This window comes from Rhinoraja longicauda, chromosome 8 (assembly GCF_053455715.1).
Source record: "Rhinoraja longicauda isolate Sanriku21f chromosome 8, sRhiLon1.1, whole genome shotgun sequence".
Taxonomy (NCBI): Eukaryota; Metazoa; Chordata; class Chondrichthyes; order Rajiformes; family Arhynchobatidae; genus Rhinoraja; species Rhinoraja longicauda.
Window position 1 is genome coordinate 33,114,755 of NC_135960.1, and position 144,179 is coordinate 33,258,933.

At 43.8% G+C, this 144,179-nt stretch overlaps 3 protein-coding genes across 7 annotated transcripts in view; 1 reads left to right on the plus strand and 2 right to left on the minus strand.

The window, feature by feature from the left end:
* The window catches only part of LOC144596244 (carboxypeptidase O-like), a 24,685-nt gene extending 13,238 nt beyond the window's left edge, over nt 1-11,447 (plus strand). The window contains exons 6-11 of the mRNA XM_078404455.1: nt 1,351-1,455; nt 3,464-3,574; nt 3,747-3,837; nt 8,651-8,853; nt 9,219-9,303; nt 11,130-11,447. Coding sequence (XP_078260581.1) covers nt 1,351-1,455; nt 3,464-3,574; nt 3,747-3,837; nt 8,651-8,853; nt 9,219-9,303; nt 11,130-11,401 — 867 coding nt within the window. The 3' untranslated portion in view covers nt 11,402-11,447. The remainder of the gene's footprint in view (nt 1-1,350; nt 1,456-3,463; nt 3,575-3,746; nt 3,838-8,650; nt 8,854-9,218; nt 9,304-11,129) is intronic.
* Nucleotides 11,448-18,778: 7,331 nt separating this feature from the next.
* fastkd2 (FAST kinase domains 2) lies at nt 18,779-51,951 on the minus strand. 5 transcript variants are annotated; one of them, XM_078403574.1, is made up of 12 exons: nt 51,859-51,951; nt 49,034-49,824; nt 45,190-45,293; nt 43,601-43,709; nt 37,343-37,466; nt 35,834-35,973; nt 34,824-34,999; nt 32,770-32,933; nt 29,761-29,982; nt 27,288-27,378; nt 25,527-25,641; nt 18,779-22,106 (listed from the first exon to the last, which is right to left on the minus strand). In XM_078403574.1, the coding sequence occupies exons 2-12, from the start codon at nt 49,748-49,750 to the stop codon at nt 22,029-22,031; spliced, it is 2,040 nt and encodes a 679-aa protein (XP_078259700.1). In that variant the 5' UTR covers nt 49,751-49,824; nt 51,859-51,951; the 3' UTR covers nt 18,779-22,028. The 5 variants fall into 5 exon arrangements, with proteins under 5 accessions (XP_078259700.1, XP_078259701.1, XP_078259699.1 ...); XM_078403575.1 differs by having other exon boundaries at nt 49,034-49,821; nt 51,621-51,897; XM_078403573.1 differs by having other exon boundaries at nt 51,621-51,897.
* Nucleotides 51,952-58,477: 6,526 nt separating this feature from the next.
* On the minus strand, nt 58,478-103,754 carry LOC144596245 (thrombospondin-type laminin G domain and EAR repeat-containing protein-like). The gene is made up of 12 exons (XM_078404456.1): nt 103,673-103,754; nt 96,501-96,721; nt 93,427-93,665; nt 91,395-91,485; nt 89,211-89,367; nt 81,198-81,329; nt 75,665-75,897; nt 73,980-74,166; nt 66,490-66,719; nt 64,575-64,762; nt 59,161-59,262; nt 58,478-58,631 (listed from the first exon to the last, which is right to left on the minus strand). The coding sequence occupies exons 1-12, from the start codon at nt 103,752-103,754 to the stop codon at nt 58,478-58,480; spliced, it is 2,016 nt and encodes a 671-aa protein (XP_078260582.1).
* Nucleotides 103,755-144,179: the final 40,425 nt, after the last annotated feature.

A 144,179-nucleotide genomic window follows, 5' to 3' on the forward strand; every position in this document is an offset into this window, starting at 1 on the left:
CTTGGTCCTGTGATTCATGTTAACACAGGGCACAGGGAAGTAAGGTTAGGACATCCATTATAAACCATTGAAGGATAATTGGTGTTTTGAAGTTACGAATAATGGTCTCACCAGAATCCCAAAACCAGAATAGAAGCACACCATCCCACAGGACTGTCTATGGAAAAGTGATATTGGGGTCCAAGCTGCCCAAGAAGACATATGGTGTGCCTTTCATCGGTCAGGGCATTGAGTATAAGAGTCAGTCAGTTATGTTGCAGCTGTAAAGGACTTTGCTTGGGTTGTTTTTGGAGTATTCTGAGCCCACATTACAGGAAGGATGCAGAGGCCTTGGAGAAGGTGCGGAAGAGGATCACCAGAATGCCACCTGGTTTAGAAGGTATTAGCTACAGAGAGGGACACAAAAAGTTGGAGTAACTCAGCGGAATAGGCAGCACCTCTGGAGAGAAGGAATGAGTGACATTTCGGGTTAAAACCCTTCTTCAGTGGTTAGGGATAAGCGAAATGAGAGATATAGGCCATGATAAGGAGAGATAAAGAACAATGAATAAAAGACATGCAAAAAAGGTAATAATGATAAAGGAAACAGGCCATTGTTAACTATTTGTAGGGTGAAAACGAGAAGCAAGTGCGGCTTGTGGTGGGGGAGAGATAGAGAGAGGGGGAATGCTGGGGCTACCTGAAGTGAGAGAATGCAATATTCATACCACTGGGCTGTAAACTGCCCAAGCGAAATATGAGATGCTGTTCCTCCAATCTGTGTTTAGCCTCACTCTGACAATGGAGGAGACCTAGGACAGAAAGGTCTGTGTAGGAATGGGAAGGAGAATTAAAGTGTCCAGCAACCGGGAGATCAGGTAGGTTCAGGCGGGCTGAGCGAAGATGTTCCCCGAAACGATTGCCCAGTCTATGTTTGGTCACGCCAATGTACAAGATTCAACATCTTGAACAACAGATAGAGTAGATGAGTTTGGAGGAGGTGCAAGTGAACCTCTGCCTGACCTGAAAGAACTGCCGGGGTCCCTGGACAGAGTCAAGGGAGGAGGTATGGGGACAGGTGTTGCATCTTCTGTTGTTGCAGGGGAAGGTACCTGGGGAGGGGGTGGTTTGGTGGGAAGGGATGAGTTAACCAGGGAGTTGCGGAGGGTTCAAGATGTGGACTCTTATACATCGGCATCACTTGCACCTCCTCCAACATTCAGTTCTTAAAGTTTCCCAGGCCACACACAGTACAAGAGGTGCAGATCTTGATGTTTTCCAAATTTTAAGGAATGTACACACAAATAGATACACACACTTCTTTCACCCCTCAATGGTCTGCTCTATATTTCCATTTTATTTCTTTTCTAGATCAGTAGAAAATCCAACAAGCCGAAGAAGATTATCTGGATGGATTGTGGAATTCATGCAAGGGAATGGATTGCTCCTGCTTTCTGCCAGTGGTTTGTGAAGGAGGTAAATATATCTTCTTCGAGTAATTTTAGTCAGAATCTTTAGTTTAGTTTAGAGAAACTGCATGGAAACAGGTCCTTCAGCCCACCTAGTCCACGCTGACCAGTGATCTCTGTACACTAAGACTCTCCTACACACTAGGGGCAAGGGTAAGAAAGCTAATGGCATGTTGGCCTTTATGACAAGAGGAGTTGAGTGAGTATAGGAGCAAAGAGGTCCTTCTGCAGTTGTACAGGGCCCTAGTGAGACCGCACCTGGAGTACTGTGTGCAGTTTTGGTCTACAAATTTGAGGAAGGATATTCTTGCTAATGAGGGCGTTCACTAGGTTAATTCCCGGAATGGCGGGACTGTCGTATGGTGAAAGACTGGAGCTTGTATACGCTGGAATTTAGAAGGATGAGAGGGGATCTTATTGAAACATATAAGCTTATCAAGTCAAGTCAAGTCAAGTCAAGTCAATTTTATTTGTATAGCACATTTAAAAACAACCCAGGTTGACCAAAGTGCTGCACATCTGATTAGGAAAAAAAAAGAAAAGAAACATACAGTGGCAGGCAGCCAAACACAACGGCGCGGCCATCTTGAACAAAATGTTTAACTAAAGCAGAATGGTGTCAAGGGATTGGACACGTTAGAGGCAGGAAACATGTTCCCAATGATGGGGGAGTCCAGAACCAGGGGCCACAGTTTAAGAATAAGGGGTAGGCCATTTAGAAAGGAGATGAGGAAAAACTTTTTCAGTCAGAGTTGTAAATTCTCTGCCTCAGAAGGCAGTAGAGGTCAATTCTCTGGATGCTTTCAAGAGAGAGCTAGATAGAGCTCTTAAAGATAGCGGAGTCAGGGGGTATGGGGAGAAGGCAGAAACGGGGTACTGATTGTGAATGATCAGCCATGATCACAATGAATGGCGATGCTGGCTCGAATGGCCGAATGGCCTATTCCTGCACCTATTGTCTATTGACAAAATAATTTTACCGAAGATAATTAACCTACAAACCTGTACGTCTTTGGAATGTGGAAGGAAACCAGATCACCTGGAGAAAACCCATGTGGTCACGGGGAGAACGTACAAACTCCATACAGAATACACCTGTAGTCAAGATTGAACCCTGATCCCTAGCGCTGTAAGGCAGTAACTCTACCGCTGCTCCATTGTGCCACCCTAAATCTCCTCAAAAGATTTCAATATTTAAGTGCCCGAATCTCTAAGGTGCCACTGCCCAGTGAAAAATTAATGATAAATTTAGGGGTAACTAATTGGGTCAGATCTTTATGGGGTGGTTGAAAACTTGATGAGGGTTTTAATAGTAGAGCATTTAAAGGTTCAAACTAGGCCAAACTTTGTTGGGTAATCAGGATGCTCCATTGTTCAGAGAACGAGAAATACTCAGTGCACTAGATTCACCTGAGAAATAGAAGATAATTCTTTATTGACAAGACCAGTGAAAATTATGTTCAGTATGTTAATTGCTGCTCATTATGAGGAAACGCTGTACAAACGTGAATGGTAGATACTCTAAAACCCTAGAACTAAGTGGGACACCAGGAATTGATTCCTCACCCTTGTAGATCAATATCCAATAACTGAAAAGGAATAGGACTGATGGATTAACAAGACTAGACCAGTCATCTATCCTTAAGTAAATAAAAGAATAAAAGCAAAGAAAGGGGTTGATGGGGAACTCAGTGGGCTTAGCAACATTTGGGGAGGGAAATGAATGGTGGACATTTCAGGTCAGAACCCTGTTCATTCCCCTCCATGGAAGCTGCCTGACCAGCAAATGTTCCTCCAGCAGGTTTTTTTTTTGCTCCAGCATCTGCAGTCCCTTAAGTGAATAGTTTGTTTATCATGGTGTCAGAATCGAGAAATTCGTTTTGAAACTCAGTGTTAGTGCTAGATATTTACAAGATAAGTCCAATGTTAGTTATACCTCCCTAAATAGCTGGCAATCAAATATTCCCAATCCACTCTCTAATCCCTTTTTGTGTTTATGTGTGTACGTGTGTCAGGTATTAGAAACCTACACTGCAGACCCGAAGACAGATCGCTTCTTCCAGCACATTGACTTCTACATCCTGCCAGTTCTGAACATTGATGGCTACATTTACTCCTGGACAAAGGTAGGTACCATCCTACAAAGTGTGTTATGCAGCTTTGATATAAAAGGACTCCATGGTCGATTCTTGCTCACATTTCTACACCACTGAACAAAACATCTCAGCTGCCAAATTACAGGTGTAAATTGCCATTTCTGTGTCTGTAGTTCAGTTCAAAATCCTTTTCTATCTACAGGATCGCATGTGGAGAAAATCGATGTCTCCGTGTGTCAACAGCACCTGTTTTGGAACCGATCTCAACAGGAACTTTGATGCAAAATGGTGCAGTAAGTGGAAATCTACTTACCTTTCCCCATATTTTCTAATGTACAAAATTATATTTATGAGAATTTCTAAGAATTTTTTTCCATCCTAGATTCCTACCAAAGATTCCTAAACTGATTGGACATGTTATTTCTTGTACATCCATCGCAGCTGTCTGCATCCAAGCCTCTGCCAGTATAGGCAAGGTGTTACCCAGAGTTGTTTTCCTGTTGTGATGCTTGCTCTACATTCTAATTTGTCTGTTCATGTAATTGTGCAAAGCGGCAGGCTTGGGATGATATGGGGCAGAAATTTATCCCTGCACTGCCATTCACCGTTCACTAATTGGTTTTGTTGCCTCTCTTTCGATCATTCACTCAACAGCAAGCGCACTTTATAAATAACGGTGGAAGGTTTAGTGGATACTGTGGCTTTAAATTGGACGTGGCAACACTTCAAGGCTGGTCAGCTGAATCAACAGATTTCATTCTCTCCAGAGATGCTGCCTGTCCGGCTGACTTACTCCAGCATTTTGTATCTATCAGCAGATTTCACATGACAGATCACAAAATGTACTGGTTATGAGCCTAGTTAGTCACTTGCATGTAGTGAATCAACCTCATCTCAATTGGAAATATACTTCTTGTCAATGCTAAGTCCTAAATCAAAGATGTGAGCACTTAAAGTTAGCCTGATCTCTTGATCAACTTTCCAGTACAGTACCGAGGGAGTGCTGTAGGATTGGGAGTATCAACTTTGGTTGAGCTGCCAAAACAAGGATGGTTTTTAAGTGGATGTAAAAGCTCCCACTATATTACTCTGAAGAGTTTAGTTTGGTGTAGAAAACCTGAGCACCCGGAGGAAGCCCCAGCAGTCAGAGGGAGAATGTGCAAACTCCACACAGACAGCACCTGAGGTCAGGATGGAAACTGTGTCTCTTGCGCTGCGAGGCAGCAGCTCAACCAGCTGCGTCACAGTTCTTCCAAAAGTTTTGACCAATATATTTCCGTCACTCTTTATCACAAAAGGTGAAGAATTTAAGTAGTTGCCATAACTATGCACAAGGTTGCTGTATTTCCTGACCATCTCGACGCATCTTGTGATTGTAAAAAACCTTACAGAAATACCTATTTTCCTGCTTTTATTTATAATGTGTTGCAATATAGAACGTTCCATCTCATGGCCTTGGTATTTGAGTGGGTTGCTGGGTGTTAAACATACATCTACGGCGTCACAAGGTATCATGTTATAATTGGTAACGGGTGCTGTCTTTACATAGTTCTCCCTGTGACTGCGTGGGTTTTCTCCGAGATCTTCGGTTTCCTCCCACACTCCAAAGACGTACGGGTTTGTAAGTGAATAGGCCTGGTATGTATGAATTGTCCCTAATGTGTGTAGGATAGTGTTAATGCTTGGGATCGCAGGTTGGCACGGACTTGGTGGCCCGATGGGCCTGTTTCTGTGCTGTATCTCTAAACTAAACTAAACTAAATTGAAAAAGGCTTCAATTGGACATAAACTGTGTTTGAAGTATGAGTTCACACAAAGTTGTTAAATCTCATTCTGACGATGATAGAAGAGGGAAGAGTTCACGGTCGTTCAGTTCTCAAACTGGGAATGGTGCCATCTTATTCCAGTTTTACTAACAGTGGATTTGGCGAAATTAACTCTGAAAATGATAAAGCTGTGTTAATGTGGATCTAGCCAAGAGAGCAGAAAAGCAGTAACTAGTGGAAGGATGCTCAAAAACCATTTCATTTTCGTACCGCACCTTCGATGAGACGATTCAACAAAATTAGACCATGCAGCATTGGTGTATATTCTGGATCAATCAACGGCAGAAAATAGAAAGGAGTTATGGGTTGAGCAGGGCCGGATTAAGCTAGTGTGGGGCCCGTAGCATATGTTATAAAGGGGGCCTTAAATACGGGACAAGGTGACGTCATCGCCTGCGCCCCACGTGACCTCACCCAGCCAACAGCCACGTGCCCCCGCTCCGCCAATTGCGGATGCCTGGGCCGGGAGGCGGGTTGCTACGCAACCTATGTCAGGGGCTCCCAGAAATCGCAACAAAATGCGGCAACAATCATCGAGATCCCAAAATCCAGGGTTCAAATGCACAGGATTGGGCCAACTTCTCCAAGAAGCCCTTCTTGCTTAAGTCCATACTCCGCCACCTCCAGTTTAAATTCCATTTGGAATATTTTGGAGGACCAAGAACAAGGTGCAAAATTCAACAGAAATGCCGTGGGGATTTCTGCAGAGTATGGGAAGGAAACACGTCACGCCCCTACACTGGGCGGTGACCGCAGTGCGAGCGAGTGCGGCCAACGCCCACTCCATACATACAATGGGACTAGAGACAAGAGCAGCTCTCCCAGTGTCAACAACGCCGGCTGCACACCATGTTCCCATCGGGGCAGCCCGTCCCCTGTTCCTCCCGATGGCCGGTGCCTCCCTCTCCTGCGAGCCGGGCTCACCCGGGCGGACCTTCCGGCGTGGCCTGCAACCACAACAACCTGACCGCGGGAGAGGACAGCAGGCGAAGGGAAAAGACATTGTGGCCTTCCATCACAGTGAGGAGAGGACTGGAGGAGACTCACTGTGATGGATGTTTTCTTGATGGATGTTTCTTTTGTGTGTTTTGGGGGTTGTGTAATTTTAATGCCTATTTTGATGCTTTTGTTGTTGGACTGTGGGTGACTGAATTTCGTCCAATTTGGATGACAATAAAGCTATCTTGAATCTTGAACCACAAACTCCACCGGCATTGTGTGCACGTTTACCAAGGACGCTGCCCCAGCCTGCAAGCTCTGGGGAGGGGAAAGGGATCGAAAAACCCGGCGACTTCCCACCTACCCAACCAACCAAACATGCCCTGCGAGACAGAGTCTGGCTCAGTCCACCAGCTGCCGCAAGGAACCAAACCGGACGGTCAATGGGGAACCCGCGACCAGCGTCAATGACCCCGTCCCTGACCGCTCCCCGTGGATTGGACGAATTGCCGCAGGTTCAAGCAATCCAAGTGGACTGCAATCCGCTGCGTGACCCGGAAGCACCGATTCAATGCCGCTCCAGCAACATTAAATCAGTGCCTCCAAGTCACGCAGCGGGCCACAATCCACTCAAACTGCCCAAACCCGCGGGAATTCGTCCAATCCACAAAAACAGTCAGAAACCGAGCCATTCCCCAACACTAATCGCAGGTTCCCCATTGACAGTCCGGCTCAATTCCCCGCGGCAGCCGGCAAACCGAGCCAGACTCTGCTGCCCTGGAGGGCATGTTTGGTTGGTTGGGTGGGAGGGAAGCCGCCGGGCCTCCTTATTCCTTTCCCCTCCCCAGAACCCACAGACTAAGGCAGCATCCCCAGCAAACCTGCACACGGTGGAGCCCGGGGTCGAAGCGGGCGAGCCCAGCTTGCAAGAGAGGGAGGCGCCGGCCACCAGGGGGCCGAGCCGCCCCAATGGGAACATGGTGTGCAGCCTGAGCCACCAACACCGAGAGAGCTGCCCTTGATGTCTCCAGCTCCACCATACACACGGAGCAGGTGCTGGCCACACTCGCTCACTCTGCAATCGCCACCCAATGCAAGGGCGTGATGTATTTCCTTCCCATACTCTGTAGAGATCCCCACTTGTACTTTAGAAACCACCTTCCGACCTTTACACAAGGAGTCACAATGTTCCGCCGTCCGACTTAAAGCGATCTGGGAACGACGACCGGTCGCCAACTCAAAACATAAACTCTGTTTCTCTTTCTGACCCGCTGAGCTTTTCGCCGCGGCACCGTCAGCCCAAACCCGGGATTCCAAGACCTCGCTGACCACCACCTCCAAGAGCTCCCAATGGAGGTCGCGTAGCAACCCGCCTCCCAGCCAATGCGCCCGCCACCGGCGGAGCTGGGCGGTGACGTGCCGGCTGCCCATTCGTCCATGCAGTAACCCGCCAACACATTAAAACCGCAGCAGTTGGGGAGCGGTACGTGCAACACTGCGCCGCTCGGTGGGATGCCGATTTCAAGCATTTAGCGCAGGGCCCGTAGCAAATGCTACTTTTGCTACTATGTTAATCCAGCCCTGGGGTTGACCAGCTGTGACTGATGGGGTGCTACATGGATTGGTGCTGGGACTCAGCTGGTCACAATGTATATACATGAGTTGTACAATGGGATCATAGATATGTGTTTTACACCCACCAACTCACCTAAACACCAGTGCCATAGATGGAATGAATGTTCTGTATCCCAACACATATGCCAGTTTGTATAAGAAAATAACTGCAGATGCTGGTACAAATGGTTAAGAAGCAGGTTGGCAGAGTGGGTAGTGGGGAAGGTGCAGACAGGGTTCAAGGGTTAAAGACAGATTAGGAGAATGGGTATGGAAGATGGTGACATGTAGAAAATGGCAAGGTGCCCAGCAACTACTGAATCTTTGGGACTGTCTACATAAGAGGGCTGTGGAAGTTCAGTCACTGAGTGCATTCAGGAAAGAGACGGATAAATCTTCGATAATAGGAATTCGATAATAAATCAAGGGACCTGGAGTATGTACAGTAAAGTAGGACTGATGTAAAAGATGGGCTGTGATCTTGCTCTTTGGCCTAATCCTGCTTCTCTCTTCTTATAGTATCTGCTTCTCACCTTGCCTGGGAGTGCTGACAGAGGTTGAAAGAAAAATGTAGTACACGTTTTCACCGGCAGCCTGAGCTATGTACATATCACACCAAGACCCACTGCACTGGCAGTGTTTTGGTGCACAGTTGTGAGAATGGTGTTCCGCACTTCTCTGTACCATCACCTTCCTTTAATATTGCATTCTTCTATTTTCACTACAGGCATCGGGGCTTCAAGAAATTGCTGCTCACAAATCTACTGTGGTACAGCCCCCGAGTCGGAACCTGAGACTCGTGCAGTTGCTAATTTTCTCCGTCACCACGTGTCTGAGGTCCTGTGTTATCTGACCATTCATTCCTTCAGTCAGATGATCCTGACCCCGTTCGGATACACACGTTCAACAGTCAGCAACCACGAGGAAATGGTGAGACAACGTTTCCTGGGGTGAGATCCAGAGCAATGATGAGACCTGGGACTGGCTGTAACAAGCCCTCCAGGAACAGAGACCATAATTAGACACCACATCAAGTTTCCTTCAACTAGTCTCCAGGACTAGTAGTCAGTAACACAGTAGTATAAGGAACTGGGAGTTTGGGAGAAGGGTGTTGTCTGCACTTTAAGGAAAACAAGGCAAGTCTCTCTTGCTCAGAATTACAGTAAAAGGATGAGGTTTATTACACAATTAAAGGTATTAGCTCGCATGCCTAAGACAATAAAATGACCTGCACTGAGTTTTGATGTCTGAAGTTTTTTCTTGTTAGTGAGAATTGGTGCTTTGTTATTTTCCAGATGCGAGTTGGACAAAAGGCAGCCACTGCTTTGGAGCAGGTGCATGGGACCAAGTACCAAGTGGGGCCTTCCTCCTGGATTCTCTGTAGGTTGCATCCGTTTTAACCCTTCCCTTTACGCAAGTTTATCCCAAGAACCCTTATGTAGTCTTGCTCAAATCTAGACATTCCTAAAGTAAACTCAATGCTAAAGAACCCTGCACATGATGAACATTTGATATAAAAACAGAAAATGCTAGAAACATTCAGCAAACCTTGAGAGAACTGAGTTAATGTTTCAGGTTTATGACATGTTATTAGGTTTGGGGATTGGATAAGCGCAATAGACTGGCATTATTTTCAATTGTGAATGTTGTCCAACAAAATGCCTGCTCAACTAAGAGTGGCTTTGAAGAAACTTCAGATTGAAGTGATTATTGATCATGCATTCTCTTAATGGAAACTTTTGTAGAAAGTGGATATTATTGCATAGAATTGGTAGATTGGGTTGGGTAGTTAATTGGCCATTGTAAGTGATGGTAGAATCTGGGGAAAGTTGATTCGTATGTGGGAAGAGTAAAATGGGATGAATATAGGACCAGTGTAGATGAGAGCTTGATGTTTGGTGTGGCCTTGGTGGGCTGAAGGGCTTGTTTCTGTGCTGTCAGACTCTCTGACTGTATATGCACTACCATAAATATCTATAAAGTATTAGGTGTTGTAACTCCAACAATACAACGTGGGGCTACCAAAGCATGGTAAGTTGTAGTTTAATGTAATGTTCACTCCACAATGTTAATCCTGACCAGGTCTGGGCAAAATTAATAGTGTTAGCAAAGAATAAAACAATGGCGGAACATAATGTCATACCCCTGTATGACATTATTTTGGCCAGAACAGCTAAATGTCCATTACCTCTTAGCCAGAGAAAGTTAAAGAAGTAAGAATAAATAGTGCACTCATGAGAGAATGAGATGCTTGAATTGCATAGCAGTGGAGGACATGTTCCTGAAATTGACTGGCCAAAGGGAAATGGATAAGGTTATTTGACCTCACAGAGAGCTTTCAATTGCTTGCAGGTCAGCCAACATCCCAGGATAAATAACCTTGTGAATGACCTCCTATAGAATGGAAATGATCTGCTCGAGTATCCTCATGCCCCAAAAAAGGGAAGATAGAGAGAAGCTTCGAGCTCAGATACAGTAACGCTTACACAATGGAAAAGGCAATGGAGTTAATGAGCCTAAATCAGCTGAAGGATCTTCAGCCTGAAACATTGATTCTGTTTCTCTCTCCACAGACCCTGCTGGTCTGCTGAAAGCTTCTCGAATTTTCTGTTTTTTGTTTGAGGAAAGAAAAGATATTTGAAGTGCAGTATTAGGCAGTTTCGTCTGTCGCACCTTTTTATCATCCAGGCATGTGTAGAATTCTCCATCATGACTTGTGCCCTGTAGATGATGGAAGGACTTTTGGGTGTCAGGATGTGAATGACTCCCAGGTTCTCATCTGGTCTTGTGGCCATGGTATTTTGTGGCTGGTCCAAATGAATTTCTTGTCAGGTTCTTGATGGGATAAACTCCATGACAGGGTAGGTGGTTAGACTCTTAGTTGCTTGAGATGCTTGTCCAGTCTTTAACATTCAGGCCGCAAATCAGTCCATGCTTGTAAGTTGTCTCCACCTTGCTGCGAGAATGAGCGAGACATGAAGAGATGGAATGGAATCGAACATTGCACAAACATCCCCACTTGTGACCTTAGTTGGAAGGAGGGTTAATGATAAAGCACCTGAAGATGTTTGGGAATAGAAGGCATCATTGCAGGAATCTTCTGTAGTGATGTCCTGAGGCTGGGAATGGAGGAAGTGCCTTTGTAATATCTTTGTACAGGAGCTAAAACAATACAGCTCTAACATACTAAACATTTCCTCCTTTAGATTCCTCATCCGGTTCCTCTCGAGACTGGGCAGGCGATCTTGGATTCCAGTTTTCCTACACGTTTGAGCTCCGAGACAATGGGACGTATAAATTCCTACTCCCGGAGAATGAGATCCAGCCCTGCTGTGAGGAAACAATGGCAGCTGTGACAACCATCATTGAGTACAACTATGAGAAACATTTCCAGAACTCCACTCCAGGCGTTGTAGCCCTGTGGTTGTATGTGTTGTCTTCTTGTTTATTAAATGTGTATTTTGTTAATTTGTCGTAACATGAAAATGGGAGATAACTGTCAGGCTTGACATCGAATTGTAGAATCACAAACTTTAAAACAATCATTATTCATTCACATGCCGAGTCATCATTAATTTGCCTGTCCTTAGTAGCCCATGAGAAGGTAGTTGTAAGCTGCTTTCTTTATCCTTTGCACTCCTTGAGGTGTGGCAAATCTACAATATTGTAAGGGAGTTCCAAGATTATGACCAAGTGACAAATATAAAGTCAGGGTGCTGTGTAACTTGGAGGGCAACTTCCAGCTGGTGGTATTTCCATGCATGTGCTGCACTTGTTCTTCTGGTGGTGGGCTCTGAAGGTGCTGCCTCAGCCGTCCATTTGCAACAAGTGCCATTTACTCAACTATGTTTGTGCTAGATGAAAGAGTGCTATCCTTCCCAATCCCACCATCCAGCACAAAGTTGACAGCCCTGCAGACCATAACTCTTCAAGCACAATTCCAAATACTGTTTAAATGTCGAGGGCTTCAGTCTCTGTTGCCCTTTCAAGTCGTGAGTTCTGGACTCACCTCCTATCTTCTGGGTGAAAAATGTTTCATCTCCTCGCTATTCCTTCTACCCATTATCTTTAAATTTACATCTTCTAGTTTTTGATCCCTCTACCAAGGGTAATAGGTTGTTCCCATTTAATTTGTAACATAATTTTACACACTTCAATTCATGGCCTTCACCTCGTTACAAAGAAGTAACCTTGGCTCTTCCAACATTTCCTCTTAGCCTTGTTCCCATTCCTGGTAACATCCTCATGAATTGCTGCACCATATACAAAGTATTGCAGCTTTTCTGTGTAATCAAAATGTTGCCATTCTTGGGGATCATCAAAAAGTATAAGTGGGATACTCATAAATCCTATAAAGCATTCAGGAGAATTTCACCCCCACAGAATTGCGAGGTGGAATTTGCTTTCATACCTAGCTGATGAGAGGAATGAGTGATGCAAATGAGGGAGAATGAAATATTACCATAAGTGGAAGATATTTTATCGAGAGGAGAGAAAGGATTAAGTAGTACATAAATCTGGCCTAAAGCAGTTAGAATATTAGGCCTGCCGCAAATTTGTAAGCTTATTTTTAAAGAACTAATGTTAATTGAAACTATGCACTTTTGATGAATTCCTGACCGTTGAATCCACCTCTTCGTGGCCCCTTGCAGCGTATGCTTATTTCTGAAGCTGTAGCACAATATTTTGCAGTCTTTTTCCTTCCTCAGTTGCACTCATTATCTGTTGTACTCATGCAGGGCCTGGTTTGCCTTGAGAGCATGCAAAACAATTTTTTTCATTGTACATGTGACAATAATAGTAAACCAAGCAAATTAGCACCAATGTGTACTGACCATTCGTATTTTTCACAAGATTTCTGTTATAAACGTGGAACCAATTCTTGGTCCCTGGTTTGGTATTTTGCTTGATGCTTGAAGAACATTAAAAAAAACATTTCATCAACTTGATAAACTTTGAAAGAATAAATAAATCTGACAACCTTCCTGCCCTTGCCTGTGCAAACACCAGATCAGCCAAGGAAGCCTGGAATTCAGATCAGCATTGTTTAATTTGGAGCAGCAGAATGCACACAGGGTCAGACACCGTTAGGTGTGGTCTCTCCATGCATTTTCTCTCCTGATGCAGAAGTTTCAATTCTCTATTCAGAGACTCAAATACAAGACCTGGGCCAGCATTGCTAGTGCATTATTGAAAGAGCACTGCATTGTCACAGGCCGTTTTTGAAAGGAGTTGTTTGAAAGAAACTGCACTTTGCCAGGCGTAAAACATCTAATGAAGAGCAGGAAAGTTCTCCCTCTCAGAAGTGGCTAATATTTATCCGTGAACCAATATTAAAACAAAATATCTGGTCGCTCATTGTTGTTTATCCAGTCTGGCTGCTAGGTTTCAATAATCTGTATTTTAAAAGTACTTCACTGGCCAATAAAGCTTTTTAAGACTTCTTGAGGTCATAAGCTGCATCGTTTTAAAACAACTTATTTTCTTTTACGAGGATGTTGCCAGATTTATGAAAATGTTGCCAGGACGTGAGTGTAGATCAATCCCTAATGTGGATTTGATCCATGCCTGACTTTCATATTGCTGACCTGATCTATAAACCATGCCTGGTTTTCATTATGTTATCTGTATTATGCTGCTGATTAAATTCCTCACTTTGTAACCGTGATGCGTGCCTTGCAGAGGTTTTCTCAATTGCTCTCTGCATGAACTTGTAATAAAGCACTTATAGAAGTTAAACGATTTGTGGAAATCTCTATTTCTTTTAATTGAGGATCTGAGCTATAAGGAGAGATTGGGCAGGCTAGGTCTTTATTCATTGGAGTGCAGGAGACCATTATAGATCTTATAGAGGTGTAAAAATTATGATGGGAATAGATAGGTGAATGCACAGGGTCTTTTACCCAGAGTAAGGGAATCAAGAACCAGAGGACATAGGTTGAAGGCGAGAGGAGAAAGATTTAATAGGAACCAAAGGAGCAACATTTCACATACAGAGTGGTCGGTACAGTGCCCTCCATAATGTTTGGGACAAAGACCCATCATTTATTTATTTGCCTCTACTCCACAATTTGAGATTTGTAATAGAAAAAAATCACATGTGGTTAAAGTGCACATTGTCAGATTTTATTAAAGGGTATTATACATTTTGGAATCACCATGTAAAAATTACAGCTGTGTTTATACATAGTCCCCCTATTTCAGGGCACCATAATGTTTGGGACACATGGCTTCACAGGTGTTTGTAATTGCTCAGGCATGTTCAAATACCTTCTTAATGCATGTATAAAAGAGCTCTCAGCGCCCAGTCTTTCCTCCAGTCTTTCCATCACCTTTGGAAACTTTTTTGCTGTTTATCAACATGAGGACCAAATTTGTGCCAATGAAAGTCAAAGAAGCCATTGTGAGACTGAGAAAAAAGAATAAAACTGTTAGAGACATCAGCCAAACCTTAGATTTACCAAAATCAACTGTTTGGAATATCATTAAGAAAGAGAGCACTGGTGAGCTTACTAATCACGAAGGGACTGGCAGGCCAAGGAAGACCTCCACAGCTGATGACAGAAGAATTCTCTATATAATTAAGAAAAATCTCCAAACACCTAACCGACAGATCAGAAACACTCTTCAGGAGTGGATTAGTCAATGACCACTGTCCACAGAAGACTTCATGAACAGAAACACAGAGGCTACACTGCAAGATGCAAACCACTGGTTAGCCGCAAAAATAGGATGGCCAGGTTACAGTTTGCAAAGAAGTACTTAAAAGAGCAACCACAGTTCTGGAAAAAGGACTTGTGGACAGATGAGACGAAGGTTAACTTATATCAGAGTGATGGCAAGAGCAAAGTATGGAGGAGAGAAGGAACTGCCCAAGATCCAAAGCATACCACCTCATCTGTGACACACGGTGGTGGGGGTGTTATAGCCTGGGCGTGTATGGCTGCTGAAGGTACTGGTTCACTTATCGTCATTGATGATACAACCGCTGATGGCAGTAGCATAATAAATTTTGAAGTGTATAGACACATCCTATCTGCTCAAGTTCAAACAAATGCCTCAAAACTCATTGGCCGACGGTTCATTCTACAGCAAGACAATGATCCCAAACATACAGCTAAAGCAACAAAGGAGTTTTTCAAAGCTAGAAAATGGTAATTTCTTGAGTGGCCAAGTCAATCACACGATCGGAACCCAATTGAGCATGCCTTTTATATGCTGAAGAGAAAACTGAAGAGGACTAGTCCCCAAAACAAGCATAAGCTAAAGATGGCTGCCATGCAGGCCTGGCAGAGCATCACCAGAGAAGACACCCAGCAACTGGTGATGTTCATGAATCGCAGACTTCAAGCAGTCATTGCAACAAAATACAAACATGACTACTTTCATTTTTGCATGACATTGCTGTGTCCCAAACATTATGGTGCCTTGAAATGGGGGGACAATGTATAAATACTGCTATAATTTCTACATGGTGAAACCAAAATGTATAAAAATGGCCTTTATTAAAATTTGACAATGTGCACTTTAACCACTTAATTTTTTCTATTACAAATCTCAAATTGTGGAGTACAGAGGCAAATAAATAAATGATGGGTCTTTGTCCCAAACATTCTGGAGGGCACATTATATGGAACAAGCTGCCAGAAGAAGTTGTTGAGGCAGGCACTATAACAAGATTTTAAAGACATTTGGATGGGTAGGAAAGGTTTAGAGGGATATACATGCCAAATGCAGGCAGGTGAGACTAGTATAGATGGGGCATCTTGGTCAGCATAAGGAAGTTGAGCTGAAGGGCCTATTTCCATGCTACATGACTCTCTTACATTGCAGGAGTTTACCCTTGTTGCAGGAGTGAAGTTACTCTATGCCTGGCTCATGGTTCACACTTGTGGCAGGTCAAACCTTAACTCTAGCAGTGTTTACTAGTAAACCTCCTGAACAAAATATTGATTAGATGTCAGAGCAATCCTGGCTGCCTGTTCCTGTCACTGATTACATTCTACACACAGGAATAAAGGTCATGACAGCTGCAATTTATATTTTCTTCCCAAGATAGACAGTAGGGTCTTAGTCCAATATTATCTGCTTATTCAGGGTATCCGTGTTAGGCATAATATTCCCACAGTGCCAATAACTGAAAGCCATTTGCCTTCTGCAGACTGTTGGCAATCCATCTCCATTAACTAGATTGCTGTAATATCCCTGTATTGCAGAAAGCATCCTGAATTACATGCAAATTTGCATGTGAAGACCAAAGCAGTAAATCATGGTGCACTTGAACCTTCAGTGATTTAAATCTCTTTCCTTAACTCCCATGAAAGTAGAAGCTGACAAAAACAGTTCCTTCGAAACAAGGATTGAATCAAATCATGTCTTCATACATCTTGTGCAAGTACAGAATATTGTTGCCTCCAAGCCCTTAAAGAACTTGTCAACATGTCAGTGTGTTGTATTTGGCAAGAATCAATTTTGATTGAAGTCCATTGAATCAATGCTGAGAGTTCCTCCAAATGTAAAGTAATAGCAACCACACAGTCCAGCACCAGCTACCCGAGTGTCTCAGCTCTTTTAAACTCAGTATTTTCTTTACCTGGTGGATGTTCATAAAGTGATATACACCACCAGATAGGAATGAATGACACATTTCTCAAGGTACTAATAATTATGGAAATATTTCTAAAAATGCATTCTCCTCTTTGATGCATCAAATGTTTGGAGCTACTTAGTGTACACAAAGATACCATGGTTCCATAGTTCTCAATATCAGCTGTGTAGGCTTGACATAATAATGAGGGGCTTACTTTAAGAAAAGGCCAGCACCACAACAGTTCTTTTGTTTGAAGACAAAGATCGAAGAGTTCAAGGATCACAAGTCTTCCAAGAATTACATTTTATCTTATACTAGACAAGGTGGACCCATTGTGCCCAAACCTCTCCTACATTGGTGCAGCACCCTCTCCTCCCCCCCCTCTCTCCTCAACCCCCCCCTCCCCTCGCCCCCTTCCTCTCCCCCTCCTTTTAAACTTTAAAATGTGAATAACAAAAAATTTAACACTGATTTCAATAAAAAGTACTTGCATTATCACTAAAGTGACAATGGTGAGTAAGGTGGGCCTAAAATTGCCGTGCTATCGTGTACCGTTTTGGCTGAAGTTCAGTCACAAACAAGATAACAAACGAGAGTTTTAGTATATAGATTCTAAGACGGACGACTTGCCTAAACAACTATTCTGCCAGCAGCTGAACAATATGTGGACTTTCACAACAGTTCTCATTAAAGTTGCACAACAAAATTTAGTTTCAGTCATGACATTGGAAAAACATGCAAGATCTACATCTGTGGCTCAGTGGTAATTCCTCCCACTCTAAGTCAGGAGGTCATGGGTTCATGTTCTCTTCCTGAGATTTGAGCACATAATCTAGGTTGATAACATTGGTGATGATCAGAGAGAATGCTGAGCTATCTTTTAAATGACACCGATAGCTCAGAACAAGGCCTGGAAATTAAAGTAAGGGAATTCTCCTCAATGTCCAGCATATGTTTATCCTTTAAACACCATCATATAGGACCTCCTGCACTACCATGCTCTTATTTTCTCCTTTTGTTCAGCGCTCCTGTCATGTTCCTGTAGCCTTTTTCTTTACTCTTTTAGGGAATGTGTAATTTATGGATAATTTATGTTTTTTAATGTTGTCTTAATCTACGTGCCTGGGATGCTGTTGCAAGCAAGATTTTCATTGTACCTATACCTCACCGTACCTGTGCATCTATATACTAAAACTCTCTTTTGTTTGTTTGTTTGTTTGTTTGTTCCTGAACTACAGCCAAAACAGTACACGATAGCGCAACAATTTTAGGCCCACCTTACTCACCGTCGTCCCTTTGGTGCTAATGGAAGAAGTTTCATTGAAATCGGTGTTATATTTTTCAAGTTGTTCACATTTTAGTTTAAGAAAAAACGTGCATGTGCAGTTGAGGCCCGTTGATCTGATACGTGAGATGGGCGGGATACAAGAGTCTCACGCACAGAGATTGTGGGTGGATGGGTTTGTTATTTGGAGCTTTGGGTGTCAATCATGTAAAAGTTTAAAAGGAATCGGGAAGTGAGCGAGCACCACTGTAAGCTGTTGCCTGTATCGATTAACGTGTGCTGGCCAGAAGTGAAATGGGGGGGGAAAGAGAGGGAGGAAGGGAAGTGTTGTGGAGTGCAGTGCTTTTGAGATATGACTCAAGAGCGTGGGCGAGCCAGGAAGTTGTGTGCGCAGAGCGTGGAATGCCACCAGGTTGTCGCTCCGTGTCAGGGCTCTTGTGAGCCGGTCAGTCAATGAGTCACACGGGCGTTGTCTGTGGGTGTGGGCTCAGTGAAGTGCGGGTGGGCGGCGCCAAGAGCCGAGCCGCGGGGAACCGTGCCCACCCGCAGTATGTGTCAGCCGCCTGCTCTTTCACGCTGCGGTGTGGGGGGGGTGACCTCCCGCTGAAACCGGGACAGGAGCAGACCCAGGCTGAGAGTAGGGGCTGTCTGCAACCCAGGGGAGGAGGAGGAGGGGGGAGTGTGGAAGGAGGGGTGTGGAGGGAGGAGAGAGAACTGCACCAATGCAGCAGGCAACCCTAGGGGGAGGGAGGAAAGGGGATGGGAGGAGGAGGAAGGAATGGAGGGAGGAGGCGGAGTGAGGGGGGAGGAGGGGTGTGGGAGAGGGTGCTGCACCAATGCAGGAGATGCAACCCTAAGGGGGAGGGAGGGGGTTGGTGAGGATGGGAGGTAGGGAAGGATGTGTGGAGGGAGGGGTGTGGGGGAGGGAGTGGGGGATAGAGGGTTCTGCGCCAATGCAGGAGAGGCAACCGTAGGGGTGAGGGAGGATGGGAGCAAAGGGGGAGGGGGTGTGGTGGGAGGAGGGAAGGGAGGAGAAAGAGGGCGGGGGAGTGGGGAGAGAGAGGGGGATTGGAGGGGGTGGAGGTGGGACGGGGTTGTAGGAGGGGAGGGGGAAGGGTAGAGGAGGTGTGAAGGGAGGGGGTGGTGGAGTGTGGAGGGAGAGGGGGCTGCACCAATGCAGGAGAGGCAATGTAGGGGGAGGGGGAGAGGGGAAGGTGGAGAGGGGGAGGAGAGGGTGCTGCACAAATGCAGGAGTGGTTTGGGCCCAACGGGTCCACTTGGTCTAGTATAACACTAAACTCAACATGGATGGTTCCTATTGCAATTATCCCTACTCTGTGGTTGTTTTCTACATAACAACATTACAAAATGTACTTTGTTGCCTACATTGTAGTTGCCTGCAAAAGTACATTGTGACATTTGGGATGGCATTACTATATGTTAATATTAATCTCTATTTTTTTTAATGTGCCTTCAATCATAAGTAGTTGGAAATTGCATTAAGAATGATATCATCTGTTCAGCTCCTTCTCCTGCTTCTCTCCCATTCCCCAGCCCACTGGACTAATTTCCTCTGGAGACCCCTTAACCTGAGTTTCTCATCACACACTATCTTGCCCTCTATCATCTTACCTTGTCTGCCAAAACTCCACCCTATCCATGCTTTTGCTTCTGTGCACATCAAGTAAAGTCAGGGGAGCAGTAAAGGCAGCTGAATCTTGACACTCGTTCCCAAATGAAGAACAACTTGTATAATTCTCTCCTGCATGGTAGAGAGTGAGAACTTGGACAATTATCCGCTGGATGGAGACACAAGATGCTGGAATTGGCTTACTGATAGAGGGTAGAGGTTTGTGTTGGAAGGACAATATTTAGCCTACGGTTTGTAACCAGTGGAGTTTAGTTTAATTTAGAGAAACAGGTCCTTTGGCCCATCGGGTCCACAACAACCAGCGATCACCCGTACACTAGTTCTATCCTACACAATTTACAGAAGCTAATTAACCTAAAATCCCGCATGTCTATGGAATGTGGGAGGAAACCTGCCCGGTTGCAGGGAGAATGTACAAACTCCATGCAGACAGCACCCGCAGTCAGAATCGAACCCGGGTCTCCGGCAGTGAAAGGCAGCAATTATACCTCTGCACCACTGTTCCGCAGGGATCTGTGCTGGGACCATTTCTGTTTGTGATATGCAGAAATGACTTGGATGCAAATGTAGGCAGGTTCGTTCGTAAGTTTGCAGATGACACCAAGATTGCTGGGGTTGTGGATTTTGAGGAAGCCCGTCACAGTATACAGCGGGAATAGATCAGCTACAGAAATGGGCAGAGGAATGGCAGATGGAGTTTAATCAGAGCAAGTGGGAGGTGTTGCACTTTGGCAGGTCAAATGTAAAGTGAAAATATACAATTAATGGCAAAAGTGTTAAAGAAGGCACATGAAATATTTGCTTTCAACGGTCGGGGCAATGAGTACAAGTGTCAGGAAGTCATGATGCAGCTTGCATTATGAGAATTTGGTCAGGCCGCATTTAGAATACTGCATGCAGTTCTGGTTGTCCCACTGCAGGAAAGATGTAGAGGCTTTGGAGAGGATGCAGACGTTTACCAGAATTATGTCTGGATTACGGGATATTAACTGCATTGGACAAACTCGGTTTGTTTGCTCTGTAACACTGGGGCTTGCAGGAGGACCTGATAGAAGTATATAAAATTATGAGAGGCACAAATTAGGGAGACAATCAGAACCTTTTTTTCCCCCAGGATGGAAATATCAAATACTAGAGGACCGTTTTAAGTTGAGAGGGGGACATTTTAAGGAGATGTGCAGGGCAAGTGTTTTTACACAGAGGGTGGTGAGTGTGTGGAACTCGTGGTGTGGTGGTAGATAAGGTAGTGGCATTTAAATATTTTGGATAGATGTATAATTATGCAGGGAATGGAGGGATATGGATTATGTGCAGGCAGATAAAAGATTATTAAGGGGTTGGACACGTTCGAGGCAGGAAACATGTTCCCAATGTTGGGGGAGTCCAGAACAAGGGGCCAGAGTTTAAGAATAAGGGGTAGGCCATTTAGAACTGAGATGAGGAAAAACTTTTTCAGTCAGAGAGTTGTGAATCTGTGGAATTCTCTGCCTCAGAGGGCAGTGGAGGCCAATTCTCTGAATGCATTCAAGAGAGAGCTAGATAGAGCTCTTAAGGATAGCGGAGTCAGGGGGTATGGGGAGAAGGCAGGAACGGGGTACTGATTGTGAATGATCAGCCATGATCACATTGAATGGCGGTGCTGGCTCGAAGGACCGAATGGCCTCCTCCTGCACCTATTGTCTAATTAGTGCTGGCATCATGTTTGCCACAGACATTGCGGGCCATAGCGCCTGTTCATGCACGTACCGTTCTTTGTTCTAAGCACAATCACTAAAAACTACATTATCACATTCCTGACTCAATACTGCCTTTACTATGTCACAGCAATGTCTACTATTTGTAAACACTTATTTTGCGGTCAAATGCTTTTGAAGAGCTTGAAGACAAGAAAAGCATGAATATTTTTTACTGACATCACTGTGATGGGCATGGAGTTGCAGGGAAGTGAGGTGAGGTGGTAAACAATCTGTTTTATAGAAATCAAAGTAATTTTATTCAGGAAAAAACAAATTTCTTTTTAGTAACAGTTGGCTTTTTCATTGTGAAAGTAGTGCACCTGATCTACATTATTCATATGTATGAATGAATCACTAGCACTCCAACTCTAACCTGAGATGGAAGGGTGGCAAGAGTAAATGGAGGAAGTACTCAGCTAGTCATGCAGCGTCTGTGGAGAAGGAAACAAGAGTAAACCTTTCAATACAAATGCTGCCTGAACTACCGAGTACTTCCTGTGTTTCAGGTTTAACTTCCTTATTTTCAATGCACAAGGAGTTTTACCTCTTTAGAAGGGTCGTTCCTATTGGTATCACCGTTGCTGCATAAAAATGTAGGTTTTGGTTGTCACCCAAGAGAAAACAAAAGAGTTCAAATTGTCAGCTGAACAACACAATTCATGCTCACAGTTATTTTAGATGATTACTGGGAGACCATTCCTGTGTACAAAGAAAGAACTTAATGCAGAAGCTGCCACATCAAGCTTATCTCTTGCCATGATATCTTGATCAACACCATTAGAGCAGCTGTTTGTGTTCACCACGGACACTCAGTGCATTGTTCAGTGACTTCTCAAAGGCTGTTCATTCGCCAAAGATTGCATTCTTTAAAAACACAACTCTTTCATCTTCTGACAGCTTGCCAAATTCATGTTCCGCGACCTAAAATAAACAAAGACAGGAAAAATAGAGTTAAAAGATGGAAGGAAGATTGTTGGTATCAAAACTCCCCCAACCACAAATCGCATAAGGCCAAACAGGATTTGTTCCCTCAGTAACTAAGGACATCAGGTTTTGACGGAATATCTGTTTGCCTCTTCCATCACACAAACTGAGCTTCAAATTCACATGGTGATCAGGAGGCGGACGCTTAAATACAACTGCCCAAGGTTGCAAAAAATTGCAGGGCTGTGGACGTAGCATATCCAACAACAGAAACCAACCTCCCCCCCACCCCATCAACTCAATCTATACTTCATAACGCCCTGGGAAACCAGTCCACATTAGCAAGGGCCATCCACTCCTTCACCCCTCTTGCATTGGCAGAAGACACAAAACTATGGAAGCACACATCACTTGATTCAGGAACAACTTCTTCCATGCTGCTATCAGACTCTTGAACAGATCTCGCATATGCTAAGAATTAATTCCAGTTCTCCCAATCTACTTCATTGCAGCCTTTGAATATTTTCTCTGTATCTGTAACCTTATATTCTGCTTCCTTTCTGTTCCTTTATCTGTTGTCTGTCCTGGCACACCCATTGTTTCTGCATGCTCCTGCCCCATTGAAATCATTTCCGTGTACCTCAACTCCATCCTATCACTCCTGGTCCAATCCCTCCTGATCTATGTCCAAGATACCTCACATGCCCTTCGTCACTTTAATGATTTCCGCTTTCCAGGCCCCCACTCCCTCATCTTTACTATGGATGTTCAGTCACTCTACACCTCCATCCTCCACCGGAAGACCTTAAAGCCTCCTGTTTCTTCCTCGACCGCAGAACCATCCAATTTCCCTATACTAACTGTCTCCTCGCCTAGCCGAGGTCCTCACTCTCAACAACTTCTCCTTTGACTCCTCCAACTTCCTCCAAATCAAAGGCGTAGCTATGGGCACCCGCAAGGGCTCCAGCTATGCCTGCCTCTGTAGGGTACGTTGAACAATCCCTGTTCCAGGCATACACTGGCCCGAAATCTACATCCGTTACATTAACGACCGCATAGGTGCTACCTCATGCACCCATGCAGAACTCATGGATTACATTAACTTCACCACCAATTTCCATCCTGCACTCAAATCACTTGGACCATCAGTGACACCTCCCTCCCCTTTCTTGATCTCACCGTCTCCAACACAGGAGATAGACTATCGACTGACATCTATTATAAACCTACTGACTTCCACAACTATCTAGACTACACTTTCTTCCCACCCTGCTTCCTGTAAAGACTGAATCCCCTACTCCCAATTCCTCCGCCTATGCCGCATCTGTGCCCAAGATGAGGTATTCCATACCAGGATATCCGCAATGTCCTCATTCTTTAGGGAACAGGGTGCCCCTCATCCATCATAGATGAGGCCCTAACACGTGTCTCCTCGGTACGCTGCAGCTCCACTCTTGCTTTCCTTCCCTCCAGTCGCAACAGTGACAGAGTCCCCCTAGTCCTTACCTTTCACCCCATGAGCCATCACATACAATGGTTGTTAATTTGCACCTCCTCCAACCTCATCTACTGTATCTGTTGTTCAAGGTGTGGACACTTATACATTGGCTAGACCAAGCATAGACTGGACGATCGTTTTGCTGAACACCTTCGCTCAGTCCACCTGGGTCCACCTGGTCTCCTGATTGCCAAACACTTTAATTCCCCTTCCCATTTCCATACTGACCTTTCTGTTCCGGGCATCCTCCATTGTCTGAGAGGCCAAAACAAATTGGAAAAACTGCACCATATTTCGCTTGGGCAGCTTACAACCAATCGGTATGTGTACTGATTTCTCTAACTTCAAGTAACCCTTACACCCCCTCTCTCTCCATCCCTCCCCCATTCTAGTCATTGTACTAGTTTCAATATCGTCCTGTTGGTAGACACAAAATGCTGGAGTATCTCAGCGGGTCAGGCAGCATCTCAGGAGAGAAGGAATGGGTGATGTTTCAGGTCGAGACCCTTCTTTAGATTGATGTCAGGGGAGGAGGTGGGACAAATATAGGATGTAGTCGGAGACAGGAAGACTAGTTGAAGAACTGGGAAGGGGGAGGGGATAGAGAGGGGAAGCAGGGTCTACCTGAAGTTAGAGAAGTCAATGTTCATACCACTGGGGTGTAAACTGCCCAAGCAAAATATGAGGTGCTGTTCCTCCAATTTGCGCTGGGCCTCACTCTGACAACAGAGGAGGCCCAGGACAGAAAGGTCAGACTGGGAATGGGAGGGGGGGTTGAAGTGCTGAGCCACTGGGCGAACAGGTTGGTTGAGTCGGACTGGGCGGAGGTGTTCAGAGAAACGATTGCCGAGCCTGCGCTTGGTCTTGCCGATGTAGAGAAGTTGACATCTGTCTGGATAGCATGCAAAACAAAGTTTTTCACACATTTCACAAGCTAGAGACTGGAAGAATTGAATGTATAAAGAGCGAGAGGGGTATAGTTTAAAGGAGATGTGTGGGGCAAGTTTATACAGAGAGCGGTGGAAGCCTGGAAAGTGCTCCCCGGGGTGGTGGTGGAGGCAGATGCGATAGAGGCATTTAAGCTTTTGGATATGCAGGGGATGGTGGGATATGTATCACCTGCAGGCAGGGAAGATTAGTTTAACAGCATCATGTTTGGCACAGATATTATGAGCCGAAAGATCTGTTCCCGTGCTATTATTTTCTATGTTCTATGATAGTATTAACTCTCTCTTGTGAAGAAATTACAGAATATGGAACCAAGGCAGTGAAAATTAAAAATACCAGCAGATCCTGGAAAGGTAAAATAAAAGCAGGTACAATCACAACGTTTAAGAAATTTTAGACAGATACATGGAGAGGACAGTTTTAGAGGGATATGAGCCAAATGCAGGCAGATGGTACTAGTGCTAATGAGACATGTTGTCGGTGTGGGCAAGTTGGGCTGAAGAGCCTGTTTTCATGCTGTATAACTATGACTAAACTGAAATAGCTGGAAACACAACAGAAAAGCTCTTAAAAAGGAGTTTCATGTGAATCGTTAAATGTTTCTCTTCCAACAGATGCGGCCTGACCTGCTGATTATTTCCAGCAATTTCCGTTTTTACTTTTATGATGGAACCAAGGGAGATGGAAAGAGTGTAGAATTGATTAAAGCGAAATGGCTGTCTCTTGTTCTTTCATCTCTGAGTGAACTTGCAAATAAAGTGAAACCAACAAAAAAGCACAAATATGCATTTTAATTGGATGCCAGTGAAACAAACCAAAATCTAGCCAGAAAAAACACACCAAAGTAGTAGAAATTTTGCTCTCAGTCAGGCACTAGGTTGAATTTTGACCAGTGGTTTTTGATTGGCCAAACCTACCACTTCAACTGGATTGGAAAGTTCTCAAGCCAAAGAAGTTATGGTAATACTCACCAATACTACTTGATAGCCCAGTGCCTTGAGATGCCGAACCTTCAGTGCCAACCTGTCTTTGGGGTGCACAGACCCAAGACAAAAGGCAGATGCTGGTGCACAAATCACAGCCACTCTGCACAAGAAGATAATGAAAAATCCATACCATTGCAACAAAACCTTCTTTAAAACCACCCTTATTTTGCTTTTGTACTTTTTAAAACAAATTAAGTTCCCCTTTGTTTTCAGAACATTACAGGGACATAGATTTCACCACAACTATAATCCATGTTACTCAATTTCAAGCTTTAATTTTGACATGGGGAGTGGTGGGGGCGTGATGGGTCAAGTGCCAAATTGGGTCCCTCCCTGTGCAAGATTGGGCCTTCTTTTTTTTGCACATATGTTTAATACTGATAAGTTGCCAAGTCAGATTCTCAGACACCGTAACCCACAGGCATGTGAGTGAGGTTAAAAGAAAAGAAGAAAAGAGCCGAGTGCTTGCAGCGGGGGTCAAAAAATTGGAAAAACTTTGAAAATGTTCACACAAAATTATCAGTTTCAAACCTCTTTTAGTGCATTTCAAAGTAAAAACGGACATTACAAAATAATGTGAATATGTCACTGATAACATTTTTATTATTTTAATTAATTTAGTTATATAATCTTGCTTTTAAATGTAATATTTACTCATTACAGTTCCACCACTGATTCTCTGGCACTTTTGGTTCCAGAGCTTTGCTGGTTTATCCAGCCGGCCAAGGAAGTCGGCTATGGGGATAGATGTGCTGGCTCCAGCTGGGCTGGAGTTCCAGAGCCCCGGGCGCAGGTTGCAAATTCAACCCAGCGACTGGCCGTGGAAGTCTCGATGAGGTTGAGATTGGCTGCCTTGCCCAGCCTAAGTACCACATTTTCGGGGAAACTTCCAGGGCGGGGGGATTTCAGGTGGGCTCTCGTAATTTTGTCCAGATTTCAATGATTAGCGGCTATTTCTCGTGGAACCCCTAGTGACCTGTAGTGGAACCTAGTGTTCCAGGGAACCCCAGTTGAGAAACGTGCTATAACCTTTATTTTCTTTCTTTTTCTTTCTTTTTTTCGATCCGATTTCTCCATTGGTAAACACAATTTTGACAAAGTGAAAAATGTGGAAATCATGCAAAAATCGCAGAAAATTGATTTAAAAAATGCGGAAATCCACGGAACTGCGGAAAATTCACATGCCTGAACTCAAAAGTTCAGGCCCAACTGATTCTTGACTCTGGGAAAGATCATAATTAAGCCTTACCCAGTTCCAAGCTAGCATTGAGATAAAATATTCTTCAAGGCTATCATGAGAGATAGCTTGATGTTGTGCAGAATCTTGCAATCATTGTACATTTATAGAATTTACTAGACCGGCGTGGACCCATTGGGTCCAAATCTCTTCTGCGGGGCCGGCAACCCTCCGTGCAAACCTCTCCTGCAGCGGCTATATTACATAAGTATTGAAGTTGAAAAAATGATCGGCTGCCATCTTACATAAGTATTAAAGTTTAAAAAGTGTTTTTTTTAACGACAACGTTCCTGCCTGGGGACATAATTAATGGCATCGGTAATAATTCTCCCATAACTGATACACGATCGACCTCAAGAAGCAAAGCTTTTAAATAAAGCAATAAAGCTTAGTGTAGATGGGGCATGTTAGTTCGCATGGACAAGTTGGGCCGAAAGGCCTGTTTCCACACTATATGACTCGAAAAAGTGTTGGATCAATTAAAAGGTTTTCAAGGTAATAAACCTTACCTTTGCATGTTGGTTACATGGACAATCTCATCATCATCCCGAGGAAAAAGTACTGCAATTTTTCTCTCCTGGTCCAAAGCAATTTCAAAATCTTCAAGGGAATATGGAAAATAGAAAAGTAGAAATTGCACTTTGCATCTCTATATTTTTATAAAAACTTGCTTCTGCAAGTGTGAAGGTTTGAATGATCTAGTCATGTGGCATCTGTATTAAGGATGCACACTTCCATCTCCATCATCTGCAGCAGCGAGGAAGCCAGCAGTATTATCTGCTATCATTGCAATTGATAGGGTAATACAGCATGGAAACAAGCCATTCAGCCCATCACGTCCAGGCTGACCAGTTGGCACCATTCATTTTTAAGCACTTTTCCAGCACTTAGCCTATAGCCTTCCATGCCTAGATGTTCCAAGTGCTCATCTGGCCATTTCCCATATGCTCTTAGCACGTGCCTTGGTTACATCCAACAATGGAGACCTTTAAAGCCATGCAAACTGGTCTCACCTACTCTCTTCAATCATGAGCTCTTCCAAAGCTCTGCTTTCCATAAGGCAACGTGAACTTGCTTTGCTTACCCATCATCCGTACATTTGCTTACTTACAACGGCACATCTGGATTTTACACTTTCCAAGTCTTTGATTTAACAATCTTCCCTCTCGATGACCGTATCATTAATTCAATTTACAACAGGTGTGCCTCCAGCTCGAGCCAGTCGTGCATCTCTTTGCCCACCAAAGGTGCCCATACCTTTGACTGGGAGGACATTAAACTCTGGAATTTCCTCTTTAACCTTCCACCCACCTCCTAATGCAAGAGTTTTTTTACATCTTACCTTCTCGAACAAACGCTGGTTCGAAAACCAAAGTGGAAGTGGAATTCAGCAAGTTGAGCAGCTCCTCTGGGGTGCTCGGGAGGGAACGAACTATCGATGATTCGTTCGTGCTCACCCACCGTAATATCTTCTTTAGTGCACCAAGCTAATTTGTCTCGGGGATAATTTAGAGTGTTTTATGATGCTCTATAAACGTCAGCTGGTTTATTGTTGGAGAGCAGTAAAAAGGCAGTGTGGGAGGTGTGAGGATAGGGGTTTTCGATATGATGAGTACCTCCAGTGTCACTAATTATGCTCATCAAATCGTGCTGGTCTGGCAGGAAGATGTACATCCAGACACAGAAATGCTCTGAGCCTGGCACCTTTTTCTTTCTGCACCGATCTTTGATCCTGGACCAGTTGACTCTTCAGCTATTTGTGTTTACAACGGTTGAGGCCTGGCACTGCCTAAAATTCACTGTTGTGTTAGTTCTGACCACTCCTGTGTGGTCCCCTTTGACACCAGCTCTGCACGGAATGTTAACCAGATGGCCAGCATCATGCTGCTGAAGCAGGAGCTGAGGACACAGGATAATGGATTGACCTTGAGTTGTTCAGTCGGAATAGGTCTCATTTTTGTTCTGCAAATCTCGTGCCTCTATAAGGGAAGCAGTCACAGGAATTCCAACCCTTTCCGCCAACACTAAAATACAGGAGCATGGAGTGACGTGCATTGGTGGCCCCTCTCTTGTCTCTGTGGTCTTTCTGAATATCTGCCTTTCCACTGGTGCGCTGCAGTCCCAATGTGTGCCAGTGCTAGCAATTGTTGGGCCCAAGCTCCTCTTCTTTCCACACCACCCAGAAAATTCTCCCGTTTCAAATGTAACCAACGGCCTTTTGAGAGTTACTACCGAACCCTCCAGGAGCCAGCTCCAGACCGTAACAATATGCTGCAGGAACAAAAAATCTCTTCATCTCCTATTCAGTTTCATCGCCAATTACCTTAAATCTGGCGAGTGGAGATAATGTCTCCGTATTTTGCTCCTTTAAAAGCTTTGAAGAGCTCTATCCAATCTCTCGTTGGTCACTTCTGAGCAAAGGAGAATGTGCCAACTTGCTTGCAATGCTGACATCATTCTGGATGATTCCCCTGTCCACTCTCCAAAATCTTGACTTCTTATCAAAATACATTGAACCCTTCCAACTGCATGTACATCACAGAGTGGTGACTAGTGCAGCCACTGCCTCATAGCTTTGGATATCCCGATTAGATCCTGACTTTGGGCAATTTCTGCGTGGTGTTTGCACATTACCCATATTACCATGTGGGTTTCACCGGATGCTCTGGATTCCTCTCACATTCCAAAGCCGAATGGGTCACTAGAGTTATAAAGCAAAAGCTGACCCTTCGGCTCAAATCATCCATGCCGACCAAGGTTCCTATTAAATCTTTCCCTCACGCCTTAAACCTGTTCCGTGTCATTGTTGAAAACCACTTGAAACTCCCAATGTTTTCCTGCAGGTGTCCTGATACATGGTTGCAATTCTCCGATATTTGCCCGACGCCTCATCACTCATCTCCAATGGGAAAGATGATTAGCAAGAGAGGGAAGCAAAATCCAAGCAGAATAGCAGCAAGTAACCAAACAAGTTTCAAATACCTATGAAATGAATGTTTCTCAACACCGACCCACAGCGATATAGACTGCTGTCACCCAAGATGGCTTCTACCGTTTCCTTCACGGCCGAGTTTACTGCAATACTGGGCAGGATGGGATCGGCGATTGTAGCACTCTCCGACATGGCAAAAGAAGGATTGTCTAACTCCACGCCCAGCTTGATGTACTGAAGCATCTGCGCATTTGACACTCGGTTGAGGTGGTCTAGAAAAACAGAGTAGATACAATTAGGAATTACGGCAAATCAAAGGCATAAATTAACCAAAAGTTACAATTGGACTAAGGTCCATGTTAAAGGCCATTGCCTGGACCAAGATGCCACGTGGGGTAGAATAATCATGCTCCACAACACCGGACAGTGAAGAATGGAAAGCAAGTTGGTCAGGAACTGTAACTTTTGGAGTAGGGGCTAAGTCATGAGGAAAGAGAAGACTGCAGTGGAGCAACTGGAGGAAGATAGGACAGATTAAGTGTCCAGGAGATCATCGAGAGGGAGGCCTGAGGGCATCAGGATTCAGCAAGGTGGATTTCTCAATAAACACAAGAATTGAAAGATGAACCTACTTTGCCAAAGATGGATGCCTTCCATCCCTCCTGCAGTGCTCATGTTTTAGCTGGCTTTTAAACAGTAAGCCAGTGCTCTTTAAACAAGTCCCGCTTAAGATCAGTTAAAGGAATAATGCATATGGTCCAATATTATGGGAAATGAACAGAAGTCTTGGAATCGAATTATCAATACATAAAGAACCTGATAGGCAGCAGGTTTCCTACGATTTTATGGGGCGGTGGGGGGGCTGGAACATATTACATTATGCATCAAATTTTCATGGACAATATAGCCCCAAAAACTCATGTCACTACAACGACATAGCTGCTAATTCTACACTCAATTTCTCCATCTAAGCCGCATCTGCTCCCAAGAAGGGCCTTTCCATTCTGGGACATCTGAGATTGGCCTCTTTCTTTAGGAATGGGGGTTCCCCCCCTGCTGTCATAGATGGATCCTACACCAGCCATGGAAATGGCTGAGAATGATGTGCTGGATGCGGAGCCTAATGGGGTGAAATGCGAGGACCAGGGAAAATGTTATCCTTATTCCCTCTGTGGGGAGCGAGAGCAGAAGACCTACTGGATCTCTTTCGGTTGATTTTTTTTAGATTTAGAGATACAGCGCAGAAACAGGCCCTTCGGCCCACCGAGTCCGCGCCCCCCAGCGATTCCCGCACATTAACACTATCCTACACACACTAGGGACAATTTTTACATTTACCCAGTCAATTAACCTACATACCTGTACGTCTTTGGAGTGTGGGAGGAAACGGAAGATCCCGGAGAAAACCCACGCAGGTCACGGGGAGAACGTACAAACTCCGTACAGACGACGCCCGTAGTCAGGATCGAACCTGAGTCTCCGGCGCTGCATTCGCTGTAAGGCAGCAACTCTACCGCTGTGCCACCGTGCCGCACTATGCTAACCTCCTTGGCGGTGAAACGGTCACCGAGTATATGCTTGTCTCATTCCCACACTGATCTTTCTGTCCTCAGCCTCCTCCATTGCCAGAATGAGGCCATTTGCAAACTGGAAGAACCTCACCTCATATTCCGTTGATTACCAACCCAATGGTATGACCATTGAATAGTCCAATTTTAGGTAACTAACCAAAACCCTTTCCCTTTGCCCCCCCCCACCCATGCCCCTCCTGGACTCACAACCATTTCTCCTTACTCCTTCTGTTACGTTCCTTTCTCTGGCTTCACAATTCGCAACTCTTCTATCCTTATTTCACACCTCTTACCTTTTCATCACTGGCTTTTTCCAACCATCTGTCTATCAAAAACCTTGCTCAGCTGTATCTACCGAACACGTGTCAGGCTTTCTCCTGCCTCTCATCTCTTCCAGCTTTCTCCCCCCCCCCCACCACAATCAGACTGAACAAAGGTCCTGACCTAAATCACCTGTCCATGTTCTCCAGAGATGCCGCCTGACCTGCTGAGTTACGCCAGCACTTTGTAACTTTGTATGTTTTTTTTGTAAACCAGTATTTACAGTTCCTTGCTTCTACTTTATACCAAATTACAGATTGTAATGGATTTAGTGAAAAGGCCAAATTATGGACAGGTACATGCATAGGACAGGTTTGAAGGGATATGGACCAAGCGCAGGCAAGTGGGACTAGTGTAGCTGGGACATTGTTGGCCGGTGTGGGCAAGTAGGGCTGAAGGGCCTGTTTCCACACTGTATCACTCTATGACACTATGCAGTTCAATGTGGGTTCATCCAATTTTGACCCCATTTGACACAAGAAGGATGAATCAGCAGGCGAGAAAAGGGATTTATAGATTCTAACACAGAAATCACTAAACACTAGTGGGCAACTGGTGTGGTTCTAACTAATGCACCAAGAATGTGCTAAACACCTTGATTAAAGCTAGTTGCTACAGTTATTTGTTCTGTGATAAGTATATGTTATGTGATAGAAATTTTGTTTGTTCATTTGTACGTGAGATTTTCCACCAATAGAGAGGACCTCTCCTGACTGGGGTTGTGAACTATGCTAAGGTTTGTAAAAGAGAGGAAATGCTTACATGTGCTATCGCCAGGAGTCCACAACACACAGCATGCTCTGAAGAACTGTTTTCTGGATTGATTGACCAGACTTCCCCTTCGAGATGCGGTTGCAAGCAGTATCAATGGCCTTTGAAGTTTATTTTACCTAGGAGAAGGGATGCGAGATTACCTCCCATCCCTCTTTTGTTATAACCATTTATATGCAATAAATAAATAATTTCCTGCACATATTGATAGGATTCATGTCACATGATGTTAAAAAAAAAACACTTTATGATGGACAAAGATGGATGATCAACCAAATCAGTGATGGCAAAGGATCTAGATAGGGGCTGAATGGTCTAGTCATGTGCCAAATAAACACATGGTTCAAATGGATAGGACTGACTAACATTAAGGGAATATATGTGACAGACACTCACCTGGACACTGGAGATCATTCAGAATGTCATTCTGAAAGAGCTGGTTTAGAGCTGCTGGAAGATAGTGGCCCATAAAACAAAGGTAATAAACTCCCCGGAGTAGCTCAAGTGATGAATATCTTGACAAGTGTGACTGAAACAGGTCAACGAGAGTCTGTAGAAATCTACAGGGTGTGCCAGGGACACAAAAAAAACACAATATTTGAACATGTTTTTTAAAACCTGTCGAATCTCCCAGATCAATGTCAACAATGAAAACAGGCCAGTAAATCAGAATTGCTTCCCCATCCAAAAACAGATTAAAAAAAATTACAAAGCAACTGTGTTTTACTGTTTACGTTTTTTTTAAACATACTATGCAGAATTTATAGCCCAACAGGTCAATGTCAACTACATTGAAAGGAGTCACTGATATTGTTTACCATTAATCAGTTCTTACTCATAGGCTCATCAACTTTCACCAATTCTCCTGCTACTCACCCGCATTAGGGGCAAATCACAGCAGCCAATTAACCTACCAATCTGTGTATTTCAAAGGAAATCAGAACATCTGACGGAACTCTCATGGTCACAGGGAGAATATACAAACTCCACAGACAACACCAGAGGTCAGGATCAAACCCAGGTTCCCAGAGCAGTGAGGCAGCAGCAGTTACTACAACTACCCCGCCATCCCATCCATGTACATGTTTCTGATGACGCAGGGCAACTGAGGCTACTTAATAGGCATAAAGGAAGGTTGACTTTATAAATAGAGGCTAACAGCACAAAAGCAAATGGATCATTTTTTTTAGTTTTGTTTAGTTTAGAGATAAAAGCGTGGAAACAGGCCCTTCAGCCCACCAGGTCCACACCAACCAGCGATCTCTGCATATTAACACTATCCTACACACAAGGACAATTTACATTTTTATACAAAGCCAATTAAACTACAAACCTATACATCTTTGGAGTGTGGGAGGAAACCGAAAATCTCGGAGAAAACTCATGCGTTCACGGGGGGAATGTACAAAATCCGTACAGACAGCACCAGTAGTCGGGATCGAACCTGGGTTTCTGGGACTGAAAGTGCTGCAGGCAGCAACACTAACGCTGTGCCACTGTGCCGCCCTAGTTATGCAGTATCTTTATAAAAACATCGGTAAGCCAGCTGGGACAAATGGGTTATTCCATGTGCTACACCTTTGGAATGGTAGAGATTTCCTGAAAGGGTACCAGGTGGGATCTACCTCAGTTGCAGAGGAACAGGAGCAATTGACACTACAATCAAACAACATTGGCTAAAATGTCTATGGCCTAAGCCTGGGATAAAGGAATCGACAATTTTTTAATAACACCTTTTAATCTAACTCCGTTTTGTTGAAAGAGATTTTTATAACTTGCCGATTGGGGGTTACCAATATATTTTTTAAACATTGTTGTCCACGGATAAATATTAGCCAGGATCCTGGGGGAACATGCCCTGCTCATTGCCACAATAATGCCAGGACATCTTCTATATTTATCTGGGAGGGTAGCTATAACTATAGTTCAGGTTTTATGTGGAGGAGTGTGTGCCTGACACTGCTGCATCCATCTGAACTGCCCTGGCTTGGCAGACTGGATGATGTTCCTAAATCCTGAATACATCTTCAAACTGCATTTCATTGGTGAGAACTGTGCTGTGAGTACTAAGTTTCTGGATGATTCTAAAGATATCACACGGAGTGCTTCAAGCTGGAGGGGACAGATACCTACTACTTTTTAAAATAAATGAATTAAGATCATCAGAATTTATCCTTTGCCATCCATGGGGGTAGATACCAGAATAATTATTGTTTCCTGATCAAAACAGATGATCGTCACCAACATCAAAATAAATCTAGACACAAGGAGGAAAGCTGCCCTGAAACTCCCTGCCCACCCATCAAATCTCTTTGATTGTAATACATTTTTAAGTCCTTCTGAGCCAGATTTGTGAGAACACTCAGAGGGACCACATTCACATGCAGCCTGTGTTAGGGCAGAGAGCAGCAGAGAACACCAGATAGAGCAATGATAGAACCAAGACCTACTGCTCGACTCGTTCCTCTCCTGGACGATGGTTCAACAGGGAGAACACACGAAGAGTTGACAGCACTTGCTTAGAATTTAGGGATTCAGATCTCGCCATCACCATCTCTGCAAAGCCATCCATCAGCTTGATGTGACGGAAACTGAGTTCGGCGAATAGCACCAGCAAGAGAGTGAGCTAGATAAAAGGACAGAACAATGAAATATGGTCTTTGTTTTCTCACACTTATCTCACTGAAGATGACATTTTAGTGACAAGCCTGCCTACTTTTTTATAACCTTGCACAGATTAGCTGATAATAACCACTCGTTTACCTGAGATTTAACAATAAGTCATTGCCAACCTCTGCACTCCCTCAGGGTATTGGTCCTCACCCAACAGTTGATGACATGGCATCACCACACTACTGATGGATGGAGCTGCTCGTTTCTGATATTAAAATACACCACCATAAACAACAAAAGCATTTCATGGGCTATATGTGCATTGTTTGTTGTAGTCTCTGCATAAATTTGATTTTATATTAATCACCAAGAACCATCTACATCTTTTGTTCCCATCCCTCCCCAACCAAGGACTTCAAGGTGATGTATTGATAACTTGTCAATGATAGGAGCTACTTTTCTCATGCATTTGTGCTTCTTGATTATGCTCTAAAGGCCCGGCTGCAAGATTATTGCAGCCCACCACAAGTATATCTGCATATACCCTATCCAATCCTTTGAATAGCCACCAAGCATACGCCAATTCTACCCGAACATAACCTGTTTATGCTTGATGACTTTCTCAGCTGCTGGAGCTCCTCCTGTTCGTAGTTACTGTAACCTTGTTCAGACACATTATCATATAGAGGAAGTAGAGGCCACTTGGCCTACTGTGTCCATGCTAGGTCTTGAACAGCACCTTCAAATTTACCTCTTTCCCTACATCCCTGGAACTATGTCTATTCTGATAGCTATCTGGTTACTCATGAAAGGCAGGCCCTTAAGACAACTCTAGGAAGTGTCTTACCTGTTTAACCTCCCAGACAGACAGCATGGAAGCTACATGGTTGCCCGCAGCAGTAAGAAGAGCATGATTCCGATACTTGAGGTCCTTGCACGACTGCAAAATGTGCACGAGTCTCCAAAATGGGATGCCATGGATATTCTCTGTAGGAATTAAAAGGCTGTTTACGGATATCACAAACCTTGAACAGTTCCTCAAATCTTGAAAACAGGAATATTACCATTGGACAGGCTGGCGCAGAAGGTAGATCGCCTCAAGCAAAGAATCAGCTTTGAAGGAGTCACAGAGAGATTTAGAAGAGTCTGAAGACAAAACCAACAATGTGGGTCAAATGAATTGAGAGATGTGAAGGAATGCAATGTTCTCACAGGATTGTACGGGTGTATCGGCAAGGGCCTACGGCTGCAGGGATTTGAGCACGAGGAAGATAAATCTATCCGTGACACTATACTCCATCCAGGGCCAAAGGTGACCCCTCCCTCACACCAATTCATATAGTTACGCAATAAAGAGATGTGGACACAAAATAGTTGAATCCAAATCATTAGGCTGAAAATCCCAACCTACTCAACCACTTCCCAATCACTGATGTAAACCCAGAAAGTACTACAAACACATTCACAGTGTATACCTAGAAAATATCACCCGCCTCCCCCTTGCCCCCTTCCTCCACCCTAGTCGTTTTACCAATGCCACAGTTCTCCACATTGTATTGCTATTGAGATCGCACCTTCCTCAGTCAACAATGGGCCTACCAGGCACAGCCATGCCCGAGGTCATTTGTGGCCGGCCTTGATTGGTCCTGGTCATTTCTCACTATTAGTTCTCCCCCCCCCCCCTCAGCCTCCCTTATTTTTAATCTGATGAAGGGTCCTGGCCCAAAATGTCACCCATCCTTTTTCTCCAGAGATGCCGCCTGACCCCCTGAGTTATTCCAGAATGTTGTGCCTATCTTTGTTTCTGACAGTCTTTCCTTTTGGAGAACAGTAATTGCTCAACTTCATCTGCAGTGAGGTTGCTTTTGACCTCTACAAATTAAGTTTAAGAGGTTAGTTGATAGTACACTGGAGAGATTGGAGTACAGACTGTTCTGGGATATTACATCATGCCCAGACTTGAGCAGCATGGATAAGTATCCTTGTTGAATGATTGACGACTACTGGAAACTGCAATTCAATGACTGCAGCAAAGACGCTTTACTGAGTTGAATTGCCCCAAGGCATTTCAGATTGTGTCATCGAGCAACATACTACATATTAGGATAAGGACCCCCAAATCTTAGTTCAGACAATAGGTTTTGCAAAATGTCCTGCAGGCGAAGAGGGAAATGGTGAGGGAATGCCAGAACTTGGCAAATGAAACCATGCCCAGGAATGGCAGGCAAAGAAAATTGTCTGGAGGCACATTGAGATCTTGGAAAATAGATTGGAAGCAAATGCAAAGACATTGAGGAACAAAATCTAGAAAGGGTGTGAAGACAAAGACGAGAATTTGAAAAGTGAATGAACTTACCAACAATACTGCTACTGCAAGAATCTAAGAGTGGGTATGAGCGGTAACCCATGACTGCCAACGTGATGAACATGTACTGTAAGTTTGGAAGGGTGAACTGATTCAGCAATGACAGCGCTTTGTCCTGTGAAATAGGAAGAGAGAGTCCTTAAATCATCTCACAGCAGTTAAAATCTAGGTTGGTTAATACTATAAATCAACATGTCTCCACTTAACAAGACTAAAGCCTTAAAATGGCATTGTCATTGCCAGTGATATATGTAGCACCACATAGAGCTATCAAATGGGAAGAGTATTACATCCATCTTAAAATCTACAGCATCCCTGACACAAAGCAGTAGATAAGATCTGCATCACAGTCACTGAAACAGTGTCTAGTTACCCATTTACATAAGAACCGTAGTAGGACTCCCAACTCCTCATGCCTCTATCAGCATTCAGTTTGAGTGTGGCTGATCAGGATTTTAATTTAATTTACTTACATTGGTTCCACTTCGATTAATACCTTAGAGACTAGACAGTTTGGATCTGTATTCCTTGGAGTTTAGAAGAATGTGGGGGTGACCTTATTGAAACACCCAAGATCCTAAGGGGTCTTGAGATGTTTCCACGAGTAGGAGAGTCTTGAACAAGGGGACAAAGTCACAAGATAGGGGTTGGTCATTTAAAACTGAGGTGCATAGAAATGTATTCTCTCAGAGGGAAATAAAGAGATATTGAGGCCAGCATTGATCAGCCACCCACACTCCAAAGACATACAGGTTTGTAGGTTAATTGGTTTGGGTTTGTATATTTGGTATAAGTGTAAATCGTCCCTTGTGAGCATAGGTTTGTGTTGGTGTGCTGAAGGGTCAGTTTCCGCGCTGTATCTCTAAAACTAAAACTAAAAATCTACCAATCTCAATTTGAAATTCTCAGTCGATAAGGCCTCCCTAACAACACCCAAATTATTTTGTGAAGTGACGGATGTGGCTGTAAAAGAGTTCCAAACATCAGTGCCTGATACTTCCCCATAACTGTGCATGTTCTCCAATCAGAAATATTTTCACTGTAATATTAAATCAATTAAACATCTTAGTAAATGTTCTGTAGCTTAAAAATGCAATACTTATCCCATCTGATATGATTTAAGCCCTGATATTATTCAGGTAACTGTGGAATGCAAACCATCCAAGGAGCGGTGAAGCAAAGTCCTCCACATGGGATTTGACCAGAAATCTGTACATCCGTTACCGTTACGTTACTTCCCTCTTTTCTTATCAGTCTGGAAGATCAGTCATATGGCATCCTTCGGCCCACTGTGTCCATGCCAACCATCACGTGCATCAGGCAGTGGATTCCACACCAAAAATTCCAACCACCCAAAAGTTATTTCGCAGATCCCCACTAAGCCTCTTACTCCTCACATAAAACCCATGCCTCTGGTCTTAGACACCTCTGCAATGGGGAATTGTTTCTTCCTATCTATCCTATCTATACCTCTCTCATAATTTTGTGTGTCTTTGTGTGTTCTTCCCCCGCTCTCCTCAGTTCCTCTGCTCCAACGACTGTCTTCTCTGCAGCGAGGCTGAGGGGTGACCTTGAAGAGGTTTATTAAATTAAGAGAGGCATATATAGGGTAGATAATCAGTCTATTCCCCAAGGGACGGGAGTCTAAAATTATAGAGCTAAGGTTTAGGATGAAATGGGAAAGATTTATAGCTTCTGAGGGGCAAATATTTCCACAGTGTGTGGTGGGTATGTGGAACAAGCGGCCAGGGGTGGTGGTTGAGGTAGGTACCATTACAAGGTTTAAAAACGGTTTCTACAGGTACCACAGGAAATATTTAAAGGAATACGTGGGCAAATTAAATTAGTTTAGATAGGCACCTTGGTCAGCATGGACAAGTTGGACCAAAGGTGGACCATGTTGCATTAATCTATGAATCTATAAAACAAATACAGTGTATCCAATCTCTCCTCATAGCTGAACGCTCTAACCCAGGCAATATCCTGGTGAATTTCCTTTGTACCCAGTGCAATTCTATAGTGTGATAATCAGAATTGCACACAATATGGCTGAACCATTGTTTTATAAAAATGTTCCAAGATCTCCCTGTTCTTATACTCTATATCTTTTCTAACAAAGGCAAACATTCTACATGCCTTCTTTGCACCCCATCTACCTGTGCTGCCACCTTCAGGTATTTTCGGACTTGTGCAGTCCTTTTGTTTCTCAGTACTCCCTGCGCCCCACCATTCATGGCATTTCTCCTGCCCTTCTTCAACTCATCAACTCTTCCCAAAATGCAGCATGTCACAAGTATCAGTATGAAATTATTTTTACCATTGCTCAGCCGAACTAACCAGCTGATCAGTATCATTCTGAAGCAGGATTGTCCTCCTCATTGTCAACACCAATTTTTGTTTCAATTGCAAACTTACTACTTGTACCAACTGCATTCATGTCTGAAGAAGGGTCCTGTCCAGAAACATTGTCTGTCCATTTTCCTCCATGCTGCCTGACCCGCTCAAATCCTCCAGCAGTTTGCGTTTGGTTCAATGTTCCAGCATCTGCAGTCTCTTAAGCATCCTACATTCACATCCAACTTGTTAAACAGCAAGGTTTCCAGCATAGATTTCTATAGTACACCACTGGTCACGCAGGCCTGCAATCATGAAAACAACCTTCCATTATCTCCCCACTTCTATTACCAAGTTGGACAAAGCTGTGTGTGAACAGTATTAGTCATCTCAGCAAAAGAACCAGTGAAGGGGTGAGCCCTTCAACATTTCAATTGCAATTTGTAAAATTGAGCTGCTGCAGATCTCGAAGAATGTTTTAGCTTTCACTCCATGATTTCCTTCCTCTGTGGAAGGTAGCAAGATAGAGCAGTAGAGTACAAGACAGGTCCTTTGGCTCACAATGTGCTGTGTCTGTGCTGAACATGATGCCAAGAGCAACTTCTATCTGCCTGCTCATAATCCATACGCATTCATTCCCTGCAAATCCATATGCCAATGCAAAAGCCTCTTAAATACCACTATTCTATCTGCCTCAACTTCCAGGCAATCTCAACCCTCTGTGTAAAAAAAAGCCCCGTATATCCCCGTTAAACTTTGACCCTCTCATCATAAAGCTATGCCTTCTAGCATTTAATTTTTCCATCCTGGTAAACTGATTCTGACCGTCTACCCTATCTCTGCCTCTCATAATTTTATATAGTTCTATCAGGTCTCCTCGCAACCTCCAGCGTTCCAGAGAAAACAATCCAAGTCCGTCCAAACTCCTGTTGCAGCTAATACACCCAATACAGGCATCATTCTGGTAAGCTTCCTATGCATCCTTTCCAAAGCCCCCATATCCTTCCTGTAATGGGAAGACCAGATCTGCATGGAATATTCCAAATGCCACCAAACCAAAATCCTATAAAGCTTCCTGACTCTAATACTCAGTGCCCCGACCACTGGAAGCAAGCATGCCATATATGCCTTCTTTACTGCTATCTTTACATGTTTTGCCACTTTTGGAGTTATGGACTTGGACTTCAAAATTCCTCTGCACATCAATGCTGTTAAGGGCCATGTCATTAATTGTATATTTCCCCCTTACATTTGACCTCCCATAGTGCAACACCTCACACTTACATAGAAAATAGGTGCAGGAGGAGGCCATTTGGTCCTTCGAGCCAGCACTGCCATTCATTGTGATCATGGCTGATCGTCTACAATCAATAACCCGTGCCTGCCTTCTCCCCATATCCCTTGATTCCACTAGCCCCTAGAGCTCGACCTAACTCTCTCTTAAATCCATCCAGTGATTTGGCTTCCACTGCCCTCTGTGGCAGAGAATTCCGCAAATTCACAAGTCTCTGGGTGAAAAAGTTTCTTCTCGCCTCAGTTTTAAATGTCCTCCCCTTTATTCTAAGACTGCGGCCCCTGGTTCTGGACTCGCCCAACATTGGGAACATTTTTCCTACATCTAGCTTGTCAAGTCCTTTTATAATTTTATATGTTTCTATAAGATCCCCTCTCATCCTTCTAAACTCCAGTGAATACAAGCCTAGTCTTTTCAATCTTTCCTCATATGACAGTCCCGCCATCCCAGGGATCAATCTCGTGAACCTATGCTGCACTGCCTTAATTACAAGGATGTCCTTCCTCAAATTAGGAGACCAAAACTGCACACAATACTCCAGATGTGGTCTTACCAGAGCCCTATACAACTGCAGAAGAACCTCTTTAGTCCTATACTGAAATCCTCTCGTTATGAAGGCCAACATGCCATTAGCTTTCTTCACTGCCTGCTGTACCTGCACGCCAACTTTCAGTGGCTGGTGTACAAGGACACCCAGGTCTCCCTGCACCTCCCCCTTACCTAACCTAACACCATTGAGATAGTAATCTGCCTCCTTGTTTTTGCCGCCAAAGTAGATAACCTCACATTTATCTATATTATACTGTATCTGCCACTCATCTGCCCACTCACTCAACCTGTCCAGGTCACCCTGCAACCTCCTAACATCCTCTTCACAGTTTACATTGCCACCCAGCTTTGCGTCATCCGCAAACTTGCTAGTGTTGCTTCTAATTCCCTCTTCCAAATCATTAATATATATGGTAAATAGTTGCAGCCCCAACACCGAGTGCCCTCCACTCGCCACTGCCTGCCATTCTGAAAAGGACCCGTTTACTCCTACTCTTTGCTTCCTGTCTGCCAACCAATTTTCTATCCATGTCAACACCCTACCCCCAATATCATGTGCTCTAATTTTAGTCACCAATCTCCTGTGCGGGACCTTATCAAAGGCTTTCTGAAAGTCTAGATACACTACATCCACTGGCTCCCCTTCATCCATTTTACTTGTCACATCCTCAAAATTAACTCCATCTGCCATTTCTCCACCCATTTTTGCAGCTGATCTAAATCCTGCTGCATACTTTAACAGCCTTCTTCACCAGTTCTGAATCCATACGACGATTGGCATTGTTAATCCTGTGCAACCTGATCTTCTGTATAAGCCTACCAGGGTGAACTTTATCAAATGCCTTACTAAGACAACATCCACTGCCCTTCATTTCCTAACACAAGGTCCAGTATGTTCCCTTCCCATATCCACATATAGTTTCAACAAACCGTCCTAGATAAACCTCACAAATACTATCCCGTATTATCTTTGGCACCGAGCAAGTCCGTGTCAATATTGAGTAAGTTATTCACCCACTAAGGCAACTCTGTTGCATTAGCATCTTTCCGGAACCTGACCACAGATATTTTCCTTCATCTCCTGCTTGCTATTGAGGGGGCCTGTGTCACAATCCCATTAGGGTGCATGCATCTTTCTTATTTCTAAGCTCACCTCATTGGGTGAACTCTCCAGTATGTCCTCTCTGAGTGCTGCCGTGACAGTCTCTTCCACCTCTTTTACCCCCTCTCAATCAAACCCGGAACATTGAGCTGCCAGACGTGTAGCTCTTGCAAATGTTTTTGTAATGGCCAGATCATCATAGTCCCAAGGACCGATTGAGGCTCTGTTAATCTGCTTTCCCTACAATCCCACATGCATTGAATTAAAATAAACATACTTTAGCCCATCAGTGTCACCTTTACCTCTCCCTACCTTACCTTCCTTTGAGACTTACAGGCCCTAACCTCTACCTTCCCATCACTCCTTCTAACTTCTGACTGACCAGGCAAAACAAAAATATATCTTTTAAATCTCCTTTAAACTTTCCTCCGCTCACCTTAAGCGATTATTTGACATTTCCTGGAAAAAAGACTGACTGCCTACCCTGTCAACCTTCTCATACTATACTTTGCAATGAGAAGTCTACACTTCTATCAGGTCTCCACTTAACCTTCAAAGCTCCACTGAAAACAATCCAAGTTTGTTCAACCTCTCCTGATAACCAAAACTCAACAATCCAGGAATCTTTTGAAAAGCTTCAATATCCTTTCCATAATGAAGTTTTACCCTAGTTTTATATGGCGACAACATGATTTGCCAGCTTTAATACTCAATGCCCCGACTGATGTCATAGGCCTTCTTTATTACCCTATCCACTTTCCATATGGAGGTGGTTGAATCAACTACAACCTTCTCAACGAGATGGAAGGAATGGACATGTTCTCTTCACTCTACATGTTGTATTGGTTTAATTGGATAGCACACAAACAAAAGCTTTTCACTGTATCGTGGTACGTGTAACAGTAATAAACCTAAACAAGGCTTGGCTTAAATGGTGACACCCCATTATAAGAATTAAATAGCGTCCTACCTCCAGTTTCTTCTTTAGAGGCATTGAGGATTCTTTACCAATACATCTCATTATAGTCTGCAGGGCCACCACCGTCTTAATTTGTGGAATTCGCAGTTCTATAAGTAGTCTGCAAGAAGAACAGCAAACACTGTATCCAATTCTCTTTCTACAGGTGTGAAAGATTAACATTTTGAAACTGCTTCCAGTCATTTGAAAGCGTCTGGACAAGCTAAGTAAAGGCTGGGATGTAAATTCTACCAAGTCACTTGCTTGCTGCATGCTGGGCCGATAATCACAATAAAAACTGCAAAACTGAAATGAAAACAAATAATGCAGGAAAAACTCAAAGTGTGAGGTAGCATCTGTGGAAAGAGAAACAAGATTATGATTAGGGTCTGAGAGCCTCATTGGACCCAAAACATTAACTCTGTTTCTCTCTCCACAGATGCTGCCTGACCTGTTAAGCGTTTCTGGAATTTTCAGTTTTTATATTACATATATAGTGTACCAGGTTGTTCTGGACATCAGTTCTGATAATTTTCCATCCATTACCTTGGGAAAGGTGCAGAATCAAATGTGGAAAATGTACAATTTCACAATCTCATTGTGTAACAGAAGTGGAAGAGTAGAATCCTTAATCTAGGGGGCATCAAGGAAAACCCCGTCCTTTGTCCAGAATCAGTAATGCTTAAAATTATTATTGCTGTTGATTATTACACTGATTTATACATAAAGGTAGATTCTGGATACGAGGCATTACTGATTTATAAAGATGACACTGGAACAAAGTTGCTCTTACTATTAGGGGGAAATATGAACATCCTGGGGCTCTATGCTTAAAAGAAAAAGACTATAAGGTGATGTGGTCTTGGACTTTAAATATTGAAATGATTAACAAGCAGGTGTACAAAAGTTCTAAGTCAGCAGAGTGGTGTAGGTAGGAGAGCCTCTGCCTCACAGCACAAGAGACCCCGGTTCAATGCTGACTTTAGGTGTTGTCTAAGTAGTTTGCACATTCTACCTGTGACCATGTGGGTTTTGTCTGGGTGCTCAGGTTTATTCCTATAATCCCCCCAAAAATAGTGGTCATTGGGTTGATTTGCCTCTGTAAATTGCCCCAAGTGTGTACCTGAGTAGTGATGGAATCTGGGGAAAATTTATGGGAATGTGGAGACTAAATGAGATTCCAATTTAGGATAGTAGTTGTTGATAATCGGCATAGATTCAGTGGGCGGGGGGTGGGGGTTCATACATACAACTAACTTGCTAAATCCATTTGGAAAATTTGGAAACATTTCTTTACACTCTCACCAGTGGTGAGAGCAGGAATCTGACTACCACACACTGCAGCCAGGAAACAGCAAAGCTGCCTTCTTGGGAAATTTGGTAAAAATATCACAGGCAGGTAAGGTATATATAGAGATGCAGAGAGAGCACTAACACTGAACACAAACAGCGTTTGGTCTGGTGCAGTAACCCACAGCTTTGCTGCAAATACCTGAACGAATAATAGGAAGATCAGGATAGCAGCATTGGGTTCTAGTATTTACAGTGAGTTGTAAAGCGCCTCAGCAAGAGCTGCGATTCTGCTTTGTCCACCAGCTTACCTCAAGCCTGCCCGCAGTGCAAAGACGTTCTTGCTCTCTTCCATGTTCCTCAAGCAGCTGGACAGTACCGAGAGAGCCCTCTCATCAAACCCGTTCAAGCGCTCCTACAAGCAGCACAGACACATTGAACACAAAGTATGCTACTTGCAGTCACACACGTCTAAAATTAATCCAGCAGTCTAGCAAAAATACTAATGATAGCGGATAAATAAGGGTAGACACAAAATGCTGGAGTAACTCAGCGGGTCAGGCAGCATCTGGGGAGAGAAGGAATGGATGAAGTTTCGGGTCGAGACCCTTCTTCAGACTGATGTCGTTGGAAAAGGTACAGTTGGGGTCCGTTGCAGGTGTGGGTGAGTGAGGCCCTGAACTGCAGGAGAGTCAGAGCGAGGGCCTGCTGGTGCCGGCGCATCACAGCCAGTGTAGAACGCAGGGCACGGAAGGAGAATTCTTAACTGGTATGTTTTAGAAAACTGGGTTTTGAAAAACTATTATACACACCCTATGAGGGTAAATAAAATATATTTTAATCACACACTCCAATTTCCTTTCTAGGATGTTCCTAGTTCACTGATGACTGCAGAGAAACATCTAAAAACGTGACACCAGCCTGGGGAAGCAAGCACAGTAAGCGAGTGAGCTCGGTGATCCGACAAACCAAGTATCAGGTCAAAGCTCTACAGTTTGGGGCGACACGGTGGTACAATGGTAAAGTTGCTGCCTTACAGCAGGTTCAATCCCGACTATGGGTGCTTGTCTGTACGGCGTTTGTACATTCCCCCTGTGACCTGCGTGGGGTTTCTCCGGGATTTCCGGTTTCCTCCCACAATCCAGACGTACAGGTTTGTTGGCTAATTGGCTTGGTACAATTGTAAATTGTCCCTAATGAGTGGGATAGTGTTAGTGTGCAGGGATCGCTGGTCAGTGCAGACAGGGAGGGCTGAAGGGCCTGTTTCCGCACTGTGTTTCTAAACTAAACTAAAGTCTGGCCGTGCCTAGTCACAGATCAGGTATTAACAAGCAAATAGCTAAGGATAATGGCTAAGGCTAAAGGCCTTGGAAATCATTTGTCTGTAGTGCTGAGATCTGGACTCCAGAGTGCTCCATGCTTCATGTCACCTGAAACACTGGCATCTATTCAATGAAACAGAACATCAGCAGTAAGCTTTCTCTGCAAAAAGCTGGGAAAAATTCCATATCAGGAAAATGACCATGCCTTCCATCTGCTTTCAATCATCAAAGTAATGAGAGGGATATCAAATAGCACTTAGTCATCCATAACTTGCTCTTTGATGGTTAGCTTGTGTTCTTCAGTTACCAAACCTTCACCAAAGGGTGAGGTAAGAGCAGCTGCCCTTAAAATCAAGGTAGCATTTGACCAAGTGCAGCATTCAGGAGCCCTGGTAAAATGACCTCAATGCAAATCGAGGTGACAATTCTCAACTGATTTGTGTAAGAATGAAAGAGTTCAAGTATTTACAAAAGAAACAGGTCACAAAATGGTTGCCCGCTTCTTCTTGCACATTGTAAATTGCTTAGCTAAGCAGAAAGAGGTAAGCTGTGTCTAACCTTGAGAAGTACAACATGTACTACAAAAAAAAACAACTGACCTTTTAGTTGGCTTTGCTGAAAAAAAAAGCTGAGATTGCATTATTAAGAAAAAAAACTGACCTTTAGTTGGCTTTGCTAAAAAAAATAAGAAGAAATAAGACCATGTCCATATAAGATATTAAGAAGTCATCAGTAGGTCAATTTTTTTCTCGAAATAAAGCAATCTCAGCTTATTCTTATTTTTTTTTTAATAGTATAGAATAGTCAATGTTAAATAACTTTTAAAATGAGCTGAAGTTATTATACAACATGCAAAGTCTTGAAGAAACAATCTATGACACATATGAATAAACCAGCTGCCTTTAGGCATAATCCTCAAATTTAAATAAATGGCTGGTACAGCTTATTTGAATTACAATGTGGGCATAGTGGGACACCTGGTAGAGCCGCTGCCTCACAGCGCCAGGAACCCAGGTTCGATCCTGAAAAGTGGGATGACATAAAGCTATTGTGAACAGTTGATTAATGGTTGGTGTGGACCCGGTGGGCCGAAGGGCCTGTTTCCATGTTGTATCTCAAAAATAAACAAAGACTGATTGGTACATGTCTGGCAATGCTAGATCCTCTCTGATCTCAGAGTCAGACTCAGGTCAGCTAAGCATTTGGATGGTAGAGTGCATAAGCACACTAGGTGCAGTAGCCTTTTATGTGTGACCCTGCCCAAGAATCACCTGGGGTGCAAAGACGTAGCCGCAACGGGGCTGCCCATAGTCAGCGTGGCTTCACAGAGCAGCCACCCTGTATCAGACATCTGAAAACTGAACAGAGGCAAGATAGTTATATTATGCTTCAGCACAGTGGTAGCCAGGGGGCAGCCTGCATGCGCGTGCATGGAGTGGTGGACCGGTGGTGGGGATATGGTGCTTCACCCCATGCTTGAGGCTGGATGTTATGAACCGGGGGGTTATGATGTCGGGGAAATCGGCCAAGATCCTGGCGTACTCATTGTCGGAGGTCACCGAGGCGAGATGTGGCGCAGTCAATTCGGCGTGGCACAAGGCGATCGACTCGAAGGTCTCAGAATTGACGAGACGTTGTCCCTTCATGTCGATTAGCAGGGAGTGCGCCCGGAGGAAATCGGTGCCCAGCAGCGTTTGGGAGACATCAGCGATAGTAAAGGGCCACTTGAAGTGACAGGAGTTGAAGTTGAGCCTGATATTGCTGCCGTTGGCGGCAGCCAGAGAAGGCCCTCTTTCTGGAACGAGCGTTGGGCCCCAATGAGGGCAAAACACTGACCTCTGCTCCCGTGACCACCAGAAAACGCCGCCCCGAATGACAGTTCGATAGCAAAGTGGCTCAACCCGCCACATCTGCATGTTTCGGCACTGTATCTCTAGACTAAACTATGAGCTAATATTGCTTCTGATTCTGTTAAATTTTCTCCCAAAAATGTGACTGTTTCCCCACTGAGGTAAAAACATTAGGAAGAGAACATACAACCCATTCTGCCATTCAACTGAATCATGACTAATCAACTCTCACTATCTCCTTTATTCTATTTCCTTTAATACATCTACTTAAACATTTATTGATCGCAATCTGAAAAAGATTCAACTGATTCACGGCCAATTCCAAGATGTAATCATGGTTACAAATGCCAGTACAAGAGCAAAGGTGCCAGTTAATCATGATTAGCACACCACTAGAAGCAAGGAACTGCAGATACTGGTCTACAAAAAAAGAAACAAAATGCTGGAGTAGTTCAGCAGGACAAGCAGCACATCGAGAACATGGATGGGCAATGTTTCGGATTGGGCCATTCTTCAGACTCTGTTGGGATATGGGAGAAAGGGTCACCGCTAGTGGGAGATGAGAGAAGGAGTCATGACTAGTTGGACATAGGAGAAGGGAATCCAATGTTGTCCAGAGATGCTTCCTGACCTGCTGAGCTACTCCAGCACTGTGTCTCCTTCCAAAACCACCCCCCCCCCGTTTAGTATTGAAACATGGTCAGGTTATTTTAATTAATAAAAAGTTCCCATTTATAATTTTTGGAATATTCCTATTGCATGGTAATTGGGTAAAAGGCTCTAAACATTTGGGAATGTCAATCAATATCTAACTCTACACCCAATTTCATATTGGCTGCTCTTCTTTCAAACAGACTATTTGAAACTCTGTTACAAAATAGTTTTGTTTCATAAAATGGTATCATGTCACAGAGGTAAATTGCAACTAGTCAGCCTACATTTCTGTCTCGTTCTGTCAACTTCAAGGCCCTGGTTGTATTTACCTGGGAGACTCTGAGAAGTGTTTGGATAAGACGGCTATGCTGGGTCACCCCCATTTTTACCAAAGCGAAGAGGCTATACACCAAGTCATTACAGCTCATTAGCTGAGCTTCCTTCAAGGCCTTCTGGCATATCTTCTCAAAGAGTGGATGCTCGAACATCAATTTCTGTTCGTAATGTCTCTGATCATCTGACATTCTCTTTATCGTTTCCCACATGGTTGTCAGGGCATTGCTGGTATATTTCCAGGCCATTTTGGACTGTCCATACAAGTCTAACACATCACTGGGAGAGGTGCATTGTTGAAGCTCATTACAGAATTGTTCCCAAGATGTCCTCATCTCAGTTGGTGATGTGTTTTTCCACTCTGTGGAAGAACCCTCAGAGGTTGGTCCACGGTATTGAGATGATGTTCCTTTTGCTGAACTGCTGATGGAAGGATCAGATAAAACACTAGAATCTTTGGTGTCTCTGTCACAGTTATTTACATCTTCTGCTTCACTGGGAATTTGATGTATCCTTTCAGAATACTGGAAGCGGATTAATGTTAAGCCCATACAATTTCTCAGATGGCAAGATAAGCCATTTTGTTTCCTTAATGTCTCAAATCTATGTTTTTGGATCAAAGTATTGCAATTTTTGTAACCAGTTGCAGTACATCCTCGGGCGCGCAGTCTCAAAATCCTAAGAAGCCGACTTCCAGTTGGATGGATATTCATAATGAGGCGGTCAAACTAGCCCGAAACCAACTCGCATTAATTCACACAATGCAACACTGTTTTCTTTTCAACTGCTGAAAGAAAAAAAACATGGTTAATACTGCAGTAGTTATAAGAGCATTGTAAGCGACAACCTCGCGATTTCTCTACTCTTAACATTGATCGGTTTGCTGTCTTTGTCCTTCCAGGTGACTGAGTTTGAATATTTGAAATGTGTTGTCTGAAGAGCTTTGGTGAGTTGTTGCAACATATGTTGTAGTGGGGCTACCTTGGTAAATGTTGAAGTGGATCACATCACATTCAAAAACAAGAAGGCTATGGACTAGGTTGTGTAAGAAAATAACTGCAGATGCTGGTACAAATCGAAGATATTTATTTCACAAAATGCTGGAGTAACTCAGCAGGTCAGGCAACATCTCAGGAGAGAAGGAATGGGTGACGTTTCGGGTCGAGACCCTTCTTCAGACTGATGTCAGGGGGGCGGGACAAAGGAAGGATATAGGTGGAGACAGAAAGATAGAGGGAGAACTGGGAAGTGGGAGGGGAAGAGAGGGACAGAGGAACTATCTAAAGTTGTTACAAGTGGGGTTATTTTGTTCTTGCCCCCATGATGATTTAATGGTATGGAGGCCTTGCTAATCTGCCGTCTCACTGAGAGGAGTCAAGGCAGCTCAAGATAATCCATTCTGCTCATCACATTTATGTAAATAGCAATTTAGTCTCTCTGGACAATGTCTGAAGCTGGTGCACTGGGAGTGGATAAGGAATGTTGCATTATTCAATGCGAGCCCCCATAGGATATACAGTGGGAACCTTACTGCCTGCTCGTTTCAAACCAAAAGGCCTGGCACTGCAAAACATAATGGATCGAAAAAACACTCAAAGAGGGAGGTGAGCTGGGATGAGCGTGAGATGATGATCAATTCTTTGCCTGATGATGTCTTCTCCTTACTCCCATTCCCCAACATGGAGGTGGTCCAGAAAGCCACTCTTGAAGCACTAACTACTGAGAGTTTGTCCTATTCCCCTGCTCTATCACTTCTGCACTACAAGTTTACTTCCCTCAAATGCTCAAGGGATTCCTGTTCGAAATCATTCTTGTGAACAGCAACCTCCTGTTATGAGTGGCTCATGAAGGCAGAATTGAGGAGTAATCAAGAATGGTGATTATGTGCTTTCAATACCAGACACATGCCAACATCCTGTGAAAAATGGACAACATCTACTGGACAGCATGTCAGCTGTACCTCAATGGGCACTGCTTTGAGTAAGATGGTCGCATCAATCAACATTAAAAAAATCCCAACATCTGGTCGTACTACATTGGCGTGATCGGGCAGGTATTTCCTATTTCCAACATCCCCACAATTGTGGAGGTACAATAAGCATGGATGCTGAAACCTTGAGCAAAACAATGCTGGAGGAACGCAGCAGGTCAGGCAGCATCTGTGGAGGGAATGGACAGTTTCGGTTGGGACCCTTCTTCAAACTAATAGGAGTTGGGGGAAGAGAAACCCACACTTGTCTCCCATCTCCCTTTAATCCTTCCTCTTCCGCCACCCCATCTCTTTCCACTCATATACCTCCCTCCATTATTACATTTCACTCCTCCTCGTCTCTCCTTAGACTAGATCTCCTCCAGTACTGAAGTGGAGGCAAATCTTGAAGTGTTGAAATTACTCATGGTCCACGTTCTCCAGAAATGCTGCCCGACCCGCTGAGTTACTCCGGCACTTTGTGTCCTTTCGCAAGCAAGTCATCATCGATCCAGAGGGGAGGCACATGTTGCAGTCAGGGCCCTGGGGTGCACATTATTTATGGTGGTGCGTTGGGGTTGATCTAACCCGTCAAATTGTAGTAATGGCAATACCTCTGAACATGAAGCAGACCATGGCCAACAATCGGGGGGTATTCCACCCGCTGACTCCAAACGCTGACCCGCACTTATCGCGGGCCCGAGGGTGCCCCGGAGAGTCCGCCCTCGATCTCTGCCGCCCGCGTCTGCCTCAACCTTCCTCCTTTCAGGAAACGCTCACGCTCTACCGGAGGGAGTGACCGATGCGAAAGCCTCCAGTTCCCGGGTTTAAACATCTCCTTCCCCACCTCACCTCCATCGCATCCCTGGCCGCCGCCATCTTCGAATTTAAACTGACCCGGTGGAGGCGGAGCGGTTGACGCTGCGTCACCGGCTCAACTGCCGATGATGAAACTCGTATTACTAAATCCAGCTGTAACTTATTCCATCGTGGTGCCCAAATTGTTTCTGCCTTTTCACTGTTAGTGTTCGTCATTGCTCTGATCTTAAAAAATACGTTGAGTGCGTTCAGGGGTGAAATTCGGAAAGTACTCATTCAAAATCGGCTTGCGTTTTAGAGATGGATTGATCCGTGTGAACCAGAGATACGAAAAGATGCTCGACTGAGGTGCAATTCTGGTCGCCCCATTACAGGAATGATGTGGAAGCTTTGGAGAAAGGTGCAGAGGAGATTGATCAGAATGCTGGCCGAATTAAAGGGTTTTGGCTACAGGGAGAGGTGGGATAGACTTGGATTGTTTTAGTCTCGTTTAGTTTATTGTCACGTGTACCACCGAGGTACTGTCATATGTTGAAAGACTGGAGCGGCTGGGCTTGTATACACTGGAATTTAGAAGGATGAGAGGGGATCTTATCGAAACATATAAGATTATTAAGGGGTTGGACATGTTAGAGCCAGGAAACATGTTTCCAATGTTGGGGGAGTCCAGAACCAGGGGCCGCAGTTTAAGAATAAGGGGTAGGCCATTTAGAACGGAGATGAGGATAAGCTTTTTCAGTCAGAGACTTGTAAATCTGTGGAATTCACTGCCTCAGAAGGCAGTGGAGGCCAATTCTCTGAATGCATTCAAGAGAGAGCGAGATAGAGCTCTTAAGGATAGCGGAGTCAGGGGGTATGGGGAGAAGGCAGGAACGGGGTACTGATTGAGAATGATCAGCCATGATCACATTGAATGGTGGTGCTGGCTCGAAGGGCCGAATGGCCTACTCCTGCACCTATTGTCTACAGTGACAAGCTTTTGTTGCGTGATAATCTGTCAGCGCAAGACAATACATGGTTACAATCGAGTAGGGGTGCCAACTTACTCACTCCCAAATACGGGACAAGGTAACGTCACCGCCCCGTGACCCACGTGACCTCACCCAGCCAGCGGCCACGTGCTCCCGCTCCACCAATGGTGGCCGCCCGGGCCGGGATCCTACGCAACCTCCGCTAGGTGGCGCCGGGGCCTCCGGACTTACACTGTTCGAATCTACACTGAAGGTAGACACAGATTTTAACTAGCATCTGCAGTTTTTTTCCTACTACACTGTCTGGGCCTACAACGTCCGAGCCTACAGCGCCCCCCCATTAATGATTTGATTGTAGCTGTGAAGCAGATCAATTATTGAGTATACTGAGACAAACGGAATGACTGGACTAAATCCGGGAAGTTTCAAAAGAGTTATCACATGGTTATTCCCCTATAATTATAATGAGAACGACCACAGCATCAATAACCAACATTGTAAGATTTCATTCATCTTTATTCATACATTAATTCTGTTACATTTAAATATATATTATATAAAATAAATAACTTGTTTTCTACAATGTACCAGTGGATTGTAGAATCCCAAGGGGTTACAGCACCAGATGGCCATTCAGCCCATCATACCCAAATCAGATCTTTGAGTGCTGTTTAGTTAAGACTCCTTTATCTTCTAAACCAACTGTCCCCCACCACCCACTCAAAGCCCTGCAAATCTTCTACAATTATTTATCCAATTCCCTTTGATCACTATTATCCCTTTCCTTTCAGCCAATGTGCCTCAAATCACCATTCACAGTGCATAAGTACAAACCAAATCCTCATCCTCTCTGTTCTGCCAATTGTTTTAGGTGTGTGTACTCTGCTTACCTGCATTCCAACCAGGGGGAACCATTTCTCTCTTCACCATTTATCGCACCCCCTCACAATTTTCAACACCTGTTTCCTTTTTAGCCTCTTCTCTGCAGAGAATATTTAGCATTGTGAAATGTCTAGATACCTTCCACCTAGTTTTTAACATATCCATTTCTATTTTCTGTTTTCTGTAGGTTGACCATAAAACACCCTTGAGTTCTGTATGCAACCATCTTCATGTCCTGGCTTATCAGTAATCCATACATTAATTTTTTTTTAATGTGGCTTTTATAATCTCTGGAGTTTCTCTTAAGTCATTTATACAGGCCATCCTTGGGTAATGAACTGGCTCCATTTTCATAAGTGTCCAGAAGACAACTTTGTCCATAAGTCAGAAAATACACAAATATCATTCAATATGGTACCACTGTATTGCAATGAATGGCATCAAAAGCAGATAAGACTGATAAGAAAGATGAATATGAAAAGTAGGGAGAGAGAAAACCATTTCTGACATCTGTTGGAATGAACATATATACCCTATGCAGACTTGAATCTAATAATATGGGAATTCAATCATTTGTATGAGTGTCTGTAAGACAAGTATTCTTAACCTAGGAAATAGCCTGTATTAAATGTATATGGTTGTATGCAGTAAGATCAGAGAGAGTCCAGTGCTACATATGATGCTGCTGGAGAAGGCAACATATAATGAACTCTTTGGAAGAAGTAAAACACAAAGCGCTGGAGTAAATCAATGGGTCAACCAGCATCTGTGGAAGGAACGTTTTGGGTCAGGACCCTTCTTCAGACTTGAAAGTTTATCACCAATTTCACCTTTGTTACTGGGTCAATGTCCTGGGATGGTCTAGCAGCAGATGATGGGAGCTAATTCATTGCAAGTGCATCAGCGGTTCAGGAAGTCTAGTGGTGCCTTCATTTTACAGAGTCTTAAGTCATACAGTTGTACAGCACAGAAAAGGGTCTTTCCATCACGTCCATGCTGAGCTTTTATCCATCTACTTTAATCCCATTTGCCAACATTATGTCCTTGCCCATTCAAGTGCCCATCTAAATATCTCTTCAATGTAATGATCGTATCTGATTCCACCACCTCCCCTGGCAATGAATTCCATATATCAACCACTCTGCATAAAAAACCTTCCCCTCAAACCCTTTTTAAACCTTCCTTGCACCTTAAATCTATGCAATCTTATTTTTCATAGCCCTGCCCATGGGAAAAAAAAGATTCTGCCTATCTACCCTGTCTATGTTACTCATAATCTTGTATATTTCTATCAGGTCAGTCCTCTGCATTCTTTGCTCCAGGGAAAAGAACCCTAGCATATCCAATCCCTTCCCATAACTGAAGCCCTCCAATCCAGGCAACATCCTGGTGAATCTCCCCAATACCCTCTCCAGTACAACCGTGCCCTTCCCATGTTGTCGTGACCAAAACTATGCCCAATTCTCCAAGCTTGGCCTAACCAGTGTTTTGAGAGCTTTCAAGAGTGGGTATATTGTACTCCGAGCAGGGAATCAAAATATCTTATCATCTCAGCCTGTTCCTGCACTGAATTATGTCAATGGATATGAGCCAGCATCCAAGCAAGAGGAGTCTCCACACTACCTGTGGTACATGTCTTGTCTGGCCCACCATGCACAACAGTAACTATAATTTAAAATTAAACATTGCGCTCTGTAACTAAGTCAAGAAACGAGGTCTGATCATTTCTATGTCATTGCTGTTGAGTCACAAACAGCACTCCTCACAATATGTGAGGCATCAGGGGGTTTTACCACCGATGACAGAAGACTCCCCCTGTAATACCTCAAAGCAAGGAATGATGGTATTAACTGAGCCCTTGAACGGTTAATGTTCACCTTGATGCTCCTCAAGAGGGCCTGCTCCAAACAGAATAGTCCTGGAGTAAAATATCATCGGGAACAAATTCCACAATTGTGGAATCATCTCTGACACGTATTGGTTAGGTACACATCTTATGTCAGGTTGGGGGCTGAGCAGCTATCAGACTACATAGGAGTTAGTGGGTATATGGAGCAAGTTGCCAGAGGAGGTAGTTGAGGCAAGTGTTATAACAACATTTAAAATACATTTGGACAGGTACATGGATAGGAAACGTTTAGAGATATGGGCCAAATGCAACATGTGGGACTAGCGTTGATGGGGCATCTTGGTTGGCATGGACGTTGAGCTGAAGGGCCGGTTCCCATGCTGTAGGTTTCTATGATTCTACAGGACCTCCATGTACATAACATACACAAGAAAGTGTTTGGAAGACCTGCGGGATGGATTTACCAGCTGCTGCAAGGATGCAGGCATCTTCTGCTGCTTGGGAACTTGGCCAAGGCCCCGTTTCCCACTTACAATGTCGGGTTATGAGCAGTTCTCAGGAATGGAACACTGCCATAACCTGGGGACGACCTGAATCAACTTTAACATTCCATGCTTCTTGGCTTATCTCCAGATACCTCTTTACTTAACTTCAACCAGTCCTGATAAGGAGGAGGAACACTGGCTGCCCATATCAGGAGCTCTGTGGTCCCATTGCCAAGTCAGATTCAGGAGACTGAGGCTCAGATCTTGGATGCTGTCCAGTTGAAAGGTTGTGTGCCGATGGGTGAAGCTATTCAAAGTGCTGTTGCGTACACTACCATGTTAACAAATGTTCTCCCACCACTCTGACAGCCAGACTGCTCACCAGACCACGTCTTCCCACCACATTCTTCCCCGAGCAGTGGAACAGTTAACTGTGACTTTACCACCTCATCTGACCAGTAAATAACCTGCACATCATTTCACCACTTCATAGTTCACACCAAGGTGAGAATGTGAAAATGCAAGCAACAGTACTTAAAAAAATAGTTTACAAATTTTAGGGATAAAAAGTTGTGATCAGGCAATTGAAAGGCAGTTAAAATATTCATATCTGCAGTTGCTTCCCTTTTACTTAAGGGTCTAGGAGTAAGAATACAACCTTCTTAGAGAAATGCTATGTATATATAGGAAAGCTTAAAATCAATCTATTTCCTCAATCAGCCAAACATTTCTAGGAAGTTTCATATCATGAGCAGAGTCCAGATTACAAAAGCACCACACTGGAGAGTTTGCACATATTTCTGTGTCAGATATCATTTTGAACATTTAACAATTTTTAAAAAAGAGGGTTGATCCTTTTTTGATAAATTATCATCTCTAGTGAAGGGACAACATGATGAGAGGCAGGCTGCCAAGATCACGGAGCTTCACAATGCATCAGTTTGTTCTTTAAAAAAAAAGAAAGTTGAGGCACAAATAAAAAATAAACTAATCATTCCTCATTCATACCATTTGAAGTTGAAAGAGAAACAGTAATATTTCATGTTAAGGCCTTTTGAGGAGACTTGTCTTTGGTGCATTCTACAATTCCATATAAAAACTGGGTTCCACTTTCACCCATATCATTATCACCTGATTGAATCAAATAACTGATCTGGGAGCTGCACCTGGGTTAGAACTTGAAACATCGGTCCAGGTGTGACTAGCAGCTCCAAGCCTGATGTCCTTTGATGTTTTGTGTTGTATAGTTCTCCAGCGCAATCCTAGAAACTGATTAGAATTCCAACCAAATTACAGGTTTGTTTCAGTCCACATCCAGTCTCTTCTTTGGAAGAATAGCTCCAATGATATAGCAAACAGGCCGCAAGGCGCTGCTTAGGAATGGCAGAGGTTTCTTCAGTTCTGTACATTGAAAACACTGTTGAGAATCAAAGGTAGTGGGTATGTTACTTCTCCCATTCCAGTGCTTCATCCACAATGAACTCGGAGTGAGAGACGCCAATCTGGGCTCCTCACCACCCGAATGAACTAATTGTTGCTGTCAAGATGTACCTTTAATTTGGACTTGCTATAAAGGAAAGATGAGACATTTATCAGTGATTGTTGGTGATGGGACAGCTTTTATCCATCGTATATGAAATCTTAAATAAAGCAACCTCAGCAAAGCAGCTCTGCTTGGCAGAGAGTAGCTTGATGCATTTTATGGAGAGCTGAATCAATGGCACTGGGGAGTCCGGCTCCCCTATTCCCTCTAAACAGGGCCGTCTTAACGCATGGGCCTGATGGGCACTTGCCCGGGGCCCCACGAGCTTATATGTTTAATTTTATCGACCATTTACATTTTTATTCCTGTGAGTAGTTGTCGTAGGGGCCCCAGTACACTGTTTTGCCCGGGGCCCATAATGCTGTAAGGATGGCCCTGCCTCTAAATCCAACCTATTAGTGCTCGCGGGTGCGTCAACACTGTGTGCTGAGGAGGGGTTGCGCAAAACATAAAATAAATAGAGACTGCTCTCAGAAGAAATAGTTTGTCCGTCCAGGAAGATTCTCTGAATCTTGTCGACCTTCTTTCATCGATAGGTACAGTCTGCAATTAGCCAGTTTTTCCAGGCACTGATGTGTGGTCACATGGGAAGTAAACAAAGTAACAAATTTGTAAAAGAAAATTACTTGAAACTCCTTCACCAATTATACTCCGGCACCGTTGATCATAGCATAGCTTCCAGGCCCAGGTTTTCAGCATTTTCTCTCCTCTTACGATAGTTCTAAAATACTACCAAACAAGGTGCCCAACAACAACAAAAATGCTTCACTCAAAGTAAGCAGGATTGTCTCTCTTGATATATAACCTGGTTCACTGAGGTAAATTAGTTCCACTATAAAACCCCTGGAGTGACTGGCCGTCATGTTCACAAGTTTTCTATTCCATTTTGATCTGTGAAGCTTTGGCCACGTTACTTCTTGGGTCAATAGACTTTCAGTTTAAGCACCTTAGAAATCCGTTCCTTCGCACTAGAATAGATGAGGTATGAGCCTTCTTCTGTGTTGAACTGTTCCCAGTCTGTACAGCCATACGTTGGGAGGTGATGGACCGGAACAAAACTTTCAAAACCCTGCCACCTGCAAGAAAATTAAATCTCTGAAACCACGTCCAATTTTACTTTGGAGTGTAGAAAGACAGCTCAAGAAAGACAGTGTAATTTTTGTGTTTGTGTAACAAATTAGCATTCCAAGACACTACACAGGAGTTTTAGCAACCAAAATGTGACCTAAAGCCACATAAGAAGATATTAGAAATAAGTAAAGCAGTAGGTTTAAAGCAGCATCTTAAGAAGGGGAAAGAGAGATTGAGCATCAGAGACATTTTGCAAGAACTTCTGGCTTCAATGGCTGTAAGACAGCAGCCAGTGACTGGGTGATTTGAAGTCAGGGATAAGCAATTGAAAAATGTGGAGACTACAAATGTTTTTTATGGGCTGGATGGGGAGAAGAGGAGACCATTCAAAAGTTTGGGAAAATAGGAAGAAGGATTTAAAACTCAATCTGCTGTCAGGATGAGAGCCAGTGTAGTTCAGAGAGCACAGAGGGCATGAACAGGAGTTGCTGTGAATATGTTCACATCCAACCTTCTCTTGACAGATGTGCTCACCTGTATATAACACTGTTTAAAAAAAACTTGGAGCCATCAAATGAGTTTGCCACAACCAGGAAGCTGTCGTCGCCCACTGTGAAGAACTCCCAGTCAACTGCACTGTAACACAAAGATGAGAGGTGATGAGCCTGTGGTCCAGACCCTACTCCCTGCCATTCATCATGTGCCATTCATCATGTGCCATTCATCCCTGGTTCTTTCAGGATACTTCATTTTCAGGTTGCAATCATACTTTGGGATCCACTTATACTCAGGCTCCATTCATATTTCAGTCTCCATTTATGCAGTGGCTTCAAACCCAGATCCCATTCACACTCAGGCTTATGTTCTGTTGACAGTAATAGTTTAAGCCGTGGTGGGTCTGGCAGAGTGGAACCACCTCCTCTGTCAGAAAAGCCCAAAACAAGATAATAATAATAATAATATATTCCTTTATTCGTCCCACACCGGGGAAATTTACAGATTCAACCTTAACGTAGAGCTGCGAACATTCAGAGGTGAAGTCAGGAAGCATTTCCTCACCGAAGGTCACAGTCATTGGCATACGGCATGAAACAGGCCCTTCAGCTGAACTCTTCCATATCAGGATTTGTACTTGAACCAGTCTCATTTGCCTGCATTTCTCTATATCTCTCTAAACCTTTCCTATCCATGTAGTGTCTAAACGTCTTTAAATAATACCATTGTACCTACTTCTACAACTTCTTCTGGCAGCTCATTCCATAGAGGCATCATCCTTTGCATGAAGAAATTGCTCCTTGGGCCTCTTTTAAATCTTTCCCCTTTCACCTTAAATCTATGCCTTCAGGTTCTGGACTTCCCTACCCTGGAAAAAAGTGACTATTCACTTTATCCATGCTTCTTATGATTTTATATACGTCTACAAGGTCACCTCTCAGCCTCCAAAGCTCCAGTGAAAATCATCCTAGCCTACCGAGCTTCTCCCAATAACAACTCCCTGAGTCCTGATCACATCTTGATAAATCTTTTCTGCACTGTTTTTGCAGCTTAATGACACTCTTCCTCTAGTAGGGGGGCCAGAACTGCATACAATACTCCAAATGTGGTCTCACCAACGTCATGTACAGATGTAACACAAAGTCCCACCTTATATGTTCAATACCCTCCCTAAAGAAGGCAAGCATGCCAAACATCTTCACCACCCTTTTTACCTATGTCACCATCTTCAGGGAACTGTGCATCTGACCGTCGCAGCTGCGGCTTGCCTGCAGTCCGTCTGTCTTTTGTGTTTTTTGTTGTTTTTGTCTGAATTGTAGTTTTAATATGATGTAGTGTTGTATGTTATGTTTTTGGGGGGGGGGTGGGAGGGAACGGGAACTGTAAAATTCTCTCTCCCGAACGGAGACGTGACCTTTGTTTCTGTGTCGTGTCTCTGTTCCCGTTGCGGCCTACCAGCGGCCATGCACCTGGGACCACCTGGGGCTCTGGTTCGCAGAGCCCGCGGTCCGGACTCACCACCTGCGGCGCTGGCTGCCTGCGGATGCTGCGGGAGCATGGTTATTTTGGTAACATGGCGCATTGGGTAGAGGTTGGCTTTGTGATTTGAGGGTAGGGGGAGATGGTCTCGAAGGAAGAAGTGATATGAGGGAACCGACTCAGTCCAACTCCCGGCTCCGATCTGGGACTTGTTCAGGGAAGTCCCTCTAGATCAGAGAATGCAACATTACTTACACCCGGGCTGCAGCACACTACAGAACCAAGCATCCTGATTCAACCTTGTATCGGCATCAACTCTAGAGACTAGAGACTGCAATACTGGATTTTTTTAGCAAAAAAAACCACGTGGACCAATAGCACCTCATACAGTATCTGCAGAGGGAATTGGACAGAAAATGTTTTGGGTCAGGATTCTTCTTCAGACTGATGGAGTAGAATGAAGATAAATGTCAGAAAGAGGTGAGGGGAAGGGGTAGAGCAAGTGCTGGCAAATGATGTTTGGTTCCAGGTAAGGAGTGGCTGATTTACAGATGAGTCAGATGGGCGAGAGAATGGTGCAAAGAGTAACCAAGGCTGGAAGTGATGTGGAGAAGACAAAAGAGTGTCATTGGTGGAAACTGATAAAGTGGAAACTGATAAACTAATAAACAGGAACGTGGAGAGTGCATCAGGCAACGCCATTGTGTCTGATGCAGAGAATACATGGGTATTGGAAGCACATTTGGTGACTGCAAATGCCAGGTTGAAATTTTGACATAATGTAATTCTGCCTGCATTTTACTCTGAGAAAAAAAACACAATTTTCAAATCTGTAGCACTAGAAATATTTTTTAAAGCGCATCGTTTGAATTTCCAGCTAATGTAAACTGAGAAATGTGAGGAGGAGCTGCACCTCAGCCACCAGGTGGCTCTGCTGCTCACAAAGCTCAGTCCTGGTTTGGTGGCTGGTGCAGTTCCTGAGCACTGAGGTCCAACAGGAACTCTTTCTGAAATTCTTTCTGACAGCAACTTGGAACAATACCTTGCCTGGGAGATTATGCGATACAGTTATTGCACAATGAATCATTTTGACATGGAATGTGCTCTCTGAAGGGTAGATAAAGATTAAAATTTGGCTTTCAAATGTCAAGTCAAGTCAAGTTTATTTGTCGCATACACATACAAGATGTGCAGTGAAATGAAAGGTCACCCACAGTCCAGCAATAGAGCAATAAAAATAAACAATTTCACACACAATCACAACCAACACAAAACAACAAAAAAAGAAACATCCATCACAGTGAGTCTCCTCCAGTCACCTCCTCACTGTGATGGAAGGCCAGAATGTCTTCTCTTCCCCTGCCGTCTTCTCCCGCAGTCAGGCTGTTGAAGTTGTCACGTTCCAGGCCGCGCCGGACGGTGAAAGGTCCACAGCGGGCCGACCCAAGCCCCGCGATTCGGGGCGGGCGAAGACGCTGCCGCTGCACGTCAGGTCGTGGCTCCCGACATTGAAGTCCCCGCCGGGCAAAGAAAATCCCGCGGCCTATTTCAGGCCTCGCCAGACGGTGAAAGGTCCGCGGCGGGCTGACCCAAGCCTCGCGATTTGGGGCAGGTGAAGACGCTGCTGCTGCTGGAACTCCCGAAGTCGGCCCCCACCCAGGGGCCTGCGAGCTTCCGACGTACACGTGGCCCGCGCCGAAGCGTCCGGAGCCTCCGAAGGCGAGTCGCAGCCGCTCCCGCAACGCCACCACAGCCTCCGAAGGCAGCCAGCTCCGCAGATGGTAAGTCCAGTCCGCGGGCTCTGCGAACCAGAGCCCCAGGTGGTCCCAGCTGGAGGCCGCCAGCTCCAGGTGTTTGGCCGATGGTAGGCCGCAGAAGGAACGGAGACATGACCCAGAAAAAAAAGGTCGCGTCTCCGTTCGGAAGAGACAATTTTACAGTTTCCCCCACATAGTACACAACCACAAAAAACGACATCACATCTAAACACTACAATCAAGACAAAAAAACAACATAAAACACAAAGACAGACGGACTGCAGGTGAGCCGCAGCTGCTAGGGCAGCGCAGGGAATGGGAATTAAATTCGAAACAGTAAAAAAGTTGCAGGGTTGCATGGAAGAGTGTGGAAGTGGGACAAACTGAGGGGCTCTCTCAAAGAGTTGTCACGGGAATGATGAGCCAAATAACCTCCTGTACACCTGATTCTCAATGTAATACTGTGAGCCTGATACCACCTGAGAGTTCAACTAATACTGTATCATTGCAGCTTTTAATTCCGTTTAGATAGTCAGCAGTATTCTTTGATTCAAAGCTCATCATAGTTATTGGAAAATACACCCTGGTCAAATTAATGCAAGGAAGAAGCTATTTGCACATGGAACATTTGGTTTTATTTCCAATGCTACAGATTTGATGGCGCCTTTCCGTGGCGACTTATTGCAAGTACCACAACAGCAAAAAAAAAATGTTGTGCTGCTCATAGAGTCATAGAGAGTCATAGAGTGTGGAAACAGGCCCTTCGGCCGAACATGCCCACACTGGCCAACATGTCCCAGCTACACTAGTCCCGCCTGCCCATGTTTGGTCCATTATCCCTCCAAACCTGTCCTATCCATGTTGCACTGCTGCAACTAAGAATTTCATTGTTCTGTTTTGGAACATATGACAATAAAACTCTTGACTCTTGAAAATCTTTCTAAGTTAGATTTCCAACATTTGTAAACTCCTGCAGATACTGATATCTAGAGTCTCCAAACCCTCCCTGAGTTGATTGTTCGACCAGTGCATTGTTGCTTCCTTTTGATCCATACATGGAACATTTGGTTTTATTTCCAGTGCTACAGATTTAATAGTGCCTTACTGTGGCAACATATTGCAAGCAGCACATCAGCAAAGAATTAAATGTATATATTTTTTGTGCTGCTGCAAGTAAGAATTTAATTGTTCCGTTTTGGGACATTTGACAATAAAACCTTGAGGGTCTTGAAAATCGCTAATTTAAATTTCCAACATACGTAAAATCCTTCAGATACTGATATCTAGAGAGATTGTCAGGATAGTGTGATTTCAACCCCTAGAGTCTCCCTACCCTTCCTGAGTTGATTGTTCGACAAGTACATTGTTGCTTCCTTTTGATCCGTATGTAAGACGGATCTAAACTCAGGGCATGTAGTCTCAATGGACTCTCCATCCTAAAGGGGAAATTGCTTCAGAGAGCTGTTGTGGTCTAGTCATTCACAGTCATTGAGATGGATACAGTATGGAAATTAAATCCACAATGACCATCAATCCTACACCAATCCTACATCAGATCCCACCACCCACCCTCGCACAAAGAAAGATTTACAGCAGACAATTCACATGTTATCCCACATGTTTTTAGAATGTGGGAGCCAACTGGAGCACCCAAGGGAAACCCACGCAGAGGCAGGGAGAATGTGCAAAGTCCATCAGACAGTCAGCGATATTAGGATTGAACCTGATTCTCTAGCATTGTGAAGCAATGGCTCTACCCACTGCGTCACTGTTCTATTAAGAGAGTTCAGTGCTGAGATAGGTTAGGAAAATGCAGTGCAATGTTGATCAGGCAGGGTGATGGAGCAGTGCTCAGGCTCTCGCTAAAAGGTAAGGCAAACTTCCCCTGCTGCTATCTCTGAAGGCCTGCACACTGCATGTTGGAACAGGAACAGGCGTTTCGGCCCCATAAACCTGTTCTGCCATTCAATAGGATCATGGCAGGATTTGACTTTCCTCAAGCCAACAAGATGTTAAAGATAGGTACCGTTTGCTGGCTTGGGTAAATGTAAAACATCCCACTGTAGTGTTCTCTCTAATCAAGGTATCTCCTTTAACCAAAGTCACAGAAGCAAACTCACTGCTCCATATCTCTGCTGTTTACAAGATCACATATCAGCAACTGGTCATTGAAGGTAGAGGAGATAATAGCCAGTCTGATCAACGTAAATAACATACCTGTAAGTGGGGATGTCCTGAAACTTGACAAACATCTGGGCAGTGATGTTAAGTTCATAGATGGTGGAATTGATGTTGAAGGAGTTGATTCCGTTTGATGACCCTGTCTGATAGCTCTGACTGTTGGCAACTGCGAGGAAGACTCTTCCTTCAACACGGAAAATCTCCCAGTCTGTAGCACCATATGTCTGTGAGAAAAGAAAGGCTTATTTTTCTACTTCTATTAGAGATGCTGCCTCAAAACGGCAGCCAGCATCATCAAAGACCCATTCCACCCAGGCCACACTCTCATTTTGCTCCTACCATTGGGAAGAAGGTATAGGTTCAAGAATAATTTATTTCGCACATCCATCAAACTCTTGAACACTTCAACAAACTAACTAAAATATGAACTATGGACTGTCATGGTTGAACTTCAGGGACTTTGGGCTTTTTTGCACTAATACTGGGTTTATTAATTTATTGCTTTTTTTTCTTATTTGTTATCTATGAGTTTTGCGTTTACAGGACTGTGATGCTGCTGCAAGTTTGACGTTCATTATTCCATTGTCAGTACATATGACATTTAAATACTCTGGGTGAGAATTTAGAAAGCATGATAAGTAACTTTGCAGATTACACTAAAGTGGGTGGTAGATTTCAGCAGGATCTTGACCAAGTGGGCTGAGGAATGGTTAATGGAGTTTAATGCAGCTAAGTGTGAGGTGTTGTATTTTAGGAAGTTAAACTAGGGCTGGACCTACACAGTGAATGACAAGGCCCTGGGGCCCTGTAGAGCAGAGGGATCTAGTAGTGCAGGTAGTGGCTTCACAGGTAGATAGAGTGATCAAGGCTTTCAGCACAATTCCAAGGTCCTCATTCATTTAGCATAGCATAACTGAGCAGAGTCCCTAGTTATTCATGACTAAAGGTTGCCTATAATAAGGTGACAGTAATCCACTCTGCATCTGATCGGGTGTGTTATGCTCTGCTTGAGACAACAGACCTGGCTACCTGCTTTATTTGTCAGGTGACTATACCCATATCACCAACGTAAAAGGGCTGGGATGTCTCATGGTGCCCTGACTAGTATTTGGTCCTCACTCAATGCCATGGAAGGTACATGAATGGACTTTTTAAATCTCTGAGGTATCCCTCTATGACTCAGAATCTACTTTCTGAGATTATAAGAATCATGACCCCCATTTTATAATGTAATCTACTTCTTGTGACTCTCTTTCAGATATTCCCAAGTGATAGATGAAGTTAAGGTTCAGATCAGCCAAGGTATTATTGATTGGTGGGGCAGGTGAATGGTCTCCTCCAGATCTGACCACAGGGCCATAGAGCACAGAAACAAGCCCTTTGGCTCCTCATCCATGTCAACCAAAGTTCATTCCTGAGCTAGTTCCATTTGCCTGCATATCTCGCTAAAACTTTCCTGCCTATAAACATGTCCAAATATATTTTAAACATTGTAGCGGTACCTGTTCCTAGACCTTCCTCTGACGGCTTATTCCATGTATCCATGTTCTATTTCATCCTCTACGTGAAATAATAGCCCTCTTTAAATCTTTCCATTCTCAACATATACCTATACCTGCTAGTTTTAGATTCCCCTCCCCTGGGAAAAGATTGTGGCAATACACCATATCTACTCCTCTTATGATTTTGTTAACCTCCACAAGATCACTCCTCAGCCTCTTGTGCTCCAGGGAAAACAGTCCCAGCTATTCAGACTCTACTCATAACTCAGTCCTTCAGTCCTGCCAATAGTCCTGTGAATATTTTCTGCCCCCTTCTGACTTAATTGCACCCTATCTATAGTATGGTGACCACCTCTGCTAACCTGGCAGAGAAATGTGAAGTACGGCTGTCTTTTGACACTCTGAGTATATGTGCCTTTTTTTAAGGAATAGAGGAATGGGGCACTTACAGGCATTGATTGGAAAAGTCGGAACATTCCATTCAGTTGGATGTAAATCCGTGAGTAGATCCGGGTTGAGGTCCCATTGAAGGTGTTCGCCACAACTAGGAAGGAATATGGTCCGATGGTAAAGAACTCCCAGTCATAGGCTCCTGAGGTGGGAATGGTCTGGTTTCTTTCAAATAGTTGTGACTTGGGATTCCACTTGTAAATAACACTGTCAATGTTGTGGTTGTCTCCTTAAAAGAAGAAGCAAATAGGTTTACGATGAGAGGGGAAAAATGTAATAGGAACCAGAGGGGCAACTTTTTCACACAGAGGATGATATGTATATGGACTGAACTGCCAGAGGAAGTAGTTGAGGCAGGTACAGTAACAACACTTAAAAGTCATTTGGATAAGTACATGGATAGGAAAGGTTAAAAAGTATATGGATCAAACGCAGGCAACAGGGTCTAATGAGAATGGGCATCTTGGTCGGCATAAATGAGTGATTCGGCTAAAGGGCCTGTTTCCGTGCTGTATGACACTATGAGTATAAAAGCTATCAAGTTCCAGGAAGAGGCCGCAACCCTCATCACCCCAATAAAGAAGCTCTGGTCTACATACACTCTCAGCAAAGACGAGTGGAAGCGACATGCCCCAGATAACTCCTTACACATGTGAACTGCAGCTCATCAAAACAATGCTGCAGAAATGTGGTCACTGTTTCTCATAAGGAAATGCAGCAGCCAAATGGTTTCTATCAGTTTTCCACAAACATTGGCAGACATAGTATAACTCTTTTAATCTGACATACACTGGTGCTGCTGGGCAAGCAGATTTTCCAGGCTATCGGGTGTCATTCATATTAATCAGTCCCAGGCGCATTGAATTTAATAATTTTGGAATGACACAGCAGAATGATAAATGTTCCAGTAGACCCAGTGAATGAATAAAATGCGGGAAGCAAGATTGCGATAAATTTTAAGGGATTCTGAAAGACAGATGCAGTTGATTGGGAAGCAAGCATGGTAATTGGGGCACTGGAAAGTGAATGCGAGTGTAGTATCTGGGGAATGGGTGAGTAAAGGGGAGTGTGGTATCTTGGGCACTGATGAGTGAAAGCGAGTGCAGGAAGTGGGGCACCGATGAGTGAAAGGAAGTGTGGAAACTGGGGCACTGGCGAGTCTGGGGGAGTGCAGGAATTCCTTGGGAACCACATGAGTTTATTTCGGTTGCTTTGGTTTCCTTCTACATCCTAAAGATGTTCAGGTTGGTAGACTAATTGGTCGCTGTAAGTTGACTGCTCTAGAGTGTGCGTGAGTGGTTGAATCTGATGGAAGTTGTTGAGCATGTGGGGTGAATAAAAAAGGGGATTCACGCAGGACTGGCTTAAACGGATGGTTGCTGGTTGGCACGGATTTGATGGCTGCACATTCTTCACAACCCACACAGCTTTGAGATGTGAGACGAAACTAGAGCACCTAGAAGAAACCCTTGCACTTGTGGGGAGAACACGCAAAATCCACAGAGACAGCACCAGAAGTCACGGTTGAATTAAGAGGCAGTAGTTATATCAACTGTGCCCTAAATTGATCTTCAAAATCTGCAATGTCTTAATAAGGGATCAACTGCTAAAAGTTAATTTTGTAAATATAAGTGTCCTCTTGTCAAGTTGTTGCAATATGTCGATACATGTATCATTTACCTATCGAAATGTTAAGTGGGATTTAACTTGATTCCTTCCCTGAGATTTGGTGATTGATTTGATTGCTTAACCCACCATCCTGTCTAGAGCAGGTTGATTGTGATTAATGATTTACATCGATTTCAACCTCTTCTGTATTCCCGGTTCCTATCCTGCCACTTACAAATACCTTAGCAGCTTATCAGAACAAGATTAGTTTCTGATCTGTATCTTAACGCCATCTACTGTGGCAGATATTCTCAGCGGAATACCTACCAAATGTTTATTTCTATCGAATACTGACAAATCTCAATAACATCAACAATGAAAGGAATGAAGGTTGAAACAGGTAAAGCATTGAAAAACTTTTCCCATTCTTGTTCTGACTTATAACCCTGTTTTGATGTGCCTGGAGCACAATGGAATGTAATTTATTCTTCCTGAAATATTAAAATATATATTTGAAATTCCATATAATTTTCATATCACCCGTAGCCAGGAATTTATTTGATGGTTTTGGTTTGCTTAGGTTCAGGGGTGAAGTTCGATGCTTTGAATCCTACTGACTCCAGACTTTCTTTCCCAAAGTCCCAGAATGAACTTGGCTAATGTCAGTGGTGCAAGACAGAAGAAAATAGGAGGAGGATACCACTTGGCCTCTCAAGCCTGCCCCACCATTCTTCACGATAATCTATGCTAGCCTCAACTCTTTTTCTGTGCCAGTTCCATAACTGTCAATGCTTCGAGCTTTCAAATATTTATCTACCTCTCCCTAAAATATATCTGTGATCCATCCTCCACCACCCTCGGGAGCAGAGAATTCCAGAGATTCACTTCCATCTGAGAGAAGAAATTTCTACACATCTCAATTTTAAAAGACTGCCCCTGTTTTGTAGCTTTGTAGCTAAATCATCAGTTTTGGGGTCTTGCATTGTCAAACACCTTTAGCGAGCTCATTTTGGATAGATGAACTACTTAGAAGAGTCATCTTTAGCATATCTGACAACATTAAAGCTTCTACATAAACCCAGGCTGTGGTCAGGTGTTTAAGATCGGGAGCAGTGATCCCCGTAGGTGTAGGTGAGCCCATTAGGAAAACAAGGTCATGCATAAAAATAATGCACCACAATTTAAGAGAGATGTAATCTGAACACTGATGCACACCCTTGCCAGGCCTTCAAAGTCCTCAGCAATGAATTACATTGACAGTAACAGTCAAATTTGCCTCACTTTTGCCAGCAATTCTGCTGGTTTCCTACTCACATTTGACACTGATTTTGACTTTGCTGTACTCACAAAGTTAAATTTAAGAACTGGGCAAACACTTCAATTTTCTGTTAATGCTTCAAGCGTCGATCAGTAGATGAGCAAAAATTGTTAGGTGCAACAGCAAGGGTTTCCTATGATCACAAATCTTCTCACAGCTGAATTCTGCCTTTCTTATTCGACCAATCGATAGCACTTTCAATTCCCACTTCAGAGTGTGATACAAAGGATTAGTTATCACTCCAGTGTAGTACTCCTGCACTGTTGACAGTGCCATCTCTTTAATGAGTTATTAAACTCAGATCCTGACTAGCCTTTTCAGATCGACACAAGAGATTGGTAACAGGATTTGGCCATTCCAACCCTCAAGCTTATCTTGCCTTTCAATACGATCACAGCTGATCTATGGTGGCTGCACCTCCTCTTCTGTGCCAGTTTTCCATAGCCCTTAATTCCTTAGATATAAGGAATATCATGTTCCATAAAACATCCCAGCTCATTTTGTTCTGCCTGGCATCCCCGGCTATGAATTATCACTCAGGGAACATCGATAGGCAGATAATCTGGCTATTATCATATGGCTGTGCACGGAATGAAAGACTTATCTTGTGTAATCGAACCAGTTGCATTGAACCTACTTCACCATTTATTTCTCAAACAACATTGCTAAAAAATTTGTCTTGTTGACTCATTGTCTGCAACACGATTTCACCTAGCCCACAGGTGAAACAATGGCCTGTTTCCTTTATCATCGCTACTTTTTTGCATATCTTTCATTCATTTGTTCTACATCTCTCTATATCACTGTCTATATCTCTTGTTTCCCTTTCCCCTGACTCTCAGTCTGAAGAAGGGTCTCGACCCAAAATGTCACCTATTCCTTTTCTCCAGAGATGCTGTCTGACCCGCTGAGTTACTCCAACTTTTTGTGTCTACCTTTGGTTTAAACCAGCATCTGCAGCCCCTTTCAACACATTACTAAAAATGGAGTGCATGGTCGTTGCATGTTTATACAGTATGTTCTTGCTATGTAATTTGTTTGCTTTTTCATAAACGTGATATATATCAAAAGAGCTTGGATGGCTGCAACTGATGATGGGATGTTCTAGGGTTACAAAAGGCACCAGAAAAATGGGCTTGATTTTCCCTTCTGTGCACACAGAGCATCCTGTCCCTTTCATGTCATTCCACAGGTCGTACAGGCAGGGTACAAAATGAGCTATCTACAAGACTAAGGGCTGAGCACATATCTTCCAAACTGCACGCTGGCTAAGGCTACGACTGATGCAGAAACATTTTGCTTCATGTTTTCATCATGCGCAAGTCACTTTGATGGAAAACAGAGACGATTTCTTGAAAGATAACTCACCCAATGAGGACCCGTACACTCTACCTGCCACTTTCAACATACAGAACAAAGCTCAAATTGTGGCGATCAAAGCAACTTGATGGTTCAATTCCCTTCTGTCAGGTAATTCAATCGTCAGCCAGCACAGGGCAGATGTGGCAGCACATGCATGGCAGGAATCTCCGCAGCTTCTGTGGGGCTACCTCTAGGGAACTGGGAAGCCCACTCATTCAAACCTAAACCTATGGTGGTGTAATGTGATATTTGGTGTGTGTGGGTGGTCTTGGCAGGTAAGCTTTACCTGACTCTAACATATGCACTCTAATTAATGCAAACACTCAAGCAAACGTAATATATCGAAGTGTGTCCATGAAAATCTTTTGAAATTACATGGAGAGGAAGAAAATTTGTACCAGTCATGGACTTCAGCAGCCGTGATTCAAATAATAAGGTGAATGGGAAGAAGGCTGCGTTACTGTTCAAAACTACTGCCTGGTATCCAAGTGCATGTGCAGCTTGAATGATGCCTGGCACTGTGGGCTAGTGTCAGGCCCTGCAGGTACATAATATATATCATTGTATCAATCAGATCAGACGGGTTTAACCCTGCACGCCACAGCACATAGGTGAGCTTTTGATTGCAGACAAGGAGTCTTTCTTCCTACTGAAGATGCGTTGAGAGAAACACACCTTCAGCCACACACTGTTTACTGGGGAGTCTGATCTTTCTGATTTAGACAATAGGCAATAGACAATAGGTGCAGGAGTAGGCCATTCGGCCCTTCGAGACAGCACCGCCATTCATTGTGATCATGGCTGATCATTCTCAATCAGTACCCTGTTCCTGCCTTCTCCCCATACCCCCCTGTCTCCGCTATCCTTAAGAGCTCTATCCAGCTACCAGCCTTGGAGGGCATCTACAACACATGATGCCTCAGAAAAGTCACCAGCATCCACAAAGACTCTTCACACCCCTGCAACAGTCTGTTCGAACTCCTTCCATCGGGCAGACGATACAAGGCCTTCTACGCCCGCACCTCCAGACTCAGGAACAGCTTCATCCCCAGGGCCATAGCTGCTATGAACCGGTCCTGCTGAGCCGGATGGTAAAGACGCACAGTGATCCGGCACAGATCCACTTGCACTTTATTCTGTCTTAAAACTGTTACAATTTGTTTCGTTGGGTTGTTGTTTAAATTAATACTGACTAGCTAATTAAATTATTGCATCGTATAGGAGGCGCATTCCCAATCTCATTGTACCCCTGTACAATGACAATAAAGATATATTGTATTGTATTGTATTGTATTCCCCTTACTTTGGACCACCATATAATTTTCCTGTATCTACTCTTCTCTTTAATCATCTTAAATTTCGCGTGCATATCCAAGAAAATCATACATATTCTATGTATCCACTTGTGAATAAGGGATTGTATGCCTTTTCTATGTAACCCATCCACATGTTTAACCTTTGAAGCTAAACCATTACTCTGGTGAAAGCATCAGAACTGGTAGTACAGTTACAGTTCATCCAAATGTAATATTAACCCCGATTTTCTCTTTTATTAACACTGCATGATCTACTAGGAATTTTGTTTATGTCTGCATTTCACAGCTTTAACATTTCCTTTGTTTGTGTTCTCTCCAACTCTCCTCATGAACCTATCTACCAAGTGGTTTCATCAACAGCTTATCTCCACAGCAATCCTGGCTTCACCCTATCAGACCTAGCTATCCCTCCCCAACCCACCCTCTACTTAAAACTAACATGTTTTCACCTTTTGAATTGAATTGAATTGAATTGAATAAATTTTATTAGCCAAGTATGTGTACATACAAGGAATTTGCCTTGGTGCTTTGCTCACAAGTAACAACAGATCAGACGAAGGGTCTCTGACCTGAAACATTGACTTTGTTTCTCCTTCCAGTGACTCTATTTCTCACTCCACCAACTGACCAACTGGAAACGTTGAGCATTTCCACCATTTTCTGTTTTTTATTTCAGTTTCCCAGCATCTGCAGTTTTCGGATTATATTTTTGTTCTTGTAAACCTTATCTGCATCTGTACAAAAACCACTAAACCCTTCTGTGTGTGGAGTCCCAAACAGGAACATGTCCCAAATAGAAGTATAAGGAGGGCAAAAGGATAACCAGAGAATTGACGGACTACATTAGGAACCGCAGCACAGGATCTACGAGCAGGGAAGTTATGGCACAGTTACATGACAGTTCAATTAGACTGCAGCTGGAGTACTGAGTGTAATTCTGGTCACCACAACATAGCAAGGATGTGACTGCACTAGAGGAGATTGACTAAAATGTTGCCTGGGATGGAGTATTCCAGCTATGAGGAGAGGCTTACTAGGCTGGGTTTGTTTTCCTTGGAGTGGAGAAGGCTGAGAAGGGACTTGTCTTATGTGTACAAAATTAAGAGGGGTCCACATGCTGCAAATCTTTCCCTCTTTGCTGAAATGTATATGTCGGAGGGCACAAGTTTAAGATAAGGGTGTTCGATTTATAAAAGGACTGGACAAGCTAGATGCAGGAAAAATGTTGCCAATGTTGGGCGAGTCCATAACCAGGCGCCACCGTCTTAGAATAAAGGGGAGGCCATTTAAAACTGAGGTGAGAAAAAACTTTTTCACCTAGAGAGTTGTGAATTTGTGGAATTCTCTGCCACAGAGAGCAGTGGAAGCCAAATCACTGGATGGATTTAAGAGAGAGTTAGATAGAGCTCTAGGGGCTAGTGGAATCAATGGATATGGGGAGAAGGCAGGCACGGGTTATTGATTAGGGACGATCAGCCATGATCACAATCTGGCTCGAAGGGCCGAATGGCCTCCTCCTGCACCTATTTTCTATGTTTCCATGATTTAGAGGGGATTTGAGGAGGGTCTGAAATCATGAATGCACTGCTTGAGAGGTTGGTGGAGGCAGAGACTCTCAACGTTCAAAGTATTTAGATGAGCATAAAAGGTTATGGACAGAGTGTTGGAAAATGATATCGGTGTAGGTGGGTGCATGTTGTCCAGCCCAGACAGGGTGTGCCTAAAGGGGCTTGTCTCTATGCTATGAACACTAAAGATGGTGTTACCGACCTTTGCAGCGCAGATTCTGCCTCTTTGTATTCCACCCCCCTGAAGATAAAGGTGAACATTCCACCACTTAAGGAAAAACATGGTTAAACGTCAACAGGAGATTATTAGAGCTTACCTTCACGGTGGTTGGCTACAGCGAGAAATGTCTCCCCGTTGATCTGAAAGGCCTCCCAGTCCCGGGCACTGTGGGTCGCTAACCTCTGGTACATCATAAACTGCATCTTCCTCCGGCTCCACCTGTAGATAACCGAATATTCCTGGTTCTCTTCATTCTTTTCAAAGTTGGCCACCACTAAGAAAACCTGAAAAGGCAGAGAATTGTTAATGCGCAGAAGGCACAGTGTGTCTTCAGATTAACACTGAATGTACTCGAGGGCCCATACACACAGTCAGCATGTAGACAATGGGAACCTGACAAATGTTAGAATAGGAAAACAGTTGTGGCAGTGCACAGTTGGTCGTGCCACTCCCTCAGGGTAATAGCGACCTCAGATGCTGTCTTTGTGGAATTTGCATGTTCTCCCCGACCACATGGGTTCCTCCAGGTGTACAGGATCCTCCCGCTTCCCAAAGATGCACATGTTGGTGGGTTAATTGGCCACATAAACTGTCTCTAGTCTCTAGGAGGGTGGTAGAATCTCGAGAGAATTGGTGGGAGTGCGGGAAGAACAGGTTAGGATTATTTTAATTGGATATTTGATGAATGGTGCGAACTCAGTGGGCACAAGGACCTGTTTCTGTACAGTGTGGTTACACGGTTTGTTAAAGGGAGATCCATTTACTGCATTGGATGACTACTGTCCAGATCCACTCTCTCAGGACATCATGCCTGTATCCAGCTTCATGCAGAGATGATAATCAGCACTATTCCAAACCATTTTAACAAAGGTACCTGGACCAAATCAAAGGATCCGACACAGAATTTCTCTGTTGAGTGAGCAGCTGAGAGGAGGAATAGCATGGTAGATTGAAGAAGCAGCCATTAGTGTCCTTGAATGTCTGCTCCTCAGTGTGTATAAAAGCACCATCAGAGCAGCCTTACAGGTGTGGCCGCGATGGGAGAGGTTGTGTGTGGAGGTGCAGGTGTTATGTTGAGGGTAAGTGCAGAAGCTTTGGCTCATGATGCTTCGGCGATGAGGCTGAGCATAGGGCGATGGAGAGATAAGGTTTTTTTGGTAACTTTTCTTTGGTCTGATTGGAGGCCCGTGCCTCAGGGATCGGTACCAGATCCTTTGCACCTTGTGGTTTACATCAACCATAGGAATGACAATGTACAAGGCCTGATTAGTATGTTTGTAGATGACACAAAAGTAGGCAATATTATGGGCAGTGAAGATGGTTAACAAAAAAATTACAGCAGGATTTTGATCAACTGGGCAAGTGGGCTAAGGAATGCTGAATGGAGTTTAGTGCAGATAAATCCAAGGGGTTTCATTTTGGGAAGTCAAACCACAGCAGGACCTTCACAGTGAATGGTAGTGTGTTTGGGTGCTTTGTAGAGCAGAGCCATTTAACAGTACAGGTATATCCCTCTATTACAGGTATATCCTTCCTCAGAGAGGTAGACCATTCTTCACTCTTCGATTGATTTCCAATCTTACCAAATTTATCTATGTATTACATCATCTTTCACTGTAATCAGTTCAAAATAATGAAAAGAGCTCCGTCTACCTATAGCCAGTTCATGCTGGGATGTAGCACCAACATAATAAGTGTCAGTTGTTGAGGTTCATCACTGAAGAACCAGCTGTTGTTATTTGAATGCATGCAACTTAATTCTTGTTTCTTATTCTAATGTACCTGATGACCAATGGAGAAGTGTTTCCATGCTTGGGCTTCATATGTTGTGATGTTCTGATACGGTTCAAATTTTCCCTTCAACCACTTAAAAACTGTCGATCCAGGGTGAGGCTTCTTATTGGCTGTGGCAGCAAAGAGCCCAACATTGGGGATCTCAAATATTTCAACGTCAAGTGTTTCCGAGTTGGTGACCAGATTTTGATAATCTTCGACATAATCAAGTCTCTTTTTAGCTGGGAAAGATCCAAAAAAACCTGGTGAGATGCTAGTATTGCCAGTTACATCAACTGGCCATTTCACAGTTTAAATAAGGCAATAAGGCAAGATATGAATTATTGTGGTGGTACTGATTCAGCTCTGGGTGAATTCAAAAGAAAAGAGATTAAGTGGCCTTTATATGATGTCTTTCTTGACCACGAGGTCATAAAATGATTCGCAACCAATCAAATACTTTTTCAAATATGGAGACACAAGAGACTGCAGATCCTTGAATCTGGTGCAATAAACAATCTACTGGAGGAACTCAGCGGGTCGAGCAGCATCTGGGGGGGGGGGGGAGAAAGAGTTGTCTAAATTTTGGGTCCTGATGCAGGGTTTTGACCCAAAATGTGACAATACTCGGGTTCTTTCAGCAGATTGTTTGTGCTTTTTTTCAAATGTAATCCCTGTGCCAATGCAAATCCCACAAAACAGGAGAAAGTAGTGGCCAGATTGGAGTTGAAAATTACCTCTTGTAGTGACACAAAGTCAACAGTATCACATTTGCTAATCTTTGGTCACATTTCCAATAATTAATTTCACCGCAGTCCCGATGTAAAATCATTAATGTGAAACGTTAATTCCCTCACTCCCGGCACTATCTGATGTACTGAATATTCCCATTGTTTTCTATTTTTATTTTTCTCACTCCAATTGTTTTAATTATTTTAATTTGATAACTGCCAATGGCAGTCTTGCTTTTGTTACTACTCTGTGTTTGTGTTTGTGTTTGTTTGAATAAAAGCATTTTGTATTAAAAAAGGGAGAAACCCATGCAGAACAAATAAACTCCACACAGCACTGGATTGGGGTCATGGAAAGAGCGTTCACTTTGCGGCCCTGTTTCCACCAATCTTTCCACCACCACGCACAAGGAGCACAATTGCACACAGATGCTGAGAAGTGTGTTCAGCTCTGGCTGAACAATTGCACTCGATAAGAAGAAGCACTTGATGATTAAACCCTGGTTGTAGCTGTGAGGATGCAGCTCCGCTAACTGTGCCATTGTGCTTTTGCCTCTGAAGCAGAAAGGCACAAACCTATAGCTTTCTGATCCAGAAACAAGATCCACACCATTATACCGCTACTGGCACTTTGATAGCTGTTGAGATAAATAACAAATGGGCCCATTTAGAGGGGCTTGATACCCTGTCCCAGATCGGTGTGTCCATGTGTTTGTCCAAACACAACACTGGTTTCTCCGTGTAACGCAATAGATCCAACCAGTTCCATCATCAAAAGCTCCCCACCTAATCCACAGAGCAGGGTTGGGGCTTTTAAGAAAAGCCACAATTAAAATTTTTGGTTGTTTCTGCATGCAGGTTGCATTCAGAGGATTCCATTTAAATGTTGATCTCAAAGTTGCCCATTACCTCTCTGCTTATTCATACCATTAACTTCTGACAAATTTACAATTTAAACATTCATGTCCTTATCTTCAAGACTTCTGCCTGCTGTCTGTGCAGAGTTTGCATGTAATTGTGTTTCACCCCAATTATTCTGGTTTCCTCCCACATTCCAAAGACCTCCTCAGTGGTAGGCTCAATGGCTGTAAATAGCTGTTCAAATAAGTGTGTGGCAGGAGAATTAGAGTGGAGTTGGTGCATACATGAAAGAGTAGGTTGCAGGGAAATATGTGCAGGAATATTGTGGATTGATTGCTCAGAGATTGGGCATAAACTCAATGGGTCATATAGCCTCATTCCCATCACCAACCTCTACAACAGGGATTGCCAAAATCTGGTCTGAACTGGCCTGCTGTAGGCAAGCTGCAAGGTGATAACCGGCACGAGGATCAGGGTTAAATCAAGCAGAATAGGACTTCCTCCTCAATCCATCATCATTGTAGGGAGTGGAGCTCACAAAGGAAGTGAGTTTGGAGATGATTTTGTTTCGAGTCAATTTCAGAGAGGATTGGGAAAAATGTCTGATCATCTGATGAGCAATTGGGATAGATGACTACAGGGACAAGTGCAAATGACCAAGAGTGGTATTCAGACACACATTTATGAGATTTAGGGCAGATGATCGTAAAGGTTTGGGAAAAATCACTAAGACAGGGTTCAAGCAAATAATTGCAATGGATGTAATGGTTGAGGTAGTTGTCATGGGACATTGGAGCACACGATCATGGGGGTTGGAGAATATGATGGTAAAGACTCGAGCAGATGGTAATAAGGACTGGGCCTAGGTATCATACGGGTTGGAATTGAGGATCATGGAGTAGGACGGTCACTAGCATCCACCAGGTAGGCTTGGGATCAATCAGCTCATTCAGGTGTTGATTCAAGTGATGACGGTCTTTAAGGCAAGAAACTTATGGGGGGTACAGTCAATAACAGGGTGGCGGTGTCGGACAAATCGTGAGGCAAATTATGTTGATGACCATCTCATACAAGGAGGATTTGAATTTGTTATATTGATGAGTAAAAGGAGCTACCAAGAGAAGATAATGCTTCAAGCTCTCCATAGTGGTATGGCGGAGCCTGTTAACTGACACCAAGGCAGCCTTCAACTGGTGCCTCACTCACCTGGTAGTGTTCTGTTCAAGTTTAATTTAGTTTAGTTTAGAAATACAGTGTGGAACCAGGCACTTCAGTCCACCGACCATGATCACCCATACACTAGTTCTATCCTACACACTAGGGACAATTTACAGAAGCCAAACGCCCTACAACCCTGCATGTCTTTGGTATGTGAGAGGAAACTGGAGCACCCGGAGAAAACCCAGGCGGTCACAGGGAACACATAAAAACTCTGTACAGACAGCACGGGTAATTAGGATCAAACCGAACCCGGGTCTTTGGCACTGTAAGGCAGCAACTCTACTGCTGTGTCACTGTGCCGCCCTAATGACTTGAGGCCATTGTCTCAAGAGTCTTGCACAAAGTTTGGTGTGACTGTGCATGCCTTGTAGCCTCTGTGTGCTGGCACATCGCAAACTCACGGTTGATGGCAATAATTTCAGTCTTCTGCTGAAATTACCCTTCAGCCACTCCTGTTCTAATATCTATCTATAATCCTGTTCTAATATCTATCTACAATGTGCGGGGATCGCTGGGCGGCGCGGACTCGGTGGGCCGAAGGGCCTGTTTCCGCGCTGTATCTCTAAATCTAAATAAAAAACCTCCAGCATGTCTGCACTTTTCCAATGCTGGCTAATTATCCAATTCCTTTACTCCATCATTGGCAGTGCCTTCAGCTGCCTCGGTTCAATTCTCCAGAATTCACTCCCTTGACCATTACGTCCACCTTTGCCTGTTATGCTTTAGACTTCGCTCTTTGACCAGTTTATTAATATTTAATTAAACGTTATTGCACTGTCTTTTTATAAAATGCAGTCCAATTATCTTAAACCATCAGCATAGAAGCAGGGTCCCATGAATGCAACCATTATTGAATGTCAATCAAAGTCAGAGAAGAGAAGAAAGTATTTGAACCTGGGACAATAGTAACCAGAAAGGGTATTAGGATGTCAAAGTGGGATCAATTAAAACTTCTTTAAGTAGAAACAAAATTAAATATCTGCCCAGGAATGCAACTGAAGGTTAGAGGAATAAATTGGAATAATTAGATCAACCTGTTTCCTGTCTTGCAGTCAAGGAAGGATCAAATATGGAAAGCAACCAGTCAAAGTGGAGTACCTCAGGAGAATCCAAATAATCACATGTTACTATTTCAATTAAGACTTTGTTTAGGGGTCTAGACATTATTTATCCTTCAGATGGTTTCATAAAAGAAAGGTGATCTGGTCATTATTTCACTGCTCTTTTGTGGTGTTTTACTCTGTGTAAATTGGCTGCCTGTACCTGTTCCATTCTGACTCTTCATTAATGGCAGAACATCAGTGAAGAGCAGGAGACCTGTGAGATTTGGGGTTCTGTCCATCTCCTGAGAGATGGAGGTTGAGTGCTTGATACAGGATGTGAGCTTTGTGGCATTCTCGTGGCTTCCCAGCTCCAACATCTTTACCTTTGCATTTAACTTAATTTCAGTTTAATTACTGTCTCTTTCAATAAAAGATAAGTGAAATTTTTGACACATTGTTTTATAGGATACCTCAATTTCTATATGTATTAAGAAAAATGTTCATTTGTTTTATTAAACCCATGCTGAAGTAACCAAGCCAAATGGGGGCCTGCTTCTCTGGAATTATCTGCCACAGAAGGCAGTGGAGGCCAATTCACTGGATGTATTCAAGAGAGAGTTGGATATAGCTCTTAGGGCTAACGAATCAAGGGATATGGGGAGAAATTAGGAACGGGTACTGATTCTGGATGATCAGCCATATCAGATTGAATGGCGGTGCTGCTCGAAGGGCTGAATGGTCTACTCCTGCTCCTATTTTCTATGTTTCTATGTTTCTGTGCTTCTGGAATCAAAATGAGTAAAAGATTCAACAGGAATTGAAAGCTTTGGAGGTGATTTCTTGACTACTCAAGGGCAGCAAAGGAGTTCAGTGCAGCGTGGTATGATGATGGTGCTCCTGGCCCTAATTCAGTTGGAACTAGTGGGTGGCACGGTGGCGCAGTGGTAGAGTTTCTGCCTTATAATGCCAGAGACCTGGGTTCAATCCTGACTACAGGTGCTATCTATACAGAGTTTGTATGTTCTCCATATGACCACGGGCGTTCCAGTTTCCTCCCACATTCCAAAGACATACAGGTTTGTATGTTAACTGGCTTCAGTAAAACATTGTGAATTATCCTTAGTGTGCAGGATAGTGCTAGTGTATGGGGTGATCGCTGGTCGGCGCAGACTTGGTGGACTGTTTCCGTGCTGTATCTCTAAAGTTTAAAGTGTAAATGTTGAGTCTCAGATTTAGCTCAGTTCGCCACACCTTTGCCTTTGGGTCAGAGGGTTGTGCTTCAGGTTGTATTCCAGAAGGTAGCCAATGAAAAACTGGGTTCACACTCCAGTGGATTACCTACACAGAAGCCTTTGTTGAAATGAGAAACTAAATGCCAGTCAATGCTATCAGGAGGATTTGCATGAGGGTCAGATCTTGTGACACTATTTCAAACAAGAGCAATGAAGGTGTCGCAATCAAGATATATCAAATAAACCCTTCAGAAAACAGAAGGCCTGGTTAGTAGCTCGTTGCTTTTTCTAGGAGTTACTGTGCCTGTTTTATTGACATCAATGTGGTATTTCATGGTTGTGCAACATTCAGAAACAAGTTCGATCTTTGTGTACTCTTAGTTTTATTGACAGCGTTGAGAAAAGGCAACACTTCAAGCAATGCAGTAGTTCCTTTCATACAAATAGTTCTTACCTTTTGAGATAGATACCCAATTCTTCCCATCGCAAATAAAGAAGCCTTTGTTGAAGACATCAAACCAGAGGTGGCTGACTTGAGCCTCGGTGCAGAGAGGATGGTTCCCCATCGTCACCTTCACTTCTGCTTCTGAATTCAAGGCAAAGGAGGTCAGCAACTTTGACAACAAACGGGAACAAGTCATTAAAGCTGTTCTCATGAGAGCCAATATGCTGCCTGAGAAAGTGGTGGAGGCGGATACCATTACACTGTTTAAAAGACATTTGGACAGGCACAAGGATAGAAAAGATTTATAGATGCTGCGGCTCAAATGCGGGCAAATGGAAGTAAGTCAGGTGGGCAATTTGGTTGGCATGGACTTGCTGGAAAAGGCTGCTTTTCATCCTATATTACTATGATTCTAAAAGTCATCTATTGAGAAAAATGTAAGTGAAACTTTTCTTAAACATATGTTAATTTAGTTTGTTTTTTCAAGTGTATTTCAACTGTAAAAATAAGGTAATCAGCTGAAACATTAGCTCATCTTTGATCTTTACAACTGTTGTCTGACCTGCTCGGTATTTCCAGAACATTTCTTACAACATCAAAATGGAGAGTCAAAGACTTACACAGCCTGAAAACAGGCCCTCTGGCTCACCTCATCCATGCAGACCAAGATGTCTTTTAAATGGTATTATTGTACTGGCCTCTGCCACTTCCTCTGACAGCTTGTTCCATATATGCACCACCTGTGTACTACAAAATGTCCATGCATTCTTGTTTATCATCTAGTTCCCTATGTTCACATTGTCATCAACAATGATAGTTGTATTTTCAGTGCACCTCTAATATAATGAAAGATTCCAAAGTATTTTGCAAGAGTGTTATCTGAGAAAATGTGACAATGAACCATGCTAAGAGATACTGGGACAGGTAAACAGAGAAATAAGACATTTTACTCATTATTTCTTATGGCATAATCTATGTCTAAAACAATGTCAAAAAGACATTTGGCCACGGATATGGTTAGGGAAGGCCGAGAGTGTCAAGAATGTTTAGTTGTCATACATACTGGGACTTTACCAATGGAATTCATTTTTGCTGCAACTTAACAGGCCCATTAAATGCAACAAGACATCAAATAAATATACAGTAAATTATCAGTTATTCTAGGTAAAACAGGTTTGAGCACTGTAATCAGAACTCCTTGATGTCTCCGAGTGCTCAGAGATTACACATAAAGTGAATGAATCACTTGGGTGAACTCCGCAATTAAGATGTTGAGACCCGATCATCAGATCTCTTCATCCCGCATCAGAAGGGAGAGTTTTAGTTGCATCTGTTGTGGTCTGCTTACATGGTTTAGTTCCTGGTAGCCCCATATTGATGTTGAATGAGAGGAATGGCAGCCCACAGAGTTACAGGTTATAACCAAATTGAATTGAACTGCTCTGGCCCTTCAACTGAATCTAAACTAGTATTCCGCATGAAACGAGGGTGGATGTCTTGTGTTAAACTGCCATAAGTAGGACTAAGTTTGATCTCTCATCACCCATCTCAGCCCAATCTGCTTTGACCTTTACAACTAGAGAAACTTGGACAGTGCTGGTGTTGTTGAGCACATGAAATCTCCCCTCTGCCCAACATAATCTGTGTTTCTTCCACATTGACTCAAAGAGAGTCATTCACAGGCAGATCACCATTGCCTATATCTTAGAATCATAACATCATAGTGATACAGTGTGGAAACACGCTCTTTGGCCCAACTTGTCCACTGGCAATATGTTCCAGCTACACTAGTCCCACCTGCCCTCATTTGGTCCATATCCCTCCAAACCTATTTTATCCATGTGCCTGTCTAACTGTTTCTTAAATGTTGGGATTGCCCCTGCCTCAACTACTGCCTCTGGCAGCTTGTTTCATACACCCACCACCCTTTATGTAAAAAAGTTACCCCTCAGATTCCTTTTAAATCTTTTCCCCTTCACCGTAAACCTGTGTCCTCTGGTCCTTGATTCACCTATTCTGGGCAAGAGACTGTGCATCTATTTGATCTATTCCACTCATTATTTTTTTACACTATAAGATCACCCCTCATTCTCCTGCACTCTAAGGAATAGAGTCCCAGCCTACTCAACCTTTCTCTATAGCTCATACCCTCTAGTCCTGGCAACATCTTTGTAAATCTTCTCTGTACACTTTCCATCTTAGATTATGTAATGAGTTATCACGAAGTCCATAGTCCATGCCAAGGCATGGTGCCAATTTCTCTTCTGTATCTATCCTACAAAACGGGGAACAAGCCATGAATGGCGATGGAGGGATCTGGGATGGGTGTGATACTGAGCTACTGTTGCTTGGCTAGTCTGTAGGACAGCACTCCTAATATTGGCACAGCTCCTATGCAGGAGGAGTTGGCATGATCAGCTGGTTGGTTGTGTGTTTGCCCTGTCTAAGACCAACCTTTAACAGTTCATCTAGCTACCATGGCTTTTCATAGTCGTCTGTTACAGCCAAATGGATGGCCATCGACAAGTCAACTACATTGCTGTGGGTTAGAGACACAAGGAACTACAGATGCCGGAATCTTGTGTAGAACACAAAGTGCTGGAAGTCAGTAAATCAGACACCATCTCTGGAGAACATGGATGGGCGACATTTTAGGTTGGGACCCTTCTTCAGACTCATGGGGATTTGCATCAAAAACAAAGTGCTGGAGTACTTGTAGAATGCAAAGTGCTGGAGTAAGGTTTCATGGCAACCATTGGCCATTGCTACAAGAGTGTCTCTAGGGAATATCCTGGACCCGACTATCTTCTGTTGCTATTCTTTCCATAATCAGTTCTTTCATAGACTCTCAAATTACAAAACGGCCTGTGTCCATGTGTAACAAAAAGTGAATGACATTCAAATTTGGTTCCTAAAGTACAAATGATTTACATGCTTTGGGTTATGTAGGTTGGGATGGGGCAAGCCGTTGGATCTCTGTGCCGAAGAAAAATAGTGAACCTTTCTTTCTTACATCAACCTGTCACTATTAATGTCACTATCTTATTAATTTTAGATTCATTTAATGAATAGAATCCAAATGATTTGTTGTGGGATCTGAACTCCCAACTCCATGTGATTAGTTTGTAATCCTGAATGACTGTTCCTGTAATATTACGCTCGGCTATCCTGAGGGAAGTGACTCACCTTGGCGTTCAACTCCATCTCTCTAATTTCACGCCCTGTGTGACTCTTGGCTTATGCAATGCATTCAGGCAGTGAACTCCCAAAGAGACATATTTCACGCAGCAGCACTGCTTTCCCAGTGTGTGCACTTCACCAAGGTGTGTGGGTCGCCGAGCGCACTTTGCTCTGCTCTAAGGTTGCATTTGCGACTGGAACAGTGACAGAATTAAAAAAATGCCCTGTCCTACCAACAACTAGAGAGCAGTCCTGAACTACCATCTACCTTAATGAAGTCCCTCGGACTGTCATTGATCAGACTTTATTGGGTTTATCTTGCACTAAACGTTATTCACATTAGTCCCTTTATGTACACTGTGGGTGGCTCGATTGTAATCATGTATTGTCTTTCCACTGACTGGTTAGCACGCAACAAAGCTTTCACACACGTGACAATTCACTAAACTCAATAAACTAAACTCCTGAAACATGGGTGTCATTGTCATTGTTTCTTGTTGGGATTCAGATGGGGAAAATCACTCACTGAACACTATGTTCTTCTTGTAACTTGGTTAATGTTCAGACAAAAAGCTGAGAGAGCATGCCTGTTGGGGTGTAAGAAAACAACTGCAGATGCTGGTACAAATCGAAGGCATTTATTCACAAAATGTTGAAGTAACTCAGCAGGTCAGGCAGCATCTCAGGAGAGAAGGAATGGGTGACGTTTCGGGTCGAGACCCTTCTTCAGTCTGAAGAAGCTGCCTGACCTGCTGAGTTACTCCAGCATTTTGTGAATAAATGCCTGTTGGGATGCTGCCCTTTGAAATGACAGCGGTGGCACTGCATGCTGACTGGCGTCATGATCCTCCCACCCAACACACGTCCACTGGGCAATCTCTGCTTTCTCACCTGCTGCATTTTACCCAGTGAACGTGTCCATACTTCAAATACCATTATGGGGCCAAAACCAGCCCCATGGCTTTCCAAAACCAGAACAATCCAATCTGAATCTGCATTGGTATCAAATTTACATGAAAACCCTAATGCTATAAAGAAACGCTATTGTGTCAGGCAAAAGATATATCTATTTATTACGTTCAGCATAGTAAAATAACCTAAGATAATTCCTGGAAATGTTATTAGCCAGCCGCTTGAGGAAATGGTGCAGAAATTACAGTTTTTAGGGTTATTTTAGGAGGAGAAATGCTGGTTATCCCAGAGCCTAGGGTTTTAGCAGCTGAAGGCACATTGCAAACGGGAGGCAAATAAAATTACTGACGATCAATTGACCAGAGTTGAGGAATGTAGAGAGCTCCAAGCAACACAGGCCTGAAGATGACACAGATAGGGAGGGGCATAGCCACAGATATTTCTGAGCATTTGGTCTTCATAATACCCTACAGTGAGGGAGTGCCTCATGGTCAAGTCAAGTCAAGTCAATTTATTTGTATAGCACATTTAAAAACAACCCACGTTGACCAAAGTGCTGCACATCTGACTAGGAAAAAAAAAAGAAACATACAGTGGCAGGCAGCCAAACACAACGGCGCGGCCATCTTGAACAAAATGTTAATTCAATCACCCACAGTCCAACAATGATCACCCACAGTCCAACAATAAAAGCACTAAACAGGCACTCATTGGTCTCTGGGTGGAAAACAGCTTCATGACTCAGACCCACACACTTCCTGAGCTTTATTGGCAGCGATAATGACCCGGAGAAACCCTTAATATTCTGTTTACCATAGGAAATATGAGCAGCAAAGTCTGAGAAAAGGAATTAATCAGAATTAAGATCTCAATCATAAGCAAACATTTGCTTGCTTAACCAGTTCTAGCAGGTCCATCCAATATGGTCAGAAGAGGCACTTTGAATATAAGTTATAGTTTCTGCCTGAAGCACAAATGAAGAATGAATAGATGGGAAGAACTGTGGCAGATGTGGGGAGATGTGTTGTCACCTCCATTGGCACAACTTAAATGGTTGAGTGTATTTTCTACTTGATGGGGGGATCAAAAATGCATTAGAGAAGGCATTCCCAAAATTATATTAGGGAGACAGTTCACGGAATTAGACCAGTGACAATGATGTATAGATGATATATTTCCATGTCAAGATGGGGTGCGCGTTAAAGTGAACCAGGAGTGATAGATCTGCCCCTTTTCTCATCTCGGGGGTAACGAGCAGTCTGGGCAAGTAAATGCAATGCATTTTGTAGGTGGTACACAGTTTGCCAGTGGTGAAGGAAATTAATGCTTGGGGAGGTACAAATCACATGGACTGTTTCCACTATCCTGAGGCCATATCCTTGCTCCACTTCCCATTTGTTTTGATTCCTTATGCATCTAGAAAAAATATACCCAGTGTCATGGCCTCTCTAGCCATCTGTGGTAGTGAGTTCCAGTGGTTCACCAATATCTTAGTGGAGTCATTTCTCATCTCAGTCCCAAGTTTCTAGCCCTGGAACCAAAAATGGTGATCCATTGATCTGTATGCCATAATCTCAGGGAAGCATCCTTTCTGCAACCAGTCTATTGAGCCTTTTCAGAACTATGAAAGTTTCAATGAAATCCCCTCATATTCTTCTAAGCTCTAGTGGATACAAACCTAGCCGACCCAAACTCAAATCATATAGCAGTTCTGCCATCACAAAAGTCCTTCTGGTGAACCTGTGTTGAACTCTTTCTATGGCAAGTAGATCCTTCATTGCACATGGATAGCCTATCCATTCTCTTCATAAATGCTGCCTGACCTGCTAAGTTACTCCAGCACTTTGTGTTTTGATAGAGATGTGCAGCATTTTGGTCAACGTGGGTTGTTTTTAAATGTGCTATACAAATAAAATTGACTTGACTTGACTTGACTTAACTGTTTGCTTCATTTGCATGTTTGCTTTCAGTGTCTGATCTACAAACATGTCCAAGTTTCTTTGTACATCAATACTTCCAAATCTACCATTGTTTAAATAATATGTAATCTTCTTTTTTTCCCCTCATGTTTATCCACCTTATACTGTATCTGCCATGTTTTAGACCACATCAATTTTCTAAGATGCTTTGAAACCTCTTGGTCACAATCCTACTCAGTTTAGAGTCGTCAACGGGCTGAGAAATAATACTTTCCTATAATCACTTACCTAAAGGAATAATAGCAGAGACGCAACCACTGATCTCGTGATACCCCACTAGTTATCATATTCCATCCAAAAAAGACACATTTAACCCTAGTCTTCGATTCTTGCCTGTCAGACAATATTTAATCCATGCCAGTACATTAACCCTAATTGCCTGTGGTTTAACTTCACACACTATCATTTTGTTTTCAGAGAATCCAACTCAACCACATCTGCTGAATTTCCCTTATCTATTCTGTGTTACATTTGTTTTAAAAAATCCATTAGGTTTGTCACACATGATTTCCATGTTGACTTTGCTAATTCCCATTGATATTTTCTAAATGTTGTTATCTCATCCTCGAATAACCTCCAGCACTTTTCCAGCTAAATGATCTGTATTTTGCTGCCTTCCCTCTCCCTTTGTATTTAAACAGTGGGATGATATGTGCCATCTTCAAATCTATGGGAGCTCACTCAGTTCTGGAAAATAATAACCAATGCATCTACTATTTACATAGTTAAATCCTTCAGTAATTTGGGATGGGAATGTTGAAGGTTGGGGAATGTCAATAGAACTAATCCAAATGATGAAGATAAGTAATTGACTTACCTCCCTGGCACCAGTGTGTTGTAATATGAAGGCCGCATTGTCCCTGTGCTCCCTAATTCAACTGTAATTGTAACTGTAGTTCAACTGTAGGTTAGCACACCGATGCCTCAAGTTCCTTAGAAGGCTTAGGAAGTTTGGCATGTCCCCTACAACTCTCTTCAACTTCTACAGATGCACCATAGAAAGCATTTTATCAGGATGCATCACAGCTTGGTTTGGGAACAGCTCCATCCAAGACTGCAAGAAATTGCAGCAAATTGTGGATGCAGCCCAGACCATCACACAAACCAACCTTCCTTCTATTGACTTCATTTATATGTCATGCTGCCTCGGCAAGACCAGCAGCACAATCAAGGAGGAGTCGCACCATGGCCACTCCTCTTCTCCCCTCTCCCATCAGGCAAAAGGTATAGAAGTGTGAAAACGTACAGATTCAGGGACAGTTTCTTCCCAGCCTTATCAGGCAACTGAACCATCCTACCACAACCAGAGAGCAGTGCTGAACTACTATCTACATCTTTGATGGCCCTCGGACTGTCCTTGATCAGACTTTGCTGGCTTTACCTTGCACTAACCATTATTCTCTTATGTATCTATACACTGTAAATGGATCGATTGTAATCATGTATCATCTTTCTGCTGACTGGTTAGCATGCAACAAAAGCTTTTCACTGTTCCTCGGTACATGTGATGATAAACTAAACTGAAACTGAAATGGTCCAAAATGACCTGGAGTGCTACATAAGGAGCATTGGACGGGAATAATGCATTGGGGAATGGCATTATCCCTTCAACCTGAAGTAGAAATTGTGCTTGGGATGTAAGATCCACTCACAGACAGTCAAATTTCCAGAGGGATGCAAAATAACCTGAAAATGGTCCAAATCACATTTCTCGCTGGGAAATAATTAATTTTCAATGATCTAAGGCAGGATGTCAAGAACTATTGTTGTCTTTGTTGCGAGAGAGTGAGTCCATGGACCCAATAAGCTGTGACCTGCAACATCCTCCAACCCTTGCTGGTGTGTGCACCTGTCCTCTCGGTTGCAATCTGTAAGGTCTTCCGTGTCCATAGACGCCCAATCCCCAGTCAGAACAAACGCATTCCACGTACATGAGGGAACTCCTCCTTACCATAAGGGTATTTCAAAATGTCGTTGTCCGAGGGCCTCAGCGGGAGCTCCGTGAGTACCTTCGGGATGGAGATCGCTGCTAATCTGGGAGTGTGACTTGGACAGATCCTTGGGGTGGCATCAGATCCCGGTAACAGCACCAGCTGCCTCAGTAACCCCTGCAGCACAATACATGAAGCACTTTTAGAATACTTCCTCTTCCCATTTCACCACCATCCCTTGATCACTGTTATTACCCTCCTGCCTTCCCTATTGTTCCAGAAATATGTCAGTCTAGCCCGGATTTGTCTATCCTATCTTCACCGTTCCTTTCCTCTAACTTAAGCCTTTAACTGAGCGGATCACCAGGAAATCTCATCTGGTTTGGTGTCTTGCCGTCTAGCGTTCATGCCTCTTCAATATTAACTGGGAGGGAAGTATGCTGTGAGGACTTTATTCATCAGTACCTTTTCAAGTTACAGCTGTTGTAGAAAACTTGGAGGCAGTGGTACCTTTAAAATTATGAAGGGGATTTGACAAAGGAGGCACAGAGAATGCATGCATGGGCACTCAAAATTAAGACCCATAGATTGTCAGCAATAAATCCAACCAGTAATTCAGGAACACCACCTTGCCCATGAGAATGGTTGGAATGTGGAACCAACCAGTGCGTGGACTGGTTGAGAAAATCGTTGAAAAGGAAATTGATGACGTGTAAGTGGGTGATACGGATAGATGGGTCTGTGATAGGACGAGTAGTGAGATGGGAAGAGGCTGGTGTGGATCAGGCACATTAGCAGAGGGCAGTTTCTGGGCTGTAAAATCAGTGTCATTTTCACCTTGATCATATGTGTGCTGATTTTGAAAAGCAGGTCACCCATTAATATAATCTCTTCTTCTAGATAATAGCATTGTTAATGTTGTGCAGTCAGTTGATGAATCAGCATTTGGCATGGAATTCAACATAATTGGGAGCTTAATCATCCTCAACCATCAGAGGCAACAGTGTTCACTATATATTATTTTTCTTATGCAGTCCCTCAAGAACAAGGATAAGTTGCTTCCTCTCTGGTTCTGTGGGTTCCAAAGTGTCCAATGAGTTGAATGTGGAAACTACAAGTGTGGGCAGGGAAATGGATAGTAGTTTGTGAGGTGCTGTGATCCTTCCAAACTTCACCCAGGGCTGGAGCAAGGGTTCAAGGCTCTTGATGCCATCCCAAATGCTCCTTCTCCACTGAGTTGATATGAACCAGAGATTCCCTGCAGTCGTAAGGAGGTTGGATTTCTTAAGGAATCTTTGAGCACAGCCTTGATTCTTTTTCTCTGTCTATCTGGGAAGCTGCTTCTTGACAGAACTTGGAGTAGAGGGTCTGTTTTGAAAGTCTGGTGTCAGGCATGTGAGTGGCGTGACCTCCCCAATGAGGTCAATCACTAGGGTCTCAACATCAGGAATGTTGGGCGACATAGGTTTGCATATCCTACCCCAGAATTTGGAAAATGTTGTGGATACAGCATTGGCGGTATCTTCCAGTGCCTTGAGGTCCCTACTGTAGATAGTACAAATCTCAAGAGCATATAGGAGAGCAGGGATTCCTGCTGTCTGACAGACCGTGAGTTTTGTGCCTTGAACTTTGAATAAACTTTTCCTCAATAGATTAAAGGCTGTGCTGGGAGGCTTGGTGTGAATCTGATCGCTGATGTCTGCCTTTGTCAGGTGGTAGCTCCTGAGTTCCCACTTTGTCCAGAGTCTTATTTTGAACCTTTGTCTTCCGAGAGCAGTTGGTGCAGAAAAAAGGTTGGTCAGGGTCTCGGTTTAGCTGATGTTGAGTGTTAGGCCCACCCTTCCAAAGCTTTGGTGAAAGAGTCGGTGATATATAGGAGCGTGGTCACTGAGCGTGCGTGAATGGAAGCGTTGTCAACATGCTGCAACTCAAGGCTCGAGTGTCCTTGGTTCTGGAGTGGAGAGTTAAGGCAAGTTATTGAACCAGACTAAAGTGATGCAAATGGCATGCAATGATCATATGGACCATTCAAGACCATTGTGGTTCCCTCGACATATTCAACATGATGAGTCAATAGATGCTGGACTATCAGGATTTCCAAATGGTTCGATCGCAGATTATCAGAATTTCATATGTTTTATATATTTCACAGTCATAAATCTCATACACTAACCCTGATCTCTATCCTCCCCACGTTCACTTACGGTAAACCGTGCCTTCCGTCTCCTCCGGTTCCCAATGTAAAATCGAGATCTTGCCGTGCCTAAATATTCTGGAAAGGGAACGTCCATATACCTGCGGAAAGTACAGTTCCTATTTACACAGGAGCAGCATAGCAAGGTTTTCAGAGGAACAAATAGGTGAAATCCAGGCACATCATTGGGGACAAATGTGTGAATTGTAGCAAGCTCCCCAAAAAAGTGAGTCAATAAGAGTAATAGAGAGATAGAGTCAGAGAAAGAGAGGGTGTATCTGTGTGTGGGAAAGACAATGTGTGAGAGAGAGAGGGGAGTGTGAGAGTGAGTGAGAGTATATTTGTGTATGTGAAAGAGTGTGTGAGAGAGAGACAGAGAGCGACAAAGAAAGTGAGCGAGAGTATGTGTGAGAGAGACAAAGGAGAATGAAAATACGTGTGAGAGCAGGAGAGAGTAAGAGTGTGTATTTGTGTGTGAAAGTGAGTGATAGATGTAGAGAAAGAGGCAGAGAGAGTGAGCAAGAATGTGTGTGTGTGTTGAGAGAGTGATCGAGGGAGAGAGGGGGTGAGTGGGAGCTTGTATGTGAGTGGGTTACTGAGACAGGGATCAAGAGAAGAAAAGAGGTGAGAGAGAATGGGCGGGGGAGAGGGGAAGAGAGAGAAAAACAATCAAATGTAATGTTATCCCGACAAAAAACTAATCACAGTTCAGAGGATTATCTCAATTAGATCACATCATATTGCTCCACACTTACGGGACTATAAGGGACATTCAAGTTATTCCCTTTAACATGTATCTGTACACTGTGGATGGCTCGATTGTAATCATGTATTGTCTTTCCGCTGACTGGTTAGCAACAACAAAAGCTTGTCACTGTACCTCGGTACACATGGCAATAAACTAATAATGTAAACTAAAATAATTAGTCTGTTCTGTACAATATATCCTTAAAGAACCTTGCTGTTCACCTGTTCACATGGAGGTAATCATGCCTAGTTTTTTTTAACGAAGCTACCTTCAAGGTCTTGAAGTATTTTTCCCAAAGTAATAACTAATTTTCTTTTCTAAGTTATTATGAAATTCAATTTTTCAGACAATATATTCCAGACTACAAAAACTCTGATTAAAACAAATCTTTTCATCTCTCATTTTGTTTTGTTAACCACTTGCCTAGTCTGTTTATTGACTTTACCGCCTTATATATTAGTAAAACCCTACTACCTAAGAACAGAATGTTGTTGGTTTAAATATATTAAACAATTGATAAAGAGTGTGCCAGTAAATGTTTTATCCCAGGGCATGAGTGCAGAAACATTAATTCGCACAGGAGGTCTAAGTCTTGTTTGTTAATAACAGAGTTTACACACATAAGTCCTTTCCTTCACATCCTCTGCACTGCTGGAGCTCATGAAAGGAATGAGGTAAATCATTTTACCGTGAAACTGTGTCAGTAGCATTATGGTTAAGTCACTGGACCAGCAGCCAAGACCACGTAGACAAGAGTTCAAATCCCACCGCAGCAAGCAAGGAAATTTAAATAATTAATTGGATGCAATTAAATCTGGTCTCAGTCCTAGAAACGATAAACCGACTGGAGCTCACTGAAGGAAATCTGCTATCCTTATCAAATGTGAGTCCAGACTCATCAACATAGTTGACCTAACTGCCTCCTCAGTTCAGTGGCAAGTGAGGATGAACAATAAATGCTGCCATTTCCAGAAATGCCCGCCTGCTGAGCACAACTGGATTAAACCTGAAAATGAATCACTGTAAGTATATTCTTGGGACAGGGGTAGTGAGGAATGAGGACCAAAGCCTGGAAGGCTGGCAGTTGGGTTTGGGGAGAATAGTTTGTGGAAGGATCGAGACAAGGATCAGCTGCTAAGTTGGAGGTGGTTGGTACTCAAGGGTTGGGTGGGGAAGTAGATGGTTGGAGTTAGGCAAGATGGTTGGAGTTAGGTTGTGCAAGAGATGCAAACTGGAGAGAGCCAGCTGAATAGCCAGTTGCAACCTTGGTCAGAGAGCATTGAGACGTACTCACATGTCAATGGGAGGGCAGCAGTCCACGGTGAGAGACGCAAAGTTGGCCGACACAGCCAGCACCAAGGTGTGCCACTGGCGGTCAGCCAGGTAGACATCTTGGAAAGTTACCCGCTTCTTGCTGCTGTTGGGCAGGTCGCTGTGGGCGAACTCTAGGTGGAGCTTGTCAGGAGCGATCCTCAGCCCCAGCAGCATGTGGTTTAAGTTCTCCTGAAGCAACGTGAAGATATATTCATTTGTCTAGAATGCAAATGAAATTTACACAATTACCAGCAAGATTTCCAACGTGTCTACAAGGCCACTTTCTTTGATAGATCAACAACAGCAACCCACTGATCTTTAGTTCAGTTTAGTTTAGAGATACAGCATGGAAACAGGCCCTTTGACCCACCAAGTCCATCACCCATTCACAGTAGTTCTAAGTCATCCCACTTACTTATCCACTTCCTACACACTCGGGCAATTTACAGAGGCCAATTAACCTACAAACTCACATGTCTTTGGGATGTGGGATGAAACCAGAGCATCTAGAGAGAAAACGTATATGGTCACAGGGAGAACATGCAAACTCCATGCAAACAGCACCCGAGATCAGGATCAAATCCATGTCTCTGGTTGTGTGAGGCAGCAACTCAGCATCTGATTGTGTTCATTCCAGCACTAGTCTGAGACGTGCATTGATGCAGATTCAGTCCTTTCAGGTGCAATGTTGGCTGCCCACTCAAATTAATGCAAAAAATCTCCCAGGAATATCTGATGAAAAGCAGAGGCAATACTTGCCCTTCAACCAACATGATTGCTCATTGCACTTGCAAGACTTCACTGTGTGTCATTTGTGATTTGTCAACATTTTGTTTTCACATGAAGGGATCTATAAATGTGTCTTTATTTATATCTCCTACAACAAAGGACACACAGCACAGGAACAGACCTTTCAACCCGTAATATCTGTGTCAAACTTGATGTCAAGCTAAACTAACCCCCAATGCCTGCATGTGATCCATATCCCTCCATTCTCTGCATAATCAAGCACATGTCTAAAAGTCTCTTAAACGGTCACTATTATATCTGCTTCTACCACCACCCCCAGCAACTGTTCCAGACACTCTTTACTCTCTGCATAAAAAACTTACCCCACACATCTCTTTTAAACTTTCCCCCTCGAACCTTAAAACTCTGCCCTCTGGTCTTTGCCATTTCCACCCTGGGAAAAATAGTTCTGAATGTCTCCCCTTCCATGCAACACATAATTATATATATATGATTTTATATACTTCAATCAATATCTGACACTTCAGAGAAAACAATCCAAGTTGTCCAATCTCTCCTGATAGCTAATACCCTTTAATCTGGGCAGCATCCTGGTAAACCTAAACCTTCTCCAAAGCCTCCACATCCTTTCTGAAATGGGGCAACCAGAACTGCATAGAATGCTCCAAATGTGGAATAACCAATGATTTAGAAAGCTGCAACATGACTTTCTGACTCTTATTCTCAATGCCCTGACTGATGAAGGCAAGCATAGCATACCATACCATACCATACCATACCATACCATACCATACCATACCATACCTCGCCCTTTACCAATCCATGAAACTTGTGTTGCCACTTTCTCCTACAAGCTTCATTCTCATAAAAAGTACAGCTTTTGTCAAAGAGACCTCGTTCATGGTGAAAATTCCGATGGTTTCTGTAACAACTGATTTTGGAATCATATCCTCCTAGCGAGATACAACTGGAAAATATGTAATTTGGCGAATTGAGTCCACACCGTCAACCATCCACACTAATCCTATATTGATCTCATTTTATTTTCCCCACACTCCTATTAACCCCCCAGATTCTACCATTCACATGAGATAATTTACTGTGACAAATTAACCCACCAACTTACATGTCTTCAGGATGTGAGTGTAAACCGAAGGATACCTAAAATATCACTGGGTGCTAACTCACACAGACTATGCCTGAGGTCAGGATCAATCCTGGGTCTCTGGCACTGGAAGTTAGTGGCTCTACTAGCTGTGCCACTGCCACTGCCTCTGCCATGTTTGAATTAAAAAGTACCTCACAACCTCCTTTCACTCCAGTCAAGTACATTTTCCTTCCAGTTTGAATATCGCACAATATCAGGAGTGGAAGAATAGTGTAAGAAAAGAACTGCAGATGCTGGTACAAATCGAAGGTATTTATTCACAAAATGCTGGAGTAACTCAGCAGGTCAGGCAGCATCTCAGGAGAGAAGGAATGGGTGACGTTTCGGGTTGAGACCCTTCTCCATAACAGGAGTGGATAATGGTAAAAGATGGACTGGAACTTGGAATTGTTCTGATCGCTTTCTCTGATGTCGTCCAACTCAGGTCCACTGAGCCACCAAAGAACCGGCTCACTATCACAAGATCACATGGCAGGGATGCAGTGACAACATACTAAAGTCGATGAAGGCCTCCACAGTTCTTCCCCCGACCTCCTCCGCTGGCATCTCAGAGCTCTACAATCTCTCAAAGTTAGATAATATGCTTCTTTGTTACTTTTCGCATTTTCCTACATTATATTCCATTTGTTAGATCTTTGCCCATTTTCTTGACCTATCTATATAACCTTTTATGTTCTTTGCACAAATGACCTTCCTACCTATGTTTGCATTGTGCACCCATCTGCACTGTCTGCAACTTACCAAAGTACCACAAACAGCAATGCGTAAATGACTAGATGATCTGTCTATTGTGATATTAGCCATTGGCTAGGAGATCAGAAAGAACCATCTTTGCCCTTCTTCAAATAGTGCCATTGAATCTTTTGTCTGAGAGGGACAATATCTCAATCCTAAGGCAAGACCCTCAACAGCACAGGACTTTGTTTGACCCTGGAATGGGACTTGAACCCACAATCTTCGCAACCATCTGCTGATCACAGCCATGTTGCATCTAAGCACACCTGTCAAATTTTCATTACTGAGTCAGTCCTCAATGTTCAACGTCAGTTCTTTTGACAATAACTAAGTAGTTAGTAAGTGTACTCTGACAAGTAGTTTGTTAATCTCCCATTGGTTGTGTTCAGTTTTGGAAGTACCTTTAATCTCAAGCTGTTCACTTTCAAGGTGAGGACAATGGAGAATTCAGCTGGGAAGTAATGGCAGACCTTGAAGATGAGAGAGGCGGAGAAGCTGACTGCCTTCATATCCTTATTGAATCGCAGCCCACGGACTCCTTGTTCCTGGACCATCCTGACTCCATATATCTCCATTCGAGGGGCGTCAGCAATTTCTGATAGGAGATCCAGTGGTTGTAAATCTAAAAAAGAGTGATCAATATTAATGATAGAAATTAGAGGACCTCAATACAGGGACTGTAATTTATTGCAGTGTTGGAATCATTGTCAGTGTTATACAGCACAGAAACAGGCTCTTTGGTCCACCAAATCCTTACCAACCATTGGGCATCATTTACAGAAACCCTTGTCTAGTCCCAATTTTTATTCTCCTCATATTCCTAACAACACACTCCAGATTCTATCACTCACATGTATACTAGGAGGAATTTATGAGGGGCAATTAATCAACCAACCCACATGTCCATGGGACATGGGAAGAAATCCACTGACCGAGAGGAAACCCGTGCAGTTATTGGGCCAAAATGCAAACTCCACACAATAGACAATAGACAATAGGTGCAGGAGGAGGCCATTCGGCCCTTTGAGCCAGCACCACCATTCAATGTGATCATAGCTGATCATTCTCAATCAGTACCCCGTTCCTGCCTTCTCCCCATACCACCTGACTCCGCTATCCTTAAGAGCTCTATCTAGCTCTCTCTTGAATGCATTCAGAGAATTGGCCTCCACTGCCTTCTGAGGCAGAGAATTCCACAGATTCACAACTCTCTGACTGAAAATGTTTTCCTCATCTCAGTTCTAGGGGGCAGATCGAACCAGTTTGCGTGTGGCCTCATTCAGGCAATGGGGTTGGTATGGGAATGGGAAGAGGAACTAAATGGTTAGCATCCAAGATCCAAGCAGGCCTTGGTGGACAGGGAACAAGTATTCAGAAAAATGATCGTGTAGTCTACACTTGGTCTCACCTATGGAAAGGAGGCATTGTTCGTGCCATTCTCCAATTTCTTGGTGATATAGTAGCTGTTTTCAGCAGCAGCTTCACACCATCTACAGTAGGCTTATCATTTTAGAACTATTGTCATTTTGATTGAACTTGTACATGTACATAGAGTAAAAAAAATGGTGACAAAGATGTTACAGGACTTCATGTGTTTGGGACTGTGTTCTGAATTAATCAGGATCGAACACGAACACACTTTGGCCACGGCCTCAGGTTAAGCCTGATTGTGGCAACCTTTAGGGTCCTATAGGATGCAACTTTATCTGTCCTCTGGCAGATCCCTCTGTAAACATTACTTGTGCCTGGCTCACACCAATTACCATTCAAATTACTATTTAGCTTGGATTCATAGGATTCAGGTTGATCAATGCCCTGATTTAAAAATTCTTCTTTTTCAAAATGCTTTCAGAGCCTGGCCTGTTCCAGTCGGATGACTTCCTTCAACTCTACTTTCATCTGGGGTCTGTGCAGTGCTCCAGATATATGAGCTGTAAGCCAACAGGTAAGAGTGTATAGATAATGTGGCTGAGATATCATCACCACACTGCAACCGCATTCCCATATGTTGCAGATTATCAATGTATTTGAACAAGGGAACCCTTCTCTTAATTTAAATTGATATTAAGATTAATTTAAATCATTTGACTCTGTTGAGGAGATGGCAGTTTTGCAGCTGGGCTGGAACAAGATGGATAGAGGGGTAGATATCTCTGGAGATCAAATCCTGAGTTATTGCAAGGTTGACAAGCCCAGTGGTACATCCAGTGCATCAAATCATATGGAATGCGTCAAATTGGGTGAAATCAGGATCTGTTGATGGTGACCTCAGGAGAAAGCTTATAACAGTTATCCATCCAGCATTTCTAGCTAAAGGATGGTCATGAATGTGTCATCCTTTCCTTTTGCATATATGCTGAACTTACCAACATTGAGGAGTTGTGTAGGAAAATAACTGCAGATGCTGGTACAAATCGAAGGTATCACAAAATGCTGGAGTAACTCAGCAGGTCAGGCAGCATCTAGGACAGAGGGAATGGGTGACGTTTTGGGTTAAGACCCTTCTTCAGACATTGGGGAAGTGGTAATATCAATGGAGTCATCCTCATCTGTTGGTTGTTTAAATGCCCGTTGTCGCGCAGGACAGCGTGATTGATCTTTTGGAGCTTTCCTGTGAGATTAGTTGTGAGATTGCATAAGTTTCTCTTTGTTTCCACTGTTTAGCAACTGTAATTTGGCCTCACCAGCTTCATCTCCATATTCTGCTAGATTCCTCAGGAGTTCCTGGGTTGTAGGTAAGAGTGGAGATAATGCAGGGCAGTGAGATTATGGATTGTGTGAACTAAGATTCAAGCAATAAGATCTGTTCTGAATGAAGGCCACTGAGTAAGATGGAGGATATCACAAGAAGTGTCCTGACCCAAAACATCATCTGTCCATTTCCATCCACAGATGCTGCCTGACCCACTGCTCCTCAGCATTAGCTTTTCCACTCCAGATTTCGGCATCTGCAGTTTATTGTCTCTGGAGGATGTGCTCAGCATGAAAATGGAATTTCATCCCTGAAGGACTTTGTGGTATTACGCCTATCAAATTGTCAGCTGTAACAGGTAGATTGGTGAGGATGAGTTCAAGAAGGTTTATCCCACATGTTCCAGGTGGATTGCAGCAGTTCAAGATGGTGGCCTACCATCACCTTCCCCAGGGCAACCATGATGGACAATAAATGCTGTCCACATCCAGAAAATTAACAACAAAAAGTTTTTTTCCCCAAGTATCTAAAGGGCCTGTCCCACTTAGGCGATTTTTTAGGCGACTGCCGGCGACTGTCAAAGTCATAGCAGATCGGCAAAATTTTATTTTACCTGATGACAATGACCACGACAATGCCGAGTCAGGTCGAGATGACACCGTCTTCGGAAACATTGCAAAATTCCCACGCTGTCAATGCTTCTCCGGCGTCCTAATTTTTGATACAATCATATCATATCATATCATATATATACAGCCGGAAACAGGCCTTTTCGGCCCTCCAAGTCTGTGCCGCCCAGCGATCCCCGCACATTAACACTATCCTACACCCACTAGGGACAATTTTTACATTTACCCAGCCAATTAACCTACATACCTGTACGTCTTTGGAGTGACAAGTCGGTAATTGCTTGAGAGTTTTGAAATATAACATCTTGCCTGGGTACTTGAAAACTAAGCTTCATGGTAACAAGACATAAACTGGATTGACTTCCAGTTTACTAATAGCATTATTAAGAAATTTAATTTTAAAAGTGGTTAAATTGATTTTTGTGCGGAGTGTGGGCATTCTTTGAAAATGTATGGGAGATGCATACCTGGTTTCTGGGTTGCATATCTGGGTTGGGAGCCTACTTTAAAAGTAATCGCTGATGGCCATAAACATCGCAAAACTTCCCACGCTTACCTGACCGTCAAACTGTCGCCTCCAATCTACCTGTCAAATGTCCTGACAGTAAATAAATTGGTTAAACACAAGTATTTTATGGTATCTTCAAATGACTTTACATAATTTAATGTTATGTGTTTCTAAATGCATCTAAGAGAAACTAGCAAACCTGGGGACAGCATGCAACAGCGCCCGCAATAAGCAACAATACCTGGCGACAAGCCAGCTGTCACCGAGAAATTTCATACCGGTTGATTTCTCAGCGACACGCCGAGATCCACTAAGATTCTTTGAAGACTCCTCACGATCATGCCTGCGACACCCTGGCGAACTGTCGGCGACAGCCTAGTCGCCGGCAGTCACCTTAAAATCGCCTAAGTGGGTCAAGCCCTTTACGTTAGCCCTTCATGCTCTTTGTCGCTGTATTTTAGCTCTATGGTCACATTCTATACCGTGTCATTTTGACATTTTTAAATATTTTGTCACCTATTGCCTCCTTCTCATACGTCATTCCCCATACTTTTACATTTTCCAATAACATCCTTATATTGCTTATCTTGCCCTGTCAATCTATGTGTTGACTCATTTTGACCTATTGCAGTAAATATTGCCCTTTCTTATAAGCACACAATGAATGGTCTCATTTCCCACCTAGAGTAATGTTGTAGCCCCATCCTCATCTGTGGCACTTGAATATTATTTCATAACCACATCACGACATATATGGTCCCTCGTTACTTGTGACATTGTATGTTTACATAATTCATCTGACGCGCTACTTTTTTGACAAAATTCTGTTGAATGTGCCTATCTCCCATTATAAAAACACATGAACTGGCAGGGAATGGAGGGATATAGACCACATGCAGGGAGATGTTCAGTTTAAATTGCCACCATGGTCAGACATTATTGTCTAAAAGACTGTTCCCGTACTGTGTTGTTGTATCTTCTCTATCCACCTGTACTCACTGTGGGCACCAGTTACCTGACATCTACTTGCTTAGAACTGGAAAGCTGGGTTGAACTTGCCCAGAATGTTCAACCCAGTGAGGACCCAGGAGATTGAATGATGTAATCAAGTCCGGGGGAACTCAGATTCCTTGAAACTCTTGGAAAGATCTTCACTATAAGGCAAAGCCAGACCCTCAGCTTTGTCATCTGTAGAAATCGTTAACTTCCTATAATATTTCTGAATACTTCCAATGTTCCAAAGCAGATGAAGAATGAAATAAGTGATTAACACTTTTAAATTATATTAATTTAAAGTGAAATCATAAAATAAAAAAAACATTATTAAAAATGTATAATCATTCCTGCAATCACACAAGTTCATAAAATATATTTATTTATTTTTATGGCACATGCAAAATCTGCATCAAAATGAATGTGAATGCTTTTCCAAGTTTAGTCTGACAGGATCCTGGAGCAGATTCCCTGGTAGAAAAGCTAGGGCAGTTCATGCTTCACTGCGGGATCCCATGCATAGTTCATCAGTGGAACAAACTGACTGATTGGCGAGCTGCAACCTACCAGCAGGTTCAGGACTTTCATTTTTTGGATGAAACTTCAAACCAGCTCTCTCGGGTAAATTTAAAGGTTTCATTGCACAGTTTCAAAGAACAGCAGGGGTGCACAATCTGCCAACAAGATTTGGATTAAGGGAATGGTTTATTAGCTCATTGTCACAATGGTGTTTATGAGAACTAACTGTGCATAAACTGGCTGCTCTACTCCTGATGTTATGTCAGTGACACAACAAAGATCACATTTCCAAAAGTACTTAATTGATTATATTCAAAATGAGCCATAGATATGAGAATAACTATATAAATTCCTTTGTCACTCATTCTTTCTGTAACTGTTATGCTATCACCCAGTTCACTGCATTTCTTTCATTCTCATCTCTTACATTATGTATGGTCAGTAATATTCTCATCTGTTGTACAAATGTTATTTCCTTTTACCTGCCATAGTGTGTAACGTTCATCCCCTCCTTTCACAGACTGGTCATTCACATTCTCACACCACGGTATTATTTTCTTCTCCTCACGGACACACTTTGTGTGTTGGCTCCTCTTACCTGCTGAACTATTCACTGTTTCATTCTCACCTGCCACACAATCAAATTGTCTGGCTTTCACCAGCATTCATTCTGCTCTGTCTCATTCTCACCTGCAATGCAGTAAATTGTTTGATCCTCACTTCCAAACAGAATTGACAGATTGTAAAATTAAGTCATTTTGAGATAATTTTATATTTTATTTGATCAAACCTAATAATGTTTTAATTACTTGCCATTTTAAAAAGTTTTTATTTGATTTTGGCAGAGATGTTTAAAAGGTGTTACCAATCTGATAGTTGGCACTTTGCGAGAGCTACAACTGGGGTTTCCCCAGTCTGCCAGATGTGGTAAAGCCTCTATCCCCTGACCTGGTACAAACAAGTGCAGAGAGACTGCCACCTCTTCCAGCACAATTCATCCCAAGGCCATTTGGTAAACATTTTATTGCCTCATTCTCAACTGTCAGGAATATTTCCTCATTCTCACATGCTATGCAGTGTTTTTGCCTTGTCTCAGTGTTTTGTTGCATTCGCCCCGATACTATTGACCCATTCTAACCTGTCACATGGAATACTGTCCTGACCCCAACACATCTGCTGTCCATTCCCTCCACAGATATTGCCTGACTCACTGAGTTCCTCCAACACTTTACGTTTTGCTCAAGATTCCAGCATATGCAGTTCCTTGTGCCTCTACTGTATACTCACAGTTGTTGTTTTGTTGTTACATGCTCACCTAACAGACTCATTCTGCCTGTTACACCATATATTGTAGTTAGTACATTAATGTTACTGGGTACCATTTATCCCTGCTATCCATTATGCTTCTAAGAGTTGGACTACCTGACGCAGGCATCTCGAACTACTAGGAAAAAAAATCACCAAAGTTATGTCCATAAGATCCTCCACCTTCACTGAAATGGACAAGAATACCACCATCAGCATCTTCTCCCAGACGTGCAATCCTGGCACCGTGGTCCCAGATATTTAGCTGGATACGTTAGGACTGGCACATCATTCACACGCCTGAAACCAGACCCTCTTAAACTCACGCTCCGTTCTGAGCTCTGTTACTGGAGATTACCCACAGAAGATGATTCAAGGGTGAGCTACTTGAATCTCCTACTTAAGACCTTTCAAAGTGAAAGGGGAGGATTTGTGATGGGACGGGGATATTGGGGGCACCCAGAAGCCCTGAGCAAGCGGGGAAGGAGCGCAGCACCTGACAAATAACCTGACAGTGTGCCTGTGTGTGGAAGAGTCTGCGGCTTCTTCATTGCCTCGTCAGACCTCAGGAAACCAAAGGGGAAGTGAGTCCACCCCGAGCAACCGCCTCATTATCACTCGACACACTCCTCACTGCATACGGCCACACAAGAGACTGCACATACTGACTGCTATCTTGAGTAAGGCAGCATCGCAGGACGAAAATAGGACGTTTCTGATCCGTGCTCATTGTTTATCTTCGGTGTAAAGCAGCATTTGCATTTCCTTCCTACACATTGTGTCTATTCTCACTGCACGCTGCCCAGTTCTCGCTGATTGCGGTCAACATTCTCACCCACCGCGCTGACCAGTTCACACCTGTCACTAGACAGGATCTCTTGACCCGCCAGTGCCCCCGTGTCCACACCCCTCGCCCTGGGTGCTCACCTGTGCACGGTCCGTGCCTAACGGCCAGACTGACGCCCACTCCCAAGTGCAGGATCGCACAGATCATCAGGTAGGTCGACATCAGGACCTCTCAGTCACATCCATAAACAGGAGCCCTCCTATTCAGGCAGCACTCGGCTGTTCAGGCAGCACCCCCTCGCCACCTTCATCACAGGCGAGGGCTGCTCGGACATCCCCACTGCCCGGGGACGCCTCTCTGGTTGACCCAGCGACCATCTCTGTCCCCAGGCTGGGAGAAGGGGCGATGAGAGGGGGCTTCACCTGGAGACTGGCGCGGCGCGGCGCGGCTCGGCTCGGCTCGGCTCGGGAGAGTGAGCGAGACTTGTGCTGGGCTGCTGTCAGCTGCTCCTTCAGATGGGAGTCCCGGCGGGCGGAGTGAGACGCGGGGCGCCCCGTCCTTCCTGCAGTGACATCAGCGATGTTCAATGATCCTCGGGCTGAAGCAGCTCTTTGCCGGGGCGTTGTGCGGGAGCGGTCCCCCGGAGCAAGAGAGCTTCACCTCTGGACTGTGGCCAGCGCCCAGTCACCGAGCGGCAGAGGAATCGCCGTGTCACCGTGTTCACAAACTCCTCCTGCCCCGCATCTACACGCTCAGTGCCCACCACGGGCCACCAGGAGCCACTTGGGTTCAAAATGTAACACCGGCGAAAAGCTCAAGAGGATTAAATAACAAAACAACGTCGCGTCTTTCCCTTCACCCAGTTCCCGGTGAAAGGGCTGGCCAGCCCAATAATGCATGTGATAATGCAGTCCAATAATGCATGTGATAATGCAGTCCAATAATGCATGTGATAATGCAATAATGCAGAATGGGCTATGCAGTGAGACTCACTCATTAACCAACAGCGATTATTTCCACTTCCACTACTGATCGCTGTATTACAAAAAAAATCATCTTGTTCCTACGAATTATGGTTATGCTGGTTATGGACCCACCCGCCGGTGGAACAGTTTTTTACTTTATAAAACTCGGCATATTGTTGAATGTACTCATTCACTGTGGTCAGAGTCTGAGAGAGTCAAGCAGCACGGAAACGGGACCTTGGGCTCAACTTGTTCATGCTCCATCCACGATAGTCTATTTTGCTCGCGTTTAGCCCTTTCAGCCCTTTTTGGTTCCCTAACCTTGATTTTTTTAAAATCCTCTGTGAATTCACCTTCTCTTTTCCATCTAGAACACCCCAGGAAAATCACCCCTCAGTCTTCTGCACTCCAAGAAATAAAGTCCTACCCTGTCCAATCTCTCCCTGTTGTTCAGGCCCCCCAATTCTGATAACACCCTCTTAAATCTGCATCTTTTCCAGCTTAATGGCATCTTTCCTATGGCAGGGTGACTACAACTGAACACAATATTCCAAATATGGCCCCACCAACGCCTTGTACAACTGTAACATAACATCTCAACTACAGTATATTTCAAAGGTTTCAAAGGTCTTTTACTGTCACATGTACCAATTAAGGTACAGTGATATACGAATTACCATACAGCCATACAAAAAAAGCAACAAGACACACAACTATATAAAAGTTAACATAAACATTCACCACAGCAGATTCCCCACATTCCTCACTGTGATGGAAGGCAATAAAGTCTAATCTTCCCTCATTTTTCTCATAGTCGGGGCAGTCAAACCATCTGTCGGGGTGATCAAAGCTCCCGCAGCCGGTGGTCGAAGCCCCCGCGTCGGGGCGATCGAAGCTCCCGCGTCGGGGTGGTCGAAGATTCCGCGTCGGGGTGGTCGAAGATTCCGCGTCGGGGCGGTTGAAGATTCCGCGTCGGGGCGGTCGAAGATTCCGCGTCGGGGCAGTCGAAGCTCTTGCGGCTTGGAGTTCCTGAAGTCGGTCTCTGACCTGAAACTGCAAGCTCCACAATGTTAAAGTCCGCAGGCTCCCGCGGTAGAACTCAGAGGTCGATCCCTGGCAAAGGGATCGGGGGCTCTGCAATGTTAAAGTCCCATAGGCTCCCGCGGTGGAGCTCTCAAAGTCGGTTTCCAGCAAAGGCCACCAACTCCTCGATGTTAGGGTCGAGTGTGGACGGAGATACGATAAGGAAAAAATCGCATCTCTGTCAAGGTAAGAGATTAGAAAAAGTTTCCCCCAACCCTCTCCCCCACCCCCCACCCCCACGTAAAACAAGCTAAAGAACATTAAAAACATACATTTAACACATACTAAAAAAACAACGAAGAAGAAAGGGACAGACAGACTGTTGGCGAGGCAGCCATTCCCGACTGATGAAGACCAACATATCAAAGCTTTCTTCACCACCCTATCTACTTGTGAAGCCACTTTCAAGGAACTCCCATTCACTGCCCTGGTTCAACTTCCCAAAATGCAGCACCTCACTTTTATATGAATTAAATCCCATCAGCCATTTCCTGGCCGACTTTGCCCAGCTAAAATTCTTGAAAGCCATTTTCACTCTCTGTGATACCACCTATTTTAATGTCACCTGCAAATTTTCTAATCATGCCTTGTACATTCTTGTCCAAATCGACAATACGGATGACAAACAGCAATGGGCTCAGTAACAATCCCTGAGGCACATCATTAGTCACAGGCCTCCTTTCACCACCACCCTCTGTTTCCTACTAGAGAGCCAATTCTGTATCAAGATCTCCATGGATCCCATGCAATCCAACTTTACAGAGCAGCCTCCAAAGGGGATCCTATCAAAGGCCTTGCTGAAGTCCATTGTCTATGGACGTGACCTTATCTTCTTTCTTGGTTACCTCTTTAAAAAAAAAAGAATTTGTGAGGCACGATCTCCCACACACAAAAACCATAATCAATACCTGTCTTTCAGATGCATGTATATCTTATCCTTCAGAAACCCCTCCAGCAAATTTTCTATCACGGATGTTAGGCTTGCTGGTCTATAGTTCCTAGAATTTTCTATGCAGGCCTTCTTAAATGGAGGCCACCCTCCAGTCTTCTGGCATTTCACCCGTGTCTCATGATGATTCATATATTTCAGCCAGAACTCCTGCAATTTCTTCTCTAGCGCCCCACAGTAAGTGATTGTGCCCGGGATATTTATCTACCTTTATATATTTTAGCACGTCCAGCACCTCTACGATTGTAATACAGGCTGTCCTTAAGACATCTCCATTAACTGTCCCGTTCACTAGTTTTCATGTCTTTCTCCATAATAAAAACAGAGGAGAAATATTCATTGACGACCTTGCCCATCTCCTGCAGCTCCACACATAGATTGCCACATTGATTTCTGAGGGTCCCCAGTCTCTCTTTAGCAACCCTTTTAACATTATAATTAGTCATAGAGTCATAAAGCATGGAAACAGCCCTTCAGCCCAACTTGCTCACACTGATCAAGATGCCCATCTACACTAGTTCCACCTGCCTGCATTTGGCACATATCCTTCTGAATCTTTCCTATCCTTGTACCTGTCCAAATGTTTTTTAAATGTTGAGACAGTAACTGCCTCAACTACCTTCTCTGGCAGCTCGTTCCATATACCAACCATCCTTTGTGTGAAAAAGGTGCCCCTCAGGTTTCTATTAAATCTTTCCCCTCTCACCTTAAACCTATGTCCATGTGAGAGTTAGATAGAGGTTTCAAGAGAGAGTTAGAAAGAGCTCTTAAAGATAGCGGAGTCAAGGGATATGCGGAGAAGGCAGGAACAGGGTACTGATTGTGGATGATCAGCCATGATCACAGTGAATGGCAGTGCTGGCTCGAAGGACCGAATGGCCTACCCCTACACCTATTGTCTATTGTCCTCTGGTTCTTGATTCTCCTACTCAGGGTAAAACACTCTGAGCACTTACCCTATCTATTCCCCTCATGATTTTATACACCTCTATTAGATCACCTTTCATCCTTCTGTGCTCCAAGGGATAAAGTCCTTCCTTCTCAACTTCTTCCTATAGCTCAGGACCTTGAGTCCTGGCAACATACTTATAAATCTTCTCTGCACCCTTTCCAGCTTAGCAACATATTTCCGATAGCAGGGTGGCCAAAACTGAACACAATACTCCAAATATGGCCTCACCAATATCTTGTACAACTTCCATACTCAGTCCTCAGACTGATGAAGACCAATGTGCCAAAAGCCTTGTTGACTACTCTATCTACCTGTGATGCCTCTTTCAAGTAACTATGTACCTGCAGTCCTAGACCCTTCTACAATACTTTCCAGAGCCCTGTCATTCACTTATAGTCTCTTTGGATTCTCCTTTGTCTTAACTGCTAGAGCTATCTCGTGCCCCTTTTTTAGCCTCCTGATTTCCTTTTTAATCTCCTCTACTCTTCCAGGGATACACTTGATCCCTGTTCCCTTTAACTGATCCACAACTACTTTTTTTTCTCTGAGGAGCCTCAATTTCTCTTATCATCCAAGGTTCCTTGCTCCTGCCTTGCGCTTCGCTTTAACAAGAACATACCTACCTTGAACTCTCACTATCACACTTTTAAAAACATCTCAATTTCCAAGTGTCCTTTTTCCTGCAAACAACCTACTAGAATCGCCTTTTGCAATCTCCTGTCTAATGCCATCAATTGAGGCCTTGCCTCATTTTAGAACTTTGACGTGGACAAGCTCTATCCTTACATAACTATTTAAAAACTAATAGAACTGTAGTTGCTGGCACCCACTGATATTTCAACCTCTTATCTTGCCCAATGCCCTACGATTAGACAATAGACAATAGACAATAGACAATAGACAATAGGTGCAGGAGTAGGCCATTCAGCCCTTCGAGCCAGCACCACCATTCAATGCGATCATGGCTGATCACTCTCAATCAGTACCCCGTTCCTGCCTTCTCCCCATACCCCCTCACTCCGCTATCCTTAAGAGCTCTATCCAGCTCTCTCTTGAAAGCATCCAGCGAACTGGCCTCCACTGCCTTCTGAGGCAGAGAATTCCACACCTTCACCACTCTCTGACTGAAAAAGTTCTTCCTCATCTCCGTTCTAAATGGCCTACCCCTTATTCTTAAACTGTGGCCCCTTGTTCTGGACTCCCCCAACATTGGGAACATGTTTCCTGCCTCTAATGTGTCCAATCCCCTAATTATCTTATATGTTTCAATAAGATCCCCCCTCATCCTTCTAAATTCCAGTGTATACAAGCCCAATCGCTCCAGCCTTTCAACATACGACAGTCCCGCCATTCCGGGAATTAACCTAGTGAACCTACGCTGCACGCCCTCCATAGCAAGAATATCCTTCCTCAAATTTGGAGACCAAAACTGCACACAGTACTCCAGGTGCGGTCTCACCAGGGCCCGGTACAACTGTAGAAGGACCTCTTTGCTCCTATACTCAACTCCTCTTGTTATGAAGGCCAACATTCCATTGGCTTTCTTCACTGCCTGCTGTACCTGCATGCTTCCTTTCATTGACTGATGCACTAGGACACCCAGATCTCGTTGAACTCCCCCTCCTCCTAAGATTTGCCCTCTCCCTTGTCGGGCCATCGACCTATTGCCTGAGGAAACATTCCTCTGGTGAAGTGAGGAGATTGTGGGGTTCAATTGAATGTTATGCCATCCCTGTGTAAAAAAAATCTTTCATTTTATTTTGTAAATTATATGCTTTCCCTGTCCCTTGGTTATCAACACAACTGCAACTGCAAATTCTTTGATCCCTATTAAACCATTAAATTATAGCAGTTTTTAAGATATCAAGAATTGTGGGGGGTTAAGGAGATTGTTTCTAAAGTAATAAACACAATTCTTCAAGGGAGGGATTTTAGTGGAGTATAAATATATCAACAAGAAACAGTCACCAGTAGTTTTCGGGCATTCGGTACTTACCAGCCAGTACATTAAGGCACTTGGAGATCTGTAGTTAGCGGGTACACTGTTGTTTATTTGAGTGTTAGCAGTTGCTAGTAGCTATAACAGATGAGAGGATCATTGTACATCATACCAATTTCACGTCACACCCAATGCGTGTACTGCCACTCTACTCCACCCTCATTACACTCATCCACATCCTGCCCATTGTACACCACACTCATCCCACATGACACTCATTCTACACTCCACCCAATTGTACAACACATCTATTCTACATCCCACCCATTCCACATCACAATCATATTTCACCCTGTTCTATACCCGCTCTTTCCTCACCTGTCCATTCCACCTTCTACCCTTTCTGTGCTTGACTTATTCTGGACTGAGAACCACTCTAGTTAGTACTGTGATTCAGGAACAAATTTGAACACTAATTTGTACTCATTGCATGTATTTAGCATAAATAATGGACTTGGCTCTGAGTCAAAAGTCCTGTCACAAGGTTCTGCATAGTACATGAAGTTGTTTTTGAAGGGTGATCACTAGTGATATGGGAAACAAAGCACCAGGTTGGGGCAAAGTGGGACATAAAATATCTCATTACATTTTTCACTGTGCCTTGATCAGTATTTATCCCTTAAACTATATCTTCAAAATATTATTTATGTACTGCTATTTGCAGGTGCTTGGTCTATTCACATTGTTCTTGTTTTACACATTATTGAGGGAGTGGGATTGCTGCATGAACCAGTACAGACTTAATGGGCCAAATGGCCTCTTTCTGTCATCAGGAAATAAGGCATAAATAAAAAATGAGTCCCCGATTGGAATAACATGGTAAATGTCGAACATTCTGGAGCACTAATTCCTTACACTTTACCCACTTCAAAAACTTGTGGAAGCCAAGAAGCAAAAGCTGTGATTTAGGAAATAGAGGAAATTAGGTTGAGAACCCTATCAACAGTGGTAGAGGGAAATTCACAATTAAAAAACATCTTAAAGACTTGTCTGTGCAATGGCTTATCATTGTGCAGTGAACAGTTTGAGAAACCAGGAGAATGGATTGGAGTTCTTACAAGAAGCAGGACGGGAGGAGGTGTGGTCAAAATACCTGTGGGAGTAACGGCCTTACAATGGATATTGGTAGGTAACTGCTCCAGTGGCTATAAAATACTTTGGACTGTCCTGCATACGTTGCAGGCACACTATAAAGGTTTCCTGGATTCTTTGTTGGGATGTGTTTATGGTGGCTGTCATTCCCATTACAGGAGTCAGAGTCATAGAGTCACCGGCACGGTGGTGCAGTGGTAAAGTTGCTGCCTTACAGCGAATGCAGCGCCGGAGACTCAGGTTCGATCCTGACTATGGGCGCCGTCTGTACGGAGTTTGTATGTTCTCCCCTGGGTTTTCTCCGAGATCTTCGGTTTCCTCCCACACTCCAAAGACGTACAGGTATGTAGGTTAATTGGCTGGGCAAATGTAAAAATTGTCCCTAGTGGGTGTAGGATAGGCCCTTCGGCCTACACATGTTAGTGTGTGGGGATCGCTGGGCGGCGCGGACCCGGTGGGCCGAAGGGCCTGTTTCTGCACTGTATCTCTAAAATAAAATTAAAAAACAACACAAATCAGGCGCTTCAGCCCATGGAGTCCACCATAAAGCTCCCATTTACACAAATCCTATTTTATTATGTATGAGTTGGTAGATTAATCGATCAACCACTCTAATGCTCCTGATGATGATAGAATCTGGGATTAGGAATAATAGGTTGCAGGGAAAATTTTTGGGGAAATGGGATTGCTTGGTGACCCAGTGAGGCCTTCTTAGGTCAAATATCCTCCTCTGTGTCATCGGAAATATGATATATGAAAACTATAAGTCTCAGATTGAAGTAACGTGTTAAATGTTGAACAAATTGAGCACCAACTTTTCACATCCTTCCCAGTCCCAATCATAGGAAACAAAACTCGAAAGTAGGAATTGACCCACTAATCTTTTGGCCTTGATGAACAATCTACGCCTTTAAAAGAATGCCCTTAGCAAAAACACATCAGAGTAAAACCATAGACTTAACATCTGGGATGTAGAATACCAACTCTCTAATATTCTTACCAACTCAGGGATGGACTTTGACAAATTACATTATAAGACAGGCATGACCAACCAAATATATGTAAATCAGGGGGCCCATGGACAAGAACAATGGAATTATTTTTTTGCACAGGAAAGAACAAAGTTAACCTACTTAGGACAGATGGTTCCCATTGAATTGAATGGCAAGGACAGATTGCATGCAGGGAGATACTTGTGTTGGTTTAGATCTTCAGCATAGAACAAAGGGATTTTTGTACTGACCTTCCAAAGTCATCACAGAATAACACCCTAACTTTCCAAAATTACATGATTAAAAACAGGAGTCTCAATAAATGTTCCAAGCAGGCTGTAAGGTTGTATTGATAACATAATTTTTTTACTTTAAGGTCTCCATTTCTTAATTGGAGGGAAATTCTAAACAACTTCTTTATCCATCTGTTTCCAATTTTGTGACAAATATATAACAGAAGAGAACTTTTGCGATGCAGAATAAAAGGCCTCAAAGCCTGGAAATGCGTTTGTGTCTTTTGGTAATGTATTGATAAATCCAAAATTAGATTTATTGACCACTCGCAATTGTAAAAAGTCATCTTTATCAATTGGGTAAATCCCAGAACTCAGCAAAGGAGGGCTAAAAGATTGAAAGGGAAATTTAATTAGTGTGGTAAAAGATACAAACATAGACTGTAAAATCTTCTATAGATACGCAAACAGGAAATGATCAGTAAATTTTTGGATAGAGACAGGAGAAATTATTTCAGAGAATAAGAAACTCGCACCGAAATTATACAAATATTTGTGCCAGTTTTCGTAGAACAAGAAATTGTGTTGAATTACAGATCTGTGGTGAATAAGGAGTTTAAAAAGTTTATTATTATTAAGAAAGTAGTAATGGTGATATCATTGGAACAGAAAATGAATAAATTGCTAGAATATCCTAAAGTGTATTGTTGGGTTTTAAAAGAGGTGGCTATGGAGATAATGGATGCACACTGATTATCGTCTTCTAAAATTCAGTAGATTCTAGAAATGAATCCCAAGGATTGGGAGGTAGCAAAAGTAATCTCACTATTTAAGGAAGAAGAAAGAAAACTACAGTCAGATTAACATCAGTTATGGGGGAGCATACCTGCTACGATTAGTAAGGAAATTAAACTGGATATTTGTCAATATGATTGGCCAGACACAATATGGGTTTTTGAAAAGGAGACCATGTTTCAAGAGTCAAGAATCTAGAGTATTTAATTGTCATAAACCCTCAATGGAATAATGAAATTCTTATTTGCTGCAGCTTCACTCACCCATTAAAGCAAAACCGATAACATACAAAAATCAATAATACAACATATTAATAATCAATAATGCTGGGTAATCAGACCAAAATAGGGCAAAGCTGAAACCATAGTGCAACCAAACTAAAGTCCAGAGTAATCATAGTTGCTGAGATAGTGGTTAGTGTTGCCGTTTTCATGGTTGGTGTGAAGAAGCTGTTCTTAAACCTGGAGTTCGTCTGGCAATTATCTTGAAATATTTTGAGGTTATATCTAGGATAGAAAAAGGTAAATAAGTCGATGTGGTGTATTTGGACTTCCTAGTGGTCTTGAGTCAAAATTAGAAATCATTAAACAAAATTAAGGCACATTGTATCATGAGTGACATATTGGTCTGCATTGGGAGCAGTAAACAGAGAGCAGAAATAATCAGGATATTTGGTGGTTGGGAATATCGTGGCGTTGCAGGTATCGGTGCAGGGACTCAACCTTTTACAATCTGTGTCAATGATTTGCAAATAGATTGATGAGGGTTGAGGGTTCAAGTACAATCCATCCATGCTTAATGATGACACAAAGCTAGGTGGCAGTGTAGGCTGTGAGGAAGTTGCAGGGTAGCTTCAAGGGGATATGAACAGGTTTAATGGATGGGCAAGGGTGTCCTTGTGGAAAAAGGTGAGGTCATTCATTTCTGTAGAAAAAAATAGAAAGGTAGAATATTTTTTAAATGGTGTGAAGGATTAAAATGTGTGGGGGTTCAGAGGGATCTCGGTGCCCGGAATGTGAAACATTGAGAAAACATTCATATACAGTCAGCAAGAGGATTTGAGTACATGAGTAGAGATGCCTTGCTTCAATTATATATGACGAGACTACAGCTGGAAGACTATGTGTAGGTCAGTGCACCATGCCCGAGGAAGGATATTCTTGTGATGGAAGGAGTGCAGCAAAGTTTCACAGGATGGACTCCTGAGATGGTGAAACTGTATGAGGAGTGAAACATACAAAATTCTCACAGGGTTTGACAGAAGTGTACATGGGGCTGATGTTTTACCTGTGCCCAAAATCACGGTCTTAGTCTCGTAATAAGGGGACTGCATTCAGGAGAGAAATGAGAAGAATTGTCTTCATCTAGAGAGTAGTGATTTTTTGAAATTCTCTACACAAAAGGGCAGTACTGGCTCAGTCATTGAGTGTGCTCAGAAAAGACCACTACATTTTTAGATATTAAGGGTACCAGGAGAGATGGCGCAGGGAAGTGGCACAGAGGCCACACATCAACCTTGATCCTATTGAATGATGGAGAAGCAGCCCACTTTGGCTTTGATTTCTTATGGTTCCAATTTACAACCTGTCTAACTCTCACACAGTAATTAACAAATTAGCTTCCACCAAGATTGACGTGGTCCTTTGAATCTATTGTTTTCCCACTCCTCCTATAAATCCTGACCTTATTCATAGTATATTTTATCGTTGTTTAGAAATAGGCCATTTGGTCCATCAGGTCTATGCTGATACTCAGAGTAATTATATCAGTCCCATTTCCCCCACATTTTACTGCAATCTCTTCACCTGTACGCTCTCAAATGCACATAATTCTCCATACCTCATTCTCCTGCCACCCACCTATACCCAAGGAATGATTAGTAAATTCCCACATAACCCAGAAAATGAGTGATATTGTTGATAGTAAGGATGATTGTCATAGGATACAATTAATTAGATAGTCAAGAGTGCTTAGTTGTCATATTACCAAAAATAGAACAATTAAATTATTTATCTTACACTTTTAGTCTTTTCATCTCTGGCCTTTGTCTAACAATCAGCCAACAACTCCCCCCCCCCCTCCCCCCGTATCCACCTGTCACTCACCAGACTTTGTCCTGCCCCCCCCCCCCCCCCCCCCCCCCCCCATCTCTTCCAACTTTCTACCTCCCCCCTCTCCCCTCACTCCACTACAATCAGGTTAAAGAAGGATCCCGGCCTGAAATGTTGCCTATCCATTCACTCCAGTGGTGCTGCTTGAACAACTGAGCACTTTATGTATTTTTTGGTAAACCAGCATCTGCAGTTCTTTGTGTCTGCAATGAAATTCTTAAATACAAAATGGGAGATGTTGTATTTTGGGGGAATAATAAGGCTAACAGACAGACAGGGATTATGAGGAACAGAGGGACTTTGGTGTACGTCTAAAGATCCCTGAAGGTGATAGCACAGGTCGATAAGGTGGTGAAATGAGCATATGGGATGCTTGTCTTCAATAGCCATGGCATAGAATATAAGAACAGGAAGATTACGGTACAACTTCATTAACCATTGGTTAAGCCACAGCTGGAATACTGTGTATAGGTTTGGTTGCCACACTATAGGAAGGATGTGATGAGGATGGGAGATCCAGCAGGATATTGCCTGTGGCTTCCAACCATGTGGAGAGATTGGTTAGTCTGGGTTCGGTTACAATTTGAGTGAAGATGTCTGAGGGGAGACCTAAGTATGAGAGGCATAGAAGTGTATATAGTGGGAAACCTATCTGCTTAGCACAGTCTTTATAATCAGAGGGCACCAGTTTCAATAAGGGACAGGAGATTTAGAGGGCATTTTTTCATTCAGAGAATGGTTGAAATGTGCCAGAGGGGTAGGTACCTTCGGTATATTTGAGGTATTTAGATAGTCACTTGAAACGTCATGGCATAGGAAGCACTGGGCTCAGTAGTGTCGACAGGGATTAGTATAGACAGGCACTTGATGACTGACATGGGCGCAGTGAGCCCTTGGACTGCTTCCATATGTGTGACTCGATAACTCTATAACCACTGCCCCAGGTCACCGCACCAAAGCCGTTGATTCTTCACTATTGTGGCTTAGAAAGCTGCTTCAATTTATCTCAATTTACTGCAGTACAATGGCTCAGAATAAATGGTCACCGCTACCTCTGCAGGGGAAAAACAGGAAACAATATACCTGCGCTCAACCTGTAAGACCATTAATTTAATACAGGGCACTGAATCCGGCAATTAACAACATCACAGTGCTCTCCCTGGTGGCCATGATACAGGGAAGTATTCCTGCACTGTTTATCGAGAGGAGTGGAAAACACAATTTCTCCCTTGTGCTCAGTAATGAAGGTAAATTCTTCTACTCAGCACTTCACAGTTTGATTGCCTGATTTAAAATCACAAAATGGAAAGCAAAATCAACTCTGTAAAACGTAGGTTCACTGCTCAAGCATAAAATCCAACCCCTCTTAGCTTGTATCTCGGGGGAGAGCCAAATATCAAACTGCCATGAAATAAATAAATTAGCTAAGTTTAGTTTTCGTTGCCCTGAAAATTTATTTTGTGAAAATTTTAAAGGTTTGGTTGTGTCTGCAGTTATATTCAGTACATTATATGATTGTGTGTCTCTTTTTGGTGGAGTGACGCAGAGGGCTTTGAGTAATCATATGGCCCTTTTTAAAAAAATAGTGTGAAATGCTTGCCCAAGAATAACATGGCTGAGAGTACCCTGGGTCATCTGTCATTATCCTAGTGCTGGCTGCAGAATCTTGCTGCCCACAGATTGGTTCCTGCATTTCTCTTAATATTACTAAATGTATTGTGATGGGCTTCAAGACATCCTGAGATCGTGACAGATGCTACAACATAAAGTCATCCGTTTATCATCAGTGAATTGATGTTGAAAGGTGGAGGAACATTTCCTTTCTGACCTTGACATACTTTCCATTTATGAATGCAAAATCTTCCTTGAAGAATGCCGCCTAAAGTTTTCTTTTAGATTAAAGGCATTGGCTGAACAGCTAATCTGGGTAATCTAAGAGATCTGCAGTGTTGATCCGTGTGTGTGGTCAGTACAATAGCACATCTGTACTGCATTCAGCAGGAATGAAAAACTTCAGTAAAAATGCTCAGGAAATTGGGTGATGGGGAGGGGTTGGAGAAAACAAGTCTGTGAGTGGAAGTTAACATCAAACAGGACTTCACAGCAGCATAAAGCCAGCCCCATTCCACATAAAGAGCTTTTCTGGAGGCGTGATGTGTCCGCGGAATTTCTGCATGAGTCAGATGTGGACCTTTACAAAACTTCAGTAAACACCTGACACCTGACTGACATCAGACAGTGCACGAATCTAGGCACAGGTAGCGCCTTACCCAGTGGGTGAGATCCTTGATCTCTAACCAAGGAAGCCATAAACTCCTTTTGGGAAAATGCCCTGAGGCAAAGATAGAGCCAATCAAAATATTAAGTGTATCCAGAGGTAAGAATCATATATATATGAATGGGAATATTTAAGATGCAATGTGCACAAACAGCCAAACGTGATCAGTGTGACCAGTGGCCACATAAAAGAAAAAATAATTTATGCAGTACCTGTCATAGTTCATGAAGGATTATACTGACAATAATTTATTTTGAAATATTGCTGCTGAAATATGAGAAACACATCAGCAGGTTTGTGGGCTGCAAGATCAGAGCACCGCTGAGATAATCTGTTTCTCTGATAATGATAGAAGGATACATTTGGTCTCAGGGGAGAGCTCCACGGTTTTGCTTTTCAGTAGCACTGTTGCATTTTTCAGCTGGTTGGAGAGATGGAACTGTTGCCAAAGTGGAAGGGGAATAGTAATTAAATTAAATGGGTAATTAGGACCAAGAGCTGTTTTCTTTCTGGGGTTTAAGATTTAAGTAAAGCACAGTTGAATGACAAAGCAGTGTATAGGATGAATCTGGCTGATACCGTAGTGCAGATAGAAGAGCTGCTGCCTCATAGCTCTAGTGATGCCATAACTACTTGGTCCATCATACAAACCAGCTTCACCCTAATCGACACCATCTTCACTTCACGCTGCCTTGGGAAAGGCAACATAATCAAGGACCATTTTTATCCTGGTCGTCCCCTCTCCCATCGGGCAAAAGATACAAAGCAGATACCACCAGATTCAGGAACAGATGCATTGCCACTGTTATAAGATTACTGAACTATCCTGAAGCTAATGTATTCCCGTTCTCCCAACCTACCTCATTGTGGCCCTTGCACTTAAAAAATATCTGCTTTTTCTCTGTAACTGTAATGCTATAATGCTATAACGCTATGTTCTGTACTCTGTTTATTTTTCTCTTTGCACTACCTACTGTACTCGTATATGGCTTGATTGTGCTTATGTATGGTATGATTTGCTTCGATAACACCCCAACAAAACTTTTCACTACATCTCACTTCAAGTCGCTCCACAGACATGCAGGTTAGTATACAAAATAGCAGCTACAAATTGCCCCTAGTGAGCAGATAGGCGAGTCCATGGGGTGTCGATGAAAATGAGGGGAAGATAATATAGGTGAGGGTTGGAGTAGTGTAAAAATTGATGGTTGGTCGTCAGTGCGGACCTGGCGAGCTGAGTCCTGTATTCATTGTGTTTCTCTCCATGACTCTATGGATCCATGACATGTGGACAGAGCCAAATCATAGCAGAGAAATAAACAATACGAGAAAAAGGTGGATTGAGAACAAAAAAAGGACAAAGGCAAAGTAAGCTCTTTTATGCTTTGATTGTGAAATTAGACTCCATGCCATTGATGGATTTGAGAGGCAGGTGTAAACTGTTTCTAATTTCTTGTAAGAATCACAAGTGTGCATTTTTAGTGCAGCTTGCATCCTCAGAACTAATTACTTTGGCTGGTAACACATGCCACACTGGAGCTTCAATGCTGATTCGAAATCAGCACTGCCAAACTGGACTATGATGACCAGGGCCACAAGGGCAACTTGTCAAGCATATAGCTCGGTTTCAAGCTTCAATTAACAAATGTTCTCTGCTTTAGTGCCTTTGAGTTCAGAAGTTTTTTTTCACATTAATGAACTCCACACTTGCACACCATGGACCGAAGGACCTGTTTCTGTGCTCTACTGTTCTTTGGTCTATATACTCTGTCAAAATACGCTCAACACATTTCACCCAGGATTTTTCATTTACAAAAGTTTGCTTAAGGAAACATTTTCCAGAAATGTAAATCATGGAATGGCTATATAGAGAACCCAGTGTTAAGCAGGTGGAAGAGCAATGCTTACACCCCCAATTAATTTAACAATGTTTCCTCCTTTTATTTTTTTCCCTGCTCTGCATTTCACAACTCCTACATGCTTCCGCCAATTATTTTATCAATGACCAGATAACCTTGCTTGCAGATTGTCCCCATGGTCACCCTGATTTCACCCTGACAGAGACATCCCATCTCCACCACCCTTCCAGCAAATTGACAAGCTTCTTTTGTTTCCTTCCCAGTTCTGACGAAGGGACTTTGACCTGAAATGTTAATTCTGTTTCTCTTCCCACAGATGTAGCCTGACCTGCTGAGTATTTCTGAGGTACAGTACAGTAACCGTGCTTTTCGGTCCTGCAGTGGGATTCTGTCGGCTTAGAATGATTCTCACCACCATTTACTGCCACAAGGCACCATCCCATTATAGGGCACCGGCTGACTGTAATTATCCTTGAATCGAGCCCCGCAGTTTAGCCACAAATGAGCTACGGCACAGTTAGACCTGGTTGATTCCAGCTGTCTTCACTAATAAGACTTGCAAGCAAGAATTTTGTTGCAGCCTATACTTGTTCAAATGGCATGGATTAATCTCAATTCATGCTTTCTTCAATCCTTTTCCAATTGTACACAATTCAGATTCAATGAATTTTAAAAAAAAAGTTTGGAATTGGGCCACACGGTGGTGCAGCTGGGCGAGTCGCTGCTCCAGAGTTCCAGTTACCCTAGTTCGAGCCTGACCTCGGATTCAGTCTATGTGAAGTTTGCATGCCCAGTGGGTTTCCCACGGGTGCTCCGGTTTTCTCCCACATCCTGAAAATGTGCTGTTAATTGGCTGCTGCAAAGTGTCCTTAGGCTGAATTAGTGTAAATTGGTGCTTGATGGTTGATGCAGGCTTGTTAGGTCAATGACTCTGTTTCCGTGCTATAATTCCATGCTATATAATTAATTCAATTACTTAATTATTGCTGTAGGAATAAGAGAGTGAGTTTACATCATTACTTTGTAGTGGCCCCTGGTGGTGAGCCACACGAGGTACATAACCTTTGGCTCGTCAGAGGTCACGAGGTCACGGGAGGGTATGGGTTTCTGGTGCGGGCGGCAGATAAAAGAGTGAGTGGAGAGAGTAAGTGGTGCAGTGAAATAAAGTGGTGTCGGATAAACTTGGTCTGCTGCCTCGTTCTTGGACGGACAGCTCCGTGTCCACTACATCTGGTGACTAGCTGACGTCCAAAATAGAAATTTTGGAGGATCAGAATGCACGCTGCCTTTGACCAACCCGCCATCGCCGTCGACCAGGCCCAACTCGACACAGTCGCCCTGAAACTGCCTACTTTCTGGACCGCCCAGCCACGGGTATGGTTTCAACAGGCCGAGGCGCAGTTTTATCTTCGTGGGGTCACGACTGACGAGACCCGCTACTATTACGCGGTTGGTGTGCTCGACCAAGAGACGGCCGGTCGGGTACTTCCCTACCTGCAGAATCCGCCAGCGGCCGAGAAATATGGGGGTCTCAAGGCGCTGCTACTCCGTACTTTCGGCCTCAGTCGTCTGGAACGAGCCGTATTTTCAACATGGGTGGGCTGGGCGACCGGACGCCCTCGGTCCTAATGAGTGAGATGCTCTCGCTCATGGACGGCCACCAGCCCTGCATGTTATTCGAATACGCATTTTGCAGCAGCTTCCGGATGATATTCGCCCGCTCCTCGCAGGGGTGAGTTTCCAAGACCCTCTGGCTCCAGCGGAGCATGCCGACGAGCTGTGGCTGGCCGGGCGGCAGGGAGTGGGCACGCTGGATCGAGTGTCCACAGTGCCTGGGAAGGCGCGGCAGCCTAGATCCACACCTCTAGATCCACGGAGCCCTCTGAGACTGCTGGAGAAGCCCGTGGAGGAGCATGGTGTTTCTACCATCAGGCCAAAGATTTCTCGTGGATACAGGGGCCGAAGTCAGCGTGGTGCCCCCGTCCGGGATGGACACGTGTGCCGGCAAGCGGGGACCCTCATTGACCGCTGCTAATGGCAGCCCCATACGGTCGTATGGCGTGCGCACCATTCCCCTGATCTTTGGCGCTTGCCTTTTTTCCTGGACATTTACCGTGGCGGACGTACCCCAGCCACTGTTGGGTGCGGATTTCCTCCAGGTGCAATCTCTGTTGGTGGACATGAGGGGTCAACGCCTTGTCCATGCTTCTACGCTTGAGCATTGTGCCCACCTCCGTCTGTTATGTCAGCGACTCAACGAATTTGGGCTTGTGATCAACCCGGATAAGTGCCGGTTTGGCCTCCGAGCTGTCGATTTCCTGGGCCACCGTGTGACGCAGTATGGTGCGGTGCCCTTACCAGACATGGTGGAGGCCATTCGCCGGTTTCCACGGCCGTCCACAGTGCGGGGCCTGCAGGAGTTTGTGGGCATGGTTCAATTTTACCACTGATTTGTGCCGGCGGCGGCAAGGATACTGCGGCCATTTTTCCAGCTGTTGTCGGGTAAGCAGCGGGACGTGCAGTGGACCGATGTCACCGTGGCGGCTTTTGCAGGGGCGAAAGAAGCATTGGCTCGGGCGACGATGTTAGAGCATCCACGTGTCAACGCCCCTACAGCACTAACCGTGGATGCCTCGGATTCTATGGTCGGTGGCGTGTTGGAGCAGTCTTTTGACGGTCACTGGCGGCCTCTTGCCTCTTTAAGCCGCCAGCTTAGCCCGGCAGAGTGTAAGTACAGCACATTCGACCGGGAGCTACTCGCCTACACCTGGCGGTTAGGCATTTTCGGTATTTCCTGGTGGGCCGAGACTTCATCGCCTTTACCGACCATAAGCCCCTCACTTTCTCTTTCGCTAAGGTTGCGGATCCCGGGTCCGCTCAGCAGCAGCGCCAACTCACGGCAATCTCGGAGTTTACCACGGACATCCACCACATCACCGGGAAAGGCAACCTGGTCGCGGACACCTTGTCTCGCCCAGCGGTGGTAGCTGCTCTCGACATGGCCCCGGGAATTGATTATTCTGCTTTGGTGGCAGCGCAGCTGGCGGACGAGGAGATGAAAGCATACTGAACTGCCATCATGGGTCTGTGCTCGAGGAGGTTCCTTTGGGTCCCGTCGGTACCACCATCCTGTGTGACACCTCCACAGGGCAGCTGCGGCCTGTTGTTCCGGTGGCCTGGCGCCGTCGGGTTTTCAATGCCATTCTCGGTTTGGCCCACCCATCTATTCGGGCGACGGTGGCATTGGTTGCTGCAAAATTTGTACGGCATGGGTCGCGGAAGCAGGTCGGTCATTGGGCCCAGACGTGCATTGCATGTCAAACATCGAAGGTTCAGCGGCACATCCAAGCGCCAGTTCAAGACTTTGCAGTGCCCCGCCGGCGTTTCGATCATATTCACGTGAATATCGTGGGCCCACTGCCTCCATCCCGCGGCATTTCACATCTACTTACGGTGGTGGACCGCTTCACGCGGTGGCCAGAGGCCATCTCGCTCATTGACACCTCGGCCTTGTCCTGTGCACGTGGCCTGGTGGCCTATTGGATTGCCCATTTCGGGGTACCGCTGGACATCTCGTCCGACCGGGGTGCCCAGTTCACGTCAGAACTGTGGTCCGCAATGGCTCGCCTTTTGGGGACTCAGCTCCACCACTTGACGGCTTACCACCCCCAGTCCAATGGGTTGGTGGAACGTTTCCACCGCCGTCTTAAGGACGCTTTGAAGGCACGCCTCACCGGTCCCAGCTGGATGGACGAGTTGCCATGCGTCCTGTTGGGGATCCGCACCGCCCCTAAGGAAGACTTGCAATCTTCATCGGCGGAATTGGTTTTTACGGCTTTCCGCTCGCCATGCCCGGGGCATTTATTCCAACCACGGGCGGCCTCCAGGAGTCACCGTCTTCCATGTTGGTCCGTCTGCGGGAGAGGATCGGTGCCCTGTCCCCTGTCCCAACGTCTCAGCATGGGGGCACTCCATCATATGTGCCTCCGGCTCTCACCGACAGCTCGTATGTTTTCCTTCGGCGCGATGCACACAGGTCGCCCTTGCAACGCCCGTATGAAGGTCCTTTTCAGGGGTGCGACATGGGCCCACGACTTTTGTATTGGACATGGGGGGTCGGCAAGAGACGGTATCGGTGGCTCGCTTGAAACCGGCCCATTTGGACCTGAGCGAACCAGTACGGGAGGCCCAGCCTCGTCGTCGGGGGCGTCCACCATCTCGGGTCCAACCTAATTCGTCCTTACAGGGCAGGCCCCTTTTGTGCGGGGATGTGCGTACAAGGTCCGGCCTTCTCATTCGGCTGCCCATCCGTTTTTGCGCCTCTGGTTCTGTGGGGGGTCATGTAGCGGCCCCTGGTGGTGAGCCACACGAGGTCCATAACCTTCGGCTCGTCAGAGGTCACGTGGTGCCCCGGAGGGGTATGGGTTTCTGGCGCAGGCGGCAGATAAAAGAGTGAGTGGAAAGAGAGTAAGTGGTGCAGTGAAATAAAGTGGTGTCGGATAAACTTGGTCTGCTGCCTCGTTCTTGGACGGACAGCTCCGTGTCCACTACAACCTATCTAAATTAGAGGAGTGGTGCTGGGGCTTTGCTAAATGGAGCCTTATGTAGTTAAGGCCTAATGTACTGCTGGAGTATAATTAATATTTAATCTGGAAAAGCGGCATATCCTTGATGCTCAAGTTATTGTTCTAATGGAGCTAACAATGGAACAATACAAACCATTAACATACTTGTAGTTATTTTCCATCTCATGCCGCATGTTTTCCTGCACATGCTGTTGGTCAATAAATAAATAGATAGCAGGGTTATTTTGAACAATGTGATTTTGGCTGCAGAGTCTGGAAAGATAATTCAACACAGGATAAACATGGAAAAATAACAAGAGCAGATAGTGGCAAACATTATTAGAAGATGGAACATAAAACATCACAGCAGAGGAACAAGCCCTTTGGCACACAGTATCTGTGCTGAATGTGATGTTTAAATAAATTAAACCATCTTCCTGAATATGATCCATATACCTCCATTCTCTGCATATCCATGTGCCCAACTAAGAGCCTCTTAAATGCCAGTATCGTATGTACCTCCACCACCACTCCTAGCAGCAATTTCCAGGCAATCACACCATTCCATGTGTAAAAACCTACCCTGCACAATTTTAATGCTTTTATTATGTAATCTGCCTATTTTAATGCTTTTATTGTTGGACTGTGGGTGACTGAATTTCGTCCAAAAAACTTGTGTTTTGGATGACAAATAAAGCTATCTTGAATCTTGAATCTTGAATCCTTTAAACTTACATCTCACATAAATTTCTATATTTCTATCAGGTCTCCACTCAGCCTCTGACACTCCAGAGAAAACAATCCAAGTTTGTCCAACCCCCCCTCATAGCTAATGCCCTCTAATCCAGGCATCATTCAGTTAAACTTATTTGGCACATTTTGGAAAGCCTCCACATCCTGCCTGTAATGTTGCAACCAAAACTGCACACAATACTCCAAATGTGGCCTAACCAAAGTCTCATAAAGGTGCATCATGACTTCCTGACTCATACTCAATGCTTTAATCAATGAAGGCAATCATACCATATGCCTTCTTCACCACTCCATCTACTTGTGCTGCCACTTTCAGGGAGTTATGGACTAGGTCCCCAAGATCCCTCTGTACATCACTGCTCTTAAGGGTCTTACCATTCACCCTATGCTTTTCCTTTACATTCGATCTCCCAAAGTGTAAGATCTCACACTTGCTCAGAATAAACTCCATCTGCCATTTCTCTCCCCATTTCAGTAGATCCTCAATATCCTGTTGTATTCTGTGACAGCCTTCCTCACTATTCACAACTACAATTTTGGTGTAGTCTGCAAACTTAGAACCAATCCATCTACATTTATGTCCAAGTCATTCATATATATCACTAACAACAGAGATCCCAACACAGATCCTTGCAGGTCCACAGATCACAGACCTTCAGCCAGATAATACCCTCCCACCACAATCCTCTGTCTTCTATGAGTAAGCCAGTTCTGAAACCAAATGACCAAGTCACCATGGATCAGGCTACTATGGTAGACTTTATCAAATGCCTTATAAAAATTCAGGTAGACAGCATCCACTGCCCCACCTTTATCGATCATCTTCATCATCTCCTCAAAATACTTGATCAATTCATAAGACATTACCCACTGTGGGCAAAGCCTTGTTGACTGTCCCTAATTAGCCTATCTTCTCAAATGTGGTTAATCCTATCCCAAACATTTCTTCCCTTTTGCTTCGCTTTTACTGATGTGAGGCTCATAATTTCCTGAATTATCCCTAACTTTCCTTCTTAATCAGAGGAAAAGCATTGGCTGCTCCAGTCCTCCAGGATTTCTCCGATGGCCAGATAAGATATAAAGAGCTTCTTCAAGGGCTCCTCTCTTGCCTCTCTCAATAACCTGGGATAGTTCCCATCAGGCTCAAGGCATTTATCCACTTTAATGCCTCTTTGTCCCCTAAAACCACTTCCTTCTTGATCACAAACTGCCCTAGCATATTAATAATCCTCACATTGATTTCATTGTGTCCTCTTTGATGAATACAGATACAAAGTACCCATTTAATTCTGCCTACGTCCTCTGATTCCCAGCATAAATTCACTTCTTTATACTTGAGCGGACCTACTTTCTCTCTGATTACTCTCTTGTTTATAATGACACATAAAAAGCCTTGGAATTTTCTTTCATCCAACTTGTCAAAGCAATTTCATGGCCCTTTTTAGCCCTTCTAATTGCCTACTTGAGTATTTTCCTGCTTGCTTTATATCCCTCAAAGGTCCTGTCTGTGTTTCATCTTTCTAAACCTTACATATGCTTCCTTTTACTTTTGGGCCAAATTTACAAATCCTTGGTCATTCAAGGTTCCCTTCCCTTGCTGTCCTTGACCTTCCTCCTTACTGGAACATGCCTGTCCTGAACTCTGATCAGCTGGATTTTAAACATCTTGCACATGTCAGATATGGATTTACCCAATAACAACTGCTCCCAATTTACTCTCCTTAGCTCCACCTAATAACAATCTGCCTTACCCTAATTTATTACCCTCCCCCAATGTCCAGACGTATCCTTATTCATAAATCTCTTAAAACTTTTGTTTATTTCATTTCATTTCATATATACAGCGCGGAAACAGGCCTTTTCGGCCCACCAAGTCCGTGCCGCCCAGCGATCCCCGCACTATTAACACTATCCTACACACACTAGGGACAATTTTTACATTTACCCAACCAATTAACCTACATACCTGTACGTCTTTGGAGTGTGGGAGGAAACCGAAGATCTCGGAGAAAACCCACGCAGGTCACGGGGAGAACGTACAAACTCCTTACAGTACAGCACCCGTAGTCAGGATCGAACCTGAGTCTCCGGCGCTGCATTCGCTGTAAAGCAGCAACTCTACCGCTGCGTTACCGTGCTAAAATTAGAGCACATGGTATTGGGGGTAGGGTACTGACATGGATAGAAAATTGGTTGGCAGACAGGAAACAAAGAGTAGGGTCCCTTTCAGAATGGCAGGCAGTGACGAGTGGGGTACTGCAAGGCTCGGTGCTGGGACTGCAGCTATTTACAATATACATTAATGACTTAGATGAAGGGATTAAAAGTAACATTAGCGAATTTGCAGTTGACACAAAGCTGGGTGGCAGGGTGAACTGTGAGGAGGATGCTATGAGGATGCAGGGTGACTTGGATAGGTTGTGTGAATGGGCAGATGCATGGCAGATGCAATTTAATATGGATAAATGTGAGGTTATCCACTTTGGTGGTAAGAACAGGAAGGCAGATGGTGTCAAGTTAGGAAAAGGGAAGTACAAAGAGATCTGGGTGTCCTTGTTCATCAGTCACTGAAAGTAAGCATGCAGGCACAGCAAGCAGTGAAGAAAGCTAATGGCATGTTGGCCTTCATGACAAGAGAAGTTGAGTATAGGAGCAAAGAGGTCCTTCTGCAGTTGTACAGGGCCCTAGTGAGACCACACCTGGAGTACTGTGTGCAGTTTTGGTCTCCAAATTTGAGGAAGGACATTCTTGCTATTGAGGGCGTGCAGCGTAGGTTCATTAGGTTAATTCCAGGAATGGCAGGACTGTCGTATGTTGAAAGACTGGAGCGACTGGACTTGTCTACGCTGGAATTTAGAAGGATGAGAGGGGATCTTATTGAAACATATAAGATTATTAAGGGATTGGACAAGCTAGAGGCAGGAAACATGTTCCAAATGTTTGGGGAGTCCAGAACTAGGGGCCACAGTTTAAGAATAAGGGGTAGGCCATTTAGAACGGAGATAAGGAAAAACTTTTTCATTCAGAGAGTTGTAAATCTATGGAATTCTCTGCCTCAGATGGCAGTGGAGGCCAATTCTCCGGATGCTTTCAAGAGAGAGTTAGATAGAGCTCTTAATGAGAGCGGAGTCAGGGGGTATGGGGAGAGGGCAGGAGCGGGGTGGATGATCAGCCATGATCACATTGAATGGCGGTGCTGGCTCTAAGGGCCGAATGGCCTACTCCTGCACCTAGTGTCTATTGTCTATGCTCTTTTTTCCCCCTCTTAATTAACCCCTTTGTCCTCCTCTGTTGAATTCTAAATTTCTCCCAGTCCTCCGGTTTGCTGCTTCCTCTCGCCAATTTAAATGCCTCTTCCTTGGATTTAACACTATCCTTGATCTCTCTCATTAGCCACGGTTGAGCGGCCTTCTCTGTTTTATTTATTATATTTTAGCACTTGGCACCGGGAGTAATCCGGAGATTCCTCCACTCGAGGTCTTGCTTTTTAAAAAAAATTCCTAACTCCCCATATTCACTCTGCAGGACCTCATTGCTTTTCCTACCATTGCTATTTGTGCCAACATGCACATTGACTTCTGGATGCTCACCTTCCTCTTTGAGAATGTTCTGCAGCCATTTCAAGCCTGGCACCAGGATGGCAAGACACCATACTAGAATCCTGTTTGCAGCCACAGAATCTCTTGTCTGTCCCCCTAACTATGAAACCTGCAACCTGCCCCCTTGATCCTGCCCCCACTGCCCTTCTGAAGGATGTCATTGCAATAGCCGGTCCCAGCATCCTCTCTATTATCAACAGTTCTCTGGCCACTGGCACTGTTCCAACCAGTTTCAAGCACGCGGTGGTCCAGCCCCTACTGAAAAAACCTAACCTAGACCCCACCTTGCCTAGCAACTACAGACCCATTTCCAAACTGCCATTCCTGTCAAAAGTCCTTGAAAAGGCAATTCTAAACCAATTAGTGCCCTACCTGCACCAAAACACCATCCTGGAAAGTTTCCAGTCAGGTTTCAGAGCCCACCACAGCACAGAGTCTGCCTTGTTGAAGGTACATAACGACCTGCTTCTCGCCATCGACACCGGCGACTGTGCAATCCTGCTCCTTCTCGACCTCAGCGCAGCGTTCGATACAGTGGACCACACCATCCTTATTGACCGTCTCCGGTATGTGGTTGGCATTGATGGCACTGCCCTGAGCTGGTTCGCTTCGTACCTCAAAGATAGGAGTTTCGCCATCAACATAGGCAGTTATTCCTCTGCTCCAGCTAGCCTCTCCTGCGGAGTTCCACAAGGCTCCATCCTAGGCCCCATTCTCTTCTCTCTATACATGCTCCCCCTTGGCCAAATCATTCAAAGGCACGGCATTTCTTTCCACTGCTATGCCGATGACACTCAGCTTTACCTCCCCCTGAAACCCAACAACCAGTCAAATGTAAACAGCCTCTTACACTGCCTTGAGGACATAAAATGTTGGATGGCACAGAACTTCCTCCAATTAAATGAGAGCAAGTCTGAGGTCATCCTATTCGCCCCCCCCCCGACTCCATCAAATCGATAACAGGCAGTCTTGGAAGTCTATCCTGCCTAGTCAAACCGCATGTCAAAAACCTCGGCATGATATTTGACTCTGCATTAAAATTTGATAAGCAAGTCAACGCTGTGGTAAAAGCCAGCTTCTTCCAACTTCGAACCATAGCTAAAATCAAACCTTTCCTCCAATTTGACGACACAGAAAAAATCATTCACGCTTTCATTTCCTCCCGCCTAGACTACTGCAACTCCCTATACACTGGGATCAGCCAATCTTCCCTGTCCCACCTGCAACTGGTCCAAAACGCCGCAGCGAGACTCCTGACGGGTACCCGTAAAAGGGACCACATCACCCCGATTCTGGCCTCTCTCCACTGGCTCCCTGTACGGTGCAGAATCAACTTCAAGCTCCTCCTATTCACGTATAAAGCCCTAAATGGACATTCCCCCCCCTACATCAAAAATCTTCTAACCCCCCTCTCTAACTCCAGGTCCCTCAGGTCGGCCGACTTGGGGCTACTCACTATCCCGCGGTCTAGGCTTAAGCTCAGGGGTGACCACGCTTTTGCGGTTGCAGCTCCTAGACTGTGGAACAGCATCCCTCTCCCCATCAGAACTGCCCCATCCATCGACTCCTTTAAGTCCAGGCTCAAAACCTATTTCTACTCCCTAGCGTTTGAGGCTCATTGAGGAGGCGCTGTGAACTGTTTGCGTGCTACTGTATGTTTCATTTTTTTTCCTTAGTACCTAATCAGATGTACAGCACTTTGGTCAACGTGGGTTGTTTTTAAATGTGCTATACAAATAAAATTGACTTGACTAACTAATGAGGTTCCTATCACAAACACTCTGTCTGCGTTCACCCTTCTAGATCTAGGCCTAGTGCTACAGACCTGACTGCTGCTCTCCCCTGAACCCACAAAAGTATCCAAAAGGGTATACTTATTTTCAAGTCAAATGGCCACAGGAGATTCCTGCATTCTCTATCTGAAGGAGATCCTTGCACTCCCTTTCCTGGTGACCACCCATCTATTTTTGCCTGTACCTTTATGTATGACCATCACACAATAACTATCTATAACACATTCTCCTGGATGATCCTGAGGTCGTCCAGCTGCAGCTCCAGTTCCCTCAAGTGGTCAGTCAGGTGTGTGTAGTTTCTGTTGTATTATGTGATTACATTCCGCCGTGCATAAAGAGATCAAGCAATTAGATTAGAAGAACTGATCATATTTGATGATGGAACTGCATCTCCCCTTATTAAATGTTGCCCTTTCCATTTCTTTCCGGGGGCTGCTAGCCTGACCTTTGATTTAGACATGGGCATCTCTGGAACAGTGCACAATGATAAGGTGGCTCTCTGTACCTTGGGACAAGGGCTCGATCCAATGACCGTCAAGCACAGGGAGCAGAAGCAATGCTGTGAGATGCAAAAATCCAGAGTGAAAAGCAGGCTACAATTAAAAGCGCAGGCCTGAACAGTGCCGAAGAAGGTAAACTGATTTTGATGTTTGAAGTGGGCATTTTCAAAGTGCCGCATACAGCAGAAACACAAAGACCTATAATTAAACCCTGAGCCAGCAACCTCTGCACTGGGTGTGATCAAGGAGCCTCATTAAACCAGCCGCTCTATTTATCTAGCAGTCTTTAGGAAGAAAGCTGCTATTTACAGCCACTAGTTTCAATTATATTAATATTCCCTTTGATGTGAAGGAGTACAGAGAAAACAAAGTACACAGAACTCCGGTTCAGACATACCCACATCTAGGCAGCTCACATCCATCGGCTGGGGTACTTTGTTGACCAACTTTCTTGCTTTTTTTTAATGCAGGTGTGCAATCTGTTCAAGAGCTTTGGAAATACAAACAAGTCATGTTTGCCGTTGCTCTTAAAAATTGGGAAGTCAAGTCAAGTCAAGTCAATTTTATTTGTATAGCACATTTAAAAACAACCCACGTTGACCAAAGTGCTGCACATCTGATTAGGAAAAAAAAAAAAGAAACATACAGTGGCAAGAAGTGATTCTTCAGCACATTCTCTGCATCCAGGTTAAAAGAACAGGTGAAACTAAAAAAGGAGTAAAAAAGCAAAAGATTTCATTGAATTGTCAACCCAGAAAGCAGCCATTTGATCTAACAGACCTGTTACAATCAGTTACAGAAACAGGCCCTTTGGCCCAGCTTGTCCATGCTGACCAAGGTGCTTACTCATTTGCCTGCCTATATCCCTTCCTATCCATGTACCTATCCTGTCTTTTAAATGTTCTTCAATCCAATTAACTTCCCTTCGGCCGGTTTCTTTTCCCTAAAACTCTGAAAATTTGTCCAATTCCCCTTTGAGAGTTGTTACCGAAAACATCTCCATTATCTCTTCAGCTACTTATCAATGTACTGACCAGTCCTCCCATAAGCTAGGGTGTAGTCCCAATCTTCCAATCTACCTCATTGTGAACTCTGCTTATTTTTATATCTGCACTTTCTCTGCAACTGTAACACTTTCACGCTGCACCGTGATATTCTGTCCTCTGGTAAATTTTTCTTTGCACTACCTTTTGCACTTGTGTATGAGTTGTACTCATATATAGTATGATTTGACAGCATAGCACATAAACCTTTGCATTGTATTTCAGTACATGTGATTAATAAACCAATACCAATATGAGGCTGTGTATTCTGGATAATCACAATTTGCATCATAAAATAAATGTTCATCTCCCTCCTGGTCCTGTTGTCTTAAAACTCGATCCCACTGGCCCCTCGTCCCTGGGTCTATATGTTCAGCTTCTCTCCAGTATTCTTCAAGATCGCTGATGATTTACAACCCCTCTATTGAATATGCTCCTGGTCGTCGCTGCGATAAGGGCAAATATATGGTTTCTCTCGTCTCTCCACAGCTGTCACTCCAATATATATCTGCTTTCTCTCCTACAGCTTTCCCCAAATCTAGAAAATACCAGCTGAATCCTAGTGAACATTTTGTAAAGGTATAGCTGAACCTCCTTAGACATTTACTTTGACTGCTATTTACTGACTGAATTATGCTTTTAATTCGAACTTGGTCTTGAAAGCTGACATTAACATCATCTCACTGAGGCCAATCTAGTGTAATGTTTAGACACAGTTAGCCATGAGTTTCAGCTTGGTTGTTTGTGCAATTTAGAAGCAGACCCAGGTTTAACACAGTAGGCCATGGAGAAGGTGACAGCATATAAGATAGGTCCACAAAGAGAAAGTTTCCATTTACAAAGGACCTGATGAGAAACCTCTGAGTATTTCAACAAACTTGTATATAACTTTAATGTAACAACTACTTCATGAGTGTGTTTAGGTTAGGTTTAGGTTTATTATTGTCACATGTAGTGAGGCACAGTGAAAATCTTTATTTTGCATATTATCCATAACATGATCAGATATACCATATATAGATACAATCAGGTCAAACTCAAGTACAATACATAGAGCAGGTAAAGGTACAGGTACAAAGGTGCAGGTGAATTAGGCAGAACCCTAGCTTATGGAAGCACCATTCAGAAGCTGATGAATGACCTGATAACAATGGGAAAGAATCTATTCCTGTCTGGTGGTGCCACTTTCAAGCTTCTGTACCTTCTGCCGGACGGGAATAGGGTGAAGAAGGAATGACCGGGGTGTGACAAGTCTTTGATTATGTTGGTTGGTTTTCTGAAGCAGCATAAAGTATAGATGGAGTCAATGGTGTGAAGTTTGGTCAGTGTGATGGACTGGGCTACATCTACAACTCTGAAATTTCTTGCAGTCTTGGGCAGTGTGATTCCCAAACCAAACTGTGATGCAACCTGACAGCATGCTTCCAATGGTGCATCTGTAGAGGTTTGTAAAGCCCCTGTCCCACTTAAGCGATTTTTTTAGGCGACTACAGGCGACTAGGCTGTCGCCACACGGTCGCTGGGGTGTCGCCTGTATGGTCGTGAGTAGTCTCCAAAGTCGTAGTGTTTTTCTGGTCGTCGTTGGATTTTGAAATGTTTTTAAAAAATTGGCGACTGTTGGTTTGACGCCAATGATCGTAGCTTGATGTCTCCTGACGTGGGTGCTGTCGTAGGTTGTCGCCAGGTGACATAGGTTGTCGCCGGTGCTGACTTCAGTGAATTCCATTGGCGACTACCTACGTCAACCTATGTCAACCGGTGACATGTATCGGCATCAAAACCGGAGGCAAAAATTACGTAAATTGTCTTCAGTTGTTGCCGACAGGGTCGTAGCTTGTCACGGGTAGACGTAGGCTGACTTCAGTTGTTGTAGGTTGTCACCTGCATGGTCGTAGGTTGTCATAGGAGCGGTCGTAGGTGGACGTCCTAAGTCGCGACGATTGGGTTGCCAGTTGTCGGTAGCTTGCCATAGCATGACGTCGACTAGGTAGTAGGTTGTTGTAGCTTGTCGTAGACATTGTCGTAGGGGAGGTCCAGTCGCTGTTTTTTTGCCGATTTGCTACAATTATAACAGTTGGCGGCAGTCGCCTAAAAAATCGCCTAAGTGGGACAGGGGCTAAAGAGTTACTGGAGACATGCTGAATTTCCTCAATCTACTAAGAAAGTAGAGATGCTGATGTGCCCTCTTGACTGTCACATCAATGTGGTTGGTCCACGACTGTTCATTGGTAATATTGATGCCAAGGAACATGAAGCTCTAAACCATTTCCACTTCTGCACCATGGATGCAGATTGGGGCATCGACAAAATTTGAATCTGATTCATGAGAGATGGCTATAAAGTACAATAATGAAGATCAGGCTGATGGAAAGCAGCAATCAAGTACACTGCTTTGCCCTGGATGGTGTTCGTGTTTTGAGTGTCATCCAGGCAAGCAAAGAGTTTCCCATTTTGCTCCTGATTTGATCTTTGCACTGATGGAAAACAGATAAATCCCTCACTCAGTGTCTGATCTGTTCTTAGAGCCACAGAACAGATCACACAACCGGCCCTTCAGCCCGACTAGTCCATGCCGACTTAAATGCCCCATACTAGCTGGTCATATTTATCCACAATTTGCTCATATCCCTCTAAACCTTTCCTATCCATGTACCTATCAAATATATTTTAAATATTAGACTTACTTTTTCTCTAGAGAAGCTGCTTGACCCACTAAGTTACTCCAGCATTTTGTGTCTATATTCGGTGTAAACCAGCATCTGCTGTTCCTTCTTATACATCTTTTAAATATTACTCTCCATGCCTTAACTACTTTTTCTGGCACCCCGTCCAATACACCCAGCACCCTCTGTGTGAAAATGTTGCCCTTCAGTTTCCCACTATAAAGCACAGGCTCTTGAGTCCTGGCAACATCCTTATAAATCTTCTCCTGTGGTTTTTTGGCAGTGGAGAAGGTGCCAGATTTTCTTCCCTACATTATTAAGACTAGCTTTTTATTACGGGTTATTCATTCAACAGCATGTAAATTCTGTTCGCTGTCTTAGGATTTACTATTCATCTTGTCAGATAACTGGTCCAAAACCCCTGGAAGTTCAGTAACCATCACAATGCCAGACCACAAACTGTACAAACAAAAAAACAAGGAAATGATACCAAACATTTATGCCTCACTCATTCATCCTCATTTGAGTGCCGCTTGCAATTCTGAGTGTGAAATTTTGAGAATGATATCAAGGGGAGAGTGCAGGGGAGATTTACTGCAATGGGACCAAGAATGTAACTAAGGAAAGACCAGCAACCCTGCAGATACAAGAGACTGCAGATGCTGGAATCTTGTGAAAAAAACAAACTGCTGGAGAAACAGCGGTAGAGTTCACCCTTTGATCTGTGGAAGGAAATGGACAATGTTTCGGGTCAGAACACTACTACAGACTAATGGAGTAAATGGGAAGCTGGAATTGCTGAGCAAAGATGGTTGAGGATTTGGTAGCCCTGTTTAAACCCTTGAGGTGTTTTGATAAAGCACACAGGGAGAATCTGTTTCCACTGGTATGGAATTCAATAATTCAGAGACCATCTTGAGATAATTGTCAGATGAACTAGAGGAGGAGATGAGAAAAGGCAGTGTGCTGGTATGCTAATACCATAAACTGCTTGCAAAGAAGGCTCAAAAGCACCCTTCAATACTGAAGTGGAAAGGGAACATTGAAAGGGCTGCAGGAAAAGAGCTAGGGAGTGGAACAAACAGGCCAGGTCACAAAACGATGGGCTGAATGGCCTCCTCTTGCGCAAGGTTGCTTGATGTTTACAAACATGGATGTAAGATAAAGAACTAGAGAAAGGGAGAGAGTCGCTTGTGAAACCTCATCCTGGTGGGAATTTGTGGAAGGCAGACACTCAGCAAAGGAACAAAATCTTTGTATTATTGCCACTTCAAAATGTTTTTCCTCTGTTCTATTTCATCTCTATACAATATGCGACAGTCTTATTTACCGTCTATTGTAAATACATTTGACAAGCCCTCCATTTCATTGTCGCCCCATGCTGTATTATGCTTCTTATGCTTCTCATGTTATCACAGGCTGACCAAATGTCTGCTTTCTGTAATACAAGGGATTAAAAGCAGCTGGGTTTCTCTTTATTTCTTCCTTCTATCGGCTTCTTCGCAATCTGATGTCCCCCACCCTCATGTGTTGTCAGTGAATAAAACAAACTTTGCAGGCTCTAGGTAATCTTTTAACATTTCTAGATGACATGAAACTTGGGAATGAAACAGATGGATAGAAAGATATTCATATACTTCAAAAAGTCTTAGGCAGACTGGTGTAATGAGTGCATGTGTGAAGGATGAAATTCAACTCAGAGAAGTGTAGGAGGATATATTTTGAAAGGGGAAATTACAAGACATTATATGTTCTAAAAGATGTAATATTAAAAGTGATACCAAATCATAATAACTTGCCAAGTGCTCATGCACACATCTTTGAGGATGGCAGCTCAGATTAATGAAACAGTTAATAAAACATACAAGAATCCGAGTTTCATAAATGGATGGAAAGACAGGAAAAATCATAAATTGATTGAAACCTTTAAAATATTGCTGGACTTGAGAGGGTGGATGTGCACAGTACGTGGGCGTATGTGGAATGATGCATAACTGTTTAAAAATAAGGGTCCCCCACTTGGGGCAGAGATGAGGTGAATTTTTTTTTGGAACCTCATCCTCAAGGGGGTGGAAGAAACAGTCTTTGAACATGTTTGAGACAGAGGTACATCGATACGTGATCAGCAAGAGATGAAAGTTTGCCACGGATGGACAAAAGAACAAAATTGAAGAAAAAACAAAGTGCGTAAGGAACTCAGCAGGCCAGGCAGCATCTGTGGGGGGAATCTTTGTTCAAGATTCCAGCATCTGCTGTCTCTTATGTTTCCAATGCAGACATGAGGTTGCAATGATATAAATGGCAGAGTAGGTTTGAGTAGGTCATAGAGTCATAAAGTCATACAACAGGGAAACAGGCCCTGTTTGCCCAATCCGACCAAGGTGCCCCATCAACCCGACCAAGGTGCCCCCGACCAAGGTGCCCTCGACCAAGGTGCCCCATCTACACTAGTTCTACCTGCCCGCATTTGGCCCAAACCTCGAAACCTTTCCTACCACGTACCTGCCCAAATGTTGTTATAGTTTCTGCTTCAACTACCTCCTCTGGCAGCTCATTCTATACACTCACCACCCTCTGTATGAAAAAGGTACCCCTCAGATTCCTATTAAATCTTTCCCCTCACCTTAAACCTATGTCCTCTGGTTCTTGATTCCTATACCCTGGGTAAAAGACTCTGTGCATGTCAAGTCAAGTCAAGTCAATTTTATTTGTATAGCACATTTAAAAACAACCCACGTTGACCAAAGTGCTGTACATCTGATTAGGAACAAAAAAAAAGAAACATACAGTGGCAGGCAGCCAAACACAACGGCGCGGCCATCTTGAACAAAATGTTTAACTAAAGCAGAATGGTGTCCCGCGGCCGCGCCGCACTGGGCGATGGAAGGCCCCGCGGCCGAGCCGCGCTGGGCGATGGAAGGCCCCGCGGAAGAGACCTAAAAAAAAAAGAAAGATTTCCCCCACCCACACCCCCCCCACATACCCACCCACCCTCACCACCCCCCCCACCCCCACCCCCCCCCCCCCACATACGCAACCAAAACAAAACACCCCACCACCAACACACAGCTATTTATCCTGCTTGTCATACCCTATCTATTCCTCTCATGTTCTTAGACACCTCTTTAAGATCAGCTCTCATCCTCCTACGCTCCAAGGAATACAGTCCTAGCCTGCCCATCCTTTCCCTATTGGTCCTCAAGTCATAGTAAGGCCAAGGACCTTTTCTTAATTTATATATTATGCAATAAACCAAAGCAATATAGAAAACTTCTTTCACCCCAGTTGTAGTGCCTAGTCTTATTTTGGATATACAGTACTGTTTGTTAAAAAGGATTTAAAATCTTTGGAAGAGGCTGGGCAACTTTACTGAAGTGGAAATAAATTTTCTTGGTCATCTTCTTGTGTTCATTTATCTAAGCCATACTTCTTTTCATTAACAAGTACAATGGAAAGTTCATGAATTGGGATCACTAGGATTGAGAACTGTGCATGGGACGTTCTCGAACATTGAGCAGGTGTGTTGGTTTTGCATGGCCTGCCTCTTGCAGATCTCAGGTACTGTGCCATTGTTCCATTTCATCCGTTCAGCTCAACTTGGGTCCAGAGATGCTTTAGGCCTTTCCATATCCAGGTGCTCAACTGTCCTGATGACCAAGCTAACCCCACTGTCCACATTTGAAAGACAAGCCTGCCTATGATCACAGGAATCTCAGATTCAAATATATTACCAGTGTTGTGAGGTTCAGACTCAGTTGCTAAGGAGGTGACATCGGCACAGACCCGGGTCACTGGTGCTGCAAGGCAGCAACTCTACTGCTACACCACCATGCCGCCCTGATGCCTGACGCCTGTGTTGAAGAAGGTCTGTACCCTGCTGCTGCCAGTGGGCCCAAGCTCCTCAGCAGTGCCTGGGGAGGACCCTCCATCACTTAATGTCAATAGACATAGAAGATGTATATATAAGATGTTGATGAGGCCACACTTAGAGTATTGTGTTCAGTTTTGGTTATCATGTTATAAGAAAGATGTTGTCAAGCTGGAAAGGGTGCAGAGAGGATTTACAAGGATGGTGTCAGGATTCAAGGGCCTGAGCTTTAGGGAGAGGTTGAGCAGGTTAGGGCTTTATTCCTTGTAGTGCAGGAGGATGTGGGGTAATCCTCTAGTGTACAAAATCATGCAAGGAATAGATAGGGTAAATTGCTCAGAGGAGGGGAATCGAGAACTGGAGAGCATACGTTTAAGGTGAGGGGAGAAAGATTTAATAGGAACCTGAGGGGTAACTTTTTTTACACAAAGGGTGGTGGGTATATCGAATGAGCTGCCAGTGGAAGTAGTTGAGGCAGGTACAATTGCAACATTGAAGCAGCATTTGGATGGATACATGGATAGGATAGGTTTAGAGGGATATGGGCCAAAGGCAGGTGGGACTGGTATGTTGGTCGGCATGGGCACATTGGGCTGAGGGGCCAGTTTCTACACTGTTTGACTCAATCACTCTATGGCAGCAGAGGTCTTTCCTTGGGTTTCAGCATCTCTCGGTCCTCCAGGGCGGGAGATATGTGGTGAGGTTCCTGCAGGAAACCTACACTGTTGCAGAAGACGAATCTGATAGGCTCCTGTAGTGCTGTGAGGAGTTTTACAGCAGCTCCCATTTTTCAGGTGTCCATTCTCGAGCTCCATTGACCCTGGCAAGTGCTTCATCCTCGGGGGGGACAGACGGGGATGGGGGGGGGGGGGGGGGGGGGGGGGAGGGGACGGACGGACACTTCAACTGCACCCTCAAGGAGGGTGATCGTTTTGATCTCTAACATGATCAGGCGTTGCTGAAGAAGCTGAAGACACTGGATGACTGGTCTGGGAGGATGGGCTCACGGATCGACCGCCTGTATATTTCAAAGGCATACGTCTCCTGCGTGTCAGTGGCCTCCATGTGGCTGATGTCGTGCTTGGACCACCACCAAGTTTGGGAGAAGCTCGTCCTACTGCGCACATGTAGGGTCTACATACTGGCACCTCAAAAACCGGCTGCTGTTCCGAAGGTCCTGGACTTCCTGGAGGAGGGAGAGGGAGGGCTTTCCCTCCTCAGGGCTGTGTGGAATGTGAGCAAGGTTCACCTCCATTTCTTCTGTCAGGAGTGAAAAGACAGGGGTCAACCTTAAAGCTGTGTTCAGGCAGCTTGAAAGAGATGCTTGATTTGGAGTCTTGCCTGAGTCGAACCGATGTACATCTGGGCATGAGGCCCCTATATCAGGAGAGGAAGGGCACACTGAGGAACCTGCAACACGTGAGGTCCTGTGCTGCATACATGAGTTTGAGATTCTCGATGCTGTAGGATTTGGACCACACCTCATCCATCTTTTATTTACTCGAGAAGGGGCGGGATGTCCATAAATGGCTCACAAAGCCGCTGACGGACGATGGCTCTTCCATCATGACCCAGCAGGATCCTTCACTTGGTTCGTTGATTTTATGGGACTCTGTTCTTGCCAGATCCGTTTGTGGGAGGACCTACCAAGGGTCTATTCCAAGGGATGCTGAGCATCTTGACGCTTCCACTGTCAATGGCGGAGCTGACAGCTGACTGTCGGGGTAAGTCCCCAGGGCTTGATTGTAGACAAAGGCTCAGGATCTAGGATATTGATGCAGGAGACTGGGGACTGGAACGAACTGTAACCCTTGGTGTTATTTGGGATGTTCTGGAGGATGATTATGTGAGGGTCCTGGCAGAACGTTTGACAACTGGGGAGAAGCCCCTCTCATGGCTCAGGGCAGTCATGGTCCTGTTACCTACGAGAGGGGATCTCTGCCTCTTGCAAAACTGGCTGCTGGTCTCTCTTCTCTGAACAGATTACAAGCTCTTCTCCAAGGTAATGGCGAATCATCTGGGCTCCATGCTGCCTTACGTGATCCACCCTAACTAATGCTATACAGTTCGGGCCTGTTCATTGAGGACGACATCCATCTGGTCCAGGTCCTGATCTACCTGTCCCAGGGAAAAAAGGGATATGGATTATGTGCATGTAGATAAGAGATCATCCTGGCATCATGTTCGGCAGACATTGTGGGCTGAAGGGCTTGTTCTTATGCTGTAGTATTCGATGTTGTACATTCTAATGCTTAAGAAATCTCCTAATTTCAGTATGTTATAAAGCTTAAACTTAATTACAGCCTAGTAAATAATACCATATGTACTAAGTCTTCATTTTGAACAACATTTATAAACACAATGCACTGTTTGAAAGATTAATCTTTTAACTAATATTATGCTCACAACCACCCTACCATTTGATCAACCAACTCTGGGAAACAGACAAAATCACACGGGTGTTAACCTGACCGGGAGCATGTATTGATTCCACATGACCAATCCAGACACTTTATATCTATAATTGCATTAAATATTGTACTGGGCCCAAACAGTTGTATTTCTCAACTGTTTATCAGTCTTGTCTGTTAGTCAGGTATTTCATGGGGTCAGGTCCATAACGGTGCAATATTAAGCTGATACTGCATTAACTGAGGTGCTAACATTCCAATGGGATGTTTAACTGGGCCTTCGTCTAAATGGCCACGATGGATCCTGTAACATTACTTCAAAGAAGTGGAGAGTTCTCCCTGGTATCTTTGTTAATAGTTACCTCCCAACCAGCATTTAAAACAGTGTACCTGGTCATTATAGCCCTAGTGTTAGATTGGAAAGAGCATGGATTTCCTAAAACAGGAATGGTGGTTTCAGATTTCTTTTATGGTGAGCCAAATGATGTTGAAGCAGCAGGGTGTGGTAGTAATTCAATACAGTACTTCTTGCAAAAGAGCCTGCATTGGCAGACTTCTAATCCTGCAGCATTATTCCTTGATTATCACATTGCATGGTTCTTTCTTTTGTAGGATCTTGCATTACAATTCTGACCACTTCACAGTGGCACAGCTGGCAAGCACTGCACGGTGGTGCAGCAGGCAAAGCTGTTGCCTCATAGCCCCAGATCCCTGGGTTCGATACTGACCTAGGGTGCTGCCTGCATAGAGTTTGCATGTTCTTCGTAGCCACATGTTTCCTCCGGGTGCTCTGGTTACCACCCGCATAACAAAGACATGTGGATTTGCAGGTTAATTGGTCTCTGCAAATTGCCTGTCATGCATCGGGAATGGATGTGAAAGTGGGATAACATAGAACTAGTGTGAACAGATGATCAATAGTCAGCATGGACTCGGTGGGCCCAAATTCTGTTTCCATGCTGTATTTCAAAAATATTTTTTTAAAGCACTTTGCAAAAGTAGTTCATTGGGTACAAAGTGGTCTGGAAGGTGTTGCTACTGGGAAAGCTCTTCCGCCTTGCCAATAGAATGGAAATCTGGTGCATGAAAGTTGTCGTGCATCCAGTGGGTAGGGAAATGAACAAAAAATACTGGAAAAATGAGATACATATCTACAGAGATTATCAGGCACTATGGCTATTTGTAACAGCGACTTTGAAAAGCAGCCAACAAAAATTAACACAGAAATTAAACTGTAATAACCACCCACATGTCACTCTCAACTCTGTAACAATCACAATAAAAGATACAAAATACAAGGGTTCCATGTCATGTCTTGGCGAAAGGAATACACCAACAGCAGCTGACTTTGCTGGGGTGAGGTGGCAATATGTTGGCCATTAAAATACTTTGCGGTTGTTTGGGACCTTTGAGTTTGCTTTGGGCTATGTGTGCTACTTAACTACATTTGAAGCCAGACTTGTAAAACTACATGATGTTATTAGGAGCAGATTGGACCTATTCTAAGCCATTAGCATGGATTTAGCTGTCACAGCATTTGTAGCTAAGTACAAAGCCCATTTAACAAATAATGCCCTCATGGGTGAGGAGCAGTTACCGAATGGATTGACGTTACATTTACAGACCGGCTATCAGGACAACAGTGACTCAATCACCGGTCCTGGTTGTTTGGTGCTCAGCTTGTTAACTCTTTCATCACAGATTTGGAAACACAGGATTTCTGTCTGAGACATGACTGGCCAATGACTTGGTGTGCCAAGATGCTCTAATTCATTCCCATATCAATCTGTCTGTCCTCTGCCTCTTCCACTGTTAAGAGTGAGGCAACACCGCAGACTGGAAGTCAGCACCTCATATTCTGCTTGGGTAACTTGCAACCCATGTTATGAACATTGAATCATTGAATCATTCCATCATTTCCTTCCCTCTGGTTCTACATTTAACTCTGCATCTTCCTTCCTTGTCATTTCCATCCTTTTGTATTCTCCACATCCAGCCCAGGTTATTATCACCACCCTTAATTTCCCCACCTGACTCATACAGTAATCAATCACCGAAATCCACTTATCATAGAACATGGAAAAGTACATGGAAAATCCACTTATCATAGAACATGGAAAAGTACAAAATGTCTGTGCCAAACATACTGCCAAGATAAGATAATCAAATTTGCCTGCACATGATCCATATCGCTCCAGATCCCTGCATATCTATGTGTCTATGTAAAACCACTTAAACGCCACTATTGTACCTGATTCCACCACCACCCCTGGCAGTGCATTCCAATCCACTGCACCCACTGTGTATCAAAAACATGTCCCGCACATCTCCTTTAAACTTTGCCCATCTCACCATAAAGTTATGTCCCCCAGTCTTTGACATTTCCAACCTGGGAGAATGCTTCTGACTGTGCACCCTATCTATGTCTTCATAATTTTATATATGTCTATCGGCCTCCCCTCAACTTCGGCATTCTAGAGAAAACAGTCCAAGTTTGTCCAACCTCTCCTTGCAGCTAATATGTTTTAATCCAGTCAGCACTCTGGTAAACCTCCACCATATCCAAAGCCTGCATATCTTTCCTACAATGGGAGTGAATAGAACTATTCGCAATACTCCATATGTGGCCTAACCAAAGTCTTATTGAACTGTAACATGTCCTTCTGATTCTTATACTCAATGCCCCGACCAATGAAGGTGACGTACTATTCACCTTCTTCACTACTCTATTTACTCATGTTTCCACTTTCAAGGAGTTATCTACCAGGACCCCAAGATCCTTTTGCACATCATTGCTGTTAAGGTTCTTACCATCAACCGAATACCTTCTCCTTACATTCAATCTCCCAGAATGCAACAACTCACACGTGCTCAGATTAAACTCCATCTGGCATTTCTTCATCGATTTCTGTTGTTGATCTATATTCCGCTATATACATTGACAGCCTATCTCACTGCCCACAACTGCAGCAATCTTGGTGTCTGCAAACTTACTAACTAACCCATCTATATTTACGTCCAAGGTAGACACAAAATGCTGGAGTAACTCAGCATGACAAGCAGCATCTCTGGAGAGAAGGAATGGGTGATGTTTCGGGTGAAGGATGGTTCAGTTGCCTCCATGGTCCTCCATCTGCACACCTAGTCCCTTTCTCTTCCTCCAACCACAGTGGACCCCACTTCCCATTGTTCTACATCCACATATCTAGCCCCCTTCCCCATTGTTTTCAAACCTCAGATCTGGTCACATTCCCATGATCCTCCATACACAACGTGGACCAATTCCTTCTGATCCACCATCCATACGACAGGACACATTCCCCATGAACTTCCATGCACACACTCAATCTCATCCTCCTGGACTCATCATCTGCACACCCCACCACATGGTCCCCCACCTACACACGGGCATTCCCCATTGTCCTCCGTCCATTGACTTATATCCACACAACTAGCCCCATTCCCCTTAGCCCTCCATCCATACACCTGCCCCAATCCCCTTTCTAACCATGCTTTGTGTAAACCTCTGGCCTATCTTCCCCTGGTCCTCCATTCGCACATCTGACTAAGCTCCCAGCCATATTCCTATACATTCTTCATCTGCACACCTGGCTCCAAATCCTACTATTCACCGTTATCTTACCCTGCCCCCCTTGAAGTTTGCTTGGGGTGAATGGGAACTACCATTGAATTGTGGTCCTTATATTAAAGAGAACCTCCATAATTATACACTTTTTGAATTACTTGAGTAATACTTTTCACCTCAGAATTTCACTTGGTAATGTAATATACATCAAAATGTCCCTAAACAGTGGTTATAGCATGATTATGTCACTGTAAAGATATTGAGAAAAAATAAGTATCTTTGACTGGCTCTAGGTAGTTTAGGCATGTTTAATTGCAGCACAGGACATAAATCTGGATATATGCTTGGAAGCATATTGAATGAATTGAATAAATCAATTTTATTTATAGTTATTTTGGTTTGTCTGAAAATATATAGACTGTGAGAGGAGGTGACACCACTCAGTTTGATGAAAACATTGTGTGATGTATGTCCTGAATTATTTGATTATGCGGTTTAGTTTTTTGGGGGTTATTATCGGTTTAGAACTGGTTCTAATATGGTGCTTGATGCATGCTG

Bases quoted from the DNA above. Each gene is read 5' to 3' on its own strand.
- LOC144596245 (XM_078404456.1), bottom strand. From the start codon at position 103,754: ATGTCGACCTACCTGATGATCTGTGCGATCCTGCACTTGGGAGTGGGC. The intron at 64,763-66,489 runs GTAAGTGCCCCA...CTTTTCTCACAG, and splicing joins GACTTTTCCAATCAATGCCT to ACATATGGTGCTACAGACTG. The intron at 58,632-59,160 runs GTGAGCACATCT...ATTTTCTTGCAG, and splicing joins TTAAACAGTGTTATATACAG to GTGGCAGGGTTTTGAAAGTT.
- fastkd2 (XM_078403574.1), bottom strand. From the start codon at position 49,750: ATGAATATCCATCCAACTGGAAGTCGGCTTCTTAGGATTTTGAGACTG. The intron at 37,467-43,600 runs GTAGGACGCTAT...CCTATTTCACAG, and splicing joins CTCTAAAGAAGAAACTGGAG to GACAAAGCGCTGTCATTGCT. The intron at 32,934-34,823 runs GTAGGTCTTGGT...CACACCCTGTAG, and splicing joins GGAGAGGAACGAGTCGAGCA to ATTTCTACAGACTCTCGTTG.